Genomic DNA, 144,179 nt, shown 5'->3' with positions numbered 1-144,179 from the left:
TATTATTTGACCTATTGACCTAGTTTTCGAAGGTAGGTGACCCTGTTTTGAATTCTACCTAGATATCATCAAGGTGAACATTCTCACTAATTTTCATGAAGATCTCATGAAAAATATGGCCTCTAGAGAGGTCACAAGGTTTTTCTATTTTTATACCTACTGGCCTAGTTTTTTAAGGCACGTGACCCAGTTTCAAATTTGACCTAGATATCATCAAGGTGCACATTCTGACCAACTTTTATGGAGATCCATTCACAAGTATGGCCTCTAGAGAGGTCACAAGGTTTTTCTATTTTTAGACCTACTGACCTAGTTTTTGACCGCACATGACCCTGTTTCGAACTTGACCTAGATATCATCAAGATGAACATTCAGACCAACTTTCATACAGATCCCATGAAAAGTATGGCCTCTAGAGAGGTCACAAGTTTTTTTTATTATTTGACCTACTGACCTAGTTTTTTAAGGCACGTGACCCAGTTTCAAATATGACCTAGATATCATCAAGGTGAATATTCTGACCATTTTTTATGGAGATCCATTCACCAGTATGGCCTCTAGAGAGGTCACAAGGTTTTTCTATTTTTAGACCTACCAGGCCTTTTTTATGCTGATTTTAGGGCCGAAATTCGGCCCCATTCCCCAATCTAAAAAGTATACTTTTTTCCCCACCTTGGCCAAAAATTCCCCATGCAAAACAAGAGCACCGCCTTGCGGGTGCTGACGCTCATCTGATTTTTTTTGTGTAATAGAAATATTGTCCTACCCATGATTTTCTAAGTCTAAAAAGGGCCATCATTCTTGCAAAAAGCAGGATAGAGTTATGTTTCTTGATGTACAGTGTCCACTTATGATGGTGAAAAACTGTTGCAAGTTTTAAAGCAATAGCTTTGATAGTTTATGAGAAAAGTTGACTTAAACATAATACTCAACCAAGAAAATGATTTTCTAAGTCCAAAAGGGGCAATAATTATTGCAAAAAGCAGGATGGAGTTATGTTGCTTGCTGTACAGGGTCAGCTTATGATGGTGAACAAGTGTTGCATAGTTTCAAAGCAATAGCTTTGATAGTTTAAGAGAAAAAGTTGACCTAAACATAAAACTTAACCAAGAAATCTGATATTTTCTAAGTCCAAAAGGGGCCATAAATCTTGCAAAAAGCAGGACGGAGTTATGTTTCTTGCTGTACAGGGTCAACTTATGATGGTGAACAAGTGTTGCAAGTTTTAAAGCAATAGCTTTGATAGTTTAGGATAAAAGCTGACCTAAACATAAAACTTAACCAAGAAAACTGATTTTCTAAGTCCAAAAGGGGCAATAAATCTTGCAAAAAGCAAGATGGAGTTATGTTTCTTGATGTACAGGGTCTGCTTATGATGGTGAACAAGTATTCCAAGTTTCAAAGCAATAGCTTTGATAGTTTAGGACAAAAGTTGACCTAAACATAAAACTTAACCAAGAAATCTGATATTTTCTAAGTACAAAAGGGGCCATAAATCTTGCAAAAAGCAAGATGGAGTTATGTTTCTTGCTATACAGGGTCAGCTTATGATGGTGAACAAGTATGCCAAGTTTCAAAGCAATAGCTTTGATAGTTTAGGAGAAAAGCTGACCTAAACATAAAACTTAACCAGGCAACGCCGACGCAGACGCCGACGCCGACAACCGCTCAAGTGATGACAATAACTCATCATTTTTTTTCAAAAAATCAGATGAGCTAAAAAAATGAAATTAGTTTTGATTTTCAGTCCTGATTTTAACAACTTTTCAGCAAATATATTCCTCCAAACAATGATTTCGCAACGTAAATTTCCCCTCCAAAAGGGACCTGGTACCCTTCCCCAAATTTACAAAAAAAGGGCTGCCTACTGACCTAGTTTTTGACCGCACATGACCCTGTTTCGAACTTGACCTAGATATCATCAAGATGAACATTCAGACCAACTTTCATACAGATCCCATGAAAAATATGGCCTTTAGAGAGGTCACAAGGTTTTTCTATTATTTGACCTACTGACCTAGTTTTTGATGGCACGTGACCCACTTTCGAAATTGACCTAGATATCATCAAGATGAACATTCAGACCAACTTTCATACAGATCCCATGAAAAATATGGCCTCTAGAGAGGTCACAAGGTTTTTCTATTATTTGACCTACTGACCTAGTTTTTGATGGCACGTGACCCACTTTCGAACTTGACCTAGATATCATCAAGGTAAACATTCTGACCAATTTTCATGGAGATCTCATGAAATATATGGCCTCTAGAGAGGTCGCAAGGTTTTTCTATTTTTAGACCTACTGACCTAGTTTTTGACCGCACGTGACCCAGTTTCGAACTTGACCTAGATATCATCAAGATGAACATTCAGACCAACTTTCATACAGATCCCATGATAAATGTGGCTTTAAAGAGGTCACAAGGTTTTTCTATTATTTGACCTACTGACCTAGTTTTTGATGGCACGTGACCCAGTTTCGAACTTGACCTAGATATCATCAAGATGAACGTTCTGACCAATTTTCATGAAGATCTTGTGAAATTTATGGCCTCTAGAGAGGTCACAAGGTTTTTCTATTTTTAGACCTACTGACCTAGTTTTTGATGGCACTGACCCAGTTTTGAACTTGACCTAGGTATCATCAAGGTGAACATTCTGACCAATTTTCATGAAGATCTTGTGAAATATATGGCCTCTAGAGAGGTCACAAGGTTTTTCTATTTTTAGACCTACTGACCTAGTTTTTGAAGGCACGTGACCCAGTTTCGCACTTGACCTAGATATCATCAAGATGAACATTCTGACCAACTTTCATAAAGATCCCATGAAAAATGTGACCTCTAGAGTGGTCACAAGCAAAAGTTTACGGATGCACGCACGCATGGACAGACGACGGACACCGCGCGATCACAAAAGCTAAAAATCTTTTTTTTGGGGGGGGGGGGGGGGGGGGGGACCAAGGCAAGTGGGTGACCAGGTGTGGGTGCGCAACTTCACATGTTTATAATTAATGTTCACAGAGAATGAAAGAAATTTAATGAAATTCTGCCAAATGGTAAGTTTGTTATGTACAGATATGTGGATTTTTAGACAATTAAAGGGCAATAACTCTTAAGTTACAAAAGAAATCCGTACAAAATTGTCTATGCACAACCACATTATAGTGCTCTAAATTCTGTTAAAGTTTCATAGTTCTAGGTCAAATATATCAAAAGTTATGATGCAGAAATTGCCATATCTATAGATCTATAATACCCTATATAGTTAACACTAGAAACTTCTTGTTTGAAAAAATCTAAAATAAGGAATGATTTTTTTTTTTTTGGGGGGGGGGGGGGGGGGGGCTGGGGATAGGGGGGAGGTGTGTGATCAAGGTAAGGGGGTGACCAGGTGTGGGTACACAATTTCACATGTTTACAATAAATGTTCATGGAAAAGAATGAAAGAAATTTAATGAAATTCTACCAAATGGTGAGTTTGTTATGTACAAATATATGTGGATTTTTATACAATTAAAGGGCAATAACTCTTAATTTACATATAAATCCAAATGAAATTGTGTGTACACAACCACATTATGGTGATCTAAATTCTGTTTAAGTTTCATAGTTCTAGGTCAAATATATCAAAAGTTATGATGCAGAAATTGCCACATTTATAGTACCCTATATAGTTAACACTAGAAACTTCTAAGGGCCATAACTCTGGTGTTACTTGGGCAATCTGACTGAAACTTGACGGGCCGCAAGAACTCATAGTGGTGAACATGTATATGAAGTTTTAAATAAATATTCCCACCCATTTCCTAGATATGGCTCCAGACGGACGGGAAGATGGATGGACAACGCCAAAACTATATCCCTCCAACTTTCATCGGGGGATAACAAGGCAGTCTGAAAGACAGCTAAATCCCCTGCCACTGTTATGGATGGTGAAAGGGTAAACCATCTTACCTTGACCTTGAACTGACATAGCTGACTCATGAAATATGCACATCGTCTTGATGAGGTGATTATTTGACCAAAGTTTCATGAAAATCCTTCAAGGGGTTTAGAAGATACAGAGCTCAAACCTTTGACCTTGAGTTGTGACCTTGACCTGAGATGACCTGGCTGACTCATGAGTTCTTGATGAGGTGATCATGAGACCCAAGTTTGATGAAAATCCTTGAAGGGTTTTAGGAGATACAGAGTGGACACAAAACTGAAGGCTCAAACCTTAGACCCTAAGGTGTGACCTTGACCTTAAGCCTGCATGGCTGACTCATCAGTTCTGCACATCCTCTTGATGAGGTGATCACTTGACCCAGGTTTCATATGAATCCTTCAAGGGGATCAGGAGATAAACCCACCACTCGTGGCGGGGGATTAAAAATGCAAAAAATAACCATATATAATGTACATATAAACATATATGCTTTCTTGAGATTTTTAGATACAACTCATTTCTCTTTGTAATGACTGTAGGTAAAATATTTTCGGAGCTACGCGTGACAAAACTTTAAAATGACAATTTTTTCCTAGGTCAGGGGCCATAATTCCTACAATACTGAATGAATCCGGATGCGAAACCCCAGGTGCACAACTGCACATGCTGACTAACATTCCTGTAAACTTTGGTGACTCTAGGTCAAATACTTTTGGAGCTACGCGCGACACAACATTAAAATGACCAATTTTTAACTACGTCAGGGGCCATAACTCCTACACGACTGAATGAATCCAGACGTGAAACCCCAGGTGCACAACTGCACATGCTGACCAACATTCCTGTAAACTTTGGTGACTCTAGGTCAAATACTTTTGGAGCTATGCGCGACACAACATTAAAATGACCAATTTTTTACTAAGTCAGGGGCCATAACTCCTACATGACTGAATGAATCTGGACGCGAAACCCCAGGTGCACAACTACACATGCTGACCAACACTCCTGTAAAGTTTTGTGACTCTACATCAAATACTTTTGGAGCCAGGCGTAACACAACATTCTCGGAAGGACGGACGGACACCCATACGATTCATGTATTAGGTGGTCATTCCACGGTGGAGGTAATTTTTTACCAGTGCCAACGAAAATCCTACTTTCGTTTACGATCTACCTCAAAATTGACCGCCTAGGTTGATATTTTCGAACTGGACTGGCGGACCAGCTCAGAGGATAAGTTGGACCGAGGGAATTTTAATTGGACATGGGCAAAGGTCCAACGCTGTAACTTGTATAACTGTACCAGTTTGGCTAAATGCTCCTTCTTCCACTCATACTGGTCAGTCAGTTATAACTTCAGATCAATAATTGGAATGTAAATTGATTTGTTGATTAAGGCGTTGATGAATGAAAAAATAAATGGTTCAGGATGTGACCCTTCTTCATCAATCAGCTCTAAAGCCTAAACAGTTGTTTCAACCAAAACCATGAAATTTTGATGATAGCCTATTTCTCATCAGGATAGTGTTAAGAACTTACTTTAATCTGGTCCAGCCAGACATCAGAGAGAATTATAAACATGGCATCAGAATTTTCTTGTTCTATCTGCTGTAGCTTGCTTGATGCTTTCACACTCGTTGATGATGGTCCTCCAAAAAAATTTAAGTTGCCAAAAAATGATCTAAAACAAAGAAAATCTGCTCAATAAGTATTAAGTTTAAATTCTATGGAAACTTATAAGCTTCGCTGGCTGATTAAGAACCTGTAGCTCCTTACTTCTCCTATACACAGAAAGGTAACCTTTAGGTATAATAAGTAATCTTCTCTTTTGCAAAGCAATTACATGGAAAAATTCTGTAAAGTTCAAATACTTTGAAAATAGAATGAACAATGTTATCACAGATCAGTTTCCATATATATTCTTCAATTCTACTGTTTAATCGTCATCACCATGATCATCATCATCATAACAAACATCTTGTTTGTATGGTAAACTCGCAAATTTTTCTTTTAACATCAGAGGCTTCTGGTCAAGGTTACCGACTGAGAATCACTTGCTCAGTGTTACCCTTCATCTCTGTAGGCTCAAGCCTACTGGAGTTCTTATTTTTGAAGCTATCCAAGTGGCTTGCTAAATGTCACTGGTTCTACGCACATGCCTACATGCAAGAAATAATGTCTAGCTTGGCACCTGGTTTCTCCCTCTACCTTAATAGCTTAGACGTACATAAGTCATGAAATAAATATTGCTGATGTGACTTAAAACCCAGCTAAACAGAACATTTTCTTTTAACTGACAGAAAACTAAAGACACCCATTTTGCAATTTTATAAGCCAGCTTGAACACAGTTAACACAGTATTCAGATGTTTACAGGGTATGTTAGCAGTTATACCTGGTTGTTTTGGCTGGTTCTGGTGGAGGAAATCCAAATGCATTTACATGAAACATTTCATCCTCATACCAACCTTCAGCTAATACAAAGCAGTTCTCTGTAAACAGCCCTGTGTGAAAATTCTAATTGTAGGTTAAGGAGTTATCTCTCATTTTTTAATTCTTCTTTATCGTAACAAATTATTGTTGATTTACACATGTAAACAAATAATCCTTTGAACAATATTACACAAAAGCTGTTTGTACAACATAAGTGCTTCCCACGATGACCTATCCCATTTTCGGTCTTGAGATCACTTTGACCTTGACCTTACCCTATTGATCGCCATGGCAATAAAAGATCATCAACTAACCACAGACAATCATCTTAAGAAGCTTGTTGACTGTAGGCCAAAGCATTTTTAGTTACAGAGTTGGAACTGTTTTCAGTCCCGACTCTCGAGGTCACAAGTGACCTTGACCTAATGATCCCCGAAATAGGGGTCATCTACTGACCACAAGCAATCATCCTATGACCCACCCGCTTAGCTCAGTAGGTAGAGCGTCGGTCTACGGATCGCGGGGTCGCGAGTTCGATCCTCGGGCGGGGCCTGTGTTCTCCGTGACTATTTGATAAACGACATTGTGTCTGAAATCATTAGTCCTCCACCTCTGATTCATGTGGGGAAGTTGGCAGTTACTTGTGGAGAACAGGTTTGTACTGGTACAGAATCCAGGAACACTGGTTAGGTTAACTGCCCGCCGTTACATAACTGAAATACTCTTGAAAAACGGCGTTAAACCCAAAACAAACAAACAAACAAACAATCATCCTATGAAAACTGTCAAAAACAGGCCAGTGTTTTTCCTTACTGAATGGAAACAGTTTTCAGTCCCGAGGTAACTGTAATCTTTACCTTTTACCTGCTGACCACAAAAAATCAGTTGGGGCCATAAAGATTCATTATATAGTGTTATATAATATAAAAAAAAATATGTTTTATAGATTCATCAATCTATAACAAATCCTATAGTTGCCAAGGATACAGCTTTAGAAAGATCTATCTGTACAACACCTGTGGGATCTTCTAAGTACCACTTGCCCTAAAATAGAAAGTTACATACTTTAAAGATAAACAATTAAAATTTACATTATATTTTTTGCCTTCAACTTTTAAGTGATACCTGTTTAAAGTTTAAAATGTATAATTACAAAATACAAAAAGAAACTAATATAGATTTTCATTTACAGCATCAATCTTATTTTAGGCATCAATCTAACAGATAATAATGTTACAAGCATGTGATTACTTTTCCATATTGATTCATTCAGTATAAATACCCTTCTGTTAGTGCTTCTTGAATAATTTGTAAATTCACACAAAGATCATGCATTTTTATGTAAATAAAAAATACTACCTCCTTGAGCTGTGTAAGCATTCCTAACACTATGACCTCTCCGACCTTGGCTGTGGTTCCCAGCAGGTATTCTATAGGCTTCAACTAAAACAATATAAAACTATTTCATACTAAAATATACAACATATTCTTGCTCCAGAAGAAAATTAAGAAATTTATGACCAGTTCAAAATCCCAACCTTTAACCTTCACATATGCAGAAAATCTCTCTAAAATAGGAGTTTTGCTTCTACGACCATATAATATAATAAAAAATGTGTAATAAGCAATAATCAGTTCCTTGCATACATTTCCGATCAATCATTAATTTATGCTAACTGCAAAAAAGCTTGAAACTATTTCTATTTTTTGTTCACTCCCATCTAGGAAAATGAAGTGCTTAAAATTTGAGAAAGGTCCTATTAAACCTGACCTGTAAGTCAGAGAAACATAAATCAAACAGGCAGTTACAATTTTGTTGCTTAATACAGTTACTTCTTTGCAATATTGAATACCTGAAATTTTTTACTTTCATCTGGTGCACTTCCTAAAGCTGGCGGTGTGAACAGATCATGTCTCAGTGTTCTCTGAAATACAAATGAACCTGAGCTACTTGTAGGCAGTAAGTGATGAATGCTTAAACAAGAGCTGTCTCTAATGGTGACAAATGCCCCCGCAGCACCTTTACCTTTGACCTGGTAACCCCAAAGTCAGTAGGGGTGGTGTACTCAATAAGTACTATCAGAATGTGAAGTCTGAAGGTCCTGGGTGAAGTAGTTCGCGAGTAAAGTGCCTTCATGCAAAAAGTTAACGTTGGCCCTTGTGACCATGACCTTTGACCTGGTGACCCCAAAGTCAGTAGGGGTGGTGTACTCAATAAGTACTATCAGCATGTGAAGTTTGAAGGACCTTGGTGCAGTGGTTCGCCTGTAAGTGCCTTCATGCAAAAAGTTAACGTTAGCCCCTGTGACCTTGACCTTTAACCTGGTGACCCCAAAGTCAGTAGAGGTAGTGTACTCAATAAGTACTATCAGCATGTGAAGTTTGAAGGTCCTGGATGCAGTGGTTTGCAAGATATGTGCCTTTATGCAAAAAGTTAACGTTGGCCCCTGTGACCTTGACCTTTGACCTGGTGACCCCAAAGACAGTAGGGGTGGTGTACTCAATAAGTACTATCAGCATGTGAAGTTTGAAGGTCCTGGGTGCAGTGGTTCGCGAGTAAAGTGCCTTCATGCAAAAAGTTAACGTTGGTTTCTGTGACCTTGACCTTTGACCTGGTGACCCCAAAGTCAGTAGGGGTGGTATACTCAATAAGTACTATCAGCACGTGAAGTTTGAAGGTCCTGGGTGCAGTGGTTCGCGAGTAAAGTGCCTTCATGCAAAAAGTTAACGTTGGCCTCTGTGACCTTGACCTTTGACCTGGTGACCCCAAAGTCAATAGGGGTGGTGTACTCATTAAGTACTATCAGCATGTGAAGTTTGAAGGTCCTGGATGCAGTGGTTCGCAAGTAAAGTGCCTTCATGCAAAAAGTTAACGTTGGCCCCTGTGACCTTGACCTTTGACCTGGTGACCCCAATGTCAGTAGGGGTGGTGTACTCAATAAGTACTATCAGCATGTGAAGTTTGAATGTCCTGGGTGCAGTGGTTCGCGAGTAAAGTGCCTTCATGCAAAAAGTTAACGTTGTGACGAACAAACGAACGGACGGACAGTTGAAAACTAGTATGCCTCCCTTCGGGGGCATAAAAATGGGGTATAAGTCTTTTGGTTACAGTTTAGATTCCTTGCCTGTGACCTTGAACTTGAAAGTACAGACCTGACTCTTCAGTGCAATACACCTCAATATGCTTATTATTAATAACTTTTGTGTGAAGTTTCATTAGAATCCCCTGAATCATTTTAAAACACAGTTGAGACACTACGTACTTCCAAAAGTCACACCAACTATAATATATATTAGTATGTTTAAGTGCAAGATCAAAATATATTTCAAGGAGTGAACATTAGATGCAATATTTTCGTAAGTGGCTTAACAAGGATTGAAAATGTAGATTATGGTAGTCGATCTTACATGTAAAAAAATAAATATATCTCATTTTATGATTTTCAATGTTTTTAACCATATCATATCCATTTTACCCATGCAAGGACATAGGCATGGCATCATGATGTCACAATGTCAAGATATTACAATATTTATGTTGAAAAATATTCAAATAGTTTTATGAAGTTTCCAGATTTCTTTTACATTTAATAATGAAAGAGCATATATTTTTATGTCAATGTAGGTACATATATAATCTGTAATATTTTATATGTTTATATTGATGCCATACACATGTCACTATAATAAAAGATTATCTTATCTTATCTTATATGTGAAATCATTTAATTTCGTCGGTACGAAATTTCGTGGTTTTGGCCAAAATGGCTGTTTAGTGAGGGCGTGAATTTGATTTAAAAAAAAAAAAAAAAAATTCATAATTTTCACAGGAATACCATGGTTACCGAATTTGCAATCTACGCCACGGGAGATTAGCGAGTGATCATGTGCCAATTAACGACCGCTTTATCTATAATTATACGACCCCTAATTTGCAAAACTTAATAAAACTGTGAAATATTCAATAAGAAAAGTTTGCGCCAATTAAAAAGTGTCAAAACCGTTTATAAAATAAATAGTCTCAAAGACGTAGTAATTTACTACATGTCAGTAAATAAAAACAGCGGAGCGAGGCCGAAAAAAACAGCCGCAGCATAGTGCGGTTGGCACGTGACGCTGCGTCAAACTTCTATTTTTAGTATCTACTTTTACTTTGATGAGCTTGTCGTTAACAATCTACGGGTAAATATCTGAATGAAATAGTCGGTTTTGTTCTGTTGCATACCTATGTTTATCGTTGATGGAGCCTCTATAAACTACACGAAAGCTGCAGGTCAGTACTGCTGCATGCACACAACTACGGACCAGATCGGACGGCTATGGTGTCTTTTTGGGGACACTGAGTACAATTTACATTATTGTGGGCATAATATTTCGTTGGTACTTAATTTCGTGGTTAAGCTGAACCACGAAATCCACGAAAATTAATCCCCCACGAATAATAATGATTTTACAGTAACTTAAAAATGTGTATGTCTTGGAAGTATAATTATTTTGCCAAGAATTTCCAATTCATATTAATTATTATTTCCCCATGCAAGAGGTATTTCCATTGATATATTCCAGTACTTCACAGAAAACCATAAAATAAACATAGATAGTAATATATGCCCTTTTTTGGTCAAACTTACTTAAATTGAAAAAGTTATTTCAAAATTTCATACAAAAAACCTGGAAATCTCCTACATACTTTAATAGTAAAAGCATCAATATTATTTTAAGGAGCCGAAGTCACCTTTTCATCAAGTGTTTCAACAACATTTTGGACAATTTTAAATGGTAAATGGAGTTGTAAGATTTGTTATAGAAACTGTAAAAGGTGTGAAGTTACTTACCTGTTGAAGTATTGTGTACCTCTCCCTAAACAAGTTAGCTTTATCATTAGCATTACCGTGTAGACACGGGGCTGGCAACCCCAGGGTAGAGTTTCTGCAATATAGACATATTCTGAATTCTGCGTAGTGATATAGTTTCATAACTTTAACAGAATTTATTAAGTTGAAGAATGGCCTGAATAGGTATTAAATTCAAACAACAGTTATAACAATGTCATTTCAGTAAGTCAAATGACTAAGTAGCCTTACACGAAATTTCAATCTAAAACATGCAGTGATAACTGAGATATGATCTTGCATACAAAACTTTTAACAAAGGTATGATGCCGACGCCACGGTGAGTAAATAACTCTCACTCTCCTTTGAATAGTCAAGCTAAAAATTGCTAAGCTGATAACCAGGCATTATGTAGAAAGGTTTGATAGAAATTTTACAGACAACAAACTTCACATAAATAAATACTGCTCAAAACTCACAGTAACCTTGTTTTAATTCATCATAAATGTTCCTCATTTCAAATAATTTTGCAAAATCTCAAGACACGCCTCATATGTAAGAACCACAGATTCAAGGTAAGGTAACTACCTTTACAATTAGTAAGTACTTACGGTATAAACTTTTTCCTGTCTTTCTGATATGTAAATCTTGGCACAGAAAATGCATCAATCACAGAAAATATTTTGTCACTATAAAAAAAGATAAAATATCAAATAATTTTGAAACATTTACTCGATGTAGCTACAATGTACAAGGCAACCTATCTTAAGCCAACAGTTCAACAATGCAGGAAAGATTAAAGTGACATGTCATAGTTGCACTGATATTTCTTACTGAAAAATAGGAAATACCGTAAACTAGTGAATCTACATATTATGATTATACAGTCGAAAATTTTAGGGAAATTGGTTGATTAGTTTCAAAATAACGTAAAAATACCTAGGCATTTCTAATTAGACATGTATGTCTAGATCATATGCAAATTAGTTTCTGCTTGAAAATCGTGCTCGATTACCAAAAAACAACTAAATCTAACTGAAAATTCTAAAGATCTTTTACCAGTATGATACAAAAGATTAACCTTTACCCTGCTAAATTTCTATAATGAACTTGTCCATCTTTCAATTTGGACAGTACCATTGACAGTTAACAGGGATGCTGAACAAAAAGATACTGACTGAATGGCGAACAGTGCAGATCATGATCAGACTACATGGATGTGCAGGCTGATCATGATCTACACTGGTCGCAAATGCAGAATCAATTGTGTCCAGCAAGGGTTAATAGTACCCTTTACATTTACTGATAGTTCTGCAGCATGCCCACTCATTTTTAAAGTTGAGGGTACATGTACCCCCTGCTTTTGCAAAATAGGGGTACACTTCAAAATTTGGGGGTACACTACATGGCATTCTGAAAATTTTCTATTTAACTACTGAAATTTGTATATTACATGTTTTTTGTTCGTTTTTTGTTGTTGTTTTTTTTTCATACAGAACTCTCGTGGGTGGGGTATAACAGATGAGATAATTTTAGAAAATGTAAAATGTTTTTCCAAAGTTAAGATAGGAAATTCTGAATCAAAAGACCCCTCCCTATATTATACTAAATATAAATAAGTTTTCAGCAAGGTTCATGTATTCCCAATTTCGTGAACGGAACACGATTCGTCCGAAATAACATACAGTCAACTGAAGACTGGTAAAATTCGTCCATCAATAATAAATGCCCAAACTATTACAGATATGCAATGTGTATCAAAATTGCAGTTAAATATCGAAAAATAAAATACTGTTAACCTTTTGCTGAGTTTATTAAAGCTAAAATGCCTTTTTGCGTTTCGTATCCATTCTTTTTTTGCACCCGACCCGTGTGACGTCCGACTAAAACATTTACCAAACCCCTCTATACATAATACAGCTGACAATTACGCCGAGAATTCGGTGATGGAAACGAAATTATAACGTTCGTGGACCGGATCTGCGTTTTAGACCATACCAAACAATTGGCAAGTGCGCGATGAAATAAACAGCGATTTTGCAGCTGAACTGGAGTTCCGAATCTCTGCGTGCATGTACCCCCAACAAGTGATTTTTACGCGTGCATTTGATATTTTGTACGTGATTCACATACTGCAGTGCGTGAATGGGCATGCTGTTCAACTTCTGATACACTTTTGTACTATAACACTATTTGAATGTTTACCTGAAGTATGTAAACTATGGGTATTTCCACTTTTGGTTTAAAAATAGCTATTTTATATATATTTAGAATTTTGAATGAATAGGAAGACACCATCTGCATTTGGATGGAAATATTTGCTCTTCCAAAGTGTCATAAACAGAGGTAATACTATATCAGCATTCTCCTACTCTAATTAAGACTACAGAACTAAAAAGCTGCATCTATGTGAATTAATGGAAGAATATTTGAATATTTCCCTATGTTAAATCTTTCAATAGCAACATGTAACAAATCTGATGTAATCATGTATGGCCTGGATTTTTAAGCAACTTGTAAAACTGGATACGAAAATCTGCCAATAGCTATGTTTCAGATCAACTTTGATGAGAACATGTGCTGGTGTGTACGGAATATGATTTCTTCACAGTCTGAACTTTCTTAATTGGTAGTTGGTAAGTTAAAAGCAACTTCTTGTTCTACTCTTAAGGAAAACTGTTTCATAGTCAGATAAAATGAAAAGGACAAATAGATTTTGTACATGACATGATAGTTGTTTATTCACAATCGTACCTCTCATCATCTTGTTCAGCATTGCACTCTTGTACCGCACTCTCACAGATCTGTTTGTCTATCAATGACGATGTTACTGGAAATAAAAAAGTAGTCCTCTACGTTAAAGGTGAAATGAAAATTGCATCAATAATTTTTTTTTTTCTATGCACCTATACCACTGAATGGTGCAATGCCTCTTTTCCCACTCTGACACCACAATACTGTCCTGCCCTTGTGTAACTCTTGATCTTTCTGCAATTTCTAACACCAAAATACATTGCATGCATCACATATTTGGTGGCGTGCATCAAGAGATCAATCCATGCTGACTACCGGTACATTTTATTTCTACCTACACTTATTTCCATGCTGACTACATTTTATTTCCACCTACACATTTCTCCATCTGAACATGATCCAATATCCACACTCTAAAAGTAAGGAATATACAAATACTTAGGAATTAATCTTTGCTGACTGTAACTAAGCTTTTTTAAAAAATCCTAAAAAAAACCAACAGTTAAATGGTGTGTGTTTATGAAGTGAAAAAACATTGCAAGATGCATTGAATTTCTCTTACAATTCACTTACACAGCTGTTTTTGCACAATTTCTATGATTTTATCTAGCCATTCTTGACAATCTTCTTCATCTACCTGCGAAAATACATCCACCAGATAACGACTTGCTTCACTGAAATTATAAAACATTATATTCCCTTGTAGTACACAGTACAATCGTACTGATGATTGATATAGGTAGTGTTCAATTAAATATACAATTGTCAGCAATAACGGAAGTGTGTGTGTGGGGGGGGGGGGGGGGGGGGGGGGAGAGGGGGGGGGGGGGGGGAAAGAGTGGAAAGGGGTGGAGAAAGATGACAGGGGAAGATGATACTGAGAAATAAGTAACTCAAGTAACTGAACTTATTATAAAACAAGAGCTGTTCGTAAACCAGCGTGCTCGACAACTTGACTTGGTCAAAACTTGATAAAACTTACACAACTGCTTTATTTCATTATCAATTTAAATTTTATTTAAAATTGAAATGATAACAACTTGCATGCAATTCTTCAACCAAATTTTCTAAGTAAAACATAGGCAATAATTTGAATTCAATTCAAGGAAAACTTCTCTAACTTGATTACTTCACTAGGTCTGATGACTAGGAAACACTGTGTGAAGTTTCAATACAATATATGTAGTTGTAATTGAGGTACAGCTTAATAGTTCAACGCAAAACTTGAACCAAAGTACGAGGGCGGTTCAAAAATAACATAGACTTTTAGTGTCAGAAGACGCATATTGTGTAAAGAACAATGTGAAATATATTATTGTAATTTACAGTCTTTCTCTTATTTCGTCATACATTTTTTGTAACATTTTTGCAGAAAGCTGAAGCGCGTGGAACATTTTAATTACCATAGCTACGCATTACCGGCGCAGTCGCTTTTTGGCCTGTCATGATTTGAATTTTTCTGCTAATATTCGCACTGACAGAACACATTTTCGCCAGAAAATACGTCAAAGTGCAGGAACACGTCAGGGCGACATACACCGAGAGTATGGCATCATTCGGACGTAGGAGGCAAAAGTAAACAACATTCGAACAAAGTGAGTATCACTGTTTATAATGCATGTTATGTCGTCATCGACTCGCATAGATAATCAGGCAGTTGTTTAGTTATGTAGAAATTTTGGCGAAAAGCAACTGAAATTTATAAACTAATGAAGCAGACGCCACAACAATGTTCGGTCATCTGTGTCTTGATTTTCAAGTGGTACAAACGATTCACTATGTCCCATACTTGCTTAACGACGGCAGAGGTAAAGGGAGAAAACAAAAAATTTGTGATTTCGCATTGTCAATGTATGACGCCTTGGACAAAGACCAAGTACTCACGTTTAGCACCCTGTCTGAGATGCTTGGCGTAAGTGTTCATACTTTTCAGTATTCTAACCAAATAAGTTTTATGACTTAGGCGTTGTTCATCAAAATTAATAGTTTTTTTTACAATTATTGAATAATGCAAACCTAATCTCGATGAAGGCACAACATTGTCAACGTCGTTAAAATATGATCGTGTGCCAGGTTTGTGTATTAAAGTGACTGTTTTCAAAGTGGCGTAACTCTTGACTGTATGATCAGAATCACGTCAAATTTGCAGTGCTGCTGCAGTGAGCTGAAAGATTGCGAGTCACATCATTTGAAAATAATTCCAAGTATAACAACTTGGTGACCTTGACCTTGGGTATAATGGACCCAGCCCCTGCATATACTTTGTTTGTATGCTGGACAATGTTTATGTGAAGATACAGTAAGATATAAGCAATAGTAACAAAGATAAGACAGAAAAACAAAGGTTGCCGAAATCTTTAACCTTAAAAATAACTTCAGAATAACACCTTGGTGACCATGACCTTGGGTATAATGGGCCCAGCCCCTGCACATACTTTGTACGCTGGACAGTGTTTATTTGAAGTTACAGTAAGATATAAGCAATAGTTACAAAGATATGACAGAAAAACAAAGGTTGCCGAAAAACTTTAACCTTAAAAATAACCAAAGTATAACACCTTGGTGACCTTGACCTTATGTATAATGGGCCCTGGCGCCCCTGCACATAATTAGTTTGTATGCTGGACAATGTTTAAGTGAACTTACAGTAAGATGTAAGCAATAGTAACAAAGATATGTCACTGTGTTATCTTACTGAAGCGTAATAAACCGAATGGAGTCCAATTTTCAAATGACAACAGTTGATTTCTCAGACTTCCAATCATAAATTCATTCCTTCCCAGTGTAGAAAAATATTAGTAACATTAAAAATACACCATTATCATTATAAACAAACGGTCTGATAGAAAGTTTTTCCTGACACAAATTTTTATTCTTCTGCTGTCTGTTTCATACATCAGTAAAACGTGATCTCATTCACTTCTCATGTGATACTGGCGAGATTTGCTTTACATGCTTTTCAAGCTGCCGATCTATTTATTTTTATAGCTCTTTGGTCTGTATTTATCCTGATCTGGCCACTTGTTAAGTTAATGATTAGTTTAATATTGCTTGTGTGATTATAGTCTGTGTCTGGATATACAATGATGATGATAAAAATATATACAGGTGCGTAGTAGTTTGGGCTGGAGGGGTTGGGGGTTCCAGACCCTAAGTGTCTGTGGGTTTGGAGGCTTAAAAGGTCTGTAGAACTTGGGCATCACTGTTGGGATTTGACCGCCACATAGACTATCGTATCATCTGCGAACAACCTCACTTTGCCCTTAACCGGTCATGCTAAGCACGACCCCCCTTAACACTTTCAGGCAGATCATTTATGTAGGAAAGGAAAGGCAGTGGCTAGAGAACCGGAATCAGTTCCCTAGACTGCGAACTTATTCGTCCTGAACCGGTTCTCTAAGCAAAATACTGTTGCGTGCCGCACGGGTAGATAAGGATAATATGGGTAGCGTTGACTCTTGGCCCGTTTCCCGCAGCCACAATATAAATTCAGTCACAGATGCTAGTTGATCACAAAAGCCAGATACCAGTTATTACTGCACCTAGATACGCTGATCTCAGTTGAGCCCAGAAAATATCGTGTAGGACGCAAGGCCTGGTGCGGTTCCTCTGTTAATGATTTAATTTTGAATACTTGCTTTGTTGTCAGACAGACGGACGAACAGGCTGGCTAGTACAACAACTAATACTAACGTAGATGACGGACAAAGAGTGATCACATGTGTTGGAAATCCAGTGCTGTGAAAGCAACAGATGACTCCGCAGTGTACTTGATGTTGGAATGTTTTATAAGATAGAATAAAGTCGAGTTTCGGTCTATCAATTTTAATGTTATATACCAGTAAGCATTGATTTTACAAACTAACCGTCATTAAAGAAAAAAAAACATGCTACCATTATGTCACTCTACATATCATTTAGACAAAACAGATAAAAAGGAAGAAAATGAAGATTTTATTTCAGATTCAAAAAGCCATGGGCTCAGGCAAACATGATGTGACACAATGCAGTCATCATAATGTTAAATCCAAAGCACGGGAACAACATCATCAGTTGAATGCAGTCAGTAATTTATGTTGATGTGTACCATGTATGTAAGTGCCTGTATAAAACACAAATGAGCCGCGCCATGCGAAAACCAACATAGTGCGTTTGCGACCAGCATGGATCAAGACCTGCCTGCGCATCGCATCCGCGCAGTCCGGTCAGGATCCATGCTATTCGCTAACAGTTTCTTTAATTACAATAGGCTTTGAAGCGAACAGCATTGAACCCGACCAGACTGCGCGGGTGCGCAGGCTGGTCTGGATCCATGCTGGTCGCAAACGCACTATGTTGGTTTTCTCATGGCGCGGCTCAAATGTTACTTCTAATTCAAACAATGTTCTTTTACATTGCAGAGACGCACTATCAAGCGTTCAGGCAGACTGGAACCGAATTTCGGACATGATAGCGAAGCGTACGAAAAGATCCGAGAACGGGTTCTAAAAGAACATGCAGTAACGAACGCCATAGATGCCTTAAAGGAACGCTGGAGAATGATAACCTTTAAATATAATGACTGTGTTGAACGGAATGAGCAGAGAATAGAACGAAAATTAAGAACACTTTGTATACAGCGGCAATTCGACTTAATTATTGTTGTGTTCCTTTTTGTACTAATATGTTTACCAATATTTATGGTCTTTCTTGTATAATATAGATAGTATATGGAAATGAGATAATTTATTTCTTTCTGTTTTATATCTTGTATGGATATCAAACAAACATATTGCGCAGTTTTGTTAGTTTGTTTTTTCCATTTCCTCCGCTGAATGGGTCAGACATTATGAAGTATATCAACATCTTTAAAGAAATGCTTTTCAAGCAGCGCGATTATGAAATATTGGATAACAGCTTGATCAGTCTAGAACTAAGAAAAAAATAATTTGTGAACTGAGCTGCCGAGGAGGTAACCAAAAATTGCGGTATTTCAGATGTTAAGTTTACAGACACCTACACAAGTAGGATTAGAGGGACTGCTACATAAGCGTAACTAATATAGCGTAAAATGGTCAGACATTATGCTGTAACGCTAATGTAATTGCTTGTCGGGAAACTTCCTAATCGATAAATAAGAATATCACAAATTAACCTTTTCCACTAAACATCAAGTATTGATGTCATTTAAGAAACAGTATGATTTTTCCTTTCATCTAAATAGGATCTGACCTTTATCGAAATATATTTTGACCTTTGTAGCCCTGTTGCCGGTAATATGGCGCACCTAAGAATTAACTTAACTCTATTGCACAAAATAAGCAAACAGTAATTAGAATACATGAACATCCTTTACTTCATATGTCTGCACGTTTGCAAAGAAAAATACGTTCAAACTTACTTGTAAAAACGTCTGGGAACACACCACCCTCCGATCTGCACCTATGTTTACTTTGCCGGTAATATGGCGCATATGACATCACTGTGTGAAGTAATCAGCTGATTCTGCTATTGACGCGTGTACCGGTATTTTAAGTTTCCACATGCAATAGTGGGACCCCGTTATGCAGTGATGAGTCAACTGAATTAACATTTATACATATCGAATATTGTGTATATGTAAAAGTTACATCTAACTTTTGGAATAGAAAACAGTTAAAATTATAATTACTCCCCCACTATATGCCTAGGCCTATTGCTTTTATACGCGGTTCAAAAACAACCGATGCGAGTATCGATAGAAGATTGACATGTATGACGTAAAAACATTTCGTCATTTGTTGTGTGCATGCATAAACATGGCCGGTATCGGAGAAAGGTTCTGGATTTCTGCAGTTTAAATGACCGATAGTGCAACAAAAACGTACCAAGGAATATTGTTTTATAGTTAATACCTTTTCCAAAATTGTTATACACGTTGTGCAAGGTTAGTTGATTTTTTTCATGACTTCTCGCCTGCGCAGTTAGACTTCTTTACATAGCTGAACGTGTTTTTGTTCAGCAGGTGCGTTGAAAACGACAACGTCCCGCGTATTTTACACGTATTTTTAACGGCGACGTCATTTACGCCAGATTACCGGCTGCGCCATATTACCGGCTTTCACGAAATATTGTCGAAATACACATTTAAGTATTACAAAGTGTTATGACGTCGGCTTTTAGACAATGCCGAAATTTAACAATACAATACACATTTACATGTACGTGACTTAAGTTTCTAACAGTTTCTCTAATTGCAATAAGCTTTGAAACCGAACAGCATGGATCCTGACCAGACTGCGCGGATGCGCAGGCTGGTCTGGATCCATGCTGGTCGCAAACCCAATATTTTGGTTTTCTCATGGAGCGGCTCATATGATTTTGGGGATGGGGAAGGCATACAGACTTACTCGTCTCCTTCCTTACGTACGAATGGGTAAGACACTGAGCGTACGTATATGTAACAAGTGTTAATTTGGTATATTGACTATTTTGTTTTTGTATTAGCCAAAAACTGCAGCAGAATTAAAGCCCTTAGTGAAATAAAGTAATTGCCACAAAATCTAAAAACTGTACAGATGTACTGGTTGTGGTTGAGTCACGAACCTTACATTAGATTTAAGTCATTATATGTGAAATATTGTGACACAAATTTCGTGTAGTCTCAAAGAATAAAAATATCAATGCTTTTGTATTGTGAAAAAGCGGCAAAGTGGAAATATCCGTATCTTATCGACTAAATTCTATTTTCTTTTTGTATGTGTGGAAGCCCCTACAGAAACAACCTGACTGTGTGGTGTGTTTGCACAGGAATGACATGTAAATTGTCTAAGCAGTCTGCCATTCTCTGTAAATACGAATATAATATGTCTCAAAGACAATTTCGTGACATATTGAGCATGACCCCCCACCCCGAGGTTTAGACAATCCCTGATTTCTTACATGTCATTCATTTATTGCTATGGAAGATTAAAAAGCGGTTGCCGAGCTCAGCATTCAAGCTCTGTTTTCTTTTTGTTCAAATATATAAAATAAAATGTCGGTGGCCGAGCTTGGCATTTTGCAGCTCGACTATATTAATGTGAATGCCGATATTTAGCCCAGGGCCGACTTAACACACATTACTGAAGTAGAATACAGGACTAAACTATTATATACTTCCAATTTATTTCAGTATCTTAAACGAATTAGCAACTACATGGTCTATATTGCATAATGAGACCAGGGAGCTATATGCGGAACAGAGGTGCAGGTGTTTCGTGTAGCAAGGGGGCTATTATTAGTTGCACTGCTTGTTGGTGACAGGATACGGGATATACGCTGTCGAGGAAATCCATATCGGATTTTCGAGACAGCGTATATCCAGTATCCTGTCACCAACAAGCTGTGTAACGATTTTATCTTGCCGACTACCCTTTACTTACATGCTATAATCAACACATTTTATAAATTAACAAAGCTACTTACAGTGCAGACTGGAATCATACAATCATTCGTTTGGTCATGTTTTGCTTATAGTTGATTTACACCAGCCATAAAATGCACAATGACCTGTGTTTTGGTTTAATCACAAAATAGAAAAGCTCATTTACACAGGTTATGAACTGGTTAAGATCAGAAACACTAAAAAATCTTCTTGTTCCATCCCTTCGAAAGTCACCAGATTTCACGATGTCACAAATGTCTTGATACTTCGGCTTTCACCCCGTTTCCTGTTAAATAATTTATCTTGCACGTAGATTAAATGATCCTACAACAAACTGCTGAGTAACAAATATGTCAGTTCCTTTGTTTTACGATGATTTAACTACGTCCGTGTATCCCATACAGAGTTATTCCGTTTAAATTACGGCTAACTTTTGTCAAACTTCATGAGCCTCAACATAAGTAGAATGAAATCGGCAAGAAAACACTAAATTTACTCTCGGAAACGATACTATCGCTGGAGCTAATAAATAATCTGACATGATTCAATTACGCCAGCAGTGTGGCAGCCATTTTGTTTTTATCAAAATTCATATCTGAAATATACTAGCAGGATATGGAATATATCCTGTCTCCACGTGACGTCTATTGACCAATAGAAATGCAAGAAACTTGTAGGAGGCAAGATAAATGCGAATACGTGCTCCGAATACAGCTTCCAGAGTAGCTATAGAAATATTGTACAGGTATTGCGCCAGGTGTAGGCTGCATATTTCTGAGCTCCTAAATTTTGATTGTTTTCAAGTGTTTCTGCTTTATGTGAAATGTTGAAATTTGGCAGATGTGAGCAGAAAATAGCTTGGATTGTGTTTTTGTGTTTACTACTAGGATTCTTTGTGTACTTTTTGAGAAATCTGAATTTTAAAAGCAAAAATGGTATATATTATGACATTTTATACATGTGCATTTTACCTACAGCAATGATGAGTCAACACATATCAATGCGGATTAAATATGAAAGATCAACTTTATATAATACTGGAAAATCGGTGATTGCCCAGGGTAGTCGACCTAATCCTATTGTCATAGAACAAGCAATTACGCATTCAAACATACAAAAAGAGGAAAAAGCGGTGGTCAAAATCATGTGAGGACATGGGATAATAATTAAGGAGTGAATAAAAATAATTTGCAAACTTTACCACAAGAAATTCCCGGTGTGATTCAAACAAGACACTTTTCAAAAAAGGAACAATAATACACATAATATTAATAATATTACAAAGATAAAATGTGAATCTCTTAACATAACAAAATGTCAGAAAACCTTTAAAGTATGTTCTATAAACCCAAGATCTGTGAAAAACAAAACAATACCCCTTTGTAATTTTATCCTTTCAAACGATTTTGACGTTGTTGCCATCACAGAGACATGGCTTAATAATACCGTGAAAAATACATGCAGTAGTGAGCTTGTCCCTGACGGGTATCTTATGTAGCAAGTCCCTCGTCCCCGGAAAATACGCGGAGGTGGAGTCGCTATTATTTGTAAGGCCAGTATAGTATTTACAATGCTGACATCTTCCGGTGACGGACACTTCTCAACATTTGAGCACACTGATTGTAATATTGCTACAAATAAGAATTCATTGCGTCTTTCAGACGTATACAGACCACCACCATCACAAAAGAACGGTTTCAGTTCTAATGAATTCCTTCAGCATGAACAGAAATTATTGTGCTTCTGTGAATAAATTGTTGAAACAAAGACGTGTTAATCTCTATTCTGAAAAGACAGAGTCCTGTGGAGACGCGATCAAAAAACTTTATTCAAAGTGACAAAGAATCTTCTTGGTAGAGACGAGGAGGTCGCCCTGCCAACATCTTCCTCATCCAAAGAACTAGCTCAAAATTTCAGCGACTTCTTCATCGATAAAGTTAATGGAATAAGAAATAAGATTAGGTCAGAAACAGAAATACAAATCGGTGCAGTTACCACCGAGGAAATTTCGAACACGCAAATAAACTTGTTGAATTTACTCCATCTCACAGGATGAAGTGAAAAAAAAGTTATTTCAAAATCTGCAAATAAATCGTGTGAGCTAGGTTCAATTCCGACATGGCTTTGAAATAATGCTACTAATAAAGAACTGGTACCATTTCTCACAAAATAATCAATTATTCATTGGAGAAAGCATATGTACCGAAATCCTTTAAAAGTTCGTTGATCAGACCACTCATCAAAAAGTCAGATCTAGATACAAATGTTTTGAAGAATTATAGACCTGTCTCTAATTTACCGTACGTGTCTAAAATATTTGAAAAGGTAGTCGATGCTCGTTTGGAAAATCACTTCTGTTTAAACAGTCTCCACGAAGAACACCAGTCTACATACAGAAAATTTCACTCCACTGAGACTGCATTACTGAAAGTTCAAAATGACATTCTCAACTCCCTTGACCAAAATGATGTAACAATGTTAGTGATGCTTGACCTATCAGCTGCTTTCGATACCATCGACCATAGGACACTATTGCACAGCCTCCACGACCACTTTGGTATTGCAGGGAAACCACTCGAAAGTATAACTTTATATCTTAGCGGCCGCTATCAATAAATGGCCATAGATAGTAAATTGTCAAAACCAGTGCAAATGACATACAGTGTCCCACCGGGGTCAGAGAACGGACCAAAAATTTTCACAATGTACTCTAAACCAGTTGATACAATATATAAGAAACATGAACTAAAGCACCAATTTTTATGTCGACGATGGACAGCTTTACTTATCTTTCAAACCAACTAATCCGGTCTCTCAGAAGGACGCTTTACGCTGTGTTGAAAACTGTCTCGTCGAAATTTGTATCTTGGATGAACAGCAACATGTTGAAAATCAATGCCGATGAAACTGAAGTCATTGTATTTACCTCTCAAAGAAACGAAAAACATACTGAAACTGTTTCTGTGAAAATTGGAGAAGAGAACATTAAACCATCTAAATATGTAAGGAATCTTTGTACTTTTCTAGACTCTAAAATGAGCATGGAAAAACAAATCAACTCAGTTTGTAGATAAGGATGCAAAAGTAATATAGACTTTTTTTCTAAACTAAACGGATTAAAGCCATGAAAACATGCCTGGACTGCAATTCATGAAAGATGGACTGGTTTGCTAATAAGTTATAATTTATAATAAATATTTTTTTTCAATTCAAAATATCCTTGGAATAAGCAAAGTATGCATATTCTGTGGACCTGACCCCCTTTTGCACAACCTTTGCTCATCTTAAACGAGTTCTCGCATAGCAAGAATTCTGAAAAGTGGAAATTTGACAGAAGATAACAACATTCTTAATTTTAAGAACGTGCAGAAAAAGTATGTTGTTTTTTTCTTTTACGTTTTACGTTTTTTCTCTAGATAAAGAAAATGAGACATAGCTTCCATTTTGAACTGTCCTAAATACACACATCAGTCCAGAGTTATTATTTTATTAGTCGCATCCATTTACAAAACATAAAAGACGTTAAACCCAAACACACACACACACACACACACACACACATACAAAACATAAAAATATAACAGCATACAATACACAAATAAAACATGTAAATGGCCATTCTTACAAGAGTTACAAAGAGACTTTTAACTAAAAACTATACATCACCTTTAAACACAATATTACCAGGAGTATGTAAAATCAGTTATGTAAAAGAAAAATGTTGCTAGTGGCGTATGCGTACTGGTGTGTGATTTGTTGTTTGTGTAGTGTCTGGTAGTATCAAATGTGTGTGAAGGGTAGAGTATGTGTGGTAAATTTTAACTGCATGATATATAAAAATAAAAATACTCGACTAGTGCTATATATACCGAAAAACAATAAATATCAATGCCTATCCTGTTTCATCTTTATGAAGGAAAACTATAGTGAAAATAGGTGTAACCTAAAAATAAAGCTATTTGTGTGATATATTAGCCTTATACCGTATGTGAAGCTTATGCAATGACTATTAAAACGTACCGGTATTCACATAAACACATATTTCGTATTTGTAAAATACAGTGACAGTTTTTGGCTGTAACTTTTAACATCGAAAGTTCACAGAGTATAAATTGGAGTTTGTCTGACATATTCATAAGCATAACATAATGATCCTTTTCAATGGCACTTTCAAATAAAACGATGATCAACCATACATTTTGCATTCTAAAAGTACATGAGACTCGCTTTCTATGATATTGCAGAATGGTCATAAACGGTCTTCCAACGCAAGATGTTCTTATCTACCAGTTTCACTCCCCAGCCCCACATCTGAATGCAATTAATGTCGCTCTGTGTTGTGGCGGTAATAATACCTTGCAATAACTTTCAGTGCAAAATTCAGATTTCAATGAGCTGTATGACCGCCCTAACCACAACTGCTAACATTACTGTTGATTTGGCCCAAACCATCCTCGAATAAACTGATGCATTGACACATTCTCTACTTGCTTACAAAAACTATATTTAGAAATACTAACACCAATGGTACAATAAACACCAAGGTCAAATGAAAGAAGTTTCTGTTTTACACAGTAAAACAAGTTCTACCTGCATTTTCATCAGCCCAGAGTGCAATTCGTTTGTTCAGTCGATTTGATAAGCGTGACCAATACATACATACAGATTTCCATTGTCTCATTTTTTCAATAGGGAGCCAGCCCATTTCTCCAATGACAGCTGCATTTGGAGTGTGTGTGTATTTACCAACACCCAAATAAAACCTCATTGCTCTGTTGAACACAGCATTAGGTAGTTCTGCACGTTTGGATCGAATTTTTTTCTACAATGTAGAATTTGATTAAACTCCGATTTTTCAAAACTTAAGAATGTACCTAGAACAACTGGCAAATAAAAAGGATAGGGTCGTGTGCTTGATTTTTTGCTAGACTGATTTGAAAAATTTGGGCCTCACGCAATTTTCATAATGGGAGTCTATTGGAAAATCATAACTTTCATAACATTTTCGCGAATAGAAATTTTTCTACAATGTACATTTTGATGAAACTTCTCACAGTTGTAAATAAACATGGTCTATAATGTGGTGAAATAAAATGTATAGGTCCGTGTGCTTATTTTTGAGATATTTAACCATGATTAAAGTGCACCGAATATTCCACACTAATTTTGAGACATTATTTTGAATGATTTAACGTGTCATATGTTTTAATATCTTATTTTGACTTTAGAAATATAGTAACAGTGTCATTTTAATAAATTTACTCACAGGTTGTCATTGATTCATAAAATGATTTTCATTTCCGTACGCCAAATCCAGACTTTATTCTACGTTTTCCGAATAAATAACGTTACGCCATCACTTCCGGTTTATCAAACGTGCAGAACTACCTTAATACAAGAAAAGGACTATCAATATATCAGTTATATCCCTTTAACAGAAATAAATGCCATAAAACCGAATCAATTCATCTTGCCCCTAGCTGTAAGCCATTCTGAAAACAAGTAAGACAGTGTAGAGACAAATTTCAAAGTGATGGCCAATGTCCAAAACGTTTGCAAGTAATTCATTATATCATTAATTTTGATAAAAGAAACACCAAACTATCGGTAAACAATTATAAAACACAAAATAAAACTATCAGTATCATTTTTTTCCAGGGTACATCAAGTAAACGGATTTAATGAGACAGACTTCTAACTCAAACAATGGAAAAATTAAGGTGGAATCCTGCGGGTCTGTTTCGAATTTTGCTCACTTCATTCAAAAATAACCTTGGGGCAAAAGTAAAACCTACCTATATTTCTTCCACAATATGTAATCTAAAGAGTGAAGGCAAAATAGAGAACTTTTACTGTATGTATCTCAGTATCTTTAAAGATATCTAACCTTACCCCTTCTGTTTCAGAGGTAAATTTGCTTTGAACAACAAGTGAAATCGGTTATCAAATGAAATGTTTCCACTTTTGTACAATAAATCAATAATAAGTCTTGAAAGAAGTCAAAACTTACTAGAAAAAAAGGAAAATAAGGAAAAGAATTTTGGTCCCAGTGGGGCTTGAACCTACGCCCTCCTGAAAATTGCAGTCAAAGTAGGTTTATGATAGGAATTGAATACTCTTCAAAAAGGAGGTACTCTGTTACGGGTCTAATACCTTAAGCACTTGTAAAAAAAAGGCTGAGTGCCAGCTTTAACAACTACACGTTTTTTTACGTTTGTTATTTATGGTGACATTCAACAATTTACCCCAATAAATTAGGAATACGGTGCAGTTATAAACGTATCGTATAAAACCGTTTTCGTTATAAAATATTTTCAATGCGATTCAGAAACCGTGGATCATTTTATAAGCATAGTGTAAATTAACGATACAGATCTGATTAATTACCATTGTTCTTGTTTGTGCTAATATGTTTACCGATATCAGCTTGTTTTTGTTTTACTGAACAACGAAGCTTATGTATCTGTCTATTGAATTCAATAAATTCAGCTGCAGATATAAGATTAGCAATGATTATTTTATAGTAAGTTTTGAAAATTTACACAGATTTGGTTGTTCATGAGCTTACTTAATCATAAACGATTTTTAACAAATAAAATATTAAAAAAGACAATGAGCATAGTCTGTAATAATTTGATTCTATCCATTTACCTTGACAGTAATCGATATTTTATCAGAATATTGTACAGCGTTTTTGTGTTTCTTATTCTGCCCCTGAACAGTATCTGCCAACTTAATTATAAACAATTCTAAGGCCCTGTCTAACCAGACATCCAAAAGTCAACCAACAAAATGCAACCATTAAGATGTTAAGGATGCAAGGTAAACAATGACAGGGAGACTGCTACAAGTACAAGAAATGTTATTGTAATTGCGTATCGGGAGCATATCCCTACCAAATATACAATTAAGAGTAGAATTTATTAACAAGTACTAAGTACTATTGCATCAATTACACGTAGTTTATACATGGTGATAAATATGGCTTATTTGATTAGGGAAATCTGACTTCATTTGGATAAAAGTATAACACATATTTTAAATGTATTAATTGTATAGATTGTGAACCAGTAGACAGGACCAGAAACAATACCATAGTACCTCTGTCGAAGTAACTAACGTCTTTTTAATGTTAAAACATTTGCAACAACTTTTTTTGAGATACTGAAGTCTAATTAAGTCACAAACTTAAATAGGTATTGAAACTTGTTATTTATTAATTAAGTTCATTAGCCATCCAGTTTGGGTCAGTGTCTTCAGAAGTATGGTGCTTGAAATGTCAAACTTGAGACCTCTTTTTAAATACAATGGGTCCTTGGAAATAAACAGTTCTTATAAAACCAAGGTCAAGTTTTATGACCAGCGAATATGGACAGACTTTTTCTTTAAGTAACTAGACAATTGTTTCTTTGACCTCTACGATACTTACACAGAAGATGATTCACTATCACATCTAGGTCCAGTTTGGTAGCCAGTCAAGTGACTAAATGTTATGGCCCAATAATTAGTAAGATTTGCGAAAATCGAGGGTGTCCTACCAATAACCAGTGTTGTTTTTCCTTGAAACTCAAGATATTTATAGAGAATGTATTTTACTACATATATAACAACTAGGCCAAGTTCAATAACCAGCAAGTCCAGACCAGTATCTTCAGAGTTATTGCCATTTACTGAGACAATGTTTCGAAATTTGGCAGTGTCCACTCAGTAACTTGAGTATATTTCTCTTTTCTCATCCATTATATTATACAAAAGATATTTCACGATAAAATCTAGGTCAAGTTTAATATCAATGCAGCTTGTTCTGACTACTAACTTGATAGCTGAATGTTTTATGTTCCATTTGCAAATATAACCACTAAAGTGAATATTAAGCTTTCTTTGCTGCGACGAGAGTATCATGTTGCTCGGCATTCTTGGTAAAACGATACGAACCGTAAAAGGTCCGCGAAAGCTAGAAAACATGTATATATTGCTCACAGGACGTAGCCGAACAGGGAATATGATGTTCAAACGAAGAATTCCATATGTACAGTAAATAATTAATTACATGTAATCCGGCTGTAAAATTACATTTTAAACAAAAATAACGTATGTTTATATAAAGGATACACGAACATATGCACCACTGTTAGCCATACCGTACAATGTATCAAAATCGGATGTGCGTAGTATGAGAGCAATTAGTAAACTCATAAAAGTGGCATAAATGAAGTTGATAAGAAAAGCAAAATACACAACGACAATATATCATTACATTGCTACTGTGCAATTCATTAACTGTATAGCCATCGGTAGGCCGTTGTTATTGATGATAACAAAATGGAGGACATAGAAATATCACTGAACAGTATGGCCAAAATACTTTAAAGGTTACATACGTAATAAAATATAAGGAAATGAAAAACAAGTAAAATAAGTGATTCAGCAATATGCAACTGCAAAATGAGCAAAAAACTAATTAAGCAGAAGTAACTTTCTAAGACAAAGGGGTTCCGGTGACTTCGGCCACAACTAGCCACCAAATTATAAGAAAAATGAAAATCCAAGTATAAGCCAGTTTAGTTTAAATCTTTAACTGTTAGGAAGCAGCAAAAACAATTTTGTAAACCACTTTTTGGCTCCGAAAAGTTTTGAAGATATACCTTTGATGTAGCATTTCCGAACGAAGATAGCTTAACACATGCAACGTTATGTACATAAACACAATTTTCGATCGCTCCTGCAACAGATTTCTCCAACATTCAGATGACAGAAAAGAAGACAAGTAAATCGAAAAAAAAAATCCAAATTCCAATCTACTTGTTACAACTATTTGTGGCTCAGTTTGGTATAGTAATATGTTGGGGCACATATAGATTCTCTATGGTTAAAACACATTTAATGGTGGTTAATGCTCATTATAGCGTGCCAATTTTCATTCCTAGTCACACGTACTCTTTTGTAACATTTATAGAACGGAATACAACTTTTTCAGTAACTTATATATAGATCTATATATTATTAATTATATATACAGTAATGCGTTACATGCATACAATCTTATATATAATAATTAATATATCACTTGCTTTGTATGTATCTATATGGTGGGACCGATATCCTGTCTTTTCATTCGTGTGTGATAGGTTATTAGATTTGTATCGAGAAATATGCACGAGTTCTGTGGTGGTGATATTATTCCGCGAAAGAACTCGTGCATATTTCTCGATGCTAATCTAATAACTTTTTTATCACATTCGCATCAATACTTAAAACTATTACATAAACGATATAAATTTGTTCTTTAGCCTGAGTAAAACTGAAAATATCGTCGTTTAACAATTTTGTATGTATCTATACGGTGGGACCGATATCCTGTCTTTTCATTCGTGTGTGATAGGTTATTAGATTTGTATCGAGAAATATGCACGAGTTCTGTGGTGGTAATATTGCGCGACTTTAGGAGCGCAATATTATTCCGCGAAAGAACTCGTGCATATTTCTCGATGCTAATCTAATAACTTTTTTATCACATTCGCATCAACACTTAAAACTATTACATAAACGATATAAATTTGTCTTTAGCCTGAGTAAAACTGAAAATATCGACGTCATTTCACAACTTTTATACGCGATGGCATACATGAAACTGACGTCACAAATGATGTCACCACCCGGTATGAAATTTGAACTTCGGTATGGAAAAATATTGACGTTTTACGTTCCATTTAAACTTAACGGGAGACTACTAACGAGTATGTAATGAAAATACAGATTTCTTCAAGATTTACTTAGGCTACAAGCGTAATCAGGTTTTGTGGAAAAAATATTTGTGTTTCAACTTTTTCGCAAATTTATTTTATTGCTGCTAACATGATGCTATTTGTTTCTCAGGCTCGTAAACCTCGAAATACCACTATAAACTATAATCATGTTGTCTTCCTGCTATTCAGACAGAATCAATTGGGATTTATGTTGTCTTTCTCTGTTATTGCTCATTGTTTATATCTGGCTGTAATGTATCAATGTTTGCCGTCAGTGTCTGTCTCAAAGATAAAAACATTCATCTAAATGTAAATTTCATTTTCTTTACATTCACTGGAATAAACGTGCATATAATAATTTGTATACTGCATTGTTAAGTTCGACAATGAGAGAGTAACAGTAACAAATATGACATAATTATAAGAATTTAAATCTGATCTTTGGTGTTTCGCATCTTTTCCAAGTATGTTTCAAACCAGTTATTGGAAACTGCATGACATATTGTTTTGCACACATCCGCCATGTTCTTATCCCCATAATTATTTTATGAGTAATATCCAGCCAGCTACTTTAGTATAGAATATGTGTAGTTGTCTTTTATGGTGTTGTTGTTGTTGTTGTTTTGTTGTTGTTTTTTTTTTATGGTGGTGTGGGGGGGGGGGGGGGGGGGGGGGGTTGTTGATTCTAAGATTGAAGCATCATTAACAGATCTTATACTAACTAGTACATTCTTCTAGATTCTGGTGTTGCATAGATTTTTATACTACTTTTCATATACTGTTTATGTTTAAGCATTAGTTTGTTATGATGCGTTATTCTAATTGGTGTCCTATGTTATATACGATGGATAGAATTTTCAAGAACCGCATGTTAAACTGGTTATAGCCAAATATATCATCCTCGTTAAAGGAAGTTGTCCAAAGAATGCCAAAATACTTAACGACAACTTAACGTTTTAACATGGAAGTTGCTGATCCATTACCTTGGTATTATTAGCTTTTCATCAACAGCATTGGTTAATGGAAATAACCATACACATTTTGCAAAAATTTCTCTTTAGTTTCACATCATATATATTTCGATATTTGAATGAAATATGTTTATGTCTAATTTTTATAATGCTGATACATATTCTTGATCCTCTTTTGGTAAGATGTTGTTTTAAATCTTCTTTTGTTGGTTAGAGAGAGTAACTAGCAAGCTCTCATAATTTAGATATAAAGCAGATCAATAGCTGGACGTAAAAAAGGAATGATTTCCAGCTTTAAGAAACACTTGTTCTCCTCGTTTGTCGTGACATTAAACAATTAATGTAGTGTGATAAAGTGGCACATTTAGTAGCTGTTTTACAAATCGTACAAAATTAGTGCTTTTGTTTAAAAATTCTAAACATATTTGATATGTAAACGTGGATTATTTTATGACTAGAGACATTCCATATTGATAGTATTATTTAAAATCATTTATTACGTATTCAGTTACGACCAAGAACATGTGGACTTAATTATGGTATATAAATATTGTGCACGCAAAATGTACAATTGATTAACATCGACTAAATATATGAACATTTTTTGAATATTTAGAAATAATCATCTTACTCTGTCGGTGAGATATTTCGAGTGTAAAATATAGCATCTAAACAGATGATCGAAATAGATTACTTATATACCTGTAATTAGTGCGATATACTGCTGCTGATTGCACGCAGTATATTCATTGTTATTTTAAAAACAGCAAATTGGATACGTACGTGTCCGTGTGCTGGAGAAACAACGACACAGTTGAGTGAAGAACTATTCTTGACATTTGGTGATCTGTACAAGTTTTCGGTACTAAAAAAAGCTCTAGTCGTAACCATTTCTAAAGGTCTTGTTGTTAAGCCGTGCTTCAAATTGTTTAGAAAAACGAAAATAAAATATATCCCTCTGGATGCATTTTTAACATAAACGAAGTATTTATCAGCACATTAACAGTTCATTAACAATTAAGCGTGAATGTAACCGGGTTTGCTAAAAGCGTTCTACAGAGAGAAAAAATGGATATTAAATCAGTGATTAAAACAAGGACGGATGATACTTTCAAAGGTTTACATATATCATATGATAATATAGAGAAAATGTCAGACAAACGAATAAAACCGACAATTCAGAGATGTGCAACTACTGATTCAGTCACTATAGAGGGTCCGGAACTACCCAACTCCGATGCTTACTTTGTGGGAAGAATAAGAAAGTCGGTTTCCATGGATTCCGGAGAGGCAGAAGTTGTCAAGAAGTCTTTGACTGCATCCACTGGATCGTTAATACGCCGTTCTGTTCGGGTAGGTGTCGTGTCTACATCATATGGAGATTTTATTGTTATAATATGCAAATGTATTTCAGCTGCCAACAATGTCTTTACTTTGTCTTCTAGAATGTAACATACTACATATATAGTTCAACTGGGCTCAACAGCCTCACGTGAAATGTATTGTATGCATTCAAGGCGACGATAATATATAGTAAATATGGCATATGCGTCCATTTCTATAATAATAAAATTAAATCTAAGATCAATTGTTAATAAAATGGATATAATCAGTATTCCTTTGCTTTCCAGAGACGAACTAGCAAACGTTTAGGTAAACCAGAACCGGAATTCGGACATGATACGGTAACGTACGAGAAAATTCAAGAACGGGTATTACAAGAACGTGCAGTGACAAACGCTATAGACGCTTTACAGGAACGCTGGAGAATGTTAATGTTTATGTATGACGACTGTGTTGAACTAAATGAGAAAAGAAAAGAACGAAAATTGAGAAAACTCTGTGTACGAAGACAATTCGAACTACTAACAATTGTAATCGTGTTCTTGCTAATATGTTTACCGATAATACTGGTCTTAGTTCTAATAACTAGATAACTTACTATACTGTATACAACTGTATAAAAGTCTTCTGCTTTTATGCTTCTACTTAAATTTTGCTGACTGTATTTATTTAGCAATATATTTTTTTCATTTTTTGCAAATATTGTTCTAGCAGAATGATGTTAATGGAAATATGACTTGACGCAGATACGTAGCCTCTTTAGTTCAAACTGTCTCTTAAATAAATTGTCAACCTGTTGATGTTTAAAACATCTATACGTAAATGCAATATGCACATGAGGCTGTCAATATAAACAGCTATATTTTTTAAATAGTTTACATTTATTGATATTGGTACTTGATGAACACATTTCTATTACTTTTAATAAATCTTTTTACCCCCCTTTAATGGACCTGACTTCCTAAGGTCGTTCAATGACTTTCTGTCTAATCATCAACATTTCCTAAAATTTCTCTATTGATAATTGCTTATTATTATTTATACAATTTTGTAAAAAGTTGTTTTTTTTATTCCACATCATTTATGCGCTAAATTTACATTTGATTTTGTATCAAAATGTCTACGTTATCTAGATACACAGTCATTGCTATTCATTCATGAAAACTCGGCATAATTGAAGCCATCTATTGATTATCACGATTCCTATTCAATCCATTTAAACTTTGACAAGGCATGCAGTCATTTGAATGATTCAATTATTTTAAATTAAACTGGATTAACCCTGCTGCTATTGATTTCGAACCACAAGTTGTGTGATGTGCTCTAGTTTTGTAGAGATATTATTACATTTCAGACATTCTGTAATCCTCGACTGCCAGGTGATATGTTTTACGAACATACAAAAGTGAAATATAGGGAAGTCATAACATTTAAATTTTACTGAAAGTCCATCGCTTATGTTGATATCTAAACATAAAATATGTACATTCCCTGGACAAATTCTCGAAACAAAATATCAACAACGACATAATGTCCAATATACTTGTATAACATATATTTAAACGTCTGTATTGTTTAACGTTGTTAACGGAAAGATGATAGATGGACAACGTTACAATAATTACAAATACGGTGATTGTTCCTTGGCAGCAATAGTTTACATTGACTTAGTTATTGGATAGATGGCAAAATTTAATCTAACTTGAATAGTTACTGCCTAATTATACAGCCAAAATAACTAGATTTATACTCTATGAAGAGTGTAAAGACTACATAGAATGTTATAATCTTTCCTCGTTTACACACTTTACAACATGAAATGGATAACTATTTTCTACAGATTTTCTACTTACTTCTGCTTCGATGTTATTGAAATAGTCATGCATATTCTTATATTAGTTAAAGAGAGGCAATGTTTGTATCTTTTTACAGATTGTATTGTCTATATGTTTGTTTCTCTTCAATATCAATACGCCGTTCCACCAGATAAAAGAGAAAACATGAATTGTTGGCTTTCCTCTCTATATCTACACAGATTTTTGGTCGACTGTAAAACTACAGCAGAGTGACTGGATTCTTCAGATAATTTCTGGAATAATTTCCAGCACTATTGTGTACACTTAATCCCAGACAATTTCCAGTTTCCTACATTCACAAATCATATTACATGTATCCCCTTGGGCTGCAATAACTGCACGACAACCAGCTCTCATTGACATGATATAACATTTTAAATATGCTGAGGAATGGCATTCCATGCCTGTATAACAATGCCATCAGACTATCTTAGTTTGCACTTCAACAAGTTTCGCACGTGTTCGATCGGGCTTAGGTCTGGACTTTTTGCAAGCCATGACAGAACTCGAATGTTGTAAGTCGCCGTCTGAGTCCCCGTCGGCGGTCTGCTACACTTCCGGACTGGTTTAACTTAACTTTTCACATAGGCTTTGGATGGTGAATATCCTCCTGTGACCTGAAAAGAAAGTGGTAAGCCACGAAAAAGTGATACAGAAAAAAAAATCGTTTTATTAATTTCAAAGTGAGTTCATCATTTATTTCCACAAAATTACTTGTCACCTGTCTGACAGGAGTGACTGCTACAATGGCACGGCCTCACACTTCGATTGACATTCTCGCCACGTCTTTTCGCTTAACTATCGTTACGAATTGCATGTAGGAAAAATGGAACGCACGAGTTTCACGTGCCAAAAAGGTTGAAATGACCACTCCATAATGACCGACTGCTTTCAAGAAAGCTTTATTAATTTGAGGTACAGTGAGCGATCAAGGACATAGATAGAAATAATTTTGCAAATTTTTATGTCATAATCATTTAATTTTGAAATAAAAAAAAAGACTTTTAGGGGTGATCAATTAGAAACACTGTTCAGTGTATACAAGTTTTTATTACAAGTTTATTATATTTCATTCCATTAGGCTAAGAAGCCCATGAGGAAAAACATTGCATGGCAGTAATATGACGAACAGTGATATTAACAAATAATATTGAAACTTAATGACAAATGTTCTAAATAGCCGGAGAAGGTTACCTGTAATTTTGCTAAATATGCAATCAATATACATCTGTCTGTTCGCAGCTTTGTCTGTTTTACCAGTTACAAATTTAGTTTCAAATGATGTCATAATTTTTAATAATTACTATCAAACCCGGCGTCTTATGTAGTAAAATGTTTAATGATTTATACCAAAAACAAATATCAAAATGTAAAATCTACTGTGAGGATAATAGTATTTTACTAAGCATCAGTGGGAAATATTTGTCAAAAATGTTAAGAAAAGGTCTTGAAAGCTCGTTAGTTTTAATACACCAGACTTAAACATAATAAAAGTATTACGTGTCAGCTTTATCATAAAACTTCTGTTTAATTTATTGATATACAGTGAAAACGCTGTTTACCAGTTCTTTTAATAATGCTTTAGAATGTAGGGATAATACATGTTTTTGTTTGCATATTAACGTCTGCAGAAGCCCGCGGGATTGTTTGTGACCGAGACCGAACGTCTGCAGAAGTCTGCGGGATTGCTTGTGACCGAGACCGAAGGTCCGAAGGTCGAGGTCACAAACATATCCCAAGGGCTTCTGCAGACGTTAATACACAAAAAAACGTGTATTGTCGCTATTCTTGCATAAAAAAAAACATTACACGACGACTAAATGCATTGTTTTCATATGTGATGATTTTACGATTCCGGTACATTTTTAGCTCACCTGTCACATAGTGACAAGGTGAGCTTTTGTGATCACCCTTCGTCCGTCGTCAGTCCGTCCGTCCGTCCGTGCCCGCGAAATGATGGTTAAGTGACTTCATAACGGTACTTTCTCTTTGATGTCATTCATTCCGTTCTGTTTATGTGACCTTTTTCTTTTTATGTGACTGTTAGAACAACAGAGAGAACAATGGGGGTGTCACATAAATACCGTTTCGTTAGAATCTCCGTCCGTGCGTCCGTCCGTCAACAATTTCTTGTCTGCACGATAGTGGTTTCTTTTATGATTTTATTTTAACCAAGATTGCACACAACTTGTATCACCATAAGATCTCTGTTCCTTTCTTGAACTGGCCAGATCCCATTATGGGTTCCAGAGTTATGGCCCCTGAAAAGGCCAAAATCAGCTATTTTGACCTTGTCTGCACAATAGCAGCTTTATTATTGATTTGATTTTTACCAAACTGGCACACAACTTGTATCACCATAAGATCTTGATTTCTTTCTTGAACTGGCCAGATTCTGTTATGGGTTCCGGAGTTATGGCCCCTGAAAGGGCCAGAATTAGCTATTTTGACCTTGTCTGCACAATAGCAGCTTCATTTATGATTTTATTTTACCCAAATTTCCACACAACTTGTATCACTATAAGATCTTGGTTCCGTTCTTGAACTGGCTAGATTCCTTAAGGGTTCCAAAGTTATGGCCCCAGAAAGGGCCAGAATTAGCTATTTTGACCTTGTCTGCACAATAGCAGCTGCATTTATGATTTGAATTTAATCAAACTTGCACAAAACTTGTGTTGCCATAAGATCTCAGTTCCTTTGTTGAACCGGCCAGATCCCGTAATGGGTTCCAGAGTTATGGCCCCTGAAAGGGCCAAAATTAGCTATTTTGACCTTGTCTTCACAATAACAACTTCATTTATGATTTGATTTTAACCAAACTTGCACACAACTTGTATCACCACAAGATCTTGGTTCTTTTCTTGAACTGGCCAGATTCCGTTATGGGTTCTAGAGTTATGGCCCCTTAAATGTCCAAAATTGGCTATTTTGGCTTTTGCAGCCATATAGAGACTTCATTTATGGTTTTATTTGATACAAACTTCCAAAATATCTTCAACAACAATAAATCTTGGATTCCATGACAAATCAGATCCAATCGTAGGTTCCAGAGTTATTTTATATCTGATTACCTCCCCTGATTGTAGTCAAAATGGATTTATATCAGTAAGTACTTATAGGACTTATTTGAAATTTCATTATTGTCATTAGTTGGACTGAGCCAATCAGGGTAGATAACTATGGACTGATTTTATGTCAAATTACCTCCCTTTATTTCAAATTAAAATGGGTATATCTCTGTAACTAATGAAGATACTGATCTGAAATTTCATTTATGTCAACAGATTTATTTGGCAGATCCTTCTTTTGTTCACTTACAATAATTTTCTTTTTAATTACTTCCCTTTTACGTTACTATAAATAGCTTATTTTTAGTAACTTTTTTATTATTGGCCGTAGGGAAAAACCGGGACCACTTTTCTGTGGTACAACATGGACGATACCTCAAATTTTTAGGTGTATTTTGACATACCTGTATCTTGTAAGAATTTTTTTTTCTTTTTGGTTAAATTTCTTTCCTTTGTTGTTCCTGTCCTTTGGACTTAGATATTTTTTCTGAGGACCTTCTTGTCCTCAAGTGCAATGATAACAGGTGAGCGATATAGGGCCATCATGGCCCTCTTGTATCTGATTACCTCCCCTGATTGTAATCAAAATGGATTTATATCAGTAAGTACTTATAGGACTTATTTGAAATTTCATTATTGTCATTAGTTGGACTGAGACAATCAGGGTAGATAACTATGGACTGATTTTATGTCAAATTAGCTCCCTTTATTTCAAATTAAAATGGGTATATCTCCATAACTTATGAAGATACTGATCTGAAATTTCATTTATGTCAACAGATTTATTTGGCAGATCCTTCTTTTGTTCACTTACAATAATTTTCTTTTTAATTACTTCCCTTTTACGTTACTATAAATAGCTTATTTTTAGTAACCTTTTTATTATTGGCCGTAGGGAAAAACCGAGACCACTTTTCTGTGGTACAACATGGACGGTACCTCCAATTTTAGGTGTATATGACATATCTATACCTTGTAAGATTTTTTTTTCTTTTTGGTTAAATTTCTTCCCTTTGTTGTTCCTGTCCTTTCGACTTAGATATTTTTTCTGAGGACCTTCTTGTCCTCAAGTGCAATGATAACAGGTGAGCGATATAGGGCCATCATGGCCCTCTTGTTTAATTACCATTCTGTTGTTCTTGAAAACGGTAAACATGTTTTAAATATCCATAACCAGGGCCCAGAAATCAACAACATTACTAAAAGCACGTACTGATGATTTTTAAACGATTTTTTAGCTCTCGTTATTACAAACATGAAATTTGAAATTGTTCTTATAACTTCAACATCTGGTAAACAGGAGCACAATTTCAAGAATAATAACTTTACATTCGAGTTATTTTGAGTACGGACATATTTGGAGTACGGATGAGTACGAACGAAGTGTCAAGCTTTCAAGCTGTTTATATAAATTCTTCTAGAAATTAGATAAAAACATACCGACAGATACTTACCAAAATCATAAATATGATTCCTAAAAACAAACAATCGCACAAGTTACACGTGATTCTTAAACATTTACGGTTGTCTACAAAAACTGAAACGACGTTGAGTTCTAAAAGGGAAGTAAACAAGGGAAGAAGCGAGAACGAACATTGTTGGGACAGCGCATATGGCGTTGATAACTGATACAGCAAAACATTCTATATGGTTTATATTGCATCATTTATGCTACAAGAACAGGCTTTTATGAAAGAAACAAGACGCAGATAACAGATGTCAATCTGCGTAGAAATACATATACGTCCCCGGGAAAGCATTTCAAAAATAAAAATCGTGTATTAACAGCACGTGAATAGCCTTGTTTGCACACGATTTTCTCCTGTTAATACATGGGCGGGTCAAGTGAAAAAAGTAGTTCTATGCAAAAATACACTTTGATTCAATATGTATCGCTTGGTGAATTCAAACTGCATACGGAATGTTAATTAGGTAAAATCAGGCTAGATGCAATCTACTTGTGTTTGTTTACCTTAATTGTTATAAGTATTGAATTTCTGAAACAATCGGACATTGTTGGCGTGCTATAAACAGTATATCAATCAAATATTGACTACTTTATACCCCAGTCACACATACGACGCGGATAGCTGCGTCTAGCCACGGATAGAAACGTAGTAATCCGTATCGAAACGTATCGATCCGTACCTGGGCCGTACCTTAAAGTAGTAACCCGTATCAGTTCGTACCAATCCGTACGGCTCAGGTACGGATCGGTACGAATTACTACGTTTCTGTCCGTAGCTAAACGTAGCTATCCGCGCCGTATGTGTGACTGTGGTATTAGTATAACTATATAACAGTGATTTAAGTGACTCGTTTCTACCATATCGTACTGTCGACAAAACGATTAATCTTTTTGTCGTTTTGGCACCCCGGCCAGCACTAGGACCTGACAAAAGTAAGGCGACGACACGACAACTTTTTCTGTCGTCTTAGGGCCCTATTTTGTAGTATTCTCGTGCCTGCGGAGGCATCATGTTACGATAAAGTACCATTGTGAGATTTTTTGAGCAGGCGTGACACGAGGTGGCGTCAATTTTTCCAGATGTGTGCGCAGAAGAGCATATATTGCCCGTTAAGTGTCAACCCTTATAACAATAGAAAATAAATTTTGCTGTTTTCCGCATTAATAAAAAATAAAAATACTACGATCTTCACGGCGCCTCGTCATCGGAACATCGTCATAGACAGTGACATAGAAATACCACATCCAAATCATTTTTTGACCATGGACGAATTTAGAATATAATATAATTTAATATGTTTATTTACCGCAGTATCTCTGCTTAAATGTTCTTCTTCTTAAAGTTCCGCAAGGTTTTAATTTTATGAGTAAGCATAATTACATGTTTAGAAAAACGCTACAGTCAATTTTACATATGAACTTATACGACCATAGTGATAAAGAGAGGTAATAAAAACAATGGATTCAACAATATTTTCAACTGTGTGAGTCAAATATTTAAACTTTTGAAATATGTATGAGACATCAATTATTATAATAGATTTTAACAAGAAATATATATATTTTATATGCATAACCAAAAATGAAATAGCCGTATTATACAAAAAGTATCTATGACCCTTTAAGAACTTTTCTATACTGCAGTATTCTTAAAATTTTCTACAAGCAAGAAATTTCCACACTGTAAACAATGCCTATTTCCTAAGAACAAAATGTTTCTAAGTTAATTGGATGTGTGCAATTTTCAGCGGAGCTAATGCATGCGTACTGACGTACGTCTCAACCAGTGTTCATATAGAAAAAAATACACAAAATTCTTTACACAGTTTGGTTTTTATTTATGGTTGAATGTAAGTCCATATTAATTAAAAGGTTACGTAGATTTTTAGCACACTTAATCCACTTTTTGAATGTGTAACATCAAAAGAAATGGAAAATCTTTGGACTGACCTAGCATTAATAAACGATTGTGCAAATAAAATATAGATATATACAAAATAGAAGTAAAACTATAAAACTATACAACAAAACAAAATACTATGTAATTTCATTATCTGGAATCTATCAACAGGCAGAACTTAGCGCCTAAGAAATCGTTTCTCGAAGGCGCTAGCACAAGATAACATAAACGTACAGGTAAATAAGTTCGATAAAGGCGTTTCGGATAACCCATGGAATACACAAAAGTACGTACATACATTAACACTGTGCAATCTAATTGAGGATTTGAACGCGAATCTCTCATTAGCGGGCAATGAATAAATTTGTTTATGAAAGTGGAAATGTACGATGCTAGATTAAGACATCGTTGATACTTTACAATTCATTAACCGTTAAGCCTTTAGGGCACCGTCTTTGTTATGATCAATATTAAATCGGTGAAATAGGATCAGAAGTTCAAATAGTGACATCCTTTATATGGATCTACGACCTAAATAAACTTGTATATGGAAACATAAAAAATGACAGATACGCCTGTAAAACAGATTCAGAACTGCGCATCTCCGGACTCAGTTACTATAGTGACACCGGGACTACCCAACCACGATGCCGGAAGTACAACAGAGCCTTCAGAAAATAGCTTCAAGTCAGTTTCAAAAGATTCTGGAGAAACCGAAGTTGTTAAAAAATCTTCGATCTCAAGTTCAGGGTCATTCAAACGCCGGTCTATTCGGGTAAGAATTTATTTAATATTTTTGTCTTCTAGAATGGGCACTTTAAACTAATGATTTTTATATCATCTGATCTAGAGAACTCACACGTGGTTACTTTCTTCTCAGTATTTTCTGTTTTGTTTTTATTTTGTGAAATTTCTTTTGACGTATAGTACATCACAATTGTTGAAATACAACGATGCATTTAGCCAGCACTCTATGTTTTTACTTTCAACTAAATATTGTATATGTATTTAATGTAACATTGCTATATACCTGCATATCACAGACGAAGCGCTGTTATGAGAAATGTTTAACAGGTGTTGCAGTAACATGATAAACAAATCTGTACTGTTCAAGAACCACTCGCGTTTTCCTGGCACTGCGCCTGTGTAGAACTATCGGAAGAAACAAATATTTTCTACATATAAACATTAGTTACATACATACGTAAACACCCAGTTGCCGAACTCATGTCCATTAATAATTTCGTGAGTTTACAAAACTTCATGCAGTTTTTAGATTTATGGAGTATAAAGATTATAATACTATGTGCATTACAATCTGATTGTGCAAAATAGAATTTCGTTAAAATTTTGTTTATATTTGCATATTTTTTCAAATGGCTCTTACGACCATTTTCTAGCATTCAAAATCAAAGTCCGTTGTATTACTTCTCTATAAATTGTTTTCAAACTGATATTTAAATATGCAATCTAAATAGACTAAGACACAGTGGTAGCTGTAATGATACAACTGGCCTTTATTCCACTGAAAGAAAATGAACTTTATTTTATATTAAATCAGTCAGTTCAGATCCATATTAGTATACTGTCTTGATTTTCACTCCGTCAAAGACCTGTTTTCCAGAAAAACATCTGCTTCGGAAAGAAAATGACGTGTTGAATATTATGCAATGAAATGAGCAAACTGTAGTCAGGTACACACATATTGCCGAATTACAGAAATTGGTCTTAGTAAACAACAAAATTATGCAAATATATGCATGGCAAGTGTCGTATTATATGTACACCTCCGCACTTTAAAAACGCACCACTTAATAAATACACAAATTACACTTTCTGAGTGGACCAATTTATTCATTCTTGTATTACATAGTAATCTTAATATCTCTTCCATAAGATGTGCAAAAATGAAAAAGATCTATAAATAAAACCTACTTATTTAAGATGTTTATATCTGGTACCCCTCAGTTTCAAAATTCACAAAATAGAATTTTGAGATTTTTTATTACTTATTTCACGCATAAAGTCTTCCAATATTAATTTAAATGATAACAAATGTCTTTTTTCCAATACACTAGTCGCTTGTCGCTTAATTAAAATTATATTTATTCAAAACCACTCATCCATGACTTATTATACACAGGTAAGACGTTTAGCACGTTTTGCATGTGCACTGTACATGTGAGTTGTCAAATAATATAAAATTGATAAATTCGTGATCTCTAATAAAAACGTAACTATGAGATCAACAATTGTTTCATTTTGTATAAATAACAAGTTCACAATATGCCCCGACTTCCGGATAATATTCCCCAAGCTAGGATTAGCAACATAGTTACTTCAATGAGGAGAAAATGCGTTGCCTGCGTGGCAGCTCTCGGAGGATATACTAGATACTGACATACTGGTCGTCTGTGAATTTTGACTTGGAGGGTGGTGTTGTTTAATAGGATGAAATGAACAGTTTTTGTTAACCGATTTTTGTTAAATTTTCCTTGTTTGTGTACCAGATAATGAATATATGTAATCACATAAAAATAATGGAATTGTCATATAAAATAAAATTTTATGACCCATTTTCTGAGTGGTGCGTTTTTAAAGTGCGGAGGTGTATGAAAAACATTTCGTAAGTAATGTCCTCATGCCACACCCACTCAACTCACCTGTCCCTGACTTACGCATGAATATGCTAAAAATGAAAAACAAATGATCTATTTATTGCAGGCTTATTTTGACCTCACAGCGGAACATATTTTTGACAAAATTACTGCTGTTACGCCTGCAATGCTGCTTTTTAAACTCAAAACACATTTCTTTTAAATGACAATGGTTGCCTACATGTCCTTAGAGACAACCTTAATTGCTTCGAGTCTCACATTGAATCAAAATTATTTAATATAACTAGACTGAAATTTATAAAACATATTCTCTTTATGTATACGTTAATCAACATATACCATATTAATCAAGAAACAATAATAAAAATGAATGAAATGTCACGATTTGTTTTTCTTTTCAGAGACGATCTAGCAAGCGTTTAAGCAAACCCGAACCTGAGTTTGGACATGACACCAAAACGTACGAGAAAATTCAAGAACGGGTTTTACAAGAACGTGCAGTGACGAACGCCATAGACGCTTTACAGGAACGCTGGAGAATGATAATGTTTATGTATGACGACTGTGTTGAACTGAATGAGCAAAGAAGAGAACTAAAATTGAGAAAACTCTGTGTACAAAGACAGTTTGAACTAATTTTGATTATATCGATATTCATGCTAATATGTATACCTATATCAGTGGTCATTGTTTTAATAAATAGATAGCAAAGCCAATTTAAACGTCTTATATTACAATTTAATCTTATACTCTTAGATTAGCAATACCACTGCAAATCCAATGTCGGCATGCATGCTACAAAAATGTAATTTACGGAGGTACATTTTGCCATATGAGCCGCAATTTACTTGTTTTATTGAAGGTTGTTAAAAAGTTTTTCTTTACTGAACTTTTAAAAAGATTTATAAGGTTATTAGATGGGAATTGTCACCTGCTTGTTCGTTTTATGTATAATTTATGAAGACTGGCTACTTAATGTATCGTAAACTGTTTTAATGTTATTGAAGTAAACCCCAATATTTAGCCTATAAAATATATAGTTTCACTTATTTCGATAGAACCTTGGGTATGTTCAACAGTATCATGTATTTTATTATGAATTTATGTCAGCACATTTCATACGTAACCAGTAAAAAGAAAACTTATTCGTTCGAAATATGACCGTTAGTACATGTATGATCATAATATTTAATGTAGCTCTTACTTGCGCATTTATCATTTGTAGAGAACGTGTAAATTCTACCATAAATATATTGCTTGCGCATTTATCATTTGGAGAGAACGTGTAAATTCTACCATAAATATATTGCTTGCACATTTATCATTTGGAGAGAACGTGTAAATTCTACCATAAATATATTGCTTGCGCATTTATCATTTGGAGAGAACGTGTAAATTCTACCATAAATATATTGCTGGCGCATTTATCATTTGGAGAGAACGTGTAAATTCAGTCACAGATATGTAGCTTTGTGCATTTATCGTTTGCAGAGAACGTGTAAATTCTACCATAAATATATTGCTTGCGCATTTATTATTTGGAGAGAACGTGTAAATTCAGTCACAGATATGTAGCTGTGTAAATTCAGTCACAGATATGTAGCTTTGTGCATTTATCGTTTACAGAGAACGTGTAAATTCAGCCACAGATATGTAACTTTGTGCATTTATCGTTTGCAGAGAACATGTAAATTCTACCATAAATATATTGCTTGCGCATTTATTATTTGGAGAGAACGTGTAAATTCAGTCACAGATATGTAGCTTTATGCATTTATCGTTTGCAGAGAACGTGTAAATTCAGCCACAGATATGTAGCTTTGTGCATTTATCGTTTGCAGAGAACGTGTAAATTCAGCCAGATATATTGCTTGTGCATTCTCAATTGTAGAGAACATGTATTTTCAGTCGCAGATATACTGATTGTCATTTGTACAGAATGTGTAGCTTCTGCCATGACTATATTGCTTGCGCATTTTGTAGAGAACGTGCAAATTCAACCGCTTTACACAGTGCTCAAATGAAATTTAAAAAAATGCAAAACTATCACGTTATGCCTTATGATTTCCTTCTTAGTATGAAGTGCTACATTTAAAGAAATGAATGCTATTTTGTGCGGTTATACGGGTATAAACAACTTTGGGACGTCTTGCAAATCCATGAATAATGCTAGGATGATTTGCAAGAGGTCCCAAGTTTGTTCACACCAGTATAAATGCACAAAAACTAGCGTTCAATTTACATATTTACATTTTTACAGCAGCTTGCTACAAAAAATAATTGGATTTTTTCCATGAGAACCAGAAAATCAAAATATATGTGAGCCGTGCCATGAGAAAACCAACATAGTGGGTTTGCGACCAGCATGGATCCAGACCAGCCTGCGCATCCGCGCAGTCTGGTCAGGATCAATGCTGTTCGCTTTCAAAGTCTATTGCAATTAGAGAAACTGTTAGCGAACAGCATGGAACCTGACCAGACTGCGCGGATGCGCAGGCTGGTCTGGATCCATGCTGGTCGCAAAGCCACTATGTTGGTTTTCTCATGGCACGGCTCATGTCAAGATATCGATCTTTTAAACATGTAAATAGAACAGCCAAAAGGAAGCGACCACGATCATTTGTTATTCGCCTTCCAATAAAAATACAGTTCCTGGTTTTAATTTGAAATATTGTTAAATCCAGTGAAAAATCATACAGATTTGTCGATTCAAGTTTGATCGTTATCGTCAGATAAAAATAGTTTTAACTATAATTTACTGTTCCTTTTAAAATATTGGCGTCAATATTTTTTAAGAATTTTTGAATGAAGCCATTTTGTACATAACGTCAGACTGCGCCCGTAATCTCGCGGAAAAGGCAATCCTTGATATCGCTTAGCCTATGTTGTTTACACGAAGATAAAAGCTACTTTCTTTCCATACAAATTATAAAGTGAATGTAAATATTCTATGATGACATATATGTTCAGTCATTATAGTTTTCAGTTAATTTCAGTTCAACATGGTTCTGAAGAATGTTTCTCAACCCGATTTATTTTCCTATTAAACAAAGAAGACTGAAACTGCGTGTTATTATGCAACAAAATTATTTTGTACCCCACAAGTACTACATCATAGTGTCAAACGCCATGGCGGCGCGCTGGAAAAGATCAGTAACAAAAAAATATTTGATGGACGTCGTCAAGGATGTGGATAATAATTCTTGATATCGCGTCAGAATTGAAATAAAAATATATTTCAAACAATGATTTTGTCTTGGATAAAATCATTGTCGTTTAAATGTGTATTATAATATCACTCGGACTGAGCTCTCGTGATATAATTCCTTCACATCTGAACTCCAAACAATGATTTTATTCAACGCCAAATCATTATTTAAGATATATCATTTCTTGAGCAGCGGTCATTTGACTGGCTTTCTTCTAATACGCAGTAACTTACAACTTCCCCAGATGAAAAATGTATCGAAAAGTCCGTTAAATTGTACATATTGAATATTTTTGTAGTAAAGAAGTACAGTATTTTCATTCTAAACAAAATTTCAATAATTTCAAATGCTATATAACGGTATTGTATTTTTCTTTTGATCATTTTTGAGGAAATGGAAAGCTCTATAAATAAAGGCATTCAAGCTGGCTTATGGAAGGTTGCTGGTTCTACTCAGGTGCCCGTCCGTGTTTGAATCAATACTCGGAGGGACAACTGAGGTCTTCCTCCATCATCAAGAGCTAAATAATTTCCACATGATCTAAACACTGTGACAGTCTATAATCATATTTGATTGTGTTCTATGCTTTCAGTGATCTTCTGCTAGATCAAATTAACTACATCAATTTGTAAGTGCCGCATAGCGGCTGTAAAATGTTTTCCAGAACTTGGACTCAGAGGCACCATCTGTTCTGGTCCTAGCTGGCTCACGGAAGGTCAGCGGTTATACCCCGGTGCCCACCCATGTCTGAAACAATGCTCTGAGGTGCACCTGGGATCTTCCTCTACTGTCAAAGGCTGGAAAAGTAGCCATATGAACTAAATTGTATTTGTGATACTCTTAACCCTACAAAAACAAAACGGTCTATTCTGGTCCATTCAATATTTCTAAATAAATGGGTTCCGCTAAAGCCGATGCTAGGGGACGTCATTGGTATTTCACAGATTATTACCTCTCATAAGCAAACTCAAATAATCCGAGCTCGCTATTACTTACATTCTACGCTTTCAAAGAATATTAAATATTTCAAAATATTGAAACCACTGGAATAATTAAAGGAACACCAGGAGTAGAGATGAAAAAAGTACATTTTTGTTCATGATAATTTACAGAAACTTCACATGTTTCGGAATGTTCATACTTAGCAACATTTTGTGATATTGGCTCTTATCTTGCTCATTGTAAGTGAGAACAACTGTTTGTCGGCGAAAATCAATAGCGACATTACTTTTATCGCTAAAAATCTTAAGTGGTCATGTCAGTATGCCCAGCTTATTTTCAGCTAATTGTCGTGGTACAATAGATTGTGTGCCCTATTAAACTTTTGAAGTAAATGTAAATCATTTTGAAGTAAATAAAACCATTTTACTTGAATGAATAACTACGTTGGTGCAGTTAAACAACTAAGGCATTTTCTTACGGAAAATAGAGTAGAAATTATTCTTCTTTTTTACATCTTAATTTTGTATTTGCTTTAAAGGGGGGATTTTTAAAGTAAGGTAATGATTTTACGATATGTTGGAGTATGAAAATGGTGACGCTAAAATCGCTATCACCATTAAAACGAAGGAGAAAGATCCAACAGAAATAGCCACGTTCATAAAACGATTCCTCCCCAAAGCAAACTCCTTCAGCAGTGCCTGTATGGATGTATAGACGATAGACATCTACACAAGAAATACACAGATAAAGTAAAACAAACAGGCAACAAGGAGAATACAAATAGATAACATTTACTTAGCAACACAGTGATATACCACCTTGGAACGGTCCGTGACAAAAATACCAATGCAGAGATTAAATATGTTAATTGCGCGCAAAACTGTTTGTTCTTGTAGCTTGGGAGTTTCTTCTGATTGGTATTGAAAGAAAACTGTAATACAAAGTGTCAAAGTGAGGCCAAGAACAGAATTTTCACAATATATAAAATTTTGTTTTGATTACGATAGTATTCTTTAAATTATGAAACTATAGTAATCAATTTCTGTACTTAGTTCTGATCCAAAATTTAGCTCATTGTCTTATCAGGTTTAATAAAGGATGCAATATAGACTTGGAATCTTTTTATTATTTTATATAAATGTTCTGCGAAGAAGTAACCACAATTCATCTGACGTATGAAAGAACCTGGTGCCTTTGCTTGCTGTTGTCACCAATAGATATTACCGGTTACATTGACTGATGAGAGTTGGGATATGCTTTATATTTAATTATTACATCCACACTACTTTTATATCATTCTTTCTTTTCAGTAACGTCTGCTTCATACGTGTGCCTTTATCAAGTACGGAAATATTCACTAATTTAATTTATACCAAAACACAAGATCGCAAATTCGATTAGCTGCCTTTATTTACAAGCATATGAGAAACCAACATAGTGGCTTTGCGACCAGCATGGATCAAGACCAGCCTGCGCATCCGCGCAGTCTGGTCAGGATCCATGCTGTTCGCTTTCAAAGCCTATTACAATTAGAGAAACGGTTAGTGAACAGCATGGATCCTGACCAGACTGCGCGGATGCGCAGGCTGGTCTGGATCCTTGCTGGTCACAAAGCCACTATGTTGGTTTTCTCATGGCGCGGCTCATATAATCTTTGTGTCATTTTACATCTCCAAACAGACAGAATCAATTGTTATTTCTGTTTCTTTCTCACTATATGCCAAAGAAAGATTCACTAATTTCCGGTGCTAATGCGGCATTGCTCTATTGGGAAACTTTTTTTTGTTAGTTTCAATCATTTTTTCCTGTTTCTGGACAATGGCATTGCCTTGAACATTACTATATATGTAAAAAGGAGTGTCGTTTTCTCTAAACAGAGGTTTAATAAAAGGCATTATTAATTTTCATGGATATTTTCTTTTAAGAGATTATTCAGCAAGCGACATGGTACCACAACATTTGGGTAAATCTAAGATCGTGCAGTGACAAATTATAGATGAATTACAGTAACATAGAAGATCAGTAATTCTACGTTTTTACTGTGAACTGATTTTTAGTGAGGTTCAAATTAATTATGTTTGCGTCAGTTTTATGCTTATATGTTTACCAATATCTTAATTGTTTACTAGTAAGATAGCAAATCGTATTTCCGTACACACCTAAACACAAGCTGTCCGGCTAACTTAGCCTAGCTCTTTGCGGATAGACAGTCTGGTTCTTTAAGGTACCCGGTGTATAGCACCGATACACGCGAAGACGTCTTTCCTGGGAAGAAGAAGAACCAGTACAGGCCTCTTAGTCAGGTGGGAAACACTCAAGAGCATCTCAGAAATTTCCAGTTCCTGGACCGGGATTCGAAACCCGGACCTCTGGATTGGCAGTCAAGCGTGTTACCACTAGACCACCGACCCACCTATGGTCACCTATAAACATGTGCACATCCAAAATATACACTGCTATGGAGAAAAGATTTAATGACGGGGAATATAGCAGAAAAGAAAAGAAATCTTTTATCAGTTGAATTGATAGTAAGTTAGCCAACATAAAACCGTTAGGGTTTAATGCAATGACGTTTGTATTAATTTATTTTAGCTTGATAGTGATAAAAGCTGAAATTTATTTCAATCACTCTCGTGTCCTTTTCTGGTAAAGCCCAGTTATTACGCCCCATGAGAAGGCATATTCGTCACCCAGTGGGGCTCGAAACCACGACTCCGTATTGAGCGGCGACACCTTAAGCACTAGTCTAAGTCTAATTTGTGCGTTTACTTAAGTCGGGTGTAAACCACACTTGGACTTTTTGAAAATTCCTGAATCGTGCAAAAGTACCGTTCAGTCATGTCCTTACATTATTTTTTTATAATAAGATACGCAAAAAATATGGTTCTTTTCCGTAAATATAAGAGAATCATATATTAAATCTTCGACTCTCAATCTTTACTCTAAATAGATAGAATAGTCAAAACGGCCCACCCGATGTTAAATTTTAATTAATGCACTTCTTACTTTTACTTGAACCCAAAGAAAAATTGCAAAATCGTGTCGGTTAAATTGTTCTTTACTTTAAGGAAAGGTAGCTTAAGCTATCATTGACTCATTGAATGTGTTTTGTTTTCGGAGGGGGGGGGGTGTCTTTTTTGAAGTTTGATTGACGATTTTTTAAGTTTTTTCTTTGAATGATGTTATTTTTGTAAAAGACGTTAGATCGCATGTTCAGTCTTGGGGAAATCTGATATTGTTGCACCAATGATGCTAATACAAAAACAAACATTACATTCTCAGTATGATAAAAGCTAGTTGATGTAGCGTAATGATCAGGCTCTCAAATTATTTCAGGACGCGTAGTCTCAAGTCAATATAATTCTTGTAAATCAGCTTATATGAAGAGAAACGGACTGGCGAAGATCATCACACACTGTTGCAATCGACGACGAATAAAAACGTGTTTGCATTTACTTTCTATGAAGATTTGTACGTAAAAAGGAGATGTTAGAAAGACCAGGATATCCATTAACAATTTATGTCATAAATTTGCTATTTAACAAAATGAAGAAAAGTGTAAACAAACTCCTTTTCATAGCAAACTTTATATTCCAAAAACGTGGTCACATCTCTGCAAAAATGTCTTGTACGGCTTAAAATTCCTTTTGGAATATTCATTTGATGAGTTCGTTCAAAGCAAAGTGTTTGTCGTCGAAGTATTTACTGCTAAACGAAAATTTACCGTTCTGAATGAACACACATTTCTTTGTCTTCTTTCTTTGACCATACATTTCAAATAAATACAAAATTAATATTGTTCGACTGCGTATTAGATGTAAAACAAAAAGACCCCGGTTCTAATAAAGGTTGGCTGGACTATTGCTCATAAAGACATCGTTCAGAATAAACAAATTGCACGACTGTATGTTTAATGCTCATGCATGAAATCGTTCAGAACAAAATCTAACAAGCACGTCACGGTTTTCCTCATCACACGACGACATTTTGTTTCATCACTGTTGTTTAAAAGAAAACAATAGAATTGTGTTTAAAATTACCAATTCTATGTCAAACGTAGACGTTTCCAAGGCAATACGATACATTAATATGATAGTATATTTAATACTTGATGGGCATGAAATGCGATGACATTTCGGAAAAACTATGTGCAACAACGTTTGTAAATTCAGTGTGAAAATCATCTATAACTACATATTAGTGCTCAAACATGATTTTCTTGTTCTACTAAACTAATTTTTCGTTTGTTAATATTTCTATGTAAGCAAAAAATACACGAATAAACATCATCTGATTGCAAAGCGCCCTTGACGTTTGTCATTGCACAAGTTTTTTTCTGCTGGAAAGTTTGCTTGCTCATTCTGAAATAAAAATGCTTTATAGTTACAATATGTCGTGAGATAAAGGAATGTTGTACTTAAATTATTAGTAATATTAGTACATATTCACGGCACTGTTTAATTTTGTCAAAATGTCGCACTGAGCAATGCTTAATATAGAATATTTATAGAAAGAAAAGTGCGTTTTTTTAGGAATTAAAAGAGAGCGCGACTCATGGATTTGCAAGAAGTGTCAGTGTGGTTTATACTCGTTTAAACGCATAAAAATATCATTATGTCCTTATATTTATATTTTTACAGTAGCTTGCTACAAAAATAAGTGGTTTGCTTTCCATAAGTATCAGAAAATCAAAGGAGATATCAGGACGTCGATCTTTTCACATCTTTGAAGAACCCAACGATCTACTGTCATTCGCCGTCCGAAGAAAAAATACAGTTCCTGTTTTTTTTCTATTGCAAAATCCAGTGACAAATCAAATAGTCGATTCGAAAATAAACGTTCTCTTCTTTCCGTACAAAATATATAGAGGAGGTAACATGAGGTCCTTTCTACGCCTAATTCATTTGAGTTGAATAAAATGATAAAATGCGGGGCTCTATCGAGCATTTTATCAATTGTATTCAGAGACTGTGAAAAGCAATCTGGAACGACAGAAATGTAATATTCTTTGTATCACATTGTAGTTTTCCTACTGAAACATCAAAAGCTCTTCTTTTCTTTACCTATTATAGACAAAGCCAACTCGACCAACGTCTCTTACACTTAATTAAAACGACGCCAATGTTAAGCTTACTACCAATTATTTAATGGCTTTATTTCACTCCAAGGACGCCACACATCTGATAAATATGTCTATTGAATATCATTGTCAAGAAATTCACTCGCTTTAAAAGATGAAAGATGGTTCTTTTTATAACATTTATAGCAAAGTTTGTTGCATTACAACCAAACATAAATGAATTGTTCAATGACCAAATGAGAGAAAGAATACAGAAATCCCAAGTGGTTCTGTCTGCATCTGGATTTAATCTAACAGAAGGACAACACGATCGTTGTTTACGGCGGTCAGTCAGAATTAGTCTCACATCTTTTCGATATAAAGTTACAGGCGTTCTTTATTTCATTCTAACAAGCTTGTGCAAAAATTCAGTACCAGAATCAGACATTCGAAATCGGATAAATTGGTTTTATGTTTTATAAAATCACGACTGAATAATCAAATCAGTGTTATATCTCGACGGAGAAGTATCTAATTCTATAACGGAATTCTAGAACAATGCAACAGCATTTTACCTAGTCTGTGTAGGATAATTCACCTTGACTTAAGCGAACAGTTATATTTACAATTTAAATTAAATGATACGAAGAGCCCCATCCGATTATTATAGGGTAAATGATTTAATCTTTTCAAGAATGATGATACCATAAATGTCAGATTGTAGGGATAATACACGTTTTTTTTTTTGTAGGGATTGTCGCTATTCTTGCATAAAAAAAACATGACACGACGAATAAATTTATTGTTTCCATATGTGATGACTTAACGATTCCGGTACAATTTTTATTTAAGGACGGATTACACCAAACCGAACGTGACTACTTAGTGTTACATGTGAAGTAGTCCAATATGTAGTTCCATGCTATGGATGAAATCTGGTATAATGAATGACATGAGGAGGTTGGCTTATTTTTATTGCTTATTGTTACTGTATTGAGAAAAGATCTAGACCATTTTCATGGTGAATGTCCTGGAATAAGTTTTATTCTTTGCGAAAAATGTCTACCTACGCGTAATTGCTAAACGGCTGTTTTCATGGGGGCATTTTTAGAGGGTTGTGTTTCTCAGAACAGATTATTTTTCTTATATACAACATAACATGTCAATATTTTTCCATTTTTGATAAGCAGACATGTTATACTAAATGACCATATATGGTTTTCATATCATTGAAATACTCTAAAGTGCTGAAAATGAGGTCTGAATGTTTTGTTATTAATATGAAATAAATAAGGAATTGAATTGGTAGAATGTAACCTATAACCATTCTGCTGTTCTTGGAAACGGTAAACATTTTTTAAATATCCCTAACCGGGGCCCACATATCAACAACACTACCAAAAATCATGTATCGAAGGTTTTTGAGCGATTTGTTTTATTTCTCGTTATTACAAACATGACTTTACCCATAATTTTGCATATAACTTGAAAATTTGGTAAACAGGAACAAAATTTCAAGAATTATAACTTTACATTCGAATTGTTTTGAGTACGAACACATTTAGAGTACGGATGAGTACGAACGTAGTGACGAGCTTTCAAGGTTTATATGAATTCTGTGATAAATTAGGTAAAAACATACCGACTAATACTTACCAAAATCATTAATACGATTCCTGAAAACAAACAATCGCACAAGTTACACGCGATACTTATACATTCACGGTTATTGACAACGACTGAACCGACGCTTCGTAAAGGGGAGTAAACTCTAAGAGAAGCGAGCGCTTACATTGTTGGGAGCCGTATGTTTGGGACTGGTAACTGATACAGCAAAATATATTTTGAAAGACCCTGGGATTACATTGTATCTTTACAAGAAGACGTTATTATGGAAGAAACAAGACGCAGATGACAAATATCAGTCTGCGCAGAAATACATATATACGTCCCTGGACAAGCATTTCAAAAATAAAAGTTATGTATTAACAGCACGTGAATTGCCTTGTAGCGTGTAGTCATGTCAAGCATTTCAATGAACGTAATCAATATATTACAAGTAAACTTCTTCAGCAAGGCTACCGTTATTACAAATTGCGTAAATATTTTGCTAAATTTTACTATCGTAATTCTGATTTAGTTTTAAAATTCAATAGTAATTTAAAGACACTTCTGCAAGAAGGCATTTCTAAACCCGTTTTTATGGGGATGTGGTTTACAAACTTCGTAAGATATTGGGTCATGGTAATTTTCCAAATGTATTTGGTAAAATTATAAAACGTTTTATTAAAAGAGGTTACGACCCAACTGTTTTGAGACATACCGCATGCAGTTTAGTGTTCAACCCGTTTACAGTTGGACACTACGCTTCCCTCTTTGATTGTGTCTGACGGAAGAGGGGGAAGACTCTATGATAAGCAGTTTATAAATCCTACCAGGACTGAACTGTTTTGATATTTGTCTTCTGGCCTGTTTCGTCGGGCCCTTAAGGGTGTTTCTCTTGTTGCTCTGTCTTCTGAAAAGGCATTGAGTACATACGTTTTTGGTTCTTAAGGTTTGCTTTTTATATATTTATACACGAGCATTTTTGTGTTTTACATGCCATGCCTTTTTGTTTCCATTACGTGTGTAAGAGATTCACCTGGAGGGGATTACTTTTATTTACACTGTCCCGTGTCTTTGGAACATGGTGGGGGTAAGAGTGAGGTTGGGTGCGCACCATAAACCGGTTTAAACTCCCCAGTGGTGTTTTTGCCACTGACCGTTCCAAGGCGGTGCCCCACTGTGTTCCTTTGTTTGTTCGTTTTGTCCCGATGTGTTGGCTTTGTGTGTGTGTGTGTGTGTTCCTTTCTTTGCTCGTTTTGTCCTAATGTGTTGGCTGTGTGTGTGTGTGCGTGTGTGTGTGTGTGTGTGTGTGTGTGTGTGGTGCACGCGTCTGCGTGCTGTGGGTTTCGTTTTGAGGAGGCTGCGTTTTTGGTGCATGGCATTCCCTGTTTGATATTTGTCTTTGTTTTTTTTGTTTGCACACGATTTTTCTCCCGTTAATACATGGGTGAATCTAGTGAAAAAAAGTAGTTTTTATGCAAGAATGTGTATTAACGTCTGCAGAAGCCAGCAGGAATGTTTGTGACCGAAACCGAAAACAAACGTGTATTGTCGCTATTCTTACATATAAACATTACACAACGACTAAATGTATTGTTTTCACATGTGATTACTTTACGATTCCGGTACATTTTCTAATTACCATTCTGTTGTTCTTGGAAACGGTAAACATGTTTTAAATATCCATAACCAGGGCTCAGAAATCAACAACACTACCAAAATCATGTACTGCAAGTTGTTAAACGATTTTTTTATCTCTCGTAATTACAATCATGACATTACCAATAATTTTTCATTTTTTTTTAATTGTAAACAGGAATACAATTTCAAGAATAACAGCACTGCATTCGAGTTCTTATGAGTAAGTACACGTTTTGGGTACGGCTGAGTAGGAACATAATGACACGCTTTCAAACTTTTTATATAAATTCTTCGAGAAATTAGTTAAAAACATACCGACTGATACTTACCAAAATCATTAATATGGTTCCTAAAAACAAACAATCGCACACGCGATTCTTATACATTCACGGTTATGAACAAAAATTGAATCTACGAGGAGTAACCAAGGGGTTGTGCGAGTACGTACAATTTTACGTTCAGTGCGTTTGGGGTTGGTAACTAGTACACCAAAACATAATATGGATTAGATTGCATCTTTTATGCTAAAGAAGAGGTTATTATGGGAGAAACAAGACACAGATACCAGATGTCAATCTGCGCAGAAATACATATACATCCCTGGCAAAGCATTTCAAAAATAAAAGGAAGTGGCTATTCCTACGGTCCCGTAATAATAACCTCTTAGGCTATTCCTACGGCATACATAGACATACATTAGCCTTTTCCTATACTCGAAATCACTTCCTGTTCTCTCGATGTGATACTGAAAAGTAAATAATTTGTTCGAAAATATACCATTTCAATTTATTCAGTACAATGCAATTCAAGATGGACATACAAAACTGTCTTTACAGCCGTAGGAATAGCCATCTGCGGGGTATTTCACTATTCTTACGGGAGAGCCGTAGGAAAAGCCTGTGAGGCTATTCTTACGGGACCGTAGTAATAGCCACTTCCAAAAAAAAAATCATGTATTAACAGCAAATGAATTGCCTTGTTTGCACACGATTTTTCTCCCTTTAATACATGGGCGGATCCAGTGAAAGTAGTTTTATACAATAATAAGTGATAATTTAGTTTGATCTACGAACGTAGTGTATATTAGAGGTAAGTCTTATTTAAATGAATTCGCGAAAATGCTTAAATATGATATTATTTCACAGAAGTTACTGTGAAAGTAGTCTAGATAAATCTAAAAAAAAAAAAAGCATGAACTCCTTATTACACGGGAACGGACAGTTAGGGGTGTCCTTGCCGAAATAATTAATGCATTTTCTCTTCTTTTTTTTACTTTATTAATCGCTAACTAAAGATAATTCAATTTTACTTTTTTCTGCGGTATTGGTAAAGCTTCTAGAATTTGGTCTAGTTCCAATCCATTCAACAACAGTGGCAAAGTCACAAGATACGCGCCACTCTGCTCTTGGGAAATATATGTGTGAATGAAACATAAAATGTTGAACTTTAGACACAACTGTACCAACAAGATAGTTAATTAAATAATTAGAAATATCTGTAAAAGAACACGTCTCAGTCCTTTATTGAAGCTTTCGACTAAAATTTTACTTCAAAACCAGACTACTGAAGAGGCTAGAAGTGTTCGACACAGTTACATGACCTATGATGCATTATTTCCAATAAAATTGAAAAAAAATCTGTACTATGAACCATTCAGTACCAAGGCGATTAAATAAGTCAAATAAGCCGTTGGCCTATTTATTATCAGCAGTGGTTAATTAAACAGAAATGAATATATGCCTGGAAGATTTTGCAAAATTCTCATACAAATCATTTTATATAGGAATAAGAAAAAGAGAAAAATAATTTTAGTCAAATAAAATACATACATCATGATAATTGAATATTTAACTGTATTTTCGGAAGAGACAAGTTTCCTGACAAGCAGAACTTTACATTAACGTTACATGATCCTGTCAGACAGCTGCATGGTTCTTGTCCTTGTAGTACTCCCTTACATATCTAAAGCTGGATTTTGCGTTGGATTGCCATATAGATGTTTAGTTCACAAACTGGTCAGGTAGAAAAATCTGAGAAAATTTAATATACTCGTCTGATAAAAAGTTGGAAATGCAAGGGAAGTAATGCAAAACACTGGATAAAGCCTCGTAAAATAACCGTAATAATCAAAGTCAGTAAATAGAATTAAGTTTTTACAATTGGTATTTATTGCCGCTTTCGCATATTACATTTGTTCAGTCACTTATAATTAAGTCTAAAGGAATTGTAACCTGTTGAAGAGTAACCAAATTTGCATCAATTCATACCTTAATAAAATTGTTAATACAATTCGCTATTTTTGAGTATTGATAAATTATTCTAGTTGTCTAATATCTACAGTGAAGTTGGCAAAAATGTGATAATAATATAAAAACTTAATTTTACAGTAAATACTTGTTTAGTGAAACAATAATCAGTGATATCAGTAAACATATAAGCACAAACACGAAAACAACGCTAATTAATTCGAACTGTCGCTGTATACAATGTTTTCTTAATTTTCGTGTCTTTCTTTTCTCATTTAGCTCCACACAGTCATTATGCATAAATGTTATCATTCCCCAGCGTTCCTGTAAAGCGTCTATGGCGTTCGTCACTGCACGTTCTTGTAGAATCCGTTCTCGGATTTTCTCGTGCGTTACAGTATCGTGTCCGAATTCCGGTTCTGGTCTGCCTAAACGTTTGTTAGTTCGTCTCTGAAAAGTAAATTCATTTACTTTTAATCCATCAGACATATTACGTGGCACGTGACACATTATAATTTACTCATTCTAATATAACAGGAGAGGAAAACATTTTTTAAAAATAAGTATATCTAATCACTTTATCAGATTTTTTTTAAAACGCTATTATTGCCACGTTAATGTTGCTTGCCAATATGAAATCTTAATACATTGAAGCTTATGTTTAGTAAAATCTCACAAAGCAAGAGTTGTAACAGAACATCAAACAATTTTGTTTAGCCTAGAAAGAGAATATCAGTAATAACAATTGATTTTGTGTACATGGGATTTGAAGAGACACAAACAAAACATGTCTATCATTTGTGGTGGTCAATTCGACATTGGTTCAAAGCTTTTAATGAAAATCCAAATATGGAGTTTTCATAGAAAGCATAAACTATAATTAGATTAACTAACTGCTACTGACATTAACGAAGTTTAGAACAAGGTATTTCACTTGACATTTCACATTGCTATATTCTCACTGATTGCCATCTATATACACTTGTACTTTTTGTAACACATAACTTGTCTTGGTGGTGCTAAAAAGAGACTATACCCGAACAGAGCAGCGTTTGGAAGATCCGGCCACCGAAGCTAAAGACATCTTGACAACTTCCGCCTCTCTGGTATCCAACGAAAACGACTTTCTAATTCTTCCTGAACAGTCGGCGTCCAGGTTAGAAAGTTTATGTCCATCTGTAGTAATTGAATCATCAATTGCACGCCTCTCAATAGCTTGTTTAACTTGTTTGTTAGTATCTGACATTTTCGACAAAGTTTTTGAAAGTCCTTCAGAATATATATTCTCACTGACTAAATATTCATTATTTTTTAGCCTAGCCATACGGCTAAAATAGTAATTATTTCACTGAATTAATGCAAATATTAGCGTTGTCAAGAGTAAACTATTACCAGCGTTGTATGTTTTCGATTTTTCAATGAAATTCGTAAATAACTTTTGACCTACTTTCTATCAAAAATCATTTATCTATTGAAGTCGTTTCTGTCATATAATAACTCCAAATAAAGGATGAATATTTCAATGGCATGGCTGGGGTCGACCATTCCGTCTATTTCACTTTGAAGTCAATGAATATAGCGAAGATTAAAATCCGTTTATGTAAGAGTAAGTGAGTTGTGACAGATTGATAAAATCCCTTTAAAAGAAAAGATATAATGTTGCACAAGTTGACAATACTGTCTCATTCTGTATTCATTCTATATCACACTGAATAAAGGTTACTTATAAACGGTATATACTCATAATATAGATGCTCTCCATAACACTCCAAACAATATCAAATAATTATTTCCAAAGAAATTCAATAGATTAATGAAACTCCTCTCGCACAATTACACGGTGTAATTAAATCTACATGTTTAAACTTCGCTTATAAATCCATTTACATCTCAAATACCCTTAACCACATTTTATATACGATATGTAAACAGCTACAAAATGTGGCACACTGTTACTCTCTATTGTTTAAGGTCATGTAAATAACAAACAAAGATAACAAGGTGTTTTCATGTACAAGGTTTAGTTGTTGGACTATTTAACCATTACCCTGCTAAATTTCTATAATGAAATTGTCCATCTTTCAATTCGGACAGTGTCATTAATTGTTAAATATCTAAATATAAAAGAGTTTGTTTGTTAGCCATCTAAACATGAGATTTTTCCTCATTTACATTGACTGGTGGAACCTTGTTGCAAAAAAAAGCTGTAACTTTTGCTAAATAAAATTCGATCAAGGAATGAAAAACATTTTTTATTTTATGTGGCAGAAAAAGCAAGTGCACAATCCTGTTTATACGAAAAAAAAGCACCAACATTTAACTATATAAAACACACATGTAATAGAGTAAAGGTTTTTGTTCAGATAGAAGCTTCATGCCAAGAAAAAAACAGAAAGAAACTTAGAAGTTCGCAAAAGAATATCACCCGTTCTATATTATACAAGTCAACTGGCCAATACTGCCACGGAGATGAAAACTTGGTGAAACTGTGCAATAAAATTCATGTTACACAATTCAACAATAGCAGTAAATTTATTTCTGGGACGGAAACAAATTTTAGTAACGAAACACAGATAAAAACGGGAAAAAAGCATAATACTTTATTTTTTCTTGTATTTAATGACGAGGTATATACGACGATGCCGCTTACTTAGAACAAAGCACGTAGAAAGGAACGAAAATAATAAAACTTTAAATTATCTATTTCATAGCGAGGTGTTACTTAGAACAAAACGGAGCAAAAGTATTTCAATTATTGGGATCATTGGGTCCATTTAGTTTGTTTTTATATTTATTTATTTATTTAAATTATCTGTTATTTGATGTTAGAGAAATTATAAGAGAACATCTATTATCTTATTCACCATTGGCAAGAAAATCAATAGGATTTGAATTTCTTATTTCATGTTAACCTTTACCCAGCTGAATTTCTTAATTGGATTGGTCCATCATTCAATTTGGGCAGTACCACTTGTTTATCAAAGGGGTGTTCACTGGAAATTTACTGACTGAATAGCGAACAGTGCAGACCATGATCAGCCTGCACGGATGTGCAAGTTGATCTTGGTTTGCACTAGTCGCAAAGGCAGAATCATTTGCCGCAAGCTGGCTAAAGGTTAAGTAAAGTATAATTTTCAGACACTGTGCAAATAGCTGCTGCTGAAAATAATTGGCAGACTTTTGAGCATTTTCATGCTAGATATAGAGGATATTTGCTTGTTTCAGTGTAGGACTAAAATACATTTCATGAACGAACACCAGATGCAATATTTTCACAAGTGGCATAGCCACGAGTGAAAATGTGATATATGGTGTTTATGAGTGAATGATAGTTTGATCTTACATGTTAAACAAACAAATTCTCTGTTTGTTTCATGTTTTGACTAAAAACCCTTTTTATAGTTTCTTACCATTGTAAAAATATATTCGATATTTTTTACTGTGAAAGTACCAGATATATTTCGCTCTAATATTTCGATAATTCACTGAAAAACGTGTAATAAAAACATAAATTAACTAGTTTTAGCTTACAATTGTATTTCTAGATAAATCATTTTCATAATTTCGGTTTGTTCGATTTCAATTTCAACGAGCCCCATTTAATAGTGAAAGAGTGTAAAGAAATGTATAGTAAACGAAGGAAAACAGCATCACTACTAACGATCAATAAATTATATATAATTTAAAGTAATGCCGACATGCTCATGTGACATAGGTATTAGCCATATCATTTTTGTCTGTCATGTCATATAACGACTTTCTAGTTTTCGTGGTGGAGGAAGATCATAGGTATTTCTCTGAGCAGTATTTCGGGCATGGGCATGAACCTGGATAGAACCAGCGACCTTCAGCTGGATTGCTAACTCTAAATTCGAGCGAGTTTTGGAACCAGCTTGAAGCGAAGAGGGGCAAGTCACTCGAAATCAGCGACCTAAGCCATTCGGCCACAGATGCTCCAGTCTGAAAAAGTAGTTTATGTACTCCAGCACCATTCTTGTTCATGAAAACTTAATGTAACTTAAGACAGTTGTTGGTTTATACAGCTTTCACTTAATCACACAACATGTACAAATGTTTTAAACGTTGTGCTCATTTATTTTTAATGCAGCTTGATAGACTTACAAGAGTTTTTATGATTTTCGACAGTACATCTCCTGTTCTTAGTACTGGAGAAATAATTATGAATATTATAATGGAAAGTATGTCTAAAACTTTAAATCAGTTTTGCTCCTTTGAAATGTGTATATTTTAGACCACAGAGTTTAACGCTACGTATAGTTTTCCAAACATAGGTATTATACATATTTAAATATAATGGCGAATATACAACACTTGTTCAATATATTTCTTTATTGGTGTACTGTATCACATGTATAAATATAGGTCCAGTTATACATATTCTTATGTCTAGTATATACATATTCTTACACATAAGGTTAAAACTGAATAAAACACCATACACCCAGCCAAACACGGCTTACAGACACCGGTACCAAACTATATTGTTACTAGTCTACATATTCAGGTTACAAGATCACGTATTTTTTTATTTATTACAATAATGGTTTTTTTTTTTTTTTTTTTTTTTTTGTATTTTAAAATTATGAAGAAATAAGTATCAAATAATTACAAGATTCATGGGCTCTGTCATAGCTTAAAGCACTTAAATAAAAACCGCCTAAACCCTGGCAGACCCATACATTTCGAAAATATCAAATGTGTAACAAATGGTCGACAATGTTAACTGTGGAATGTTTATACATGTACATATTTTTGTTCTTTTAGATATGCTTGTGTCACCCTTAGACACGAAAAAGGGCTTTAGCTACACGTTAAAACTAAATATTTTTAAAAAAAAATTTTTTAAATTAAATAAAATCACACCGATTGTACAATCCAGGGTTTAACAATATCACGGTCACACTAATAATGCTTACTGAAGCTTTCTACTTGTTAAAGTTTAAAGTAAAGAAAGTTAGTTTTGTTTACCAAATTTATTTTAGCTTGACTGTGATTAAAGAAGCCACTTACAACACATATACATTTAAAACTAGATATGAAAAATCATTTTACTTATGGACACTATAACATTATAATGACAAGACCAAAATATGTTGCACAAGATGTTAAACGTAAAACCGCCTCGATAGCCTAGTGGTAGAGCATCCGCTTCAAGTGCGGGAGGTTGTGGGTTCATTAACATCGATTTATAGGGTTTAATCATGTTAAGGTAATCAACTATTCGTTTGATCGTTAATTTCAAAAGAATTTAGAAATGATGAATATAAGGTCGCGTAGTACAAACCTTTAATTGGAAGAAAAAAGGTATATACTACAATTAGATATTGTCAGCGTGCAGTATATGAATAATATACTGATTGGTATAATATAACCAGAATCACAGGGGATATTTTGATTAATATTACTGGAGATGGATTTACAATATGTGCATCATCATTGTCAGTGACAGCTTTTCTACATGATTTGTAGCATTTATTCTTGGAAATGTTGTCACACGTTTCTTCAAAGTTTCAATGAATTTTACAGCAAGTTTTTTAAAAATATTTTTGTACACGTATCGTCGATCCAAACATAACTTGTATCTAAAATAGTAAAACATGGCTGGTGTGATTAAATCTACCAAAGCTTAACAATCTTATATTACAACAATACAGCGTAAAAACAAATTCAATGGCTAGAAATAGCCATTCATGTAAATGATGTTGATTTCTATATCTTCGCTTTAGTTTTCTTGTTAAGAACAAGTCAACAAGCTGTTTTCAGATTAAACGTTATTAAAGTTTATTAGTTTTATACAACTTTCTAGAGAAACAATATGATATATACCGTACATTGTTCGTATTAATTAACGAATACGAATTCCGATCTAAGTTTATACAGGCAATTAAAGGGAAATTCATATATTGTTTAGTTTTACAACGTTATTGTTTTATCAAGGAATTTATATTTAGATGAATTCTAAGTTTTCCCGACACATTCAATCTTACCGCACTTGTTGTACTTCCTCGAAGGCAAACACGAATGTATAGATAAAAATGTTTTTGCCTACACTTTACTTAAAGGTGATAAAGAGAATATAACATAATATAAGTAAATATATCAAACAAACGGAAAACATGAGGGATTATCTAGAATTCAGTCAAAGCGTTTCTATACGTCTATATATATATATATCCATTACTAGAACAAGAAATATGAGACGAAGAAAAACATGAGCAGATAAATGAAGTATTAGATGTAAGTTTGATACCAGTCTACACAGTCTACGTCTTATTAGAAAACTAATATGGGAGCGCACATGGTATGCAAATGCATACACAATCACCAATGTTCATACATATACAGAGTAAAGTTAGATTGTGGATTAAAAGAACAATTTCCGTTCAGTGGATGCTCTTAAAAGGAAAAATGTGCAATACTGAATTAAATTTTCACAATAATAAATTGACACTGTATAATGGATTAACAGTTTGGCTTTTAGGCTACCAATGTTGCTAACACTCTATATTGTGAGAAAATCGAGGATATTAAATTAGTGAATACAATTCGGATAAGATCAGACGTTTGAAAGGTTACACACTTTATGTGAAAATATTAGAAAATGGCAGACAAACAAATAAATCCAAGTATTCAAAGATGTACAACAATGGATTCTCTATCTATAGAAGGACCAGAATTACCTAAACCTAATTCCGAAAGTCCAACAGAGCCACCGAGAAGAATTAGCAAGTCTGTTTCCATGGATTCTGGAGAAACTGAAGTTTTTACAAACTCGGCGATTTCAGCTTCAGGATCATTCAGACGCCGGTCTGTTAGGGTAAGAATTTATAAAATGTTTTGTCCTCGAATTAGCGAAGGTTTTGCCATTTACTACACTAATTATTTTTAAATAGTCTAATCTAGAAAGTTGCTAATGACCATCTTCTTGGTACTGGTTTGGCTTTTTCATGAGGTTACTTTTGACTTAATACACAATGTATATCGCACATGTTAAAATACCATGATCTTATGATTTATACGACAGTGTGTCAGTTTACTTAATTAGCAAATCTATGTTTCTATTTTCATTTTGGTATTTACTTCTTGTATTGTATATATGTCAGAACTTTCATCACAACATTCCTTTCAATATACCTGGTTACTCAGAAATTCACATATGAAGCGCTGTTGCGAGAAATGTTTAAGAGGTATAGCAAATAACGTGATAAACAAATCTATATCCGTGCTCCTGAATTAAATACAAGCATTTCCCAGGTATTGCTATAAAAAGAGTTTTCTGCATAGCTTTAGTTTTTTTGTTGGGTTTAACGTCGCACCGACTTATTTATAGGTCACATGGCGACTTTCTAGCTTTGATGGTGGAGGAAGACCTCAGGTGTCCCTACGTGCATTATTTCATCACGGGCGGGCACCTGGGTAGAACCACCGACCTTCCGTAAGCCAACTGGATGGCTTCCTCACGTGAAGAATTCAACGCCCCGAGTGAACCTACAACGGTTAGGGGCAAGTGATTCAAAGTCAGTGACCTTAGCATTAGTTGTATACATAGGTTACTACTGACCACCATGCTCATCATGTTTATCGTATCTTTGCCATTCCGTAAGCATAGAAACATGTCCGTGTTTTATTAAACTAAAGATGTTACGGTAAACAAATGTTTCATTTTAACAAACCCTTTTACACTTTACAAATTGACTTAAGTAGCAGTAAAGATGTTGGGGAAAAGTGGAGCAAGGATGAATATTCAAAAGGGAAAGCTACATTCCTTAAACGCAGTAACCCTACAACGTAAACCACAGCAGCGCAGACATCCACGTCAAAAAAGACAAACACACACACAAAACTAACATACACACAAGTAAGAAAAGCCGACACTGTGGGGCACCGCCACGCACATGTACACGCACGCACGCACGCACACACGCACACACACACAAGCAGGAAAAAACAAAAGTCGGGCACCGCCTACGGACGGACGGCGGCCAAAATTATGGTGGGCACGATAACTTACTCCTAGTAAAAGAAGAGGGGGTGCAAATGCAAGGGAGCGAAAAATCAAAGGCAAAGGAAGGGAGGGGCGATGGGGGTAGTGAGGAGAAGGAGGAAAGAAACGCCAACAACAAAGAAGGCAACATACGCAGCACAAAATACGAGACAGACAGAAAATATGTTGAAAATAGTGCACCGCCTTGGAACGGTCAGTAACCTATATCAAGGAAACTGGGGGGTTTAAACGCGTTTAGGGCATGCCAACCTCACACTTACCCTATTTTGAACAAGTTAGACAAGACAGTGTAAATAAAATCACTCACCACTGAGAAAGGTTCTAACATTAGTGACAAAATACCAGATCATATCAAGTAAAACTTAAAATTAAGGTCAATCTAAGGTATAATTACATCAGTGTACTCAACAACTTGTCTGATGTCAGAGCACCAAGAGCCTAAATTTTAAGGGCACGACTAAGCAACCTGCAAGACAAAATTCCACTCCCTCCGTCCGTTTTTATAGGATTTAGGAGAAAAGCATCAAGAAGTCTTAGGTGGCAGGGGAGCGGTTTCGTAATTTGGCCCCGTCGATTTTCTGTATAAACAGGACAGGGTAGATATAAAGGCATATCTATCTTACTGGTTATTTATCATTATTAATTCTTTAATATATCTGGGGAATGAGGAACGGTTAATGATTCTACATGGCGGGTGTTTTAAAATTCCTAGCTCCGTACTTCCGGTTGAGGCTAAAACATAAACATCAGAACAAAAAGTCGAACAGACGCTCGGCTGTTATCCATCCACTTTTTTTTCAAGTGAAAATTAGGGAAATAAAGTGGTGGTTGGGAGACATATTCCACACCACCTGGGTATGCATCTGTGTTCGCACTATACATATATGCTACGAAATTGGATTTAAAAATACAAAATGGATGAATGGCAGAGTTCAAAGTGAGGCCCGGTTAGGCTAATTTTGGTCTATAAAATTTGGGTGATTTGGCATGGAAAGCGACAGGTGCATAGGACCGGAGAGTCGTCTTTATGTAGTCTATAGTATCTGCAATAGTCCATAGTAGTTTCAAAGAAAAATAAGCAAAAACGAGATTTCTATGGATATTTCAACACTGGTACCCACACGTCAATGTGGAATTCGCAAATCTGCACTCCCCTGCCACCTTTATACTTTATTAGTCATCGCACCATCAAATAGGAAAGCGTAGCGATTAACTGTAGAGGTGTCAAACACCAAACATGCACTGTGCTTAACGATTTTCGCATTATATCATCTTTTGATAATTGTTTAAACATATTTTACAAATATTTGATGAAATAAGCATTATGTTTAATTTTACGGATTTTATAAACTACATCGTATACCGGGTGTGTAAGACCAAGTTTTAAAAGTGTTTTAAGGCTAGTATTATACTTCTTTCAAAGAATTGAATAGTTCGGACGATCTGTAATAAAAAAATTATGGTATCGCTAACCCTATTGTAATAATGTTTTGATGATATGAATATTTATATCATTAAAATCCTCTAACTTTGAGCAAACTAAAATTCAAATTGCGGCTACTATTGTTAATGCCGTAGGAAAAAAACATACTTGTTTAGATACATTTCATTTACGACAACCTTAACAGATTCCGGTGCCATCGAACATGTGCATATTTCTACGATATTTCTTCTGGAGACAAACACATAGTAAACGAGAAGCATTACCAACTTTTAGTAACATCTCGAAACCGATAAAGCGGGACAGATCTACCTATCATAAAAATCAATAAAACCAATAATCCAATATCATCGCTACCGGACGGATTCGTTGATTTCCGTACTAATTGTTGTTGTTGTAGTAATACGGGGGAAAAATCGATAATTAACTGATGCATTTACAGGCGGGCGGTTTGCTAAACGATATATTTTAGAGACCGTACCATAGCTCTTCGCATACTTTGATTTTTCAAACTAAAGTGATTTTTAAAAGTGCACCGGTTACGATAAAAATGTAAACAACGGACTCTGTCTATGAAACTTTGAAATGAATGAATGACAGTCGATCTTAGTCATAATACTGATTGACAGTGAATGCTAATGACTCCATGTGTTGCAGAAAGGTATTTAGTTTGTAACTGTAATTTACCATTAATTGAAATTCTCTCAAAACTGGTAAAATAATTACTTATATTTGGACAAATCTTATCGTCTTTGCCGTTCGGCAGCTGCAAAAAGGGCAAATATATAATATTCAGTGTAAGTAATATTTCACTGGTACTGCCAGTTAGTAAGTTCATACTCTGAACAACACGTCAGAGAAATTTGGGCAGATTTGACCAGTTATGACGTTGGCAGCATTAGATTATATTTTTTCTTTACAAAAAAAAGGCCGTTAGGTAACAAAGCGAATACGCCGATAATCCGGAGTTCACCGATTATTGTTCCAGTTCACGCAATGTAATCCAGCAATTAAACTGCATAGCTATTAGCTACTGCTGTTATAGGGAAGTGGTAGAGTGTCTGCCTTAGGTGTGAGAGGTCCTGGGTTCGAGTCCCAGTTAGAGCTTAACTATTTAGATTCTGCTAAAGCATAGTTTTTCTGTTAATAGACTGTTCCAGATGTTCTAAATTTTTAGCATACAGTACCATGGATCAGTATTTAGCAATCCAGATCAAAGTTGAATGTTAAATCAAATGCACCCAATTAGAAAATATTGACTATATTATGTCCCTTTGATGTTTATGCTCTCCATGTTCAAGAAGAGTTACATGTCCTTGATCACAAAATTTTCGTAATCATGAAAATATTAAATGCTCATAACTCCGCAATTCTGGTTGAAATATTGTCTATATTTCTGTTTTTGAGAATTATATGGACATTTGTCTTCATTTCAAAGCTTTTTAACTTCAAACCTATGATTTGAAAAACTTAGGTACTATCTCTATATATTTGAATTGAATGCAGTTTTGATAATTATTAAAGTGAAAATCGGAACAAGTCGAAAATTTATATAACGCTTTATTATTAATTGTCAAATAAAAGTAATATTTATGAATATGTTATCTAAAATATTTATAAATCTTTACATTTTATACGTCGAACACATAGATTTACTTTCTTTTTAATACATGAAACATCATGCTAACGTATATCTAGGTACAGAAAAGAAATATTTACGCACAAGAAACTGTCTGTAAATAAAATAAATATTCAAGAATATGAATATGTTATCTAAACTATTTAGAAAGCGTATATACATTGTCTATACGCGCTTTCTTTCACATATTATGAACCGTGATTAGAATATAAGCTTTTGATTCTAAAATATTTTCAACATTCTAAACTACAAACGTTTTCCGATTTTCATCGTAAACGGTAGTAAAAACAGCAAATTCTCATGTATTTCCATAACATAAAGTTTGTCAGTAATTAAGTTTTGAAGCATTCATAAGAAATATAGCATTTTTTTCAAGATATCTAAAAAGTATTTTTGTTGTCGAACGACCTGGAGGCCGGTCGCTTTAAAGAAAAAGAAGTACAGAAATAAGACTTATACTTTTAAAAGAAAATACTTAACCCTTGCCATGCTGGACACGTCTGGTTCTTCCTTTGTAATCAGTGTAGACTGATCATGATCTGCACTGTCTGCCATTCAGCCAGTAAGGTTTTTGGTATGCACCCTTTTCATAATTAATAGTACTGTCCAAATTGAAAGATAGACAAGTTCATTATTGTAATTTAGCATGGTAAGGATTAAGTTTCTTATATCGTGTCTAAATAGAAATATCATATTTGCGTGACTTGAATAGGTACTGCTGACAAACACTACTACAACATGTAATAACAATAAGTTCATCAATATCTCAATTTTAGAATAGCAGACTTAACTAAGTAATAACAATATTTTTCGTGTAATTTGGGCCAGGATCTTTACTCAGTAAATATTTACGGAACAACTCTGTTAACGATGTGAATTTTAAATTTGTTCTGATTCTTTCTACTGTCATACGATTCATGAAATAAGGGTAAAAATCGTAAAAACAAATTTCATGAAAGAAAGGGAAAAGACTATATAAAGACAGAAATATATTACAACGCAAAAACCATAAAACCATAAAATACTTATAGTAAATGGGGTAACATATCTTTTATGACCCGCCTTGAAACAACACTGACCGGATATTATTTACCCCTAGGCAATATTGTAATACACAATAAAAGTCAAAGGGTAATTTTAAGTTATTTGTTACAATTAAATCAAATAACAGATATCGCAATTTTTTTAAAACGAATGATTAAAGAATGTACCAAAAACATGCATTAATTAAAGAATACAGAATAATATATATAATGGAGGTTCGGAAAGAAGCAGAATTATCAGTTCATCAAGGCTATCTTTCAAATTAACGTTTGGTCATATTATGAATAATAGAAAATGATTTAAAAAAAAACAAAACAAACTTTTATAATCCTATATGAAGAAAAAAATGATGACCGCGTCGGAGATCGGACCCGGACCGCCGCGGCAATAAAAAAGTCTCCAGATCCTTCGGCAAAAAATAATAATGGTAACTGGAAATTAATAAATTAATCGTCGTTATATTTTTTAAGAATGCTTTGAAACTCGATTACTGACAGACTATATTTTACGGAAAGACATGAGAATTAGTTGCTTTAAGTATATTTTGCGATGAAAATTAAAAGCATTTGTATATTTAATGCGAACTGAACACTAAATCCTCCCTAGCGTTATTTTAAACGACAGCGGATCTAGGTTTCGGCGTTTCTGAGTTCAACAATCCATTTGTTTTAAATTGTCTAATTACAATTTCTTTTTTTCTTTTTTTGTCTATGTGAAGTTGCCTACAATTTATAGGCTTTGAGCTATAACAATTTGTACCCAGTCAGACTAGCAGACGACAATATTTTCCGTACAGCTTCCGAGTACTTACGGATGGTGGCGGAAAAAGCCGGAATATTTTAAGAAATGTTCACTGTACACACTAAAATGCAAAAAGGACCAAACAAAACATTATAAAATTTAAAACAAATTACACATAACGAAAGTTAAATAATTTTTCTACATTTTTAGGGGTATCGAATTTTTGATTTTTTGCGGAAAATATCTCATTTTATCTGTTATATTTGAAAAGGTCAGTTTCTTTTTACCCGTTTCCTATAGAGTCTATATGAATTGAGGTGGGTCTATTTAAAGTGAAAAAGGACCAACCAAATATTAAAATATTTTTTTTTAAAAATATTCATAATATCCGGAATAAATTAATATGCGGCATGTGAGAATTGTATCTGGACGCAACGAAGACATGTAGCTAGATTTATTAATAGTTTCGTCTCTCAGTGTTCCGCACATCGTCCGCAGGCGATCTCACCATATTTCAATTTCAAACAACACATATCACCATTAGATAGTAGAGAGTTCAGATTTTATGTTCATTGTTTGGTGATCATATGCTGCCTTAAACACATTTAAGTCATCTGAAATAATTATTATCAAGAAAAGTCCGGTACTTTAAATAAAGACAGTGACATCAGTTATGTTGATTTCTGTACTGGCTGACCCACACAAACCATAATTATTATATTTAGAACACTATTGATTAACTGGCTATTCAAAATTAAAATGTTTTCTTACTTTCCAGAGACGATGTAGCAAGCGTTTAAATAGACCCGAACCAGAATTTGGACATGATGCCGAAACGTACAAGAAAATTGAAGAACGGGTTCTGCAGGAACGTGCCGTAACGAACGCAATTGACACTTTACAGGAACGCTGGAGAATGATAATGTTTATGTTTAATGATTGTGTTAAATTGAATGAGAGAAAAGGAGAACGAAAATTGAAAAAGCTTAGTGTACAAAGACAGTTTGAACTAGTTTTGATGGTATGTGTATTCGTGCTGATATGCTTACCGATATCCGCGGTCTTTGTTTTAATAAACAGATAGTAAAGGCATTATTATAAGAGAATGAGAATTTGAGCTTAAAATGACTCAATGTGCACATGCATATTTCAACATATAAATAAACACTTTAAACAGTATATATTTAATAGCGCGTAATGTTTAATGTCGTATAACAATGCAGGACGCTTACTTGCAAAATACATTTACAATTAATCAGATATTTTGAAATACTCATGACACTTACCTTTCAGAATTGCCGGACCTTCCATGGCCCATTTATCTTTTTATTGGTATTAGTTTTCTGTTTTTTTTTTGTTTTTTTTTTATTAATTTAAACAAAACTTCCTTTACACTTGGGTAACCGTAGAATGTTATGTGAAAATTTGAACATATAGAACAAGGCATTTATAGAGTGTTTATATTTGAAGAAACAATTGATTTTCTAACCTTTCAAAATGGCCGGTAAGATTTGTCTACTTTACGCCAACTTCAAAGGCTACTCTATAAATAGTAAATTGATTATTCTTTACATCTTATATTTCACAAGAAAGCCTTTAACGTATTCTCAACTTTTTTCATTTATTCTTGCAATATTTTATTAAGATAGGTTGTCCAGCAATGACCACTAATTTGACATGCGGAGATTAAATTTCTGCAAGCTATCTATACATCTTTTATTTCATTGGATTTTTATCAAAGCGTTTAGTTATACATTTAGAATTCTTAGTAAGGCTTGTATTTAAGTGTTCTTACATATTGCCTTTCATGCTCTTTTTGTAAATTAAGTTTTTCTTAATTACTGCTGGCAATAAGGTTAACATTTCAATACAATTTTGTACCCCTACAAACTGCCGGTGTAATGAAGTATTTCGACCCCCATAGAATAACGACCCCCCGGTCATTATTCTATAGAAAATGTGACTCCTTTCCTGTAAAATATTGACTCCCCTTATAAAAAACTGACTCCCTTTGAAAACTCTATAGAATAACGACCCCCCCCCCCCCACCGGTCATTATTCTAAAGAAAAACTGACCCCTTCAAGTAAAATACTGACTCCCTAAAGATGACTCCCTTCGAATCTCATAGAATAACGACCCCGGTTATTATTCTATAGAAAAATGACTCCTTCCATGTAAAATACTCACTGCCGAAAATACTACATTCGAACTCTCATACAATATCGATTCCCGGACATTATTCTATTTAAAAAAGTTACTCTTTCCGTGTAAAACACCGGCTCCTAAAAAGACTTTCGACGATAATATCTATTAAAAAGTGATCCCCACAAAACCTAACGGACAATTTTACTAGACCTACAACTCTAATACCCTCCATTGCCAATAGTTAACATTTTGATTGTACTATTACTACTGGTGCCGCTACTTCTATTGCTATTACTACATGTACTTCTTCTTCTTCTACTACTACTACTACTACTACTTCTACTACTACTACTACTACAACTGCTACTACTGATACTACTATACCTGCTTCCACTAATACGTCTTGTACATCTACCTCTTCTTCTCCTGCTGCTGTTGTTGCTGTCACTAATTCCTCTGCTGCTGCCACTACCACTGCCACTACTACTACTACTACTACTACTACTACTACTACTACTACTACTTTCTATTGTTGCCGCTACCGTACTTTACTGCCACTGCTAAGTATTGCAACTTATATTAATACTAAGTTCTATGCTAGCAGTTTCTTGTGCAGTTTTCTTCTGAAGAATTACTTCATACCGAAGTTTGCAGGGATTATTGACACTGGTGTGTTTTGTGAACGTATTGTGAATTGTTATTTTCCGGAAAAAAATGTATACACCAAGATACAGCGTCTAGAAATAGAATCCCTTTTCCCGTTGCGGAATGCTCTGATTTCTGTGTCAAGTGTTGGTATCTGGGGCTAATGGTCAAACGGAAGGACGGACGGACGGATGGACAAGGGCAAATCTATATGCCCCCCTCCCCCGAGTGGGGGCATAAAATGCAGCAATTAGGCCTTAGATACAGGAGTTATCACTAAATTTGACCAAATGACCGGGGGTCGTTTTTTTTTTATGGGAGTCAATATTCTTCGTGAGGTTCAGTTTACTGCACGTGGGGGAGTCATAGTACTATGATCTGGAGGTCATAATACTATGACCGGGGGGTCACTTTTTCTATAGAATAATGACCGGGGGGTCATTATTCTATGGGGGTCAAAATACTTCATTACACCGGCACATACGAAACAAAACTGATTGGATAGTTCTCTTTCAGACTCAGTATTTTCAATATTTTTAAACTATCTGCAAAATAGTAAATGGCTGGTTAGCTCTTTGGTTCAGTAGATTGAAATTTACAGTACTGAATTAACAAAACCAGTGTACTTGTAAAACAAAAATCACTCTGCATGTTACAAGACAATGTGATTCACTTACCTGTATAAACGATAAATATATTTGCGATGGCCTTTCGCGATCTGGCCCGGTTATGTTAAGTAATGAAATTTTTCTCTATGAATGGAATAAAAACAGTAGAAATCTTTGAATTCCCTAAGCTGACTGTTTCAGGTAAGCACCAGTCTTGAACAGAACCCGTTAACTGACTGACTGTTGGCTCAAATAAACGAGTATCTGTAGCATTGGGCATCAGAAAATACACAACATAACGGAAGACGATACCTTATTACGTTCTTTTGCAAAAACAAATGTAGTGCGACTTTTATAATAATGAAAAAATCTAAAGTACTAGTAATCTGTTACCGACAAACTAGGATTTCTTTACTGATTCACAATACCAATTCGCCATATCTCCAGATGGCAAGCTAGATTTTTATATACATACATATCTCTTAAAAACTACATTTAATTCTCATTCCACATGGCATTGCACGCTTTCTTCAGTATCATTTGAACCAAAGAAATGGCATATATATTTTGGAAACATGATAACATGTTATGCAGAATTCCAGATATTAAAACCCTCTCTTATACTTATATCGCCTTGGTTACTTGCGCTATTTTCGTTATAATGAGCATGTGAACTTAAACACACTTGATTGATATTGCTTTCAAGTAGCATCAAATTAAGAAATAACAAATGTGCCCCTACTTAGTGAATATAATCTAGACAAAGTTCCATGCGAAATAGTTAAATCAGTAGTGCATCCAAACATTTTCCTAATTAAAGGAACATATTACTTTTTCTATTCTAACACCATGAAAAAGACGGAAGTAAAACATCTAACCATGCAATCTTAACACCAGCTGTTGAACTACATGTTAGCATTTGGTCCAAAGGACCTTGACTGGAAAGCGTAATTGAGCCGCACCATGAGAAAACCAACATAGTGCGTTTGAGACCAGCATGGATCCAGACCAGCCTGCGCATCCGCGCAGTCTGGTCAGAATACATGCTGTTCGCTGACGGTTTCTCTAAATGCAATAGGCTTTGAAAGCGAACAGCATGGATCCTCCTGACCGGTCTGGATCCATGCTGGTCGCAAACGCACTACGTTGGTTTTCTCATGGTGCGGCTCATATCATAACGGAATTTTAGGAGTATTCAAACAACTCACAAACCACTTGTAAATAGCTTTGCAATAAATTGGTAATTTAGCAAAACAGTTTTATGTGGATAATATATCTAAAGAATATTCATCAGTACAAATTTTGAAAATATAATGTTTGGAACAACACGGCTTTGTAGCAAAATATAACAGGCTAAAGTTTAAATCCATTCATTATATTGTTAAGTTCTTCTGGACCCGTTTTCCTGCTCTACTTTTTTAGTTATGGATCATGCCCTTTGCTTTCCTATGTGGACGATATTTTTTTTATATATCAACTTTCCTGTGAATCTTCTTTTCTGCCGATCTGTTTTCCCGTGAATCTACATTTCTTTGGATCTACTTTTCTGTCGATCTGTTTTCTCGTGAATCTACATTCCTTTGGATCTACTTTTCTGCCGATCTGTTTTCTCGTGAATCTACATTCCTTTGGATCTACTTTTCTGCCGATCTGTTTTCTCGTGAATCTACATTCCTGTGGATCTACTTTTCTGCCGATCTGTTTTCTCGTGAATCTACATTCCTTTGGATCTACTTTTCTGCCGCTCTGTTTTCTCGTGAATCTACATTCCTGTGGATCTTCTTTCTCTGTTAACGTTTCAAATACTGGAACATTTCAACACATAATGTCTTACACGACATTCTTGACATTCTACAAATTCTGCAGACAATAAAAGCAGAAATTGCTTGAAATCACTTGCCATTATAGAGTATAGTCTTGCGTGATGATGTCGGTCAGATCAATGTAATTAGTCTAAGAGCTGATTTAGCCACTACCATAGAGAAATGAATTGACTGAATGGAAACAATAGTGTATGAACTAAATTTTTCGCGTATTGTTCAAAATTTAAAACATCTGTTCAAATAATTAATTTGTTATGTTCCTTAAATGGCCAGTCAGCTAACTTCCTAAATTGACATTTTTATTCTAATTTTAGTTTGTTTTGAGCGTCCCCACCTATAGATTGTTAGGTTAGGTTTGACTGTATTCAAGAAATAACGTATTTTGAAAGTGATTCTAAAATCATGCTCTTTAAAAGAATATTAAACAGAAGACCTATTTTGTTTGAATAAAAGATATCATATACTCTTTATCAACCGAATGTAGAACTTGTGATGAGTTACAAATAGTTTGCACATCTATGTATGCTAAAATTGATAAGGACTTGTTTCGAGTAGTATTTGCTTGCATTTGTTGATATAAGTGAGTTAGCGTTTTCATCCCTATCCGTTAAGTCTGTAGACTAGACTTGAAAAGATAACATTTTAACCAGTTATACTTTTGTCAGTGAAAGAATGCCGGTGTTGTTAACTTTATGAAATTAATGCGAACACTTTGAAATAATTCAATTTTGTGAGCACGAAATCCTGTGGTCTTGGTCAAAACGCTTATTTCATGAGTAGGGTTATTTGCCCTTGAGCAAGACAACAATGTGAGAAAGTCCAAGGCTCATGGGCGAATAACCCTATAGGAATTCCTGGATTTCAAATTTTGAACATGAAATAAATGGGAGTTTTACTTGATCTTTGGGATTAAATTTCATGTTTTGTTTCGACAACGAAATCCATGAAAATTAGTCCCCCACGAATATGTATGAACACAGTATGAACGGGAAACTAGTACCAAGATACCAGTTCAATTTTTTGTTATACATATAGGCCAACCAGCTACACCGTTTCCAGATAGGCACAGTAACGTACTTTTATTGTGACACATAAAATGTAAAGAACTAGCAATTAATCATTAGAAAAAACGCAGAGTGCCCAATGACATCATCATTAGGAAAGGTCGATGGTCAACTCCGGCAGATTTTTGTTATATTCGATAACTGATCCACTGTTTTGGGCATCTCTAAGTTTTAAGACTGTTTTTCTAAGTTATCCAAATTGTTGTCATTTCTAATCATTGTTTCCCAGTTATTCGAATTGTTGGCTCCTCTATATCGCATCGAGTAAATTAAAGAGCAGCACATTGATCTACAGTCTGTCTAGGTGTACAAGACTGCAAAGTCTTTATTCGTTTGTTTTGGGTTTAAGGCCGTTTTTGAACATTTTTCTGTTAGCCTAACCAGTGTTCCTGGATTATGTACCAGTACAAACCTGTTCTCCGCAAGTAACTGCCAACTTTTCCCACATGAATCATAGGAGGATGACGAATGACTGCAGGAACGACGTCTTTTATCAAATCGTCACGGAGAACTTACGCCTCGCTCGGAAATCGTTAATACAACCCCGTGATCCTAGATCTGCGCTATTCCTGTTGAGCTAAGCGGGAAGGCTATTGGTTCACGTAGAGTGGGACGGCATGGCCAGAAGTCCTTTGTCTAGTCTCCAGGAACTTAGCTCGTCCCAAAACTTTATATTTGGTCGAAGATTTTGCTTAAATTACACTAAGATTATTTAAAAGCATATACGCTGGTAAACGAGGAAAACGGTTATTACAACTGTTGTTTAATAAAGCATTGATAAATCACTTCATATATGCCTGGGTAATTACTGTCAGATGGCATTCACTTACCCGATATACCTAGACATTTTTTTATTTATATATTAAGAAAAGAAATTATGATCAATAATATCAGGAAGCTTAAAATGAGTATTCAAATGAAGATTTAACAAAAACTGCATCGGGCCAATTGGCCCTAAAGAGACTAATTTAAAAGTGCATTTCGGTGTTGTGTTCTTGCCAGAATATATCTATATGGCAATACTTTTAAATGATAAGAAACCTTTACAGGAGATTGTTTTGTGCTGTTACGACTTGCTTTTTCCTTATTGATTACTTTTGACTGCTAGATTATACTAATTAATAGAGTACCTCCGTTTTGAAGAGTATTCAATTCCTACCATAAACCTACCTTGACTGCAATTTTCAAGGGGGCGTAGGTTCAAGCCCCACTGGGACCAGAATTTTTTCTCTCCATATTTTCCATTTTTTCTAGTAAGTTTTTACTTCTTTCAAGACTTATTATGGATGCATTGTGCAAAATAGGAAAATTTTCATTTTATAAGCGATTTCTTGCTGTTCAAAGTGAATTTACCTCTGAATCAGGAGGGGTAGAGTTAGACATCTTTAAAAATACTGAGTTACGTGCGGTAAAAGTTCTCTATTTTGCCTTCATTCTTTAGATTACATATTGTGGAAGAAATGCAGTAAGGTTTTACTTCTGCCCCAAGGTTATTTTTGAATGAAGTGAGCAAAATTCAAAACAGACCCACAGGATTCGACCTTAATTTTTCAGTTTTGGAGTTAGAATTCTGTCTCATTAAATCTGTTTACTTGAGGCACCCTAGAAAAAATGATATTTACAGTTTTATTTTGTGTTTTATAATTGTTTAACAATAGTTTGAAGTTTCCTTTATCATAATTAATGCTGTAATGAATTCTCTGCAACTGTTTTAGATAGTTGCCATCACATTGAAATTTGTCTCTACTTGAGCTTGATGAAATACCATAAATTATACAAAATTTACAAGAAACGGCACGGTAAAAATTGTTTAAAATTTGCAACACAGTGCGAAACATGGTCAACTTTGAGAATATACCAAGCAAATGCCATTTTGTAAACATTACTATTAGGGGTCCAATACCTTAAGGTCGATTGTGAAGCAAGTTCTACAACTTATATAAATCACTCCCGACACCTCATTCCTGATGGAATCCATCGCCACGAGGGTATGAGAAGCATAGAAAAAAATTTAAAGCGACATTGATTTAATATTTTAGGGCAAACCAAAACTGTTGCTGCTCGATTATCTATATCCCTCATCAGGTAAACAAAAGACCACATATATGTACATAGACTAGCAAAGACACTAGTACAATCAGAGCACTTCGCAGATTTTAGCTTACTGCACGAACTTGGCTTTTCTGGAATATTCTGGAACAATGTCCCCCTACAGAGTACTTATTATAAATAAAGATTGAATAGACGCCATTATCCCAGAGGAGTATATTATCTCTGAAATAGAAGTAATAATTGTTAAATCAATTTCTACTGACTTAAAGCCTTGTATAAGGCTGCACTCCTGCACAGAGCTTTAAGGATTAATGGTGTTCACTAACTGCTTCAATGTCCTACAGGCGCTTGTTTTCACTACAATTTAATTGACCAGAAATTGAAAAAAAAATACTTGAAAAACAAAATTTCAGTTTGGGTAAAATGTTTTCTATGACAAAAATGATACAATGAAGCAAAATATTAATTGATTTGTCTTTGGCCTGAAGTGAGAAAGAGAACAGAAGCAACAATTGATTCTGTCTGAATGCGGATGTAAAATGACACAATAATAGCTTCATTGCAATTGAACTTGTGGTCCACGGCGTTTGACAGAAATCAGATTTGCCACTGTGTAAGTGTGATTGATAAAACATTATAAAAGATCAAGACATACTTTATAGGAAAACAACAAAGTAGAAATTGTTGTTTATATTAATTGGATATAAAAACGCTAGTTTTTTCTCTTTCTCACAATCAATCTAATCTAAAAATCTCTAAGGGTTACAACTAATAAAGTCTCAGAGTTCAGAGAAAATACCTCATTTCCAGCATAAAATGACCTTACCTTAACATGTACTTCTTGCTTTAAATAGCTGTGTATTTTTGTTTATGGAGTTTTCTTTAATACATGTAAAACATTTCGGACGTTTATTATTTCATAAAGCTAGTCAGAGCTTTTCAATCTTAATTAACACTATAATAAGGGTCTGTGATTACTATATATATAATATTGCAATCATGTTGGTCAAACCAATTTATAATTCTTTTCTTATTATTACTGTATGTCAAATGTTGATACTAAATTCACTGACAGTCGACTTCTCCTGAACGGAATAGAGCGAAACATAAAACGGCCTAATATTGGCCAGGTCTGTTAGATTAATTCTTTTATTAATGCTTCATGCCGTATTCTATAGTACGTTCAGTTATGTATCTGCGAACCCGTTATTACAATCGGCAGTTCCCGTGCGTTTATATTCTCGCATCATGGTATTTCGGCATCCTTCCACCACAGAAACATTTTCCCCATAACAACCGGAGAAGGGAGAAATCAGAGAATACGAGGGTCGTTCACAAAGTATGTCAATGACTGATGCCATAATTTGAAAACTAGGCTAAGCCATTAAAGACATCTTTGATTTGTATCTGTAAATGTACCAAATCCGATACATTTTTGTGATAATGTAACAGGTTGAAAATGCTTCAGCCCTGACCGGGAATCGAACCCGGGACCTCTCACACCTAAGGCGGACACTCTACCACGTCGCTATAAAAGCTAGCTCAATAGCAAGGAAGTATAAGTGCACCCTTATACTCTACCCTACTATATACACCCCCTCCATTTTAGAATTCGTCCTCGAATTCCAGGAGTTTGAACCTTTTTGGGACGTTCCAAGGTGTCCATTCATATCTACTCGTGAGTTATTTACGTTGGGCGCCATATGTAACAGGTTGAAAATACTTCAGCCCTGACCGAGAATCGAACCCGGGACCTCTCACACCTAAGGCGGACACTCTACCACGTCGCTATAAAAGCTAGCTCAATAGCAAGGAAGTAAAGTGCACCCTTATACTCTACCCTACTACAATAACTGGTTCAGGTGATGTGTACGCTTAGCGGCCCACGTCAGTAACGTCTTCATAACGTCAACAGTGTTCACTATATTTATTTTTCAATATAAAGTTATTTTTAATCTATGAAAATGTACTGAACAGTTTTCTCAGTTACCATGACAACATATTATTATGTATAAAAATGCATACCAGTGTATTGACTATTTTATGTGGACTTGTCTTCAGTATGAAAATGCATATGACTGTTACCATTACATTATATTGTAAGCGGATTTATCTGAAAATGCAAAAATCATTTAACCGTGACTATCCAGCAGTTTTGCGCCTTGTGCGTGCTCGATTTCAACACTTTGCACGAGGAAATGTTGGTAAGCAAAAATATCCATAACTAACGTCAGCAGATGCACAACTGACGTCAGGAGATGCATAAATAACGTCAACAGATGCAAAACTAACGTCAGCAGGTGCACAACTAACGTCAGTAGGTACACAACTAACGTCAGCAGATGCATAACTAACGTCAGCAGAAGCATAACTAACGTCAGCAGAAGCATAACTAACGTCAGCAGGTGCATAACTAACGTAAGCAGATGCATAACTAACGTCAGCAGAAGCATAACTAACGTCAGCAGGTGCAAAACTAACGTAAGCAGATGCATTACTAACGTCAGCAGGTGCACAACTAACGTAAGCAGAAGCATAACTAACGTCAGCAGGTGCATAACTAACGTAAGCAGATGCATAACTAACGTCAGCAGGTGCACAACTAACGTCAGTAGGTACACAACTAACGTCAGCAGGTGCAAACTAACGTACGCAGATGCATTATAACTAACGTCAGCAGGTGCACAACTAACGTCAGTAGGTTCACAACTAACGTCAGCAGATTCGCAACTAGCGTCAGCAGATGCATAACTAACGTCAGCAAAAACCTAACTAAAAATACTGTAGAGAACGAAATTAATCTAATAATCTTAGACTAGAAATAACCAATTTAAGGCCACACTACATTTTTAGGCTGCCAATGAATCAGAAGTAAGTAAAGAATTTTCTGAAGACATGATTAGAATATATGATTTTCGGAATGGTATGTTTTAGTTGGAGACATATTATAGATGGTGTTACTTTAGGCTGAAAAGCTCTTTCTTATGATACATGTTACGAGTATAATATTTTCAACGTTCGACATGTTTAACATTTATTCAAGAAAACTCAATAAAAAGTACATGCTACGGTGAGGCTGGAAATGATAAACAAAATATACAGCTATTTATAGCAACAAGTGCATGTTAAGGTTAGGTTATTTAATGATGGAAATAAGTTATTTTCCCTGAACTCCGTGACTTTGTTAGTTGCAGCCCGTCCGTACAGATTTCAAATTAAATTGATTGTAAGGTAGAGTCACGTTTTTATATCCTATTAATAAAAACAATTTTCTCCTTAACGTCCTTTGAACATGTACGAAGGGCGGTCGGAAAATATCCGTACTTCTTGCTCTTTCACCGATCACTGTTTCTCCAGCTCAGAGTCCATGGTAGCCCTAACACCTACCTTCCTTAAATGCTAAAAACTTTGTATATACGAGGGGTGGTCGAAAAATATCCGGACTTTTTTTGCTCTTTCTCAAAAACCGTACAATATTTTTAAATTCTTTTTAAAGAATTCCTCATCTAATGTGCAGACGCTTTACCTAAACTGATAAGCTACCTCCTGCAATGTCACTCTGCGATCTTTGTTGACAAAAACCTCACGCTCGTCCTGTCCTCATTAAACTGTGAAACCCAGCATTAAAAGGTTGAACGGTACATGCATGCTTTAGAAAAATCTTTTCTGCAACCTTTGAAAAATGTGGCAATGTTTTTCACCCTCTAAAAGCAGAAATTTTACTACCAATCTCTGTTCCTCCAGAAGCCCTAACGCCTACATTGTTTAAATGCTCAAAACTTTGTGTATACACACTTCTCATTGAAAAGTAAACTGACCAATTTATGGGTGTAGTTTTTGATCATGTATAAGTGTGGGTAGGCGCGCGTGGAAAGACAGGAGCATGAGAAGTCCGGATATTTTCCGACCGCCCTCGTAACTTGCTTTTATCAAGTTTGGAAATGTTCGCACTTACACATGGGCAAATCTAATTTCTACAAAAAGACGTGGACTGCAAGTTCGACTGGTTGCAATTTACTACAATCAAGTTATTTTTGCGTCACATTATATCCTCATACAGACAGAATCAATTGTTATTTCTGCTTCCATTCTTTCGCACTTCAGGCCAAAGAAAGATTAATTAATCTTCGGTTCCACTGCATCATTTTTATGTAGAAGATGTTTAGACAAAACTGGAATTTCGCTTTTCAAGTATTTTTCCAATTTCTGGTCAATGAAAAACAGATGTTTATAAATTTGAACCTCACGTAAAACTCATTTCATTTTGTTTCACATAAGATAAAACATTGTTTCAATTCAGTCATGAAAATCGGTCTACTGGTGGTCACGATTAACTCTAGTAAACTTGGTCCGACTGCATTCATCACGTTAGGTTTTACTGTTGAAACCGATCCCTATAATGACAAGCATTTTCTTAGGTTACTGTCTTAAGATTTTTACATTGTCAAGAATGTTCAGCATGGCCAATCAATGTTATGTTTCGAATACTTATTTTGTAGAAATGTTCCAGTATTCAAACAGATCCGAAGGAAGCAAATGCCCATGGAAGGCGATCCACAGGCAGTACGCGAGTCAGTTGATTTACGGGGAAAAAGATTCAAGAGGGAGCAGATGCCCATGCAAGGCGATCCACAGGAAGTAGGTAAGCATGTCATTTGATTCACGAGGAAACAGATCCAAGAGGGAGCAGATGCCCAAGGAAGCAGATCCACAGGAAGTAGGTACGTAAGTCAGTTGATTCACGGGGAAGCAGATCCAGGAGGAAGAAGATCTACACGAAATAGGTACACAGGTCAGCAGATTCATGTGATAATAGATCCACAGGACAATAGATCTATGGGAAAAGTAAATCTACGGGAAAACAGATTGACAGAAAAGTAGATCTGCAGGTTAGTAGATTCCCAGGAAAATAAATCTACTAGAAAAATAGATCAAGAGAAAAGCAGACGGCAACATCCATAGGAAGGTAGAATCACTGGAAAACTTAATCACATGGAAAGCAGATCAACAAGTGCTTAACAAATAAAACCAATGTGTTCAAACGTTACACTTTATATTTGCTATAAAGTAGTGCAAATTTGTCCGCCTTCTAAACGTTATAGTTTCAGTTGCACTGGCAGAATATTCCTTCATCGGAAATGATGTGCTTTAGATATATTACCCAAGGATTAGAATTGTATTTGCACAGAAAACGGTGCAACAGACAAGGTTTTGCTAAACTACCAATTTAGTACAAACCTGCGAGAGCTCATTCAGAATAAACAAAAACTATGACTGTGCAATTAAATTTTCACACTAGTTGTCCATATCAATTTCAAATTTCCAGAAAGCAATTTCAATCAAGCGAGTTTAAAGCAAGTAACCAAGACAACATTAAAGTGGATTTTAAAATCTGGAAATGAACACAACATGTTATCATGTTTCCATCTAACATATTTTCTTTGGCACATATCGCAGAATGCTTGCATCTGGAATGAGAAATACATGTATTTATATATATGTATATGTAACAAAGTTTTTAAGAGGGAGATATGCACGTTCTTAAATTTTCAGAGATGTGCGCAAGCCTTGCCATGTTGGAAATTTAAGATACCTTATGTTACAATATAAAACACTATTAAAGGGTCAAACATTAACAAAGTAAACATGTTCTAGACATGTAATTTATTTTGTGGTCATGCTACATTTAACCGGTTTATCTGGGGTAATAACTCTGATCTGGCTAAGTGAAATCGTCACAAACCCCGGGTGCACAACTTCCCATGCTAAATAACAATCCTACATTTCATGGCTCTTTGTCGAAACTTTTTGAGATACGTGTGGCACAAACTTCTAAACTCTGACTGTCATGCTATATAACAGTCCAGTAATAATTCACGTCTCTAGGTCAAATATAATTATGTTTGAGACCTTTTAAGACCTATGTAAATTTTGGATGTCAAGGCCATAACTTTGGCCTGACTGAGAGAAAAAAACCAGGTGCACAACTTCACGTGCTGTGTTAAATTTCTATTGCATTTTATCAATCTAGTTAAATTATTTTTGAGATACATACAACACAAACATTGCGACACCTCATGCATATTTTTGACTAAGTCAAGGGCAGTAACTCTGGTCTGGCCGAGTGAAATCGCAAACAGAAGCCAAGATGCACACATTTACATGCCGAATTACCATTCTATCATGTTTCTCGACTCTAGAACAAAGATACTTTTTGAGATACTATTAAGAGCCATGGCTCTGGTCTTACTGATTGAAATCCCAAACAAAACCCTAAGTGCATAATTCCATATACTAAGTAACAATCCTATGTTTGACGACTCTTGGTTAAATGCTTTTTGAGAGAGGCACAACACAAATTTGGATGGATGGACAAGGGCAATATCTAATGTATGTTGTATTCTTTAACTACAACACAAGGTATGTCCCGTTGACTATTTCAAGATGTTAATCCTCCTGAAACACTCTTCAAACTGCATGCTTTATTGTGGTATTGACAAGAACTTTATGGTATTGATTCGTACTTGTCCATATGAAGCCTTTGTGTACAGTGGACCAAAACTATTCTGATTTAATATTACAACAGAAGTTCATGCAAGGATGCTACTGAAACAACTCAAAAAAATAAAAGTTACAGAAATATTTTATAAAATTGTTAATATTGTTTGGGTTTTTTCAAGAGGAATTGAAAATGAGCCATTTTCTTTCATTCAGTTTTGCAACAGTATTGAAGCAATTCCATACACAATGTCTCTGAAACCAATAACATAATATGACCTTAACAAAAACGTAAAATGGGAAATGGTCTTCTATCAGTTTGTCGAAAATATTTGTTAAATGATATGTTGTCAAACATTGCCTATCTGGTCAATTTTAAACACATTCTGCAGCTTGGAGTTAATAGTAAAAAAAAGACTACTTTCCTTAAAGTATTTTTATCTATTCGTTTAGATCAACACATTTCAAAGGACAAATACTCAGGAAGCTATACTTATAGAGAACACCTTTTCTTTTTATCTCTTTGGCCAAAATATTCTTATGACAAAAATATTTCCTCAGATCACTTTTTTTTTAATGTTCAATAGATACAGAATTACCAAAGAAGAAGATGCTATGATATGCCTTGTCTTTTGAGGGAAGTTTGGTTTATACTTAACCTCCATCAAGAACTATTGAACTTTACTTATCTAACTTTATCTACAATTTGAGTATACTGAATCAACAAGTTGTTTTCCAGATGTTTCTTAATGAAACCTGCATAACAGTTGCAAATATGTCAACTCATAATGTAGATGCAAGATATCTGATATGATCCGCGCCATGAGAAAACCAACATAGTGCGTTTGCGACCAGCATGGATCCAGACCAGCCTGTGCATCTGCGGAGTCTGGTCAGGATCCATGCTGGTCGCTTCCAAAGCCTATTGCAATTAGAGAATGTGTTAGTGAATAGCATGGATCCAGATGCGCGGATGCGCGGGCTGGTCTGGATCCATGCTTGTCGCAAATGTACTATGTTGGTTTTCTCATGGTGGGACTCAATTATATTCATACAAAATAAATAAAGTTCCATCATTGAGGCTACTACAATGGATCAGTTTTCATCCATTTTATGGACCATTACTCATGAATGTATTTTTTTCTTTACATCTGATTCTTAAACTTTTGCTTTGTCATTATTAAATTAGCACACTTATGAAACTTAGAATAAATTCGAATTTTGAAGCTACAGACCGCTCTGAGAAATTTCATTTATTTTCTTTATAACTGCAACAAGTAACATAATAGCAACTTGAATATTTGCCAGAGTCTAATTTTCAGGCTTTAAACATTGACGAGTTGAGCTCCTGGCCTTACTTTTTGCTAGCCTTCTTAAACTTTGTCCAATGTACCAGTGTTTCTATATATAGGTGTAGTGATGAACTAGCAAAAGATTAAGAATTAGATCATTTTAAAATAATTACTTCTCTTGTAAAATTTAAAGTTATTTGAAAGGAATGTTTCCCTTGGACCAAAAGTTGTTCTTTCATTTCCTGGAAATAAATAATTTCCTTCTCTGCATAACATTTTTTTTTCATTGGTTGCACACAAGAACTTGAAACATTGGTGAGCATAATCTCTTCTGTCATAACTTAGGTAATTATACATCAAACAGTTGTCCCCTTTCCCCTGTGTGAGAAGTGAGGTTGTCTTCTTCACCTTGAAACAAGCAACCATCTACGTATACCTTTCTACTATCTGCTTGAAAAGTAATTTCAGTTGTTTATTCACTTCATGAAACAGCTGATACACAGCCTCAATTAAATAAGCATAAAATTTTAATGTCAAAACTTGAAAATCACATCTCTTTTGAACAATAATTGTTTTTTCTCTAACTTTATGGAGCAATTTTCCTTTTTCTAATACCTACAAAATATATGTCAAAATGAATGTCTTGTCAATATAAGACTGTAATATCTTCCCTATTTCCAGTTTAGGTAAGTGTTTATATTTTCCAAGTTAACCAGGGAGTTAATAAACAAAGTTGTTTGTCTCCAATTCTCCCGCATTTTGATTACAAACTTTAACTTCACATTGATTTCTCTATCTATCACAACAGGGATAACTTTCACTTTACTATCATCTTAACTGTCATAGCCTGAAAACAGAATAAAAACCATCAATTGTATCCTTCATAGTGTTTACTAAAGAAAATTAATATACCTACATGAAAACTGTGATAGGTAAATAAAGACTGAGCTTTTATAGGTGAACATGATCAAATAATATTTTTAATATCCTTTTCTTTTTTAATATTACATTGGCGGGCTACCTGTCTGACTGTCATTGAGTTTTGAAGAATGTAAAATACAAAGCATTATAACATTCCAAGTACATGTAGTAAGATAAGTAAACAAGAGACCATGAAGGCCCTGTATCGCTCACCTGACCTATTGACCTAAAGATCATCAGGATCAACATTCTGACCAAGTTTCATTAAGATATGGTCATAAATGTAGCCTCTAAAGTGTTAATTAGCCTTTCCTTTGATTTGACCCGGTGACCTAGTTTCTGACCCCACATGACCCAGATTCAAACTTGACCTAAAGATCATCAAGATTAACATTCTGATTAAGTTTCATGAAGATACAGTCATAAATTTAAATGTGGCCTCTATCGAACTCGTCCAAGATTTTATTGAGGGTAACATTCTGACCAAGTTTCATTAAGATTGGGCCAAAATTGTGACCTCTAGAGTGTTAAAAAGCTTTTCCTTTGATTTGACCTGGTGACCTAGTTTTTGACCCCAGATGACCCAATATCGAACTCGTCCAAGATTTAATTGAGGGTAACATTCTGACCAAGTTTCATTAAGATTAGGTCAAAATTGTGACCTCTAGAGTGTTAACAGTCAAATTGTTGACGACGGACGGACGCATGGACAACGGACACAGGGCGATCACAAAAGCTCACCTTGAGCACTTCGTGCTCAGGTGAGCTAAAAAGAAGAAGAGGATTATTTGTTCTTACCTTTTCACAGTAGGGGCAGTTACCAAATATGGTATTGAAACTCTGTCTGCTTGAAGGCAATGCTCGCAACCACTGCAAAAATCATTGAATCAAGATCAATAAAACCACTTTATTGAAGGAGTATGAACTATATTTGAGCCACACCATGAGAAAACCAACATAGTGCATTTGCGACCAGCATGGATCCAGACCAGCCTGTGCATCCGCATAGTCTGGTCAGGATCCATATTGTTCGCTTTCAAAGCCTATAGCAATTAGAGGAACTGTCAGCGAACAGCATGGATCCTGACCAGACTATGCGGATGCGCAGGCTGGTCTAGATCCATGCTGGTCGCAAATGCGCTATGTTGGTTTTCTCATGGTGTGGCTCATTTATATTGGGTATGTCAAATCATTTGCCCCTCACCTTTATGAGTTTGAAATCTTACTTGGAGTGTAGAATTCTATCATGTGAGGAAGTGATCTTGCTGATTAACAGAAGGTCAATGGTTCTAAAAAGGTATCTACCATGTTTTAACTAAGGCACCTGGGTCTTCCTTACTAAGATATGCTGGGAAGTCACTATATGACCTATAATTGTGTTGGTGTAATTTTAAACCAATCAAAACAAGAAGACATCAATTTGATGCATATGTGAAACCTGACTGATCCTACTTAAGCTTGTTTTTCTTGCTATCATTGTGGAAATACCTGCTGGTAGATTCTATTTCCAACAACTCAATTTTATTGGGACATGAAGTAAGAACTGTAAATAAAATCTATAAAAAGATCCCTTGGAAGCACAGAATGCAACCAAAAAAGAATAATAGCAGAGTCGGTTTGACAGAGTATGTTCATGAGAGGTAATAAAATGTGCAACACCTCTCACACCCCTAGCACCGGCTTAAGCGGAACTCTATAACACATCTATTGAATGAACAGTTACATTGATGAATCATTTGCACTCTTTCAGGGTAAAATAATATTGCCAATCTATGGTTACTTTACCTCTATAACACAGGTTTTGTGAAAAGCTTGTCCACATCTTGTATCATTGCACACTTCATCTGGAATCTCCGACTCCATTCGATAAGCATAACATATACCACACTCAACACTAAACTCCTGAATAATAAGGAAAAAAGTTACAGTAATGAATCATAATTATGCACTCTTTCAGTGTAAAACTAATGAAGTCAAATAAGACAAAATGGAGACATATCATGCTGTCAGTGCCTTTCACTACAAGCTTCGAAAACTTTTAGACCTGTATTCACCAAAGTTCCTAATCTTATATCAGCCACTTTTACTTGATTTCCTGTAGATATTCTCATGTTGAGACTCTGCAGAGATTTTTATGTTAGTTGCACTATTTGTTAACATTTTCATACAGACGTACGGCCTGCTTAAGTCGTAAAGAAAATGGTAATAAGTACATACAGGATTTTAAGTTAGACCTAGAATGAGGATAATTACTGACCCAATACACTAAAAACACAACTGCGTTTGGCTCAAGAAGAAATTATGTTTTATTGCATACATATATAGAGAGGTTTTGTACTTGGGATAAAGCTGTAAACTATTAGAAATTTATTTTAATGAAAAAGAAAGATTCCAGCCAAGAGTGGCAATTAAAATCATGGAAATTAAAGCTAGTTTCCTCACAATATTATTCAAATATTTCATTCAAAATATAAAAAAAATGCATTTAGATTTATACATACCCTCTGCGAGGTTTAAACGTAAAGTAACATTGAATTATAGCTATTCAAGGGGCTGTACATAGTATAACAAACTAGATAATATATAAACACATCTACAGTACCTCCTTCCTTGAGTTTGTGGGAGAAGGAAATTTCACGTCTAGGAGGGTTTGTAAATTTTCCAGCAGACCTTTCCTCTCATCCCTGGAAAAGAAATAGTACAATTTAAATGACTTTTCATCACACCACACTATCTCTAAACATAGTGTTCCTGCCTTTTTGGAAACCTACCTACCTACCTGGCAGGAAAAAAGTGTTGATAAAAGAACAAAACTTATTGTTATAACCTGACTGCTTTTACACCAATGACAACAACATGTATGTTTTGACAGTACATTAACTTAAAGCAAATGTAAAATGTTAGTATTTATGTTAGTATTTATTAAGTGGAAATTACCTAAAACTGCTGTAGTAATTTATAAATAAATACAAGAGCTGATCCAGAAATCAATGTATGTAATGTATGTAATGGCAGTTAGTTATCTTAACCAGTGTTCCTGGATTCTACACCAGTACTAACACGTTCCCCACAAGTAACTGACAACTTCCCTACATGAACAAGAGGTGAAGACTGAATGACTTCAGACACTATGTCTTCTGTCAAGTCGTCAAGCAGACAATAAGACAAACTCAGGAATCAATCTCGATAAATAATTCATTGTGACAAAATTTCACATCAGCTATCAATATTTCAATCTCATTTAACATAACAGTTGATCAAATTAAGCGACATTGCAACTACATGTATTTTTCTGACTCTTTACTAGAATCAAACATCAGACTGAATTACAAGAATATAAGTGAAGAACCTTCATAATTGTAATTGAACATATCTCAAATAAAATTGTATAACCTTTACAAGGCTGTCCAAATGATGGCTTTTTCTCTTATCTTTAGGAAGCAATTTCACAAATACTGGTACTAGAAGTACAAATTTATTTTCTGAAAATTTTCAAAGGGTCATAACTCCAGTAACAAGTGCCAGAATGTCACAACATATGCCCGTCACAGCAAATTTCTTTACACTAGCACCTGTATTTGCAAATGGAATTTTAATTTTGTGGTTGTTTACAATGTTTTTTTTAGTAATTATTGTAATTCTTTTGTTTTTCTTAATCCACAAAAAAAAACTCCTTACCAGGTAGAGATACCTTAAAGTACACCTAAAATTGGAAAGTAACATCTATGTTGTACCACAGAAAAGTGGTCTTTGTTTTTCCCTACGGTCAATTATAAAAAAGTTACAATGTAAGTTATTTATAGTAACAACTAAGGGAAGTTAATCTTAAAAAAAAAAAAAAAAAAAAAAATCAAAAAAAAAATTGTAAGTCCACACAAAAATCTTACCAGGTAGAGATAGGTCAAAATACACCTCGGAATTGGATGTAACATGCATGTTGTACTACAGAAAAGTGGTCTCGATTTTTCCCTACAGCTAGTAATGAAAAAGTTACAATATAAGCTATTTATAGTAACAACAAATGGAAGTAACTCTAAAGAAAGGACCTGCGCATGACACTCTGTCTCATGATGGTGTACAATTGTGCCAAGTTACATCAAAATCCCTCCATGCATGAAGAAGAAATGCTCCGGACAAAGTCATTCTTGTATCTGACCTTTGGCCTCTAAGTGTGACCTAGGGTCCTGGTTCTTGCATGACACTCCGTCTTGTGGTGGTGAACATTTGTGCAAAGTTATACAAAATCCCTCCATGCATGAAGAAGAAATGCTACGGACAAAGTTTTCATTCTTGTATCCTTTGACCTCTAAGTGTGACCTTGACCTTAGACCTAGGGATCTGGTTCTTGCGTATGACACACCACCCCATGCATGAAGAAGATATGCTCCGGACAAAGTCATTCTTGAATTTGACCTTTGACCTCTAAGTGTGACCTTGACCTTAGACCTAGTGACCTGGTTTCATCAAAATCCCTCTATGCATGAAGAAGATATGCTCCGGACAAAGTCTGTGGACGCCGCCCACCCACCTGCCCGCCCGCCCGCCAGGGGCGTTCCCATAATACGTCCCGTTTTTCAAACAGGCATATAAAAATGGCCTGATGAATTTCAAAAATCCATTCTTTAATCAAGCTTATCCAAGTAAATACTAGTATCAGTGCTGATCAACTGAGCAAGTGTAAACAGACTGCTTCAAATAGTAAATAGAGTAAGACCCACAATATTATATATTTTGTGCTCTTTATTCTGCTAAAAGGGTCCAATATTTCAAGCAATATTATTAATAACATAAATGACTTCTAAGCGCATTGTCATTGTGTTGTAAAAGGCATGGTTATGCGATAAGACTTTTGATTGGAATATATGTAAATATAAAATATTTTTTGGAAAGGACTTTTTTGTCAAAAATGTTGGAAATACAGGGAGAGGCCAAAACTTAATCACTGTTAATATAAGAGTAGAGAAACATAAAAAAGTGGGACAGATGGAGGGCTAAATTGACAGAAAGACACCTCTTATTACTATGTTCCTTCATCTTTCTTGAGGGATAATAATGCCTTGTTACAGTTTTATCAAAACTTGTTTTTCAGTCTTACCAGAGGTGAATGTTAGTATTCATACTTCTTCTGACAGGTGCAATTGCTGAAAATAAAATCAATGTCTGTTGTCACTGAAGATGACACAATCACATCTTCCTAAATTGTAGAACCAAACTGTAGGTAATCAAACTTAAATTTTACGTGATAACCATCTGACTATATTCACAATTCAGAATTAATTTAGAATTTAATGCTGAAGTTTACTGTATACTTTCTTAAAATAAACATTTAAAATAATGCAGGTATAATAATTGCTAGTCTGTAGTCTGTACTATTGACTGGTCTATAATTCAACCTGCTAAGAAAACAATTATGAAAATTCATTTCTGATATAGCATGTAATAAACCACTTATTAAATGGCTTGCCAGTCAAAAGGCAATTATTTGTCCTTGATCCTCCTGACTTATAGTTTTAACAATTGACCGACAAGCGAGTCAAAAAGTGTATATTATTCATCCTTCATTGAATACAAACCTTGATCTGACCCCAGAAATTTGCATTCTGGAAGAGCCCTAGGATGTGTCGGATCAACCGTGAGCTGTACAGACACACTGGCACCTAGAAAGATAGTATTAAACAAGAGCTGTCAGTGGACAGCGCGCTCGACTATTCTCAGTGCTTGATAGTATAATATAAGCTATGAGTAAAACTAAAACATTACAATAAGCATATTCTAAGTCAAAAAGGGGCCATAATTCAGTCAAAATGCTTGATAGAGTTGCCTCCTCCTTTTCACAAACTCGGGTCATGATGGTAAACAAGTATGCAAAATATCAAAGCAATATCTCAATGGACTTTGAAAATATTTGGGGTGGTATGCAAACTTTAACATTTATTCCAAGTCGAAAAGGGGCCATAATTAAGTCAAAATGCTTGATAGAGTTGCCTCCTCCTTTTTACAGACTGGGGTCATGATGGTAAACAAGTAAGCAAAATATGAAAGCAATATCTCAATGGACTTTGAAAATACTTGGGGTGGTACGCAAACTTTAACATTTTTCTAAGTCGAAAAGGGGCCATAATCAGTCAAAATGCTTGACAGAGTGCCTCCTCCTTTTTACAGACTGGGGTCATGATGGTAAACAAGTATCAAAATATCAAAGCAATATCTCAATGGACTTTGAAAAAAATTGGGGTGGTACGCAAACTTTAACATTTATTCTAAGTGGAAAAGGGCCAAAATTAAATCAAATGCTTGATAGAGCTGCCTCCTCCTTTTTACAGACTGGGGTCATGAGGTAAACAAGAAAATAAAAATATCAAAGCAATATCTCAAGGACTTTGAAAATATTTGGGGTGGTAGGGCAAACTTTGAAAATTTTGGGGTGGTATGCAAACTTTAACTTTTTATTCTAAGTTGAAAAGGGGCCATAATTCGAGGTCAAAATGCTTGATAGAGTTGCCTCCCCCTTTTTTACGACTGGGTCATGATGGTAAACAAGTAAGCAAAATTGAAAGCAATATCTCAATGGACTTTGAAAATATTTGGGGTGGTACGCAAACTTTAACATTTATTCTAAGTGGAAAAGGGGCCATAATTCAGTCAAAATGCTTGACAGAGTTGCCTCCTCCTTTTTACAGACTGGGGTCATGATGGTAAACCAAGTAGCAAAATATCAAAGCAATATCTCAATGGACTTTGAAAATATTTGGGGTGGTACCAAACTTTAACATTTATTCTAAGTGGAAAAGGGCCAAAAATTCAGTCAAAATGGTTGATGAGCTGCCTCCCCCTTTTTTACAGACTGGGGTCATGATGGTAAACAAGTATGCAAAATATCAAAGCAATATCTCAATGGACTTTGAAAAATTTGGGTGGTACGAAAACCATAACATCTGTGTGATGCAAACGCTCACCCGACGCCGGGGCGAGTAGGATAGCTCCCCTATTCTTCAAATAGTCGAGCTAAAAATGAAGGAATATTTAGTTCAAATATATCCATAAACTGTACTAAATTTGCAAGTTACAACTAAAGCCTTATTGTAGCTTTTTTATTTCATGCTTTTCTATGTCCCCAAAGGAATCTGGTTGATCTAATGTTTTGTACCATTGCCAACCACAATATATGAGGGCATACTTTGGATATAAGCGAAAACTTTCTATTTTTTGGCGCGTGACCTTGACCACTGTCACCTTGACCCAATTAAATTTGATTCATTAACTGACCAGTATCAATGCAACACAAGGGGTTTGTAGCTGCAAGCCATTCTAAAAGTATTGAGCAAAAAAGATTTTCAATACAAAGGTCACTCGATCTTAAACCTTTGTCTCAATGTCCCCAAAACCATATCCCAGGTCATGAATTGTTCATTTAACAATAGCAACAATTTTAAGTTTGTGGTCAGATGTAGCATATTTAAAATTCAGGTTTGATCAATGAATCAGAAAAGAGAAAAAGAAATTCGGTGGACCTAAACAAAATTTTAACCCAAACGCCGATGCCTGCGATCAAGTGACGACAATACCTTGTAGATTTTTCAAAAATTAGACCAAGCTAAAAATGTGTTTCCTGTCCTATGCAACATGCCCAAAGTTAGATATGTCTACATTTCCAATACAGCCCTGCAGTGAACACATGGGATATGTCAGGGACATTATAACCACAGATCCGTTTTTTTTAGGGTATGTATCTCAACATTCAGAAAAATATGTAAAGAAATATATTTCAAAGAAGAAGTTAAGTTATAACACCCAATACGTAAAATGTGTAACAGCAAGTCTTGATTCAAGTATTCACATAGTTTTGACACATTAGCCTGAATACCCTCACCTACACCACAGACTGAGTAAATCTGAATTACATAAAGGGGCAATACATCATTAGCATTTCATACAAATTATTCTGCTTTATATGCACTCAAAATAATGTGTTGTTAGTATTCACGAAAATATGATTATAAGAATAAAATGTCATGTGATCTGTGTCATGTATATTTTTCATATATAACAAGATTAGGGATGTGTTTGTTAGATTTATTATTTGTAGGGTTTATGTCATTTCTAACAAAAATTGATAAGATCTTAACTTTTTTGCTGCTCGAATAACAATGAAACAACTTAAAATGAGTTCTTTATTCCTGTTACAATAAGAACTAGATGTGTGTTCATAGGACACTGGTGCCCCTCACTCCTGCACTGTACATAGACTCATGACTCCAGGTGAAAAGTTTTTAAGATGTTTGCAACAAAGTTTTAAGTATTTGAAGTGTATTTTTCAAGCATTTTAAGTGTGTTTTTTGGCTAAGTGAAGGGCCATAACTCTGGCCTAACTGAGTAAAATCAAAAAGACAACACCGGTGCACATCTATATATGCTATACAACAATCCTCTAATGTTTTATGACTTTAGGTCAAGCATATCTTGAGATAAGTCAAGGGCAATAACTCTAGTCTTGCGAAGTGAAAATTTAAAAAACAAGAGCTGTCCGTAAGACAGCCAAGCTCGACTTTTCGAAATATTGTCACAGAAGCAGGAAATTATTACCCAAAATGTTAAATATCAAAAGAGTTTTAAGTTCGAAACGGGACATAATTTGACCAAAATGCATATCAGAGTTTGGGGACTTGATGCTATCAACTAGTTTAATAACCCGAAGAAACATTTAAGTTTCAATCCATATCTGCATTAGTTTTGGAGATAGTAACTTGCATGTAAAACTTTAACCAGAATTTTCTAAGCCCAAAAAGGGGGCATAATTTGCTAAAAATACATGTTAAGAGTTATGGAACTTGACCCAGTGAGGTTGGTAACTAACCTAGAAAAAGAATAAATAAGTTTCAAAGCTAAAATCCCTTTTTGGGTAATAGCTGTATGTACTTGCACGCAAAACTTTAACCAGGATTTTCTAAGTCCAAAAGGAGCTAATTTGCCAAATACATGTCAAGTTATGGGACTTGATTCTATCAACTAGTTTTAATAACCCAAAGACACATTGAAGTTTCAATTTAATATCTGCATTAGTTTTGGGGAATAGTAACTTGCATGTAAAACTTTAACCAGGATTTTCAAAGTCCAAAAGGGGCATAATTTGCTCAAAATATGTCAGAGTTATGGGCTTGGCCCAGTGAGGTAGGTAATTGATCTAAAAAAGAAAAAATAAGTTTCAAATAAATATGCCTTTTGTATACTGTATGTATTTTGCAGGCAAAACTTTAACCAGAATTTTCTAAGTCCAAAGGGGGCATATTGGCCAAAAATACATGTCGAGTTATGGGACTTGACCAAGTAGGTAGGTAATTGATCTAGAAAAGAAAAATAAGTTTCAAATCAATATGCCTTTTAGTAATAGCTGTATGTACTTGCACGCAAAACTTAACCCAAAAATTTTTTCTAAGTACAAAGGAGCTAATTTGGCCAAAATGAAGGTCAGAGTTATGGGACTTGGTGCTATCACTAGTTTTTAAACCCGAAGACACATTGAAGTTTCAATTAAATATCTGCATTAGTTTTGGAGATAGTAACTTGCATGTAAAACTTTAACCAGAATTTTTTCTAAGTCCAAAAGGGGGCATAATTTGCTCAAAATACTGTAGAGTTATGGAAACTTGACCCAGTGAGGTTGGTAATTGACCTAGAAAAAGAAAAAATAATTTCAAGCTATATGCCTTTAAATGATAGCTGTAGTACTTGCATGCAAAAATTTAAACCCAAAGGGTGTGACGCCGACGCCGATGCCGGGTGAGTAGAATAGCTAGACTATTCTTCGAATAGTCGAACTAAAAACCAGGTGCATAAACTTACATGCTGGATAATATTCCTACATGGTTTCGTGACTCTAGGTGAATGTTTTTCAAGATGTATATATGCAACAGAAAATTTTAAGCAATTTATGTGTATTTTCACTAAGTAGAGGACCATAACTCATGTGTGGTTGAGTGAAATCCCAAACAAAACACTGGGTTTGCAACTTCACAGGCTATATAACAATCCCCTAATGTGTTATGACTCTAAGGCAAAACACTTTTTGAGATACATGCAACACAAACTTGTATCCCCTTTATGCATAGTTTTGACAATCAATGGCTATAACTCTGGTCTGACTGACAGAAATCCGAAACAAAATCCAAGGCACATAATTTCACATGCTGAATAATATTTTTATGACCCTAGGCCAATTTTTTTTCAAGATATGTGTAACACAACTTTTATGCCTTTCTATGCGTATTTTTGACTTTTGTCTTGGGCCATAACTTTGGTACAGCCGAGTGCCCAGGTGCGTAACTTCATATGCTGAAAAATATTTCTGTAATGTTTCATAATCCTGGGTCAAATACTTTCTGAGATATGTGCGACACAAACTTAATCCCTATTTATGCATATTTTTGACTAAGTCAAGAGCCATAACTATGGGGAGCACAGAAAGTTCTTTAGAGTTGTATGGAACAAAATATCATGATATACCATTATATGAATGTAAGTCGGGATACACAACCTTATAACTTATAACAAGCCGAAATGGAATTTTAAGAATCGAAGAGTAGTTGAATAAGCTAACATTTAATCAGCATGAAAAAGACTGTACATTACTTATAGCTATTCGTCTATGCCGCGCACTATATGTTGGTTTCTCTGGCTCTAGGACCCATGTATTTGTGTCTATTTCCGACATAACATCCCAGAATTCCTTGTATGAATCTACAGCAGCTGTGAACTGTTTGTAAGCATCTCTTAACTCACTCTGCAAATATGTTATATTCATAAAATTATACTTTCTTGAACAGTGCAAAATATGTGAAACATATCATAATTATTAAATTATTATGCAATTAAAAGAGAAGTTACTTAACCAGTGACATAAGAACAGAACAGAACAGAATAGACATTTCAGCAGTGATTGGCAAAATAAATTATAATATAGATGCAACAGTACTGCATAACTAAATTTCATAACATAAAGGCTTGATTCTGATTGTTATAAAATAATGTCCTAAACATACCTTAAGTGCATGTACATTTAAATCAAATAATTAAAGATATTCTATGCTCAACTTTCAATAAATTGTTTTACTATACTGACTTTAAATGTAGAAAATCCTCATCAAACATATCTAAACTAACTGTGAATGTAGAACTGAATTCACGAGTACCATATAGTAAGGAATATGTAAAAACAATAAAATCATACTGTGGCTGCTTGTATACATTCCCTAAATATGTATCATTTTACCTTACACACAGTACTGTCTTCATGAAAATCTGGATTCCTTAACAAATTCTATCTAATAATGCCCAAAAAGTAGGAATTTGAACTGCAACTTCATTCAAGGAAAGTAACTCAATGTAACTAAAATCATTTTGCAGGACTAATTATTTCCCTTCTCCATAAACTCCCTGTAAATGTATACACCAACCCCAAGGAATGGCCGCATTATCAACATAGCCATGATTAGTTAATCCCTGATTGAGGAAAAGTATGAAAGTGAATAAATCCCCAACCTCTGTTACACATTAACAGAAGTTAATAATAAGTAATCTTGAAATATAAGTGGCCGGGTCTAGTGATAACACGCTTGACTGTCAATCCAGAGGTCCGGGGTTCGAATCCCAGTCCAGTCAATGGAAATTTCTGAGATGTTCTAACTAAGAGGTCAGTACTGGTTCTTCCCAGGAAAGATGCCTTCGCTTGTATTGGTGCTATACACCAAGCACGTTAAAGAACCAGACTGTCTATTCACAAAGAGCTGAGCTAAGTTAGCCGGACAGGCCTGTATGTAAAAGGATTTCTCTCCGTCTGTTCTGGGGGCTCTCACTGTCCCTCTGGTCAGATCGCTCTGTGTCTGTACTAGTAGGGGATGAATTTGATTTGGGCACCCTGAGTGGCTGCCTTTGTGCTATGTAAACAGCCTTTGAATGTGTTTATCATGAAAAGGGTGCTATATAAATCTGGTATAATATAAATACAAATACCACTAATACGCGAGTTTCAGACCAGTTTCATAATGCAGCCTTGCCACTGGTCAATTTCAAGCTTGAGTTCAGAATTAACAAATCAAATGCTGGAATTCTTAGACTGGGCACAAACTTTATGATCTTCAACCTAGCTAGGAAATATCCAGGAACTCTTTTAACTGATGTTTTATTTCAAAAACACTATTATTTAAATATGTTCAGCCAAAAGAAAAAACAAATAAAAAGTATCCTAGTAAAGACGTACCTGTGTAGTCCAATGTAAATCAAACTTGGTAGGCAATTCTACAGAACATTTTGGTGTATCTGCTGGATACTGAAAAAAGTAAAGTTAATGCTAAAAGGTTAGTCCTACAAATAAAGGGGTCATGATGGACAGGTAGCTTGCTGAAGACTTTTACCCTGCTAAATTTCTAAAATGGACTGGTCCACCATTCAACTTGAGCTGTACCACTTATTATTTAAAGGGTGTTCACTGCAAATATACTGACTGAATAGCGAACAGTGCAGATCAAGATCAGCCTGCACGTTCAGACTGGTCGCAAAGGCAGAATCACATTCCGTCAGCAGGCTAAAGGTTAATATAAGCCTATTGCTCCTCAAAACTGTTAGTCTGAGATTTTCCCTATAGAAGTTTATTGAGATTCTGCCACATATATAAAATCTTCAACTCTTTTCAATACTTATTTTGGTTTTCTACATAACATCACATATAAATTGTTCATTGTCAAAGTCCTCATTACAGTGGAACCCCTCTAAACTGAACGGCCTCCAGACAATATGTCATGAGTTAAAGTTCAGTTTGGATAGGTTTTTGGTTTAGAGGGTTTTTCTGTGGAATGTGTGCTATATTACATAAATAGCTATACAATTACCAAGCAACCTGATTCATTTTAAATCCTGATCTTGTTCAGTTACTGTATGAAACAACACCATTTAAGTTTTTTGACATATTCTACTAGATAGAGTAAATTCTGGTAATCATGGTAAAGGCAAGTACCAAAATTCTGAATTCCTTTAAAATTGTTCGGTTTTCATTGGTAATTTTATGTTGATGAATAGACATTAGGTCTGGAAAAAAATTGTTTCCGGTATTTAGCAGTTCCGGTTTATAGGGGTTTCACTGTACTCCTAATAGGGCTAATAGGAAAACTATCTTAACTTAACCAGTTTCATAATTCATATATAATTATGGACTACATGTACCTGCACAATAAAACATGTCAGTGTTAAAGCAGTATCTCTCAATAATACAGTCACAGGCAGCCATAAAACAGGACTGTCACCTATATAATCTGACCTATTTTTCAGTCATTATGTTTAATATTTCCTTAAAAACTGCTACTACGGTACATATTTATAACAAGTTAAAAAGCAGCTTGCCCTAAGGTTTACCGTACCTAAAATGGTGTTCTGAAATTCATATGCCTATATCAGTAAATACTAAAACAATGTGACTAACTAAGTTACAGGCACTATTCATTGAAAATAAGCTTGACCATAAGGAAAGCAACTGCTCAAACACCATATCGTTCCTCCAAAATCATTTCACTAATAATCTGCTCATGTTTCTTTTTAAATTTTGATATTCTGACATAAATCTAGGCGTGTGCTGCTTTAAAGAAATCTTGAAAAACTCTTTCAAGATTAAACATACCAAACAGAGCAAATCATATAACAAGAGGGCCAAGATGGCCCTAGGTCGCTCACCTAAGAAACACTCCATAACAGGGTAAAACATGTTTGACCTAGTGATTTCATGGAAACAAATATTCTGACCAATTTTCATTAAGATTGGACCAAAAAATTGGTCTCTTGCGATAAAACAAGCATTTTCTTAGATATGACCTAGTTTTTGACCTAGATGACCCATGTTCAAACTCGACCTAGATTTTATCAAGGCAATCATTCTGACCAAAATTCATGAAACAACTGAAAAATACGCCTCTATCACATACAGAGTTTTTTTCTTTGATTTGACCAAGTGACCTAGTTTTTGGACCTCAGATGACCCATACTCAAATTCGACCTAGATTTCATTAAGGCAATCAACCTGACCAAATTTCATAAATAATTCAACTGAAAAAACAGTCTCTATCGCATACACAGATTTTTCTTTAATTTGACCTAGTGACCTAGTTTTTGACCTCAGATAACCCATATTCAAACCGACCTAGTTTTCATCAAGGCAATCACTCTGACCAAATTTCATGAAGATCAATTGAAAATACATCCTCTATTGCATACACAATGTTTTTCTTTCGATTTGACCAGTGACCTAGTTTTTGACCCAGATGACCCTTTTCGAAATCAGCCTAATTTTATCAAGGTAATCATTCTGGCTAATTTCATGAAGATCATTGAAAAATACAGCCTCTATTGCATACACAAGGTTTTTCTTTGATTTGACCTAGTGACCTAGTTTTGACCCAGATGACCCATTTTCGAACTTTGGTTCTAAATTTCATCAAGGTAATCATTCTACCAAAAATATGAAGATCAATTGAAAATACAGCCTCTATCGCATACACAAGGTTTTTATGTGATATGACCTAGTGACCTAGTTTTTTTACCCCAGATGACCCATTTTCGAACTCGGCCTAGTTTCATCAAGGTAATTTTATTCTGACCAAAATTCTGAAATCAATTGAAAAATACTGCCTCTATCGCATACACAAGTTTTTCTTTTATTTGACCTAGTGACCTAGTTTTTGACCCGAGATGACCCATTTTCGAACTCGGCCTAAATTTCATCAAGGCAATCATTCTGACCAAAATTCATGAAGATCAATTGAAAAATACAGCCTCTATCGCATACACAAGGTTTTTCTTGATTTGCCAGGACCTAGTTTTTGACCCGAGATGACCCATTTTCGAACTCGGCCTAGATTTCATCAAGGTTATCATTCTGACCAATTTCAAGAAGAAGAAATTTAAAAATACGACTCTAAACGCATACCAAGGTTTTTCTTTGATTTGACCTATGACCTAGTTTTTGACCCAAGATGACCCATTTTCGAACTCGGCCTAGATTTCATCAAGGTTATCATTCTGACCAGTTTTTCATGTAGATTAATTGAAAAATACCACCTCTATCGCATCACAAGGTTTTTCTTTGATTTGACCTAGTGACCTAGTTTTTGACCCGAGATGACCCATTTTCGAACTCGGCCTAGATTTCATCAAGGTTATCATTCTGACCAATATTCATGAAGATTAATTGAAAATACAGCCTCTTCGCATCACAAGGTTTTTCTTTGATTTGACCTAGTGACCTAGTTTTTGACCCGAGATGACCCATTTTCGAACTCGGCCTAGATTTCATCAAGGTTATCATTCTGACCAATATTCATGAAGATTAATTGAAAAATACAGCCTCTATCGCATACACAAGCTAAATGTTGACAGACGACGGACGACAGACGACAGACGACAGATGACAGACGACGGACGCCGGACGCCGGACATCGAGCGATCAGAAAAACTCACCTGAGCATTGCTCAGGTGAGCTAAAAATTAATATATTCATTTTGAAAGATCACTTTTTTTATCAATCATTGTAGAATCTACAAAATTTATCATTAATATTTTGATGTTATCATTTTGATGGTTATCACGAAATAGAAAAGAATCCTGCTGAAAAAACAACCCAAGATTTCTTATGCAGAAAAATATCATCAAGTATAGAAAATACATGCATAAAACAGACACTCAGCTTTACTTAATAGCAAGCAAAATACATAATCTGACTAAATCAAATTTCCTATATTGCAAGCAAAGTACAAAATCTGACTAAATCAAATTTCCTTTTTTGCAAGCGATGTACTTAACCTGACTAGACCAAATTTCCTTTATTGCAAGCACAGTACATAACCTGACAAAACCAAATTTCCTATATTGAAAGCAAAGTATGTAACTTGACAAAACCAAATTTCCATTTTTGCAAGCAAAGTACATAACCCGACTACACCAAATTTCCTTTATTGCAAGTACAGTACAAAACCTGACAAAACCAAATTTCCTTTATTGCAAGCAAAGTGCATAACCTGACTAAATCAAATTTCCTTTATTGCAAGCAAAGTACATAACCTGACTAAATCAAATTTCCTTTATTGCAAGCAAAGTAAATAACCTGACTAAATCAAATTTCCTTTATTGCAAGCAAAGTAAATAACCTGACTAAATCAAATTTCCTTTATTGCAAGCAAAGTACATAACCTGAGCTTATGGATAACCTTTTGATAACCAATGGCTTGTATAAACAAATTGAAGAATACATTTAGCAGATTTAATACCTGATTTCCAATGAACAGTTTCATGATGTGTTCCCTGTTTCCACTGTCCATATACTGCACATGAAGCTCTGTGAATGACTGGTCAATAAACACTAGCCTGAAACATACAGTTTATTCAGACCCCCAGAACTGAATGTGAAATTGAATTTTAAAAACAATGCAAAGCAGTTTTCTGTTAATTCTTATAAATCATACAGCAGTTATGAATATATTGAACATGTGGTATACATTTAGACGGGGTGACCCTGCGCGTGAACTCTGGCCATAGACCAATGCAAATGCGACTTTCGTTTTCAAGTTTAGCCTGTGTACTTTCATTTTCTTTACTTCCGGGAAAAGCTTAAGGTTATCTGATGGCATTTTCTGTGTTGTCAAAAACATACATATGCCTGGTGAGATTGTATAACAAGTATGCCCACAGGCAGAATGTCGAGCCCGCCAGCTGTCAAGTGTGACCTTGACCTTAGACCTAGGGACCTGGTTCTTGCGCATGACACTCCATCTCATATTGGTGAACATTCATGCCAAGTTACATCAAAATCCCACAATGCATGAAGAAGAAATGCTCCAGACAAACTTCAATTTGACCTTTGACCTCCAACTATGACCTTGACCTTTGAGATAGGAAAATGAGGTTTGCACAGGACACTCCTTCTCATTGAGATAAACGTTCATGCCAATATAAACAAGATTGGTCCATGCATGTCAAAGTTATGGTCCGGACAAAATCAGACGGACACACTGCCGCACGCATGGATGCACATACACCGACCCGCCAAAAGTGACTTATACTTAGTCGAGCTCACCGCAAGCAGGCCTGTCAATTTTGTTGGCCGTCCTATATAGGATATAACATTTGAATTATCGAAACATGTAGTAGGTAGGAACCAGGTTCAACTTTCCATTGTTGTAAATATTTAACACATGACTATGCTGTCTGTACCAGGTTTTATTTAGAATAGTCAGCACATGTTCTAAATATTCCAAAACACTTCTCTTTTTTTTCACTCCTTTGATTTAGAGTTTGTGCAGTTTGTTCGGAGTAGTCAAAAGAATATGACCTTGGAGCCTCTGTATAACCAACAAGACATCAGTAAAAGCCTACCTTTCCCAGCCAAGGGATTCAATATGGCTGATCAACTGTTGACAGAACTTTGAGGATTCTGGGGTATCTTTGTTTTCATCTTCTAACTGCCGCTCCTATGTAACATACAAGATGCAACATAATTATAGTTATCACAATCAAAATGTGTGAGAAGCAAATTGTTGCATGAGACAGCTTGATCAGAAGTTTAAATGAGCCGCACCATGAGAAAACCAACATAGTGGGTTTGCGACCAGCATGGATCCAGACCAGCCTGCGCATCCGCGCAGTCTGGTCAGGATCCATGCTGTTCGCTTTTAAAGCCAACTGCAATTAGAGAAACCGTTAGCGAACAGCATGGATCCTGACCAGACTGCGCGGATGCGCAGGCTGGTCTGGATCCATGCTGGTCGCAAACCCACTATGTTGGTTTTCTCATGGCACGGCTCAAATGCTGAGATGGATACAGGATTTGATATAAGAAGGGGAGGGTTTCGCAGATATACATGAAATAGCAACTGTGATTAATATTGACCTTTCAGTTTTATCTTGTAATTTTTCAATGCATTATATCAGTGACATGTGAACTATGTGATAACTATATTACTAGTATAGCAGCCAGTTTCCAAATTACTCCAAAATGTCAATGATCTTCATTTTCAGATCACACAGAATGCATTCCTGACAGTATATGTGCACTGGCTTCGTTGCAATCTTACTCTGCCAATAAAATGAGTGGCTCTCCTATGTTTTGTTCAAAGTACAAGACTCGACATGTATGATAAACTGAGAATGAGTTCAAAAATTTATGTTGAAATATTTTCTCTGAAATTACCAATATTATTTCAAAAGAGCAGGAACAAAAGCTGAAACATTTAAATAATTATGGGTGTGTGGGATACAGCTACAAAGCATTCTGTCAACATTGAGTAAACAATAATACTCTAAGTGATAACTATGTAAATTAACTCCTAACAGAAACAGGGATGATACGGTTTACATCAGAAACATGATCAATACAATAATTTACTCAATAATAGATAAACAATGAATGCAAAGGAAGAAGCAAGGAAACTAGGATTTGCCATGATGAACGAAACTATTGCGTAGAATTGTATGCAAATATTTGCCCCACAATCTCTATTCATGAAGTGAGATCAGACACAAACATTTTTGTATATCCCATCAGCCCACTTACGGATGCCAATCTATCAAAAGTTCTTTCTTTCAACAGACTGAGATCAAATGAAAATATTGTATTCCATCAATTTACATTTTTACAGCATAAATTTGTCTGTAGCAGCATTAAGTGGGATAAAGAATAAATGCTTGTTTTCAATAATGTTTTGTCTGGTATTAATTTACCGATTTCTTTAAGGAATTACTTTTAATCTGGACAATTTTTAGAACACAAGATATTTTTCTTACCACATATATTTCAATCTGAGAAATAATCTAATGAATTAAACATATCTTCAAAATCTGTAATTTGTCCGGTTCAGATTTTTTCCCCAATATTATTACCTTAAGTTAACGCAACCAGTGTTTCTTGATTCCGCATACTTTAGAACTAAATTGCATTCTGCATGAAACTAACAACTTGTCTAGATGAATTAGAGGTGAAGGATGATAAGTACATCAAGAGGATTGTCTCATGTCAATTTATTATGCTTTGCTTTTCTGTCTGATCAAACTCAAGACCATTTAAAGACATGCACTAGAGTCTCTGTATATGTGAATTATTGGGTGAAATTTTTCCCAATAATAGAATTTCTTCAAACTTTGGATATTGAAGGCCGTTTTCAAGGGCAGATAACACTTTTTCAATACTGGTGACATATGACTTTAATTGCATATCTTTGTTTCTTAGATGATTGTCCTTCAATATCCCAAGTTTGAAGAAATTCTATTATTGGGAAAAAGTTCACCCATCTCATAAACAGAGATTCTAGCGTTGCCGTACACGTTTATATGGCAGTCATGTCCTCTTTCTAGGTGACGGAACAACCAATTTAAGCCTGTGTGTATCTTATTGTTCAGGATTTCATATGTGATTTAGACCTATTAAAATTCTATTATTGGCAAAAAATTTGCAATTCTGTGGTTTTAGCCAGAATGACTATATTCATGGTAAGACAATTTTGTGCAGATAAAATAAAACTAATTGTGTCTGTTTTCTGGAATTTAATTAGTGTCTTGGGCCAATACTACCATCCTCAAACCAATAATGAGGTCTAATAAATAGTACTATAATAGTTTTATGACTTTAACAAGTATACTGGTAGTGAGCATTTTTTTCATCAAAATGTCTTGTTTCTTAGACCACATTTCAAAAAGGACGTGAAAATTTTCAAAAAATAACATGCACCTGATTGTATACAATGTATAGGAAAATTTGCTTACAGAAGCAAATATGGTACTATGCCCCAACGATAACTTGATATTTACAAACATGACTATAAATAGATTAAAATGGAACATAGGGAATTCAGCATTTTTCTAGCATGTTACAATCTAAATATTTCTAGATTTTGTACCAATTACAAATTAGCTCAGTGTAAGCATTTCTGTCCATGGTCACAAAATCTTTGCCGTGTGGGTTCAAACTCAGCATTGAGAACTAATTTTTTTTAACTTTTGGCAAAAAATTAAGTTTCCTTCATGAGCTCTGTGACAATACGACTGAGAGTATCTAAAGGCGATATGGCAGATCAAATAGTTTTATTATATATCAAAAATGATATTGATTAAATGCATGCCTTAAGCCATGCAATAAAGGGCATACTATTGTGTTTTATAAAGACATGCATACAAATTCAACCATCAAAGAAAGAAACAAAATAATGAAACAAAAATGAAAACAAATAGAAAAAAAATCTGACAAAAAAAACCCTGAAGATTCGAACTCACAAAACGATTTGCTTATATCCATCTGTTGTCTGCAGTTTACCCAACTGAGCTATGTTGCCATATACATAGTGGATATTTAAAATGAGAGAAATACTAATATTCAATTGTCAAGTAATGGGTAAGCATTATGAATTATTATTTCATCAGTTATCATGAAATAGACTCGTCCCCGCGTTTCGGCGGGAATCATGTTATCATTGGGGATTAGTAATATCAATGAACTCATGTGAGTAAATGTACACGATCTTAATGCAGGTTACCTACTGCAAAACAGTCATGTGAAAACTCCTGAATTACATCACATGCTTTTTTATTTTGCTATTATTTTGTGAACTCTTTTAAAAATATAAATAGGTAAACATTAAAAAAATATTTTATGTACCGGTAAGCAAATGAACAATGGATTCACATGACAAGTAAATTTACTTTTTCACACATGACCAATTTTTAGTAAGTGCTGAATAATTAAAACTGCTCCAAGTTTTACCAGTACACAATAAAGTGTGAAAATAAAATCAGTTATGTGCCAACTCCTAAATGACTTTGCACTAGCAATTAGAATATTATTTAATAATAATATCTTTATGGCAATGCATCCATTGCAAGGAACAGTGAACACAAAGAATTTAGAGTGTATCCCACTTTTTCAACCAATCATATGCCATAAAATTATGTAATTTCCAAATACCTATTCTCACTTGTAGAGTGCATAACTTGAACAGAGCTGCATTTAGTCTAAAAAGTAAGAAAACACCCTCATTATTTAAGGATGGCAAATATAAAGTAATCCTAACTATCCTAACTATACATATATGTATCTCATAAAATATTTGTCTTCACAGTTTTTCAGCAAACTGACATATTCATCTCACCATTACTTAAGAAATATATGCTCCTTTAAAATAACATGCAATATGTTTCAAGCTAAATAAATCCCTTTCATAATTTCTAATTTCAAACTGAAACAGGTTCATGCTACCTTACTCTGAAATAAAGAACTTTTAAACCGGTTTGCACCAACTAATTGTAGGACTGAAAATACTAACCCCAATCCAGTTCTCGAGTACAAATAGTGGAGAACCATTTCCATGCCATCAAAATAATTATCTTGCAACTGGTGTGATAAAGTAAAACCTTCAGAATTGATAAATGATGGCTAAAAAGGTAATAGTTTCTTTTTTAGCACGAGTAGCAAATGAAAGTCCCCATCTGGAAAGGAACAAACAACTTATTTCCAATTTGGCACAAGGCAGGTGTCATACTTCTCTCCCAAGCACCCATTTGTGCTGGGAACAGTATCAATTTAAGTGAATCACCCAACATTGAACATTGGTTGGGATATCAGTCATGAGCAGGATTTGAACCTGGACTGTTGGCTGTGCAGCAACTAATTCCCACTGAGTTGCTATGCTCACTTCTATGTGGTACCATATCTTGCTGCTGGAGATCCACTTCATTGCCAGTAGACACTAACAATTTTTCTCAAGTGACCCAGAGGACCAACTTATATAATCTAGTGGTCCCCACAAAGTTCAGGTGTTCCCTACAGTGGACAAAATTTTAAAGATAACAAGGAGCTGCGTTCAGTAAATGCTTGATGCCCCCGGTGGCATCCTTGTCGATACAAAGTCTAAAATGAGGTCAAGGTCAAACTGAGGTCAGGTGATGTTTGAAGATGAGGAATGGTCACAGGTTACATCTGTATTAGTATCAATTCATTCTTGTAAGTGATATTGATGCTCGACGAAACGGTCCAATTTGGTTAACCAAGAGATGGCCCATATAAAGCAACCTAAGTCCAAAATGAGGTCAAGGTCAAACTGAGGTCAGGTGATGTTTGAAGATAAGGAATGGTCACAGGTTACATCTGCATTAGTATCAAGTCATTCTAGTAAGGGGTGTTGATGCTAGACGAAACGGTCCCATTTGGTTAACCTCATACGGATGGACGGACGAACGAATGAACGAACGAATGGACATGACAATCACTATATGCCTCCCGCATCAGTAGATGCCAGGGGCATAAAAACAACCATGACATGATGGCATTTACAACTGAACATGCCATGCTTAATTTAAAAATACCGATTGATGGTCCCGTATAATAATTTCAATATGCCGTTCCGTTCAGCTAACAAAGCAGTATACCTGTGCAACTGATGGGCCAGTTTGTTTATTCACCCAGCGCATACAGCTTTTTATCAAGCACCCGGCTAAGCATGTTTGTTTACATAGCGGGTGACTATTTGCTTTGACTTCATGCGTTAGCCGGGTGCCAGTGATAAAGCTGCATACGCCAGACTGATGAAAATGATCAGGCCCAGGGAAAACCCACATTCTCATGGTCTATTTTTAATATGATTAGTGCTTATCTTTAAGTCATTTGTTTTTTATTAATTTAGAATAACCATCTCGGATTTTTAGGTGGTCCGTTGGACCCACCAGCTTTCAAGATTTACTGGTCTGCCTAAAAATCTACTGTCCCTGGGTTAACGGACCACCATTAGTGTCGATCCCTGATAGCAAAATCAGTTAATGAAAAAATATAGTGTGAAATCATTTAATTTTGTGTGGATATAAATTTGTGGTTTTCATCTTTTTCAGATATTTAAATAAAAGGCAATTTTATATATTCACTTGGTTTCGATTTGCCAATTGACGCAACCATGTAATCCATGAAAATTAGTCCCCAATGAAAATTAGATTTTGCAATAATTAATTTCTATTATTTAGGGATAAATTATTGTCTTGAATCAGACTGATAAGGAACTTGTATGTGTCCCTTTATGCTACTTTCCTCTATAAAATTGCTTTCAGCTAAGTTGAATTTTGCTTAATCACTGTATGATATTATATTATATGGTCCTTTTCCCAAACAAAAGCCAAAAGTAACTTCCAACTAAGAAGAAAAAAATTATTTCAGTAAAACACAAAAACTGTCCAAAAACACTTTACATGGAGTCAACAGAAACCATTTACATCTTTGTATATCTGAGATGCTGACTCCATTAATTCATTTCCTGCCCTTCCCGATACTTCCTTCATGTCCAACAAGATAGCCTTACGAGCCTAAGCAATAAAACTTGAGTGCGACAAAAATATACAGCATTACTCCATTAAAGGTTTAGAACTGTCCTAGTCTTCAGACATGCAACATTTCTTTAAAACATGGATTTATCTCGATTTTCTGGAAGAGTTGACAATGAGGTGAATAAAATACTGAGTAAATTTGCTTGTTACAAGAGTTTCATGAGCAGTATTATCACATTAAAAGTGACATTTTTTCAGAAAACAAGCCTGCTCTAGGAGCTATTTGTTCAAGTATTGTACCTTGTATAAAGAGGCCATTTTTAAAAAATGTTTAATGACATTTGGAAGGCTTTGTGTAAATTGGTTATAAAATCCTATTTTTCAAAGAATCATAATAATGTTACTGTTTCCCACAGAGCCCTCATCCCAAACCAAAACAAATTTGTAAGCTATAAATTGTAACAGACTGCAACATGCTTGCAAATAGCAATGTCAAATTCATGTGTACATAATTTATAATGATGACTATAAGAAATCATTATACTGAATTCATAAGAAGTTATTTTTTCTTATATTACTTATATTTTTCTTTAGCTCTGACCATAAAATTATGAAATTATTATGAATGAAATGCAGCATGTTTGTCGATTAGCTCAAAAAAGTATTCAAACATTTTCTTTTAAAGATATTTCCTGTTATAGTATATCACAAGGTAAACTTTCACTGAGAAAAAACAAAACTGGTATCATTTCAAAAACTAGGACTAAGACATGAAAAATAAAATGAATCACACTTTCGGTGAACTTTTGTCTTGCATAATTATATCAGTCAAAAAAAATGCTCTCTTTTTTGAAGCAAGATCTCCCAGATAGCTTTATATTGGGTTAAATATTCTAGGATACTCAGCACTCAAATATAAAGCAACTCAGTGCATACTACTACCTACACATGAGAATTACTTTTAAAAGCAGGGCCATGATAGTCCTAGATCGCTCACCTCAGCTTCACACCTTGCTTGAACAATTTTGGTACAGAAAATATAAGTACATGTATAAAGAAAATATTTGCAAAATTATTTTGAAATTGTGTCAACATTTTTTGAAAGGAAGAATTTAAAGTTGGCAAAATAAACAAATAGAAAACACTACATACATAATAAATTATAGGGATAAGTGACTTATTCCTTCAAGTGGCTATATTTTTGACAAACTGGAATAATCTGAACATTGTGTAAGACCAAAAACCAGCGATTTGTGTTAAATTATTTTATTATTGAAGTTTCCACCATAGCCATATGAGAACACGATTCATGTGGGGAAGTTGGCAGTTACTTGCGGAGAACAGGTTTGTACTTGTACAGAATCCAGGAACACTGGTTAGGTTAACTGCCCGCCGTTACATGACTGAAATACTGTTGAAACAGCATTAAACCCAAAACAAACAAAACCACTCCCCGTGGAGGTCATGTCATTTAACACAGCCAAACAATCTGGGGGACTTTGATAGAACATTTGCGTGAAATCATTTCAAAATCATAATTATAGTTTCAGAAGAGTTTTTAAATTTTCCATACAGCCATATAGAGAAAAGTAGCCTTACTCCCTGGCAATCATGTATTTTTTTACAAACAACAGGGCTTGAAGAAATACATGAGAGGGTCACCCAACTTGAAGAGATATTTCAGTGAAAATGTGGAATCATTTTGAAATATGGCAAGTGGTTTCAAAGGAGATTTTTCAGTCTTTTCATATAGCCGTATAAAGAAAATTTGCTAGCTCCAAGGTAACCATGCTTTTTTTTCTTTGGTTGTTTTTTTTTGTTTTTTTTGTGTGTGTGTGTGTTTGAGAAATCAACATGGATGAAAGGATTTTGGAACAGGGTCATTGCTGTGAAAATATTTTGAAATCTGGGTATCTGTCAATAATGATTTTTATTTAGGTTTCTGTAGCCATACAGAGAAAACCCAGCCACCAGGCAGCCAAATTTTTTCAACAAATCATCATGATTATATAGCAACTGCTTTGTAGTGGGTCACCTAAGGGTGCTCAGGTGAGCTAAAACTTCAAATTGAAGTCATATGATAAATTTAATGTTTTGCAGATCAGTAACTTTATACAATCACCATCAGACAGAAACAAAATTTATACAGCATCTAGTGTAATTCCGTCACATTTCACCCAGCATGACTGCACTCTATTGTTAAACGCTTTGATTCAGTACATTATTAAGTACTGTAAAGGCATTTTTGTATTGGATAAAACATATTCCTTTGATTTTCAAAAAAGATAGATACACATTATAAGTTCTTCAAGTTCATAAATTTCTGATCCATTCCCAGCCAAGCCTTAAGTTCATGAGCTCATGAACTTTAGCAAACAATTCATGATCATTCAAGAGCTTTTAAAGATGTTTCATGATTTGTTCAACTATTCAGGTAAATAATGATTCATGAAAAATTATACTTTCTGAGTTCAGAAATGGAAAATGTTGATGGTTGGTCGAACAATGCATCCCATGTTTGAAAAATACAGAATCCACTAAAAATGCCATGCATTTTCACAATCATGAAATAAGGTTAGGATCTGATTTAAAATCTTATGATTACAAGAAATAAACATTATGTTTTTATGCAGAAACTGTTTAATATCTATTATCCCCACCCTTGAAGAAGTCAGGGTTTCATACTATCATTTCATCTATGTCAGTTGTTCTGTTGTTCTGTCAGTAAACTGTCAAGGTCACCGAGACTGAAACAGAGACTAGGAACAGTCTCTCATCAATCACTGTACAACACTAAGCCTTGGACATACATGTACATCTGTCAAAATTCATTGGATGTAATATTGGCTGAGATCATTCTATAAGACCCAAAACAAAATAATGTAGTTTCCAAAAGTTGTCCCTCCTGAGATCTTGAAAGTAACGTTCATGTGTATGATGGCTAAATTCAGAAACTGCCAATGAACTGCATTGAGACTATATTTGGTTCATAGTCTAATTCATGAATAGTTCATGAACAAATTACTAAAGTTAATCAACAGTTAATGAATAAGATTATGAGTTAGATAATGTCCCATTTTTAGTTCATGAATTTATTCCTGATTTAATTCATAAGCAGTTCATGAATACCTCATGCACTTTTTGGCATGCTTGTTTTATATTTAAGCTTTTAAAATTTAATGGCTTAAGCCTTAAACATATTTACTCTAAATTTAATGGGCAACAATCGTGTCTATATGCATCAAAGTTTTTAATCTAGGAAAAATTACTCTCACTTACAGTGCAGTCACATGAAAACTCATGTGGGACCAATATTTTCATTAAAATGTCTATATTTCATGACAAAAACACAGTTCAAATCAGTATTTTAAGGCATGTTTTGTATGTAATTTTCAAAAATCAAAGGCTGTAAGATACAATTTACTGCAATACACCAAGTAAACTTTTTCTAAATTGATGATGTGGAAATTTTTATTAGTTTGCAACATGAGGATCTGCACATCCAAAATCAAGACATGCACATGATCCATTGAGCATGTGATCCACAAGCATGTTTCAATGTAATCTGAATTAAATTTTACGAAAAATACATCACTAGGGTTAAAGCATTTCAAAAGCTTATTTATCTTTTCTCTTTTCCCCATCAAATTGAACTAAAACCTAGGACTGGTCAAGAAAATAATTTCCCCTTTATATATTTCTTTCGGGAAACTCCTTCACAAAATAAGACCATTTTTAACTATAATCTGGAAGTATTATTAACATAAAAATCGTATCATTACTATTAAATTCTGAAATTCACTCATTTTTTTCCCTACCTTTTAAAGTGGATCATTGAAGTTTGCATGCAGAAAATGTTCACTCCAACAGTGAAATGAGTAGCTTTGTAAAAATAAAGCACTAACTGAATGGCTTGTCAATCAACAGTAAAAACTATTGCCCTCTGTTTTATATCTTTGAAGATATCAGATATAAATTTTCACAGAATTTTTTCTTCTAGCTTTGACTTTAATCCAGAAAACATGACATTGTAGAGACTTACCCTCTTTACACAAGGGAAAACAATCTGTTTATAGAGTGAAATTGTTGAGTGAACACTGTTTGACAATCATAATCCTGTCCATTTTATACCAGTGCAACAGAAAAGTAAGCTATATATGTTACCTGCTATACATGATAACACTGTCATGCATCTAACAGTCCTGAAATTGTTTTCTTTGATTTTCTCATATTTCTAGATATTTTTCCCATACTTTGACACATATATATTGGTAGCAGAGATCATTCTCTTTCCAGCAATAGCTTTCTCAACAAATTCTGTGGGTTTTAACATTTTTAAAAAAATTGTTAGTTTGTTGACAAATTTCACCACAAAAATTTCACACTTTCCCCCAGGGCATTCAATGATTTGATCTTTACTAATTTTTCTTTTCAAAGTGCTGATCTTTACAGAACAGAACAGAACAGAACATACATTTTATTTGAATTAAGCATATACAGCTCATCTTCATATACAACAATATATACATGCATGAATACGAAAAAATGGTAATACCTAGTATAATAAACATATACTAGTAACTGCTACTAAGCATGCATGATTTTTTTCCTGCCTAGATGCAAAAGTGCATGCTTTGAAAGAAATACTATGTACATAGCCACCTAAGCCTACAATAAAGTTTTAGCGGAGTTGTCTCCATTTTTTCAAGATATTTTACCCAGGATCATTTTTTTCAGCTCAAATAACTCTTTTTCAGAAAATGATATCTAAAATATTTTTTCAGACTGCATTTGATGCAGTTAGCTACATATATGTCTAAAATAGATAGTGCCTACTTGAAGTTTGTATTTTTAGTTACAATGCCTAGACATTGTGGTGAAGATAGACCAACTAGGAACTGGCAATTTATATAGGAAGTCATATAAATAAGATTATATACTTATTGAATGAATTCCCAATCAATAGTTGAAATTATTACATACTCGTTTCTATTCCCCGTTAAGTTACACTGGTACCGGAAACGTCAATATTTTTCCATACACTGACGCCTGAAATTCATATCGGGTGCTTGACGTAATTCAGTGTGTGTTGTGAACTATTTTTTTCTATTTAGTTCAGTATTGTCAATTCTATTCAGGCTGTTGAACATATTTATGATATCTACATAATATTTATACGTGTAGATGCGTATGTAATAAAAAGGTTATTATCTTTGCACTCGTTCTTCAGCGGAAGAATATTGCGCTCCTAAAGTCGCGCAATATTTCCGCTGAAGAACTCGTGCATATTTCCCGATACAAAGCTAATAACCTATAAGTATTGCTCAAGGTCTCTCAGGCAAATAGCAATGTTTTACTTTAGCTCAGCAAACTTGTGCACAACTATAGAGCAGGTTTTTATTAACAGAAGTTATATCATACCTATACTTACAGCAATCAGCCGCATTATTAACAGAGGTTACATCGTAAATATACTTACAGCAATCAACTGTGTTATTAACAGAGTTTATACCATACCTTTATTTAAAGCAATAAATGGTGTTATTAACAGAGTTTATACCATACCTTTATTTAAAGCAATCAATGGTGTTATTAACAGAGTTTATACCATACCTTTATTTAAAGCAATCACCATACCTTTATTTAAAGCAATCAATGGTGTTATTAACAGAGTTTATACCATACCTTTATTTAAAGCAATCAATGGTGTTATCATCAGAGATTATACCTTTACTTAACAGCAACTATATGGTATATATACTTTCAGCAATAAGAGGTGTTATTAACAGAGATTATACCGTATATATACTTACAGCAATCATCTGCAGTTCTTTGACGAAGGAAACAATATTCTCACACTGTCTCAGCCTCTAAAATAATGTAAACGTTGTAAGATATTCTCCTGTACTTATTGTCTGATTTTAATGACATTACATCAGATCTATCAGCTAATCAGGGATTTTGTTCTTGTCAGGATTTCTCAGAATTTCTGTTTGTTTTTTGCTTTATAATAACAATAACAGCTCTCACTGGGTTAAGACTTCTTTTACTGGAAGCAGAGGCTTCTAGTCTAGATTTTGTTGTAAAAAACATACAAATCATCATAGAAAGGCTAAAAACCTGAGCGATGACTGTCTTGAAGTCCTTTATGAGCTTATGTAGCCGCCAGTCACAGTTAACCGAGGCCTCAGACAGTCTCCTTGATGCTGGAACCTTAATCTCAAATCTATACATCTGTTTCTGAAAAGTTTTTATAAGTTGACTTAATTTATGATGATATAAAATCAAAAAAGGCCAAGAAAACATCAAATGAAAGACAAAATAAGCTGATTCAGAAATGATCTTGCCGACAATGTTACAAACATATTATGCAGGCAGATATATTTATAAAACTTCTTACTACAACAGCTTCAGCCGAGGAAAGACACAAATTCTTCTTGGAACCCAGGAGGAGCCCTGCTGGTCTTGCAAAAATTACAAAATAACAGGAGATGTCACTAAGTAAGAGATAGAATTAATGACCTTGAGGTGGAGTGCCCTTGCCTGTGAAATAGGGTCCTTGTCTGTGATCTTTACCTTGAAGGTACAGACGAGTGACTTCTGGACAAAACTCACCTGGTCATGCCTAACATTTGCATTAAGTTTTATTGAAATTCCTTGAATAATTTTAAAGTTAATGCTGAGACACTGTGTGTTTCAGACAGATGGACAATCTAATATAAACACACAAAGATAGTTTAATTAATATATGAGTTCCTTTTGGGTATAAAATCCCACTGTTTGACTACAAGCTAAACAACTACCAATCTGACACTTACATTGGAGAGTGAGGAGGGGGGTGGAGGGTGAGGAGAGGGGGTGGAGGTGGGTGGAAGGCAGAGCTTTGTGTGTGGAGGATCTGGCTGTGGCAATAGCTTTTATCTGACAGTTTTAAAATAAATGAAAAGCACAGTAAAACTATGAAACAGAAATTAAGAATGCCTCACAATTAATATTGTGAGTAAATATTCATTATTTAGTTAAAAGATTTTTCTTTAGAAAAACTGGCCTACAACCTGCTTAAAATATCTCTGAAACAGTGTGTCTTTATTTAGAAAATGTAATGTTCACTAAGACATGCAGAAAAATCATAAAACTTTACAACCTTGAAAATGAAATTTCAATCAGCTGTTGAAGCACAGACAAATGTACAACAAATTATTAAATCACCTTGTATGATAAATTTATGGCTTGTAATATGATCTCTATTTTGCCCTTTACATAACCTGAAACATGTAAAATTAGCAACTTCAAAGAAAAAAAGGATATATTTATCTTTTGAGTGATTAGTACAAATATTCAAATGCACTTTGTGTTTAGTTCGGTTTCAAGGACAGTGATGTTTTTGTACTTTTAATAATGGAACGATCCGTCTGTTATTTAGGTAGTGTTATTAAGTACGAGATACTATGCCCCAACGATAACTTGATATTTACAAACATGACTATAAATAGATTAAAATGGAACATAGGGAATTCAACATTTTCCTAAAATGTTACAATCTAAATATTTCCAGGTTTTGTACCAGTTACGAATTAGCTGAGTGGTAAAGCATACAGTTCATATTCAACAGATCTTTTGACGTGTGGGTTCGAAACTCAGCATCGACATTTATTTCTTTTTAAATTTTATTTCACTTTTGCATAAAAATTAAGATTCCTTCATGAGCTCTGTGACAACACGACAGAGAGGTATCTAAAGGCGATATTGCAGATCAGAATAGTTTTTAAGTTTATTACACAACAAAGATGATATTGATTAAATGCATGCGCGTAGCCATGCAAATAATGAACATACTAGTGTGTTATATAAAGACATATATACAAATACAAGTATGCCCAAGGGCAGAATATCGAGCCCACCAGCACATTTGACCTCTGAGTGTGACCTTGACCTTTGACCTAAGGACCTGCTTCTTACGCATGACACTCCGTCTTATAATGGTGAACATTCATGCCAAGTTACATCAAAATCCTACCATGCCTGAAGGAGAAATGCTCCGGACAAACTTCAATTTGACCTTTGAGATAGGAACATGGGGTTTGCGCATGACACGCCTTCTCATTGAGTTAAATATTAATGCGAACTCTGGACAATATCGGACAGACGCACGCACGCACATACACAGAAGGTGGCGACTATATCGAGCTCACCGCAAGCATGCTTGACAATAAACCATCAAAGAAAGAAACAAAAATACGGAAGCAAAAATGAAACGAATATGAAAAAACAAAAACAAAAATCTGAAGAAAAAAAAACCTTCGTGAGGATTCGAACCCACAAAACGATCTGCTTACACCCAATTATTGTCTGCATTTTATCCAACTGAGCTTTGTTGCCATAATTATACTTTTACTGGATATTTGAAATGAAAGAAATACTAATATTTGCTTGTCAAGTAATGTGCAAGCATTATGAACAGTTATTTCATCAGTTATCATGGATTAGACTCGTCCTAGCGTTTCGGCGGGAATCACGTTATCATTGGGGATTAGTAGTGGTTCTTACCTCAATAAAGAAAGGTAAATCATGCTGATTTCCCTAATTGGCAGACAAGCCTGTAAATTGAACTCTCAAATGGCAAAATCAAACTATAAGACTGAATTTTTTTGGAAACAAACAAACATCTGCAGTATGGTATGGCAATATGTCCTTGAATTAATATAATAATATAAATGTAGTAGAGTAGAAGAGTGCTATAGAGCTAGCTTTTAAAGTGACTTGGTAGACTAAGAGTGTACGCCTAAGGTGTAAGAGGTCCCGGAGTCTATTCCTAGTCTGCTGAAGTATTTTTAATCCGTTACACAAAGGCCTTTCTTTACCTACTTCATATCTTTTTTATTAATAATAATAACTTTTTTAATATTATGCAGGCTGTAAAAACCTGCACATTCTATAAAAGCCACTCAGTGACCTTTAGACTTAAAAGTGTAATAAGTGTCTAAACTGGGCACCTAAAGTCAGTGCTTAACATTAGATAACATAAAAATATAGTGTGTAAGCTTCTGCAATTATATTTACTTCATTCTCCCTTATCCCACTGGAACATTGATATGAAAGGACAGCTGCTGAAAATCATTTGTTTAGATATATATAAACTTTATGAGGAAGCTATCCAGCTGCTTTGGGTAAGGTCAGTGGTATACCATCTACGCCTGAAGCAATATGCACGGGTGTCTCGCCATTAAGGCTAGAAAATAGCCGTATGATCTAAATTGTGTTGGTGTCACTGTGACGAAGTAAGAAAAGAACAACAAACAAACATAATTATGCAGAAACCAATTCCACCATGATTATTTTGTTGTGCTATATACTTACACATATACTGATATAGCCATCATAATGGAAGTTGTTCAAGTCTTGCACAATAAGACTGGGAAATTCCATTAGCATCTCCATTGTATTCACAGGTATCATCTAACTTCCATTTTCTGCCGATAAAATGGAAAATAAAGATTTGCAGCAATGGGAAATGTAGTGAGTGTACAATAAATTTCCATTCTAGCTCTAATATTCAATAAGACTGAGTGTACAATAAATTTCCATTCTAGCTCTGATATTCAATAAGACTAGCTCTGATATTCAATAAGACTGGGTGTACAATAAATTTCCATTCTAGCTCTGATATTCAATAAGACTGAGTGTAAAATAAATTTCCATTCTAGCTCTGATATTCAATAAGACTGAGTGTACAATAAATTTCCATTGTAGCTCTGATATTCAATAAGACTGAGTGTACAATAAATTTCCATTCTAGCTATGATATTCAATAAGACTGAGTTTACAATAAATTTCCATTCTAGCTCTGATATTCAATAAGACTGAGTGTACAATAAATTTCCATTCTAGCTCTGATATTCAATAGGACAACAAATTTCCATTCTAGCTCTGATATTCAATAAGACTGAGTGTACAATAAATTTCCATTCTTAGACTAGCTCTGATATTCAATAGGACTGAGTGTACAATAAATTTCCATTCTAGCTCTGATATTCAATAAGACTGAGTGTACAATAAATTTCCATTCTAGCTCTGATATTCAATAGGACTGAGTGTACAATAAATTTCCATTCTAACTCTGATATTCAATAAGACTGAGGGTGCAGTAAATTTCCATTCTAACTCTGATATTCAATAAGACTGAGTGTACAATAAATTTCCATTCTAGCTCTGATATTCAATAGGACTGAGTGTACAATAAATTTCCATTCTAACTCTGATATTCAATAAGACTGAGGGTGCAGTAAATTTCCATTCTAACTCTGATATTCAATAAGACTGAGTGTACAATAAATTTCCATTCTAACTCTGATATTCAATAAGACTGAGGGTGCAGTAAATTTCCATTCTAACTCTGATATTCAATAAGACTGAGTGTACAATAAATTTCCATTCTAGCTCTGATATTCAATAAGACCGAGTGTACAATAAATTTCCATTCTTAGACTAGCTCTGATATTCAATAGGACTGAGTGTACAATAAATTTCCATTCTAGCTCTGATATTCAATAAGACTGAGTGTACAATAACTTTCCATTCTAGCTCTGATATTCAATAAGACTGAGTGTACAGTAAATTTCCATTCTAACTCTGATATTCAATAGGACTGTTCTACCTCTGAAATTCAATAAGACTGGGAGTACAATAAATTTCCATTCTAGCTCTGATATTCAATAAGACTGAGAGTACAATAAATTTCCATTCTAACTCTGATTTTCAATAAGACTGAGTGTATAATAAATTTCCATTCTAACTACTAATCTGACATGTTCACATATCACTGAAAATTGTTTTATTTCATTGAAACCAGTTATATTTTGAAAACCTTGCAAAGTTATAAATGCTGAAAGAAATAGTCTAGACTGACATCTTTAACCCTTACCATGCTGGACACAATTGATTCTGCCTTTGTGACCAGTGTAGATCATGATCAGCCTGCACATCCATGCAGTCTGATCATAAACTGCACTGTTCGCCATTCAGTCAGTATCTTTTTGGTAAGCACTCCTTTTAACAATTAATGGTACTGTCCAAAGTGAAAGATGGACAAGTTCATTATAGAAATTTAGCAGGGTAAGGATTAACAATACTTGAGGAGGACATTCCAAGTCTCTAAATTCCAAAACACCATTGGCTGTAAATTGCCAGACATACTATATTTAGTTGTGTGCAACTTTCCTTTAATACACCACCACATTCTACTGCCTGTGTATCTCATTCTACACACAGAATTGTACTGTCATTAATTTGAACGTTTTTTCGTAACAAGAGGGTCATGATAACCCTGGATCGCTCACCTGAGTAATAGGAGCCACATGTTTAAAATGTCAAACTGATGCTAAAATATAAAGAAAGTAGGTCAGTAGGTCACATTCATGGTCACTGAAAGTCACTTTTAAGATCGGTGTGCAAAGCTGTATATGTCGTCCAAATTTCAAGGCTGTATTTTAAAAAACAAGGAAGTAGGTCAGTAGGTCAAGGTCACAGTCAAGTGACCACTAATTACTTAGGATCATAACATAAGGTAATTATAATTAAATAGTCTAAGATATATAACCAGTTAATTTTTGATGTATTTTTCCTATATAACACATATAACAAGTGACCCCCCCCCCCCCGGGGCAGGACCTCTTTTCACTCCAGGGGCATAATTTGTACACTCTTGTTAGAGAACCACTAGGCAATGCTACATACCAAATATTAAAGGCATAGGCCTTGAACTTTCAGACAAGAAGATTTTTTAAAGTTTTTCCTATATAAGTCTATGTAAAACTTTGGACCCCCAGGGCAGGGCCTCTTTTCACCACAGGGGCATAACTTGAACAATTTTAGTAGAGGACCACTGAACAATTTTAGTAGAGGACCACTAGGCAAAGCAACATACCAAATATCAAAAGCCTAGGCCTTGCAGTTTCAGACAAGAATCATTTTAAAGTTTTTTCCTATATAAGTCTACTTAAAACTTAGGATCCCCGCGATGGCGCCTCTTTTCAACCCAGGGGCATAATTTGAATAATCATAGTAGAGGACCACAAGGCAATGCTACATACCAAATATCACAGGCCTAGGTCATGTGGTTTCAGACAAGAAGATTTTTAAAGAAATTTCTTATGTAAGTCTATGTAAAATTTGGGATCCCCGGGGCGGGGCCTCTTTTCACCCCAAAACTGGACTAAACATATTTAAAGTAAAAGGTAAGTCCATGGCATTTCATTTGATAAAATTACAGTGTAACAGATTTCTGGCAATATTTCTGGTTAGCTTTCAATATGAGGTTCATTTCACCTCAGAGATCTGTATTATAACAGCATAATATAAATATCTCTATAGATGATAAACATTTTTAGCCTCAATGAGTTGTACATTTTAATAAACGCAGTGCATTTCAATAAAAAAATACAACTTGCGTTAAATTAAATGAAGTTAAAAACAATATTGATGTCCTACATCAAAAACCTGGATATTGTGGACACCTGTCTATATAGTCCTAAATACAGTCGATTGGTCAGTTCCAGATCACTAAGGGCTAGATTTGTTATTCCAGCTTCGGAAATATATTTTTAAAACACATTTTTGCACAGGGAGAAAGGAAAATCCTTTTGCTTTTTAAATAACCACATTCGGTTTGAAAATGCAAAGTAAATAACTATACTGCAGGAGCAATAGTGGTGTTACCACTTCGGTCAGTTACGGATCATTTTGGTCTATCTCAGATCATTTTAGAATAAAACTAAAACGCACTGGGACACCTGTACATGAAATGATAATTGTTTTCTCTCATCCGACCAAATCATTAGATTTTGGCAAGCTGGAAAGATAAAAATATTTTCTTGTTTAAAAATAATTTCTCGATTGTGTTGTGTCCCCGTTCTGTGAGTTCCAGATCACATGGATTGACAAAATATGAATTTTCTCCACATTCCAGCGATCTGCAAAACTTACATTTTGGTATGTTATTTCCCTTATTGAAGCAAATATCCGTGCTAAGAATTAAATGATTATCTTCATCATGTAAGTGTTCACAGTGCTGTGATCCAGAACCCCCATGATCCGGAACTGACTAATCAACTGTATGAGACCTGACATAAATTATATCACTTTATACGTTCATTTAATTTAAGGAGATGTCACGGCTGAGATAGTTTAGCATTATTACAATACACAGTCGGTATTGAAATTGTGTTTCCAATACATGTGCTCATTAGATAAATCCTCAATATCTATGTGAAAATAAGGGATGTGTTTTGTATGATTGCAACACTGTGAGTTGCTCTAATTACTGACAGATGACTGAAACAATAGGAATTCGTACGAGAGATGGATAGACAAAACGATAGACAAAACGACAGTGAGGTAACAATATATTCTTTTATTGTTTTAATGTACGAGTTTGAAATTGCTTTGTTGAGCTCACCGACATCACATATGAATGTCTATTGTTTTAGTTTACTGTCTGTTATAAAGGTATCAAATCTCAATATTAAGATATAAGAATTGTTCCTTTCTGGTAGACAATGGAAACTATTTGGTTGAATCATAATATAACAGTTTTTGGAAAGAACTGAATATTCTTTGTTTTTTTTGTTATTCGCCGGAAATTCAAAAAGTGACATCACCTTAAATTTTTTACATTTTTTATTTTCCATGTTAAAAAAAGCTTTGATAGTAAAAATGAAAAATGTCACAAAAATTAATTGTTGAAGGTAGAATAACTTTTTTCACATCTAAATATTTGGACTACACCTGTCTGTAGTGGACATTTTCAGTCACAGACCCTTGGAAGTTGGAGGTCAACCCCCCCTGTGCTATAAACAGGCTGGTAACATTGCCCAATCGGGCTTACGACATAAAAAGTAATATTTCTTGAAAACTAATGAAGTTATTTTTTTCAAACTTGGTCCATTTATTAAGCATAACAAATTATACAAATTAGAATAAAAATAACTTGGTTGCCTTTAGTTTTGGTAGAATTATTTCCCCTTTTCAGATTTTTATGACGCATAATCTTTGAAGTCCAAAAAAATATGTTCTAATGCTAAGTTTAAAACAAAAAAAGGGTTCAATGGCTTTCTAATGCTCTAAATTATTGCGCTAGTACATGAATGTTTACATTTTACTCTGCTTTCACTTACAACATCATAGAGAAATGTTAGTTTTAAAAAAATGCTCATACATCTGCACTAGAAACGAAGTATTAACCCTAAATATATAGAATAAAGGTATTGGCGCACAAGTTTGGAGCAATAGAAAGCCATTGAACCTTTTCTGTTTTAAACATTGCATTAAAACATAACTATTTTGGACTTCAAAAATTATGCATCATAAAAATCTGAAAAAGGGGAGTAATTCTAACAAAACTGAAGGCAACAAAGTTACTTCTATCTTGATAAGCATCATATGTTATGCTTAATAAATGGACCAAGTTTGAAAGAAACATCTTTATTATTTTTCAAGAAATATCACTTTTTATGTCTTAAGCCCGATCGGGCAATGTTACCAGCCTGATAAACAGGTTAGAACTTAGACTGCATTTGGTCAATTTTCAATTGTCCATTTATGTTTACAGTACTTAGCTTTTTAAATCAACATTCATTTATTATCCTTTTCACCTTTTGATACTCCAATAAATATATCTACTTTGTGTATGGTCTCCAAGTTCTATGTTTCCCGTTCTGTTCTTCCTTCGCGCCCTGCCTACTTTCAGTTTGACAGGAAGTTTACAAATGTATCAGTTACCTGAATGCTTGTTGACACACCTCCTTGATCTTTAAATAACATTTACAAGCGTCTGGAGTTACATTGACCTTCAGCCCACGGTTGGTTTGTTCACGTGACTTGTGTGTATAAATAGATAAACACGTTCAGTTTCTGCAGAAAAAGTATTGGAAAACGTGAAAAGTTGGTTGAATTAATATTTCTGTTCTAGACATTTAAAATGAATGACATTTCAGGAAAATTAAGACAAGACAGTGATCTTGAGCTTGAGGCAAAATTGAAAGCTTTAACAACTGGAAAAACAAATTCATTTGAGTTTGAAGGTGAAACAAATATGCCAAAGAAAAACTCAAAAGTTGAAAAAGAGGCAAAATATGAAAGTGCTGTCACTGAAATTTCTCAGCATTATAAAGGTGTTTTGAGTGCACTGGGTGAGGATACAGAAAGACAAGGGATACAGAAGACTCCAGAACGTGCTGCCAAGGCCATGTTGTTCTTTACAAAAGGTTACAGAGAAAGCATTGCAGGTGAGAAAAACAGCAATATATAATGTTGTTGTTGTAAAAACTGTGATATATTATCATTGTTTGTGTTGATGAAACATCAGTCTGTCAGCATAATTCAGTTCTGACAGACTGTCATGACAGAGAAATACAATTAGAAACTAAATATTGACAAAGACCCAGAAATACTTAATTATAATAGTGTAGCAAGAATAATAATTACTCAAAATACTATGTTCTTCACAGAATTATTTTGTTTTTCACAACAGATAAACTTATAATCAGTGTCATGTAGCTTTTTCATATAACATATGCAATACATAAAATAGTGATCAGTATTGGTTGTGAAGTGTACAATTATATTTATTAACCTTTTTATTTATTTACTGTGTTTTATTTATTTATTCAGAGGGTTGAATGTGAAAGAGATCTAAGTGCATATGTATAAAGAAGCTCTTAGATTTTTTTCGCATTCACCTGTAGCTCATAAACCTTCATAGACTTTCCATTTATAACCAAAGTTGATTGTTGGAAGAAACACAGTTGAAGTTGATAAAATATCAAATCCACAGAAGACTGTCAAGTTCCAAACTGACTTTGGTGAAAAATCAGCTTTTATGTAGTTTAGAATAATTTTATTTAGAAACATATTTTGCAATGTAAGCATGCCATATTTTTTTTATTTCTAAGCAAACTTATTTTTACTTTAAGCTCTCGAGATTTAAGGGGAGAAAATATCTATGCCACCTGCAAAACAAGTCAGGTTCATGTGTTTTTCATTTAACCCTTACCTTGCTAAATTTCTATAATGAACTTGTCCATCTTTCAATTTGGACATGAGGGGTGCTTACCAAAAAGATACTGACTGAATGGCGAACAGTGACGATCATGATCAGGCTGCATGGATGTACAGGCTGATCATGATCTTCATTGTTAGCAAAGGCAGAATCAATCGTGATTTTTTATAGATGGAATCATTAACTGATAAAAATATGACAACTTCTTTAATTAAGAAGGATGATTAGGAAATGATAATGGAAATAATTTGAATTTTGTTCTGTGAATTGAAAGTCACTTAGAAATATTGATCATTTCATTTCGTCTAGTGGTACAATAGGGTTAAAGTTTCCAATTTCATTTTGTTCATGAATGTTTGGAAACTTTGTCGAATCCCTATGTATTTCATGGTTTGAGATATGACTGACTCTTACAAGGATTGTCCAAGTTTATACTGTAACAGTACAGTATCCATGAAAACCTTTTTTCAATAAATTTTGCAAAATATGCTAAACTGAAACCTATATTTATTAATGTGTGATAGCTTAACATCTATTAACCCTTATCATGCTGGACACGATCAGATCTGCCTTTGTGACCAGTATAGATCTTGATCCGCCTGCACACCTGTGCAGTCTGATCAAGATCTGCACCATTCGCTATTCAGTCAGTATCTTTTTGGTATGCAGCCTTTTAACAGTTACTGTTAATGGTACTGTCCAAATTGAAACATGGACAAGGTCATTATAGAAATTTAGTAGGGTAATGATTAAGAATTAACAGCACGCTGTTACCCAGAAAACCTTTGGCCTTAGCTTTACAGCTGACAAATTGAAATCTCATGTAAAAGTTTTCAGTAACATTTTTTGCAGAAGTAAAACCAGGGTGTTACTCTCACTTAAAAAAGATTCATTTCACTACTTTTGACACAAAGAGCGGCTAAATACAAATGAATGAGACAAATATATGAAAATTTGAGAAGATCGTGTTCTGTGATTTCCACAAATAACAAGGCAGTGATTGCTACTACACTGTTATCAAGTTGTATAAATATCATCAAAATTCCATCAGCAGACCAAAGTCGAGATTTTTGTGAGCAAATAAACCGTATTGTTGTCGTCGGTATTTATGGATGAAAGTTGTTCAATCAATAGTAATAACGTGTTGATAGGCTTTTGTGTCAAGTGCTCCCATTTTAAGTGAAACCGCTTCAATAAGAAGGTGTGGGCGTCCACTTAACGGTACCCAGAAATAGATAAAAATGGGTTTGTACGTCTTGTCAGAAAGGAGTATCAGTTCGCAAAGTCCATTTATGTTAGAGTTAATTGCTGGTTATATACACTAAATTACTTTGTCCTGAGCTTTTAATGGCATCACACTGTCTTTTGATTCTGGAGAAAATCAATGAATAGATTGCTCTTACATTCTCAATAAAAGCTTTTAGTTAATATTATAATTTTGTCAATTAATCAATGAACTTTAATAAATTGTAAGCACAGCTAGAGTCTGTGATAGAGAATTCAGATTTAATTGATATTGGAGAAGAGCAAATTTATATGTATGAAGTCAATATTTCTTGCTATTTACTGGGTACAATGGTTTATTACCTTACCCATTTTGCGAATGCTAGTCTAAGAAAATATGTACAACATTAATTACTTTATAATACTTTATGTTTTCAGATGTGCTGAACGATGCAATATTTGATGAAGATCATGATGAAATGGTAATTGTGAAAGATATAGAAATGTTCTCATTGTGTGAACATCATTTGGTGCCTTTTATAGGAAAAGTAAGTATTTATATGCCTGGTTAAAGTGACACTTTCACTACCATTATTGTAATACTGGCTGAAACTTATGAAAAATAGGGACTCGCCTTCTTTTAAGATGTATAATGACCTATGCCAGCATGTACAAATAAATTGTTGGGCAACTAGAATTCATTCTGTGATTGATCACTTAGGTTTTAGTAACATAAGACTTAATTTTGATAGAACTGTAAATTACTTCCCAACTATACAGCGCAGAATCCGTGACCAGCATATCCAAGAATGGAGAGAAACCATACATAACATGCCAAAACTAAACTACTATTGTAAATATAAAAATGATTTTGTTTTTGAAGATTATCTCTGTAATATTACAAATGATGACTTGAGAAAATATTTCTCTAGATTAAGATTGTCATCTCATAACCTTTGTATAGAAAGTGGCAGATATAATGGTACAGTAAGAGAAAATAGACTATGTATATTGTGCAATCAAAAGGCAGTTGAATCGGAATATCATTTTATGTTATGTTGTGACAAATTCAGAACAGTTCGTAGAAAATACTTTAGAAGCATATCTTGGCCTTGTATACAGAAATTTAACTCGCTTATGTCTACAAAAAGTAAAGGTTTGCAGATAAAAATATCTAAATATATTAAAGACTGCATGTTAATAAGAAAAAATGCCCTGAAAAACTTAGCTGTTTCTTAAATGTATATTGTAATAATGTGTATACAGCCATGTATTAAGTATCCATTATGATTTGTGTATGTATATGTGTCTTTGCCATAGTATGTTTTTGTTTGTAAATGGCCAAAGGCAAATTGTTTGCTGATTATGCCAATAAACTTGAAACTTGAAACTTGTATCATGATATTCAAAATAGTAATTTTTCCCATTATTTTGGGACAATAAACCAACCATGCATCTGTTACCAGTTTTAAACTGTCCTCAATATATTGTATTTGTTCATAATTGATTTAAAAATACATACCTAATTCATTGTTTACATATGGAAAATTGTTGTACAGTATAGTTTTTATTGATACATAAATAAACTGCAATTTACACAACTGTAATTCATGTTCCATGAAATTGTAAATTTAAGGGCTCATTGCTGATATTTAAAATATGTTAATTGCACTAATAAGATATTAAAATGTGTATCCATACACTTAATTGCATCTGTTAAGTTCCGCTTCAATTTTGGTTGCTTCCTGTAAACATTTTATTTGATTTTAGGGGTGGGGAAAATCAAAATTTTTCATGAGCATGAATTTTATCGAAGGAAAATAGTCTTCCCTCCATAGTATTTAAGTCATTTATACAGGTAGCTAAAAAATAAAAACTACCCTGCTACCACCCCTGGAGACCTTTAGAATGATATTTAACTTATATCTGAATGTTGGAAAATATAGCCATTAGGTCATGGTTAGAGACCATCATTGGCCTCTTGTTATTATCATGAAGAAATTAAATTGCTTTAAAATTGTAGGATGCAGTTGATGCTTCGAGTTATTTGATATATTACTTGAGTTTTAGCTCGAAGTACATTTGTATATGGAGAGCTATCCTCTTCACATCAGTGTCCACACCTTGGTTAGAGTTTTTTCATGCACTTTCACTTTATCTCTGTCATGGCTGTATATAGCGACTATTGAGGCAACCGAGGCACTTGCCTTGGTCAATTTTTCTGCCTCAGTTGCCTCGGTTGATTTTTTGCCTGGCCATTATTTTGGTCTCTGGGATTGGTTTTGCCATAGCTGTATGAATTATACATTTTATTATATCTTTACCCGTGCACTGGGGAGATTCAACTGACCCACACAAGCGGAAGAGGTTTCCCTTTTTCACATCCTCCTGCTGAGTAGCTTTATAATTGGTTTGCGCTATACACCATGACTCACCCATATATGTAATAGAATAGGCCTGTTAAAACCCACCAAATAGCTTATTTCCAAATATTTACAAGGACTGCATTTTTCATTTGTTACACTTTCACTCTATCTCTGTTATTAATAAATGGATTTGACTTAACCTTAAATTGTTCTTCAACATCTGCATCCATGTCAGGGATATTAATCACTCCGGTGGTAGCTCTAGCTTCCTCAGATATGCCCTTATCACTATCAAGCATTGAAATAGTCAAGGTCGGCGTCTCCTCTGACAGCGTTCTTCTTATGCTATGTTTCAGGTGTCAATAGGATATTTACCAAACAAGAGAGTATTAGGCCTTAGTAAACTAGCTAGGTAAGTTCATTCTCTACTTTAGAATTGGCAGTAGTCTTGATAAATAAATATAAATATAGATTGTTTGTAGGGTGTTTTTATTTTTAATATGGAATATATCTGACTGAGAAATGAGATGATTTTTACACTTCCATGAGCATGAAATTTGTTACATACAGAGAAGTGAAACAGTTTTCAGAAGCAGAGACAAGGGAATTGCCGCTTTTGTCTTTGAGATATATTTTGTATTTACAAAAGAAGAAACACAATTTTATTTTATTTTTGTTTTATGTCAGTGGATGAAAACAAATTCACAGTTTGAGTGATGTGAATTACCTTTCACAGATTAAACTGGAATAAATAAAATTTTCTGTCTTATCATAGATAATGTCTGTCTCCTAGTCGGTTAGTAGTATGTTTAAGTGTTGAAGTTGTAGGATCATTTTTTTCGTTCAAGTCAAAACTTTGTTTAAGTCACATTGGAAGAAGTCTTAACAATTTTCTACCGAAGCACACTGCAATAGAATATGAAATCCATATAGAAGTCATTTAAAACAAAAAGAAGAAGATGTGAGCAGCAATAACATATGAGGTCATAAAAACAATACCAGGCTCATAACAACAATACCATGATTGTAATAACAATAACAGTATCATAACAAACAACAAAATCATTACCACAGTATCAGGATCATAACAACCATAACAAGATCACAACAGAAATAAGAAGATCATTACAACAATAGTAGGATCATAAAAACAATAACAAGGTCATAACAACAATAACAAGTTTGTTACAACAATAACAATATCATAAATAACAATAAATCATAACACCTATAACATGATCATTAACAACAGTAACATGGTCATTACAACAAGAAGAAGATCAAAACAGTAATGGGATTAGAACAACAAAAAAGATCACAATACCAATGACATGGTCAAATTAACAGTAACAAGATCATAACAGCGTAACAAGATCATAACAACAGTAACAGGATCATAACAACAATAACAAGGTCATTACAACAGTAAAGATGTCATAAGAACAATAACAGGATCATATCAACAATAACAAGATCATAAGAGCAATAACAGGATCATAACAACAATAACAAGATTATAAGAACAATAACAGGATCATAACAACAAAACAAGATCATAAGAGCAATAACAAGATCATTGCAACATTACAACAAAATTAACAAGATCATAACAGCAATAAAAGATCATAAAAACAAAAATGTCACAACAACCCGACTCTGTTCTGCATATTCAGATATAAATTTACCCAGTAATCCCCTTGCTAACAAGTCACTCAAAAAGAAGCGGAAGAGAAATAATGGATTGTAGGAAGTACAAAGCTAATTTAGTGTTTGTCCTGTCGGCCATTGTTGACATTTTAAATGCCAGCAAATACTAGACAACCATTTGTTAATTTTTCTGGAAGCTAAAACACACAGAGTCAACATCTCATTAATATTCATGGGAAACTAATGCAAGGGATTTCTGTATTTTACTTGTCATTTTGTATCATTGATCTAGACCTGTAATCAAGAGAATTACAAATTCTGATTTAATCTGATAGTGCTTTGCAAAGAATGTAAACAGAGAAAATAGATGGCCTGATTCTCTCATTAGTCTGAAGTGAGAAGTTCTGTATTGCCAGGCAATGTTACCATTTCATCATACGACATTTTTCTGATTATTGCTTCAGCTATAAATAACTCAATGTGCAAAATTAATAGTCTTAATGCACAGAAATTTGTAAAAGTTGTTCATATATTGTATAAACTCAAGTCATTAGTAAATCTGGTATTCTAATTTTCATGGAGGACTAATTTTCATGTGTTTCGAGGTTGTGTCAATCCATGAATTAAATTGCAATAAAAAAAATAATTTCTGTTCATTTTATCTTCAAAGATTTGAATTCATATCCTCACGAAATAACTGTTTTTTTTTGGAAATAATCAGAAAATTTCTTGCCAACAAAATTAAGTGATTTCACAGTAGCTCTGCATGTTCTCTGTATAAAAGAGTTCCCATTGACATGATATTAGAAGCAAAATAGATGCAAAGACAATGCATCATGTACACAGTTTGTAGAATATGACTAAGCAGTGACCACAAATGGTATTTAGAGTAAACTTTAGTTAATGGGACTTTAGTGTTTGGTTTATATACAAACAGTACCTCACATAGTCTGGCTCTGTGACTCTATTTGCTGTAGTTGAATATGGTTTGGTACTTGCCTTGGTTACTGAAAAAAAGTTGGAATCTGTCCATCCAATGTCATGTCCATGAAATTAATTGAATTCACAGTGGAAATGATGACAATTCTATGAGTTTTTATATTTGCTTGTTACTTCCAATTTTACAGAGTTTGTATACGTTTCTTGAGCTGCAAACTATTTGCTAGACATTGCAATCATTTTCTGAAAAGAACTTCCTGCTCAACTGTGGTCATACATAAAGAAATAGATAATATTGGAATTTGAAATTAAATTCAAGATACTAATAAAAAATTATGCCATTGGATTATTTTGTCTTAGAAATTGATACTTAAGGATGTTTGCATGTTTTATAAACTGTAAGTAATTGTGTAACATCATTTATCTGGATAACGTAGAATACAGTCTGGACTTGGTATAAGGAAATAAAAATCATTTCATGAACTATTGGCAACCCATGAGCAAAGATATATAATAAAAACAAGAATGTTACTTTCTTTATAAAGATGGAATTATGATATTGTAAAATGTTGACATGTTGAATAATTCTAAATTAAATATCTTAAAGTAAACTTTAAATGTGTGGATCCCTTAAATGATATAGAAATATCTCAAAAACAAGCATACAAACCATAACATTTTACTTCAACATACATGTATTATAGACCATATTTTTTACTTACATGTATTATAGACCATATATTTACTTACAGCTGTGAGAAAATTTCAGTAAAATCTACAGAAAAAATAGTATCTGCAAAAATGTCATCAAAATTGTGATTTTTCCATAGACTCCCATTATGAAAACTTATGTGAGGTCCACACGTTGCAAAACAGTCCATCAAAACAAATTAAGCACATGATCCTGTCTTTTTTATTTGCTAAATTTTCTTAGTATATTCTGAAGTTTTGAAAAATCACGGTTAAATCAGATTCTGTATATTAAAGAAAAACTTGATCAGAATGTGCAGAACTACCTTAAAGTCATAGAAGGTGCAGTAACATGCACAGACTTAAATAAGTCATTACAATAATCTTCTTTTATCATTTCAGAATTGTAGAAATATTTAGTAGAAGATTACAAGGTAAGTTTTTTGACACCATTTTGTCCCTGTAGAAGATATAGGACATGTGTAGCTTACATCACTGAGTGGGACAAAACAATGCATGTAGCTTTTTGTAACAAATTAAGGAACAGGGCCATGTTTCATAAAGAATGCTATTTTTGCTTTCTTACAAAACTGAAATTTGTCCTGAAGAACAAATTAAGATAATACTTTTATCCAAAAATGTAACAGTCAAAATTTCTGATCTATTTAAATAAAGCTGTCAACTCATATGGAGAAATACAACAGATGTGAAAATATTTCCAGTCAACAGTGTTTTGAACGCAAAATTTTATTTACATTTTCAGTGCAAGAACGCTTAACTAAACAGATAGCTGTAGCAATAACAGAAGCCATACAGCCAGCAGGAGTTGGTGTTGTAGTAGAGGCAACGTAAGTACAAAATTAAATATGTGATATATTAATAACACAGGCCATACAGTAAGTAGGAGTTGGCGTTGTAGTGGAGGCAACGTAAGTACAAAATTAGATATGTGATATAACAATAACAGAAGCCATACAGCCAGCAGGAGTTGGTGTTGTAGTGGAGGCAACATAAGTACAAAATTAAATATGTGATAGACCTATATCAATTACAGAAGCCATACAGCCAACATGAGTTGGTGTTGTAATGGAGGCAACTTAAGATAAAATTAAATATTTCATGTATTATATTTAATGGCCTATACAATCACTAGGCATTTGTGTCATAAAGTTAGAATGAAACATGCATAACGGTTTCATCTGTAATAATAACTGGAACACATTTTTGAAATTTGGCACAAATTTCAGAATTTTATCACACCTTTTACACAGTATGTTTAGTCCTTGGTTGTGGCTGATATCTCAGCTAGTGTTCCGTGGCGTGTGATTTACTTAAAATGGTATTGTTTCCAGCAGTATCAATCTAGACTGGATGCAGGGGAGGTAAATGTCACTCCTGCCATAGGTTTTACTGGGAATAAGTTGTTCCATTTATTCCAGATAGACTTTCATCAGCAAACCATGCCAAACAGAAACCTTTACATTTTCTAGCTATTACAAAAGTTTTACCAAAGTAGTATAGTATATAAAATTGAGTTTGCGTTGTAGTTTGTCAGGTCAGTACAGAAAGTATAACACATAACCAGGAGTACTTTTAGTGATAATATAAGTGTTTAATACATGAAATTGGCAATATCAGTCGATTTTTTCTATAGGCAGGTATGTTTTCTGTCTTTTTGACTGAGGTATTGTTTATATAATGTCTGAACATACATATGTCACTTACAAATAAAACTTTTGTCTATTTTAGGCATAATTATATGAACTAATTTAGGTATGATTTTCTAAATACATGTACCCTGTTTTTTTGTAGAATATATGTCTGTGTATTTCTTTTGCAAGTTAGAAAGTATCTTTTTGAGGTGTTTATTTGTGAAATATCTTAATGTTATGTATTTTGTAGGCATATGTGTATGGTGATGAGAGGGGTGCAGAAGTTGAACAGTCGTACAGTGACCAGCACAATGCTTGGTGTGTTTCGGGAGGACCCAAAGACAAGAGAAGAGTTCCTCACATTAATAAGAAACAATTGACTAACACGATCTCATAATACAGTTGCCATGGAAACAGGCATGAAACAGGATACAGGCATTCCAGTCAAAAACAGTTGTTTTCTTACATCAATAAGTTGTTTTATTTGTTAAAGCCAGTTTTCTTTCATATTTGTTTTAAATTTTATAACTCAAATATTTTATTTTACATATATTAGTATACTCTTGTTTAGCTGCAGTCGGGTTTTGATTCTCTGTTTTTATGATGAATGCATTTATTAAAGTATATCTGTTAGTATGTCAAAATATATGTATGCTTTTAATTTTGTTATTTAGTACATGATGTTTGCTTTCAAGTTTGTGTGTTTATTGCTAAAAAAAGTGAAAATACTAATAATGCTATACAGGCTGTATTATGAAATCATTTAATTTCTTGGGAACAAAATTTCATGTTTTAGCCCCAGATGCCTATTTCATGGGGACATAGATTTGTGGATTTTGACCTTTGAACACAAAATAAGTTGGATATATACTGGTACTGCTTTGTTGGGATTAAATTTCATTGATTGACTTAGCCACAAAATCCACCAAAATTAGACCCCATCAAAATTATGATTTCACAGTATTTGTATTCTAAGAGGACACCTCCAGGTTCTTGTAATTTTTAGCTTGACTATTTGAAGAATAGGCAGAGCTATTGGACTCACCCGTGTATGGGCGTCCGCATCAGCATCCTGATTTAGTTAAGTTTTTATATGTAAAATGGTATCTTAGTAACCACTTGTTGGAATGGATTTAAACTTCATCCATTTTTTGACTAGTTCCTTAACTCTGTTTTGCTCGTTATACAAAATTATGCCCCTTTTTCGACTTAGCAATTTTTGGTTAAGCTTTTTTTGTTTGTAAGCTGGTATCTCAGTGCCCACTAACAGGAATAGATTGAAACTTCAAACTCTTGTTCACTGATGATCTGACATGCATTTCACAGGCTCTATAACTGAACTTAGTGTTTTACAAAATTATACCCCTGTTTTTAAGCTTGGCAAGTTTTGGTAATGTTTTTGTATGAAAGCTTGTATCTCGGTATCCACTCATGGGAATGGATTGAAACTTCTCACACTTTTCATTTTAATCGTCTGACATTCACTGAACAGGTTTCATAACTCTACTTTGCATTTTTACAAAAATATGCCCCTTTTTCAATTTTTATACGCCCAAAGGGGCGTATTATGTCATGATGCTGGTGTCCGTCTGTCCGTTAGCAATTTCGTGTCCGCTCTGTAACTCTTGAACCCCTTCAAGGATTTCAAGGAAACTTGACACAAATGTTCACCACAATGAGACGGCGTGCAGAGCGCATGTTTTGGATGTCTCGCTTCAAGGTCAAGGTCACACTTAGGAGTCAAAGGTCATATCAGTTTGTTTCGTGTCCTCTGTAACTCTTGAACCCCTTGAAGGATTTCAAAGAAACTTGACACAAATGTTCACCACACCAAGAGCACTTGCATAGCGCATGTTCCGGATGACTCGCTTCAAGGTCAAGGTCACACTTAGGGGTCAAAAGTCATGTCAGTTTGTTTCGTGCCCGCTCTGTAACTCTTGAACTGCTGGAAGGATTTCAAAGAAACTTGGCAGAAATGTTCACCACACTAAGTCGACATGCAGAGCACATGTTCCGGATGACTCGCTTCAAGGTCAAGGTCACACTTAAGGGTCAAAGGTCATATATGACTTTGCTTTGTGTATATTGCTCTGCATTGCAGTACTCGTGTTTTTATTGAGCAGATCTCTTTTTTGTTCACTTACAATTATTTTTTTTTAGAATTCCTTCCCTTTTATGTTACTATAAATAGCTTATTTTGAAACTTTTTTATTATTGGCCATAGGGAAAAACCGAGACCACTTTTCTGTGGTACAACATGGATGGTACCTCCAATTTTTAGGTGTATTTTTACATACCTGTACCTGATAAGGATTTTTTTTGTGTACTTTGAATATTTTTTTTGTGGACTTAGATTTGTTTTTTGAAGTTTTCCTTTTGTTGTTCCAGTCCTTTGGGCTACAACAGTCAAGATCTTTAAATTTTGCTCCCATCCTATGATGTAACCCTTCGGGCATATATTGCCCCGCTTGGCGGAGCTCTTGTTAGGTAAGTTTTTGTCTGTAAGCTGGTAGCTCTGTACCCACTTACGGAAATGGATTGAAACATCACACACCAGTCCAATGAGATGAGCTGACATGCACTGTACAGCTTCCATAACCATGTTTTGCATTTTTGCAGTTATGCCCCTTTTTTGCCTTTAAATTCATTCAATTGACAAGGCTGTTGAATAGTGGAGCGTTGCTGGCCTCCAACAGTTCTTGTTTATTGTATTTATTAAAATGCTTTCTTTTGTTACTAATTGTTAGTTTAAAGCAAAGCATAGTGATTCAGTAGGGTCTGGGCAGTACGTATAAATAAAAACGCACACTTGCTGTCTTGAAAACATGTAGAAAAGATATAAGATATATAAGTCGGGCAGTAAAAATAGTTGTTATAGAGCAAGAATTTGTACTTTTCTTGTACATGTACAATATCACTTGGGATATTTGATTTACACTATTGATTTATTATTTTAAATAAACCACAGACTTAGTGATATTTTTGAAAAGTGTGATATTCTTACATAAATATGGAGGATGGTCCCCTTGAACAAGACTTGTGTGGTCTGTAAGCACTTTACCTAGAGTTTAACCTGTTTTTAAGTCCACATTTGAGCAGAGACCGTCTTGCACATTAGACCATCAGTTTCATTTCCGGTGTATTGTTGTATTAAGGATATATTTCAACCACTGCATTTGGACGAAGACCAGTTGGCATTTAAAATTATCAGTAACATTTCCTTCATTAACATTTAATGGTGTATTTTAGCCTCTGCATACAGACCACCTTTTAAACAAAACTGCCTTATGCTGTAGGCCATCAGTTCCATATCCTATTTTAACATTTAATGGTTTATTTCAACCTCTGCATCAATACTGGTCTTTCAAAGTTAGTTCAAATGTGAAGTGGTGAAGAAAATGAGTGGGGGTTAACTGTATGTAACAACTTTCTAAAAATATCAGCTTAAATAATGTTCTATTTATAATTATTGATTACTCATAATTGTTCCTTTCCATGAAGCATTTTCATATTTTGACACACATTTAGAGTTATTATTCTTTATTTGTAATGTTGATGCATTGTTATCAATATGAATATTTTACAGATATATATATATAAGATATAAAAAATTTATATGCAAATATTTAAATAAACTAAATTTTTAACTTGCATTTACATTTTTATAATTGAGAATTCAATTTATTTTACATACTTGTTAAAGTCATTATTATATTTTCTGTTTTGATAACAATATATGTGTTTTTTAGATATTGGAAGTTTCAAAACAGCTAAAGTAGTTTGATTAACATTGTACTAAATCCTTACCATCTAAGGTTAAAGACAGAAGGATTAGTATTCATTGTAACTCTAGAAAAAGCAATACAATCTTGGCATGTGAAATGATGACATATGTGAAAAAATGAAAAGACATTTAAGGTAACTTTACTCTTTCCATGACAGGCTTTCAGGGTAAATATTGAAAATGTAGTGTGTACATATGTATGGTGACTGTAGTGCATTTGTTTGAAGCATGTCAGTCAAATATTTTGAAAAAAGTAACTTATGGTGGGTTGAGAATGATTTATTTAAGTATGGTTTCGATATTTTATATGAGGGCTGTTCAAAAATAACAATAGACTTTGTCTGTAGCTTTTATATATGTTAATGAAGCAAAACAAGAATAACATTGTCATGATTCGCAGTCTTTCTACTAACCTCACTGCAAATTTGGCTCTAATATGATAATACAGTCAGAAGCTATGCCTCCTTGGAAACAGTCAATTACATGAACAGATTGGGATCATATTTTAACCTCTGCATCAAGACCACCTGCAAATATGTTTTGACTTCCGCAAAATGCTTTCATTAAGATTTGCACCAGTTTATCATTAATTTCTTGTAATATTTTGATAAACAATACCCAGGTCATAATCAGTAGTTAGGTTAGAATACTGAAAATAGGTGACAAGCATCTTGGACAGAGTAGTTGGTCTGTATCTGTGGTATCATAGATTGATGTAAATGTCAAATCACAGACTTTTTTCTCCCTTGACCTACGCTTTCAGCAATTCTGGGCCATTTGACCATGGTATATACCACTTGAAGATTAAGCCACGGATGATGGAACATTTCTGTGGTGCCTGCTTGATAAGTAAATAAAATTCAGATAGAGTCTGCATAACATAACAAGTGCCTGGTTATCTGTGTGAGCCTACGATACTATGTGCATTATGAACTGCAATACTCACTTAGTTTAAATGTTGTATACTTCCACCTCCCAGTGATGCTGTACTTCTGAAGCATGTCACAGAGATATGAGCCGTGCCATGAGAAAACCAACATAGTTGCGCATCCGCGCAGTCTGGTCAGGATCCATGCTGTTCGCTTTCAAAGCCTATTGGAATTGGAGAAACTGTTAGCGAACAGCATGGATCCTGACCAGACTGCGCGGATGCGCAGGCTGGTCTGGAACCATGCTGGTCGCAAACCCACTATGTTGGTTTTCTCATGGCACGGCTCATATGTTGCTTCACTTGGTAAACAAAAGCACTATCTGGGAGGATATTGGTGGCTGAATTCAAATCATGATGGATGAAAAAGCAACTGCACCAGAAAGGGGTAGCCATGGTAATTTAAATGTTCTATGTACTTCAAGTAACAGCAAAAATATTTTTAAAATTATTTGACATTACACAAAATTGCAAATTACAGTGATATATTTTACATTGCACTATACACAATAGCCGCTTTTGACAGGTCTGTTGTTTCTGAACAGCCCTTGTATGTATTTAGGAATAGACTGAATGCTTGATATTAAGTAATAACTGAACCATTTTCTAATTGTTTTGAATGGTTTTGAACACATTATATTGAGAATATAAACACAGAATTAGCCTAAATATCGGTAGATAAAACTTAGTAATACCTTTTCTTCAAAAATGTTTCGCTTTTCTGGCAATAATGTACAGGTTGTATCTGCTTGTTATTTTTCATTGTTTTTTTAGTTGAAATGTTATTATATAATGTACTTTATATATCAAAATGTTATAATTTTGTTTGAACTCAAAAAATAAATGTGGGGATTGACACTTTGAACATAGTAAGATTAATGAGGAATAATTAAATGTTTGCAAAATACTAGTCAGTTATAGAAACATATGTTAGTTTAATTAATATATATCTTAGTTTATTGTGTTGAATGTAATTTATTTGCGATAGGTATAAACATTACGAAATATTTGCATTCCTGCATTTAATGATCTTAAACATTAAATATTATAGTTTGATTTTAGTTGAAGCTCTTAGTCTCCCAAATTTGACCTGTTCCAATAAAACTTTTCAGTGTTAATGATGGTGACTACAGAAGTATATTTTAGGCAAAGAAATGCAAATAAGTGCCAAAAATAAATATACTGGAAACTACAAGTACTTTGCACAGGTTTTTATACGGAGTTTGGAAACAACTGCAGCATACGATTGGTTGATCTTGAGCTTACTTTGAAACTGACCAATAGCAAGGATGCATGCATTTTGAGACTGGTCATCAAACTTTGATTTATAAACTAAGAGCCTATATTGTATGTGCAATTTTTAAGAGATTACGGCATTCTTTTTAAATAGCTGTTGTTGTAGAGTAGAAACAGTTTATTAGCCACCGATGTTAGCAAAGAGATTATGCGCTATAGAAATATACGTTAGTCTTTCACGATTTGTTTTTGTCATACCATTATATTTATTCTACAAGTTTTTCGAATACTGAAAATTTAATACTGTTGCTCTATTCACCTAAACTCTTAACATGATTAAATGTTAATTTCTCTTTCAATATTTAAAAAGTATTTATATTATAAATCATTCTAAAGAACTAGTACAGATTGAAAGAGAAATTTTGTAATTTTTCAAAATATTTCGAATGGTTTTAAGTTCACCATCTGAAATTGTTTGGTACAACATTTCCCTCTGTAAATTTCAGTTGTTAAGGACTCCTTTAAAAATGCAATTCTGACACATTGTTTTTGGATTTTAGTATAACTTTGATCAATTGTGTGTAAATGGGTTTATCAAGAACCAAATTGGTCATATCAAGGACATCATCATATCCAGGGCTGCAAGAGCTGTCCTGTTTTTAATGTAAAAGTAAAAGTTAACAAGAAGGCTGTTCAAACATTTTGCCTTTATGTGTCGTCTAGATTCTCACAACTGGCTTTCACCATAAAGGCTTCTTGTGCAGATATGTTCATATCTTTGTGAACACAGCCGAGGTATACAATAAATTTAAAATTTCCTTGTCTGCGGTTAGACTTCTTCTCAGAATAGTAATTTTAAGGACATTTGGTTATTCTCAGCTTCACATTTGAATGTTATTAAATTAAAAATAAAAATGAAATCAAAGTTTCTCTAAAGTTTTTGAGTACTAGTTGTATGATTGTAATTTACCTGTGATATATATTGCTTTTTACGCTTACAAAAAATATAAAAATAGGTAAAACATATTTACCAGTGTGAAATAATAAACATGACAATTTTATGCCAAATGAATTTACTACATTTTTCACATGTATTTGATATACATCTGTATGGGCACAAGTTAATAAATACTTTACCAGACCAACTTTCTTTGTTATGTTTTATTTGATTTATATTGTGCACATTCTACTATAATGTACTTAACTAATTATTTGAGCCGTGCCATGGGAAAACCAACATAGTGGGTGTGTGACCAGCATGGATCCAGACCAGCCTGCGCATCCACGCAGTCTGGTCAGGATCCATGCTGTTCGCTTTTAAAGCCTATTGGAATTGGAGAAACTGTTAGCGAACAGCATGGATCCTGACCAGACTGCGCGGATGCGCAG

The 144,179-nt window shown here is 34.6% G+C and overlaps 7 protein-coding genes across 8 annotated transcripts in view; 4 read left to right on the top strand and 3 right to left on the bottom strand.

The window, feature by feature from the left end:
• Window positions 1–14,639, bottom strand: part of LOC128550287 (DNA polymerase epsilon subunit 2-like) — a 19,992-nt gene extending 5,353 nt beyond the window's left edge. Inside the window, exons 1-9 of the mRNA XM_053529060.1 lie at window positions 14,522–14,639; window positions 13,949–14,024; window positions 11,806–11,883; window positions 11,198–11,291; window positions 8,216–8,287; window positions 7,722–7,805; window positions 7,350–7,406; window positions 6,325–6,446; window positions 5,470–5,611 (exon numbers count right to left, since the gene is read on the bottom strand). Of these exons, the coding sequence (XP_053385035.1) occupies window positions 5,470–5,611; window positions 6,325–6,446; window positions 7,350–7,406; window positions 7,722–7,805; window positions 8,216–8,287; window positions 11,198–11,291; window positions 11,806–11,883; window positions 13,949–14,024; window positions 14,522–14,639 (843 nt within the window). The remainder of the gene's footprint in view (window positions 1–5,469; window positions 5,612–6,324; window positions 6,447–7,349; window positions 7,407–7,721; window positions 7,806–8,215; window positions 8,288–11,197; window positions 11,292–11,805; window positions 11,884–13,948; window positions 14,025–14,521) is intronic.
• Window positions 14,640–32,679: 18,040 nt separating this feature from the next.
• LOC128547550 (uncharacterized) lies at window positions 32,680–34,191 on the top strand. The gene is made up of 2 exons (XM_053520534.1): window positions 32,680–33,402; window positions 33,681–34,191. The coding sequence occupies exons 1-2, from the start codon at window positions 33,118–33,120 to the stop codon at window positions 33,984–33,986; spliced, it is 591 nt and encodes a 196-aa protein (XP_053376509.1). The 5' UTR covers window positions 32,680–33,117; the 3' UTR covers window positions 33,987–34,191.
• A 7,622-nt stretch (window positions 34,192–41,813) lies between these two features.
• On the top strand, window positions 41,814–45,019 carry LOC128547556 (uncharacterized). Its single transcript, XM_053520552.1, has 2 exons — window positions 41,814–42,460; window positions 44,705–45,019. Exons 1-2 carry the CDS (start codon window positions 42,248–42,250, stop codon window positions 45,008–45,010), a joined length of 519 nt encoding a protein of 172 aa, XP_053376527.1. The 5' UTR covers window positions 41,814–42,247; the 3' UTR covers window positions 45,011–45,019.
• A 13,461-nt stretch (window positions 45,020–58,480) lies between these two features.
• On the bottom strand, window positions 58,481–60,869 carry LOC128547548 (uncharacterized). The gene is made up of 2 exons (XM_053520531.1): window positions 60,042–60,869; window positions 58,481–59,455 (listed from the first exon to the last, which is right to left on the bottom strand). The coding sequence occupies exons 1-2, from the start codon at window positions 60,327–60,329 to the stop codon at window positions 59,141–59,143; spliced, it is 603 nt and encodes a 200-aa protein (XP_053376506.1). The 5' UTR covers window positions 60,330–60,869; the 3' UTR covers window positions 58,481–59,140.
• Window positions 60,870–65,458: 4,589 nt separating this feature from the next.
• Window positions 65,459–73,262, top strand: LOC128547553 (uncharacterized). Its single transcript, XM_053520547.1, has 2 exons — window positions 65,459–65,843; window positions 72,675–73,262. Exons 1-2 carry the CDS (start codon window positions 65,628–65,630, stop codon window positions 72,978–72,980), a joined length of 522 nt encoding a protein of 173 aa, XP_053376522.1. The 5' UTR covers window positions 65,459–65,627; the 3' UTR covers window positions 72,981–73,262.
• Window positions 73,263–87,153: 13,891 nt separating this feature from the next.
• On the bottom strand, window positions 87,154–127,058 carry LOC123526595 (E3 ubiquitin-protein ligase FANCL-like). 2 transcript variants are annotated; one of them, XM_045305840.2, is made up of 14 exons: window positions 126,947–127,058; window positions 121,628–121,740; window positions 118,391–118,510; window positions 118,084–118,140; window positions 106,352–106,446; window positions 105,247–105,343; window positions 101,199–101,267; window positions 99,572–99,722; window positions 94,519–94,602; window positions 94,041–94,086; window positions 91,548–91,629; window positions 90,731–90,847; window positions 89,744–89,815; window positions 87,154–88,871 (listed from the first exon to the last, which is right to left on the bottom strand). In XM_045305840.2, the coding sequence occupies exons 2-14, from the start codon at window positions 121,724–121,726 to the stop codon at window positions 88,842–88,844; spliced, it is 1,119 nt and encodes a 372-aa protein (XP_045161775.2). In that variant the 5' UTR covers window positions 121,727–121,740; window positions 126,947–127,058; the 3' UTR covers window positions 87,154–88,841. The 2 variants fall into 2 exon arrangements, with proteins under 2 accessions (XP_045161775.2, XP_045161783.2); XM_045305848.2 differs by having other exon boundaries at window positions 126,919–127,042.
• A 59-nt stretch (window positions 127,059–127,117) lies between these two features.
• Window positions 127,118–143,935, top strand: LOC123526616 (GTP cyclohydrolase 1-like). Its single transcript, XM_045305863.2, has 6 exons — window positions 127,118–127,551; window positions 129,987–130,096; window positions 132,271–132,326; window positions 135,593–135,624; window positions 135,954–136,038; window positions 137,093–143,935. The coding sequence occupies exons 1-6, from the start codon at window positions 127,245–127,247 to the stop codon at window positions 137,220–137,222; spliced, it is 720 nt and encodes a 239-aa protein (XP_045161798.1). The 5' UTR covers window positions 127,118–127,244; the 3' UTR covers window positions 137,223–143,935.
• The last annotated feature ends 244 nt before the right edge of the window (window positions 143,936–144,179 follow it).

Source organism: Mercenaria mercenaria, chromosome 1, assembly GCF_021730395.1.
Source record: "Mercenaria mercenaria strain notata chromosome 1, MADL_Memer_1, whole genome shotgun sequence".
NCBI classification, from domain to species: Eukaryota; Metazoa; Mollusca; class Bivalvia; order Venerida; family Veneridae; genus Mercenaria; species Mercenaria mercenaria.
The sequence above is the reverse complement of the archived record's forward strand: the minus strand, read 5'-3'. Positions and strand labels throughout refer to the sequence as shown.

Bases quoted from the DNA above. Each gene is read 5' to 3' on its own strand.
- LOC128547550 (XM_053520534.1), top strand. From the start codon at position 33,118: ATGGATATTAAATCAGTGATTAAAACAAGGACGGATGATACTTTCAAA. The intron at 33,403-33,680 runs GTAGGTGTCGTG...TTTGCTTTCCAG, and splicing joins TAATACGCCGTTCTGTTCGG to AGACGAACTAGCAAACGTTT.
- LOC128547556 (XM_053520552.1), top strand. From the start codon at position 42,248: ATGACAGATACGCCTGTAAAACAGATTCAGAACTGCGCATCTCCGGAC. The intron at 42,461-44,704 runs GTAAGAATTTAT...TTTTCTTTTCAG, and splicing joins TCAAACGCCGGTCTATTCGG to AGACGATCTAGCAAGCGTTT.
- LOC128547548 (XM_053520531.1), bottom strand. From the start codon at position 60,329: ATGGCTAGGCTAAAAAATAATGAATATTTAGTCAGTGAGAATATATAT. The intron at 59,456-60,041 runs GTATAGTCTCTT...TTTACTTTTCAG, and splicing joins CCAAACGCTGCTCTGTTCGG to AGACGAACTAACAAACGTTT.
- LOC128547553 (XM_053520547.1), top strand. From the start codon at position 65,628: ATGGCAGACAAACAAATAAATCCAAGTATTCAAAGATGTACAACAATG. The intron at 65,844-72,674 runs GTAAGAATTTAT...CTTACTTTCCAG, and splicing joins TCAGACGCCGGTCTGTTAGG to AGACGATGTAGCAAGCGTTT.
- LOC123526595 (XM_045305840.2), bottom strand. From the start codon at position 121,726: ATGATACCTGTGAATACAATGGAGATGCTAATGGAATTTCCCAGTCTT. The intron at 90,848-91,547 runs GTACTGTAGATG...CTTATTATTCAG, and splicing joins CCACAAACTCAAGGAAGGAG to GAGTTTAGTGTTGAGTGTGG. The intron at 88,872-89,743 runs GTAAGAACAAAT...TTCTGTTTTCAG, and splicing joins ACTGCCCCTACTGTGAAAAG to GCTATGACAGTTAAGATGAT.
- LOC123526616 (XM_045305863.2), top strand. From the start codon at position 127,245: ATGAATGACATTTCAGGAAAATTAAGACAAGACAGTGATCTTGAGCTT. The intron at 130,097-132,270 runs GTAAGTATTTAT...GCTATGTTTCAG, and splicing joins TGGTGCCTTTTATAGGAAAA to GTGTCAATAGGATATTTACC. The intron at 132,327-135,592 runs GTAAGTTCATTC...TTATCATTTCAG, and splicing joins GGCCTTAGTAAACTAGCTAG to AATTGTAGAAATATTTAGTA.